Raw genomic sequence first — 144179 nt, 5'->3', positions numbered from 1 at the left:
AGTCTTTATTCTCTGGAGTTTAGAAGAATGAGAGGTGATCTCATTGAAATATATAAAAATTATTATGGAGCTTGATAAGCTAAGTGCTCTGAACTCGCTACTGCTGATGAAGGAATCTGAAACATCGGGATCTCAGTCTAAGGGTGAGGAGCTGTTCTTTTTGGACAGTTAAAAGTTTATTTATTAGTGTCACAAGTATGCTTACATAAACACTGCAATGAAGTTACTGTGAAAATTCCCTCGTCGCCACATTCCTGTTCGGGTTACACCTGAGGGAGAATCTAGCACCCTAACCAGCACGTCTTTCGGACTGTGGGAGGAAACCGGAGCACCCGGAGGAAACCCACGCGGACACGGGGAGAATGTGCAGACTCCGCACAGACAGTGACCCAAGACAGGAATCGGACTCTGCTCAATTTAGCATGGCCAATCCACCTAACCTACACATCTTTGGACACTAAGGGGCAATTTAGCATGGCCAATCCACCTAACCTACACATCTTTGGACACTAAGGGGAAATTTAGCATGGCCGATCCACCTAACCTACACATCTTTGGACACAAAGGGGCAATTTAGCATGGCCAATCCACCGAGCCAGCACATCTTTTGACACTAAGGGGCAATTTAGCATGGCCAATCCCCCTAACGTACACATCGTTGGACACTAAGGGGCAATTTAGCATGGCCAATCCACCTAACCGGCACATCTTTGTACACTAAGGGACAATTTAGCATGGGCAACCCACCTAACCCCACATCTTTGGACACTAAGGGGCAATTTAGCATGGCCAATCCACCTAACCTACACATCTTTGGACACTAAGGGGAAATTTAGCATGGCCAATCCACCTAACCCACACATCTTTGGACACTAAGGGGCAATTTAGCATGGCCAATCCACCTAACCTACACATCTTTGGACACTAAGGGGCAATTTAGCATGGCCAATCCACCTAACCCGCACATCTTTGGACACTAAGGGGCAATTTAGCATGGCCAATCCACCTAACCTGCACATCTTTGGACACTAAGGGGCAATTTAGCATGGCCAATCCACCTAACCCGCACATCTTTGGACACTAAGGGGCAATTTAGCATGGCCAATCCACCTAACCCGCACATCTTTGGACACTAAGGGGCAATTTAGCATGGCCAATCCACCTAACCTGCACATCTTTTCGACTGTGGGAGGAAACCGGAGCACCCGGAGGAAACCCACGCAGACACAGGAGAGAACGTGCAGACTCCACACAGACAGTGACCCAAGACAGGAATCGGACTCTGGTCAATTTAGCATGGCCAATCCACCTAACCAGCACATCTTTGGACACAAAGGGGCAATTTAGCATGGCCAATCCACCTAACCTACACATCTTTGGACACAAAGGGGCAATTTAGCATGGCCAATCCACCTAACCTGCACATCTTTGGACACAAAGGGGCAATTTAGCATGGCCAATCCACCTAACGTACACATCGTTGGACACTAAGGGGCAATTTAGCATGGCCAATCCACCTAGCCGGCACATCTTTGTACACTAAGGGACAATTTAGCATGGGCAACCCACCTAACCCCACATCTTTGGACACTAAGGGGCAATTTAGCATGGCCAATCCACCTAACCGGCACATCTTTGTACACTAAGGGACAATTTAGCATGGGCAACCCACCTAACCCCACATCTTTGGACACTAAGGGGCAATTTAGCATGGCCAATCCCCCTAACCCGCACACCTTTGGACACTAAGGGGCAATTTAGCATGGCCAATCCCCCTAACCCACACATCTTTGGACACTAAGGGGCAATTTAGCATGGCCAATCCCCCTAACCTACACATCTTTGGACACTAAGGGGCAATTTAGCATGGCCAATCCACCTAACCTGCACATCTTTGGACACTCAGGGGCAATTTAGCATGGCCAATCCACCTAACCTGCACATCTTTTGGACTGTGGGTGGAAACCCACGCAGACACGGGGGAAAACGTGCAAACTCCACACAGACAGTGACCCGAGGCCGGGAATCAAACCCGGGTCCCTGGCACGGAGAGGCAGCAGTGCTAACCCACTGTGCCACCCTTAGCACAGGTTGTGCTAACCCACTGTGTCACCCTTAGCACAGGTTGTGCTAACCCACTGTGCCACCCTTAGCGGATATTGGCTTGCGATTTTGATTTGATTTGATTTGTTCGACGGGGGCGTCTGTTAGTTATTCCTTTGGAACAAAGGTAAGTCTGCGTGTTACATGAGATTGAAATAAATATCGTTTCAAAATATCCCGTGTTGGCCTTCACATCAAGCACTGTATAATCACTGTATTAGCGGTTATTGCTGTTCTGAAGTGGTACAGCTTTAAGTTAATGTAAATGAACAGGAGGGCTGGCTTAAAATACTGCGATTTGCAAAAGGACAAACTCAATGATCCTTAAAAGATGCACATCTGTTTAATCTCCTTTTTATTTTCTGCATCATCAAGTTTTATTTCCAATTATTCCTTCATCTCCGCCTCCACTCAGGGTTCTGGTTATTACAGAATAAAACAGTTTCCACTCTGTAGAATTCGCCTGCACCTGCCAGCTGCAAGGTGATAAATTATCCCCTCTACCACTGACACTTTTTAAAAATGAAAGCATATAAATTGTGGTTTTATTTAAAAAAAACAGCATTTCCCCACAAACATTTTCCCAGTGCGGTATTAATAGATTACTGAGGAACACCGTGCGCCAGGTACAAAGGTTAAAAAGAACACATCCAGAGAGTCCTGGCTGCAATCAGCTCTGCACCGTTCTGTGTGCCTCAGTGTTATTTCCATCACACGCTGACCAATTTGAAATGAAGGGGCGAGAAATTCAAAAAGCAAGGAAGACAAAAAACAAAGTTTCCCTTTCTGCTGCGGTCTTATTCCGTCCTCTTTCCGGAACTTTGCAGAGGGTCACGCAGGCCTCCTGTCTGGAAAATGGACTAGTGATGAATGGGCAGCATGGTGGCCTCGCAGCGCCAGGGGGAATCCGGCTTCCACTCCCGGCCGCTGGATCGGGGTTTGCACGTTCTCCTCCCACCCATGTCTGCTAAGGGCCATGCTAAATTGCTCCTTAGTATCGAAAGATGTGCAGGTTAGGGGGATTGGCCATGCTAAATTGCCCCTTAGTGTCCAAAGATGTGCAGGTTAGGTGGATTGGCCATGCTAAATTGCTCCTTAGTGTCCAAAGATGTGCAGGTTAGGTGGATTGGCCATGCTAAATTGCTCCTTAGTATACAAAGATGTGCAGGTTAGGGGGATTGGCCATGCTAAATTGCCCCTTAGTGTCCAAAGATGTGTAGGTTAGGTGGATTGGCCATGCTAAATTGCCCCTTAGTGTCCAAAGATGTGCAGGTTAGATGGATTGGCCATGCTAAATTGCCCCTTAGTGTCCAAAGATGTGTAGGTTAGGTGGATTGGCCATGCTAAATTGCCCCTTAGTGTACAAAGATGTGCAGGTTAGGTGGATTGGCCATGCTAAATTGCCCCTTAGTGTCCAAAGATGTGTAGGTTAGGTGGATTGGCCATGCTAAATTGCCCCTTAGTGTCCAAAGATGTGCAGGTTAGGTGGATTGGCCGTGCTAAATTGCCCCTTAGTGTCCAAAGATGTGCGGGTTAGGTGGATTGGCCATGGTAAATTGCCCCTTAGTGTCCAAAGATGTGTAGGTTAGGTGGATTGGCCATGCTAAATTGCCCCTTAGTGTCCAAAGATGTGTAGGTTAGGTGGATTGGCCATGGTAAATTGCCCCTTAGTATTCCAAGATGTGCAGGTTTGGGGGGGGGGGGGGGGGGGGATCAGCAGGGTAAATGTGTGGAGTTACAGGGACAGGGCCTGGGTGGGATTTTCTGTCGGAGAGTCGGTGCAGGCTTGATGGGCCGAGTGGCCTCCTCATCATTTTGTAGACCCTCTATCAGGTTTCCCCTCAGCCTCCGTCTTTCCTGTGAAAACAATCCCAGTTTATTCAACCTCTCCGGCACAGTGGCACAGTGGGGCGGCACGGTGGCACAGTGGTTAGCACTGCTGCCTCACAGCGCCAGGGACCCAGGTTCGATTCCAGCCTTGGGTCACTGTCTGTGTGGAGTTTGCACATTCTCCCCGTGTCTGCGTGGGTTTTCTCCAGGTGCTCTAGTGTGTGGTTAGGTGGATTGGCCATGCAAAATTGCCCCTTATTGTCCAAAGGTGTGTGGGTTAGGTGGATTGGCCATGCTAAAGTGCCCCTTATTGTCCAAAGATGTGCGGGTTAAGCGGATTGGCCATGATAAATTGCTCCTTAGAGTCCAAAGATTTGCTGGTTAGGGGAGATTAGCAAGATAAATGTTTGGGGTTACAGGGATAGGGCCTGGGTGGGGTGCTCTGTTGGAGAGTCGGTGCAGGCTTGATGAGCCGAGTGGCCTCCTTCTGCACTGTTGGGATTCGATGAATTCTACGAGTTAGGATCGGGGGAAAACACCCCCCCCCCGATCTGGCACCCTTTCTGGAATATTCTACTGACTGTTTTGCTTGAATGGTTACTTTGCTTTGAAGGACTGTCACTTGGCAAGATATTGGAAATAAATGACGGGTGCTCTGGTTCCCTCCCACAGTCCAAAAATGTGCGGGTTAGGCTGATTGGCTGTGCTAAATTGACCCTAGTGTCAGAGGGATTAGCAGGGTAAATATGTAGAAATCATAGAAACCCTACAGTGCAGAAAGAGGCCATTCGGCCCATCGAGTCTGCACCGACCACAATCCCACCCAGGCCCTATCCCCACATATTTACCCGTTAATCCCTCTAACCTACGCATCCCGGGACACTAAGGGGCAATTTAGCATGGCCAATTAACCTAACCCGCACATCTTTGGACTGTGGGAGGAAACCAGAGCACCCGGAGGAAACCCACGCAGACACGAGGAGAATGTGCAAACTCCACACAGACAGTGACCCAAGCCGGGAATCGAACCCAGGGCCCTGGAGCTGTGAAGCAGCAGTGCTAACCACTGTGCTACCGTGCCGCCCCAAAGACATTAATGAATCAGATGGGTTTTTACGGCAATGGTTTCATGGTCATCATTAGACTTTTAATTTCACCATCTCCCATTGTGGGATTCGAACCTTGGCCCCCAGAGCATTGCCCTGGATCTCTGGCATACTAGTCCAGGGATAATACCATCACGCCACTGCCCCCCCCATGTGAGGTTATTGGAATAGGGCCTGGGTGGGATTGTGGTCAGTGAAGACTCAATGGGCTGAATGGCCTCCTTCTGCACTGTAGGATTCTATGAATTCGCTGCACTCTCCTCACAGCCATCACCCTCGAGACCAGGCAACATCCTGGTGAAGCTCCTTTGCACTCTCTCCAAAGCTTCCACCCCTTCTGGTAGTGTGGCGTCCAGAACTGAATGCAATATTCCAAATGCAACCTAAGTAAAGTTTTATACAGCTGTTGGCGAGGTGTAAGTTATTTGCGTTGTTTGCTTTGTGGCACTCAATGTTTTTTTTACTCATTCGTGGGACATTTATTGCCCATCCCTAGTTGCCCCTTGAGAAGGTGGTGGTGAGCCGCCATCTTGAATCGCTGCAGTCCACGTGCTGTGGGTTGACCCACAATGCCGTTAGGGAGGGAGTTCCAGGATTTTGACCCAGCGACAGTGAAGGAACGGCCGATATATTTCCAAGTCAGGATGGTGAGTGGCTCGGAGGGGAAATTGCAGGTGGTGGTGTTCCCCATGTATCTGCTGCCCTTGTCCTTCTAGATGGAAGTGGTCGTAGGTTTGGAAGGTGCTGTCCAAGGATCTTTGCTGTATCAAACCAGTCATGTTACTCCCCACACTGGGTCTAGGAGACAAACAAATAATCTTCTTTGAATATATTCTCTCTGATGTTCAAAGAAGCACATAGGGATCCTTAGGAACATTGACATACAGAGGGACCTGGGCGTGCAGGTCCATGGATCCCTAAAAGTGGCAACACAGGTGGACAAGGTGGCTGCGAAGGCATACAGCGTGCCTGCCTTCATCGGCCGGGGCATCGAGTATAAAACTTGGCAAGTTATGATACAGCTGTATAAAACTTTAGTTAGGCCGCATTTGGATTATGGCGTGCTGTTCTGGTCACCACACTACCTAAAGGAGGTGGAAGCTTTGGAGAAAGTGCAAAGAAGGTTCACCAGAATCTTGCCTGGTCTGGAGGGCATGAGTTATGAGGAGAGATTGAATAAACTGGGATTGTTTTCACTGGAAAGACGGACGCTGAGGGGAGACCCGATAGAGGGTCTACAAAATTATGAAAGTCATAGACAGGGTGGATAGTCAGAGGCTTTTCCCCAGGGTGGAAGTGTCAATTACAAGGGGGCACAAGTCCAAGGTGAGAGGGGGAAAGTTTAAGGGAGATGTGCGGGGGAAGTTTTTCACGCAGAGAGTGGTGGGTGCCTGGAACGCGCTGCCAGAGGAGGTGGTCGAAGCAGGAACATTAGCAACATTTAAGAGGCATCTGGATGGGTTCAGGAATAGGGAGGGAATAGAGGGATATGGACCGGGTAAGGGCAGAAGGTTTTTTTAGTTCGGGCATCATGATCGGCACAGGCTTGGAGGGCCGAAGGGCCTGTTCCTGTGCTTTACTGTCCTTTGTTCTTTGCTCTTATAGTCTATTAGAAAAACATCATTTATTCAATGGAATTATCCAGGAGAAATTTCCACAAATCTAGCCAACGCTCCTGGCCGAATGCGAACAAATGGCTAAATATTCAGCCCTTACTCGCAATATAGGATTAGCAAGGTAAGGGGGGAATGTGGAAATCCATGCATAACTGTGACAACGTGACAAAATAAATACAAAGATCAGGGAATCTGGGACAGAATTCTCCTGTCGTTCACACCCGACCGGCGAGAATGGAGAATTTGGAGCTCAGCCTCGGGAAATGAGAACAAAAATAAAGCTGGAAAAACTCAGGCAGAGGAACAGGCCCTCAGGCAGAGGAACAGGCCCTCAGGCAGAGGAACAGGCCCTCAGGCAGAGGAACAGGCCCTCAGGCAGAGGAACAGGCCCTCAGGCATAGGAACAGGCCCTCAGGCAGAGGAACAGGCTCTCAGGCAGAGGAACAGGCTCTCAGGCAGGGGAACAGGCCCTCAGGCATAGGAACAGGCCTCAGAGGAACAGGCCCTCAGGCATAGGAACAGGCCCTCAGGCAGAGGAACAGGCCCTCAGGCATAGGAACAGGCCTTCCGGCAGAGGAACAGGCTCACAGGCATAGGAACAGGCTCTCAGGCAGAGGAACAGGCCCTCAGGCATAGGAACAGGCCCTCCAGCATAGGAACAGGCCCTCAGGCATAGGAACAGGCCCTCCAGCATAGGAACAGGCCCTCAGGCAGAGGAACAGGCCCTCCAGCATAGGAACAGGCTCTCAGGCAGAGGAACAGGCCCTCCAGCATAGGAACAGGCCCTCAGGCAGAGGAACAGGCCCTCAGGCATAGGAACAGGCCCTCAGGCAGAGGAACAGGCCCTCCGGCCCTCCAAGCCTGCGCCGATCAGGAGCAGTGATCGCAATATATTACATTGAGAGCGTGTTTGAGGCCTGGGCAGTGAGGGGTGAAAGGGCAGGTTTTGCATTGTTGTGGTAGAGAAGGTGGAAGGCGTTGAGGGTGAGCAAGGAAGGTTTCGTGGAAGGTTTTGCACTGAAAAGGGAGGGCAAGGAAAGATGTGTTTCATGATTTTTTTAACATTCATTTGTGGAACATGGGCGTCGCTGGCTGGGCCTAGCATTCATTGCCCATCCCTAGTTGCCCTTGAACTGAGTGGCTCACTAGGCCATTCCAGAGGATAAAGAACAAAGAAAATTACAGCACAGGAACAGGCCCTTCGACCCTCCAAGCCTGCACCGTCTGAACTAAAACCCCTACCCTTCCGGGGACCATATCCCTCTATTCCCATCCTATTCATGTACTTGTCAAGATGCCCCTCAAAACTCACTGTCGTATCTGCTTCCACTACATCCCCCGGCAGCAAGTTCCAGGCACCCACCACCCTCTGTGTAAAAAAACCTTGCCTCATACATCTACAGTTGAGAGTCAACCACATTGCTGTGACTCTGGAGTCACATGTAGGCCAGACCGGGTAAGGACGGCAGATTTCTTTCCCTAAAGGGAACCAGATGGATTTTTCCGACAATCGACAATGGTTTCATGGTCATCAGTAGATTCTTAATTCCAGATTTTTAAAATTGAATTCAAATTCCACCATCTGCCGTGGCGGGATTCGAACCCGGGGTCCCCAGAACATTACCCTGGGTCTCTGGATTATCAGTTCAGTGACAATCCATCGCCTCTCCTGGAGACATGCTGGAACAAAGAACAAAGAACAGTAGAGCACAGGAACAGGCCCTTCGGCCCACCAAACCTGTGTTGACGCATGACCCTTTCCAAACTAGAGACCCTTTGTCTCTACGCGGTCCAGATCCCTCTATTCCCGGCCCATTCATGAATCTGTCAAGATGCCTCTTAAGCGTTGCTATTGTATCTGCTTCTACCACCTTCCCTGACAGTGCATTCCAGGCACTCACCACCCTCTGTGTAAAAGACTTGCCTCTCACATCTCCTTTAAACTTTCCTCCTTTTACTTTAAACTTATGTCCCCTAGTAATTGACATTTCTACCCTGGGAAAAAGACTCCAACTGGCCATTCTATCCACGACAATCATAGTTTGGTCGACTTCTATCAGGTCGCACCTCAGCCTCCGACATTCCAGAGAAAGCAAACAAGGTCTGTCCAATCTCTTCTCACAGTTAGTACCCTCCAAACCAGGCAACATCTCTGGTAAATCTTTTCTGTACCCTCTCCAAAGCCTCCACATCCTTCTGGTAGTGTGGCGACCAGAATTGAACACTATATTTCAAGTGCGGCCTAACTAAGGTTCTATAAAGCTGCAACATGACTTGCCAATGTTTAAACTCAATGCCCCGACCAATGAAGGCAAGCATGCCATGTGCCCTCTTGAAGACCGTATCTACTTGTGTTGACACTTTCAGGGAACTGTGGACTTGTACGCCCAGATCCCTCTGTACGTTAATGCATGTGTACAATTCTGGTCGCCACATTAGTGATCTAATATTTGTCTGAACATAGCAGAACTGGAGTACCCAAAGTAAAGTTTATTTATGAGTTACAAGTAAGGCTTACATTAACACTGCAATGAAGTTACTGTGAAAATCCCCTAGTCGCCTGTCCGGGTCAATGCACCTAACCAGCACATCGTTCGGACTGTGGGAGGAAACTGGAGTAACCGGAGGAAACCCACGCAGGCATGGGGAGAACGTGCAGACTCCGCACAGACAGTGACCCAAGACTGGGATTCGAACCCGGGTCCCTGGCGCTGTGAGGCAGCAGTGCTGACCAGTGTGCCACCCATGGAATACCCATGCCTGCCTCTCCGTTGTGCTTATAAGTTCATTGTTGAATCTTGTGAACTTTGTTTCATTTGGACTTTAACCCCGTCCGGCAGAAAAGCCATAAAACACTGAGAATCATTGAACATTCCCGAATCGGAAATCCTCGCATGGGCTGCCTGAGCGATCCGGCCTGTGAATGGAGCTCTCACACCTGCCACACTTCCACACCGGATCAGTCTGGCCCGGCTTGGCACGGCTTCATTTTCCCAACACCTGGATTTCCCCGCTCAAACCCTGTATCATCCCGCTTTGACTCCAAGACAGGCTAACCTCTGGCTAACTCACAACACCGATTAGTTTTGTCATGTTTGGGGTAATAATTGGGAGGTCAGAACAATCAGCAGATGGATCCAAAGCACGCCCTCAACTCCTTCAATTTGCAAAGGCATTAACACAGAAACATAGAAACTAGAAGCAGGAGGAGGCCATTCGGCCCTTCGAGCCTGCTCTGCCATTCATTTTGATCACGGCTGATCATCAAATTCAATATCCTGATCCCCCTTCCCTCCATATCCCTCGATCCCTTTAGCCCCAAGAGCGAAATCTAATTTCTTCTTGAAATCACACAACGTTTTGGCCTCAACTACTTTCTGTGGGAGTGAATTCCACACATTCACCACCCTCTGGGTGAAGACATTTCTCCTCACCTCAGTCCTAAAAGTTTTACCCCTTATCCTCAAACTATGACCCCTATTTCTGGGCTCCCCCCGCCATCGGGAACATTCTTTCTGAATCGACCCTGTCTAATCCTGTTAGAATTTTATAAGTTTCGATGAGATCCCCTCTCACTCTTCTGAACTCCAGTGAATATAATCCTAATGACTTAATGTCTCCTCATATGACAGACCTGCCATCCCAGGAATCAGCCTGGTAAACCTTTGCTGCACTCCCTCTATAGCAAGGACATCCTTCCTCAGATAAGGAGACCAAAACTGCACAGAATTCTCCAGGTGTGGCCTCACCAATGCCCTGTACAATTGCAGCAAAACATCCCTATCCCTATACTCAAATCCTCTCGATATGAAGGCCAACATACCATTTGCCTTCTTTACTGCCTGCTGTACCTGCGCGCTTACTTTCAGCGACTGATGCACAAGGACTCCAAGGTCTCACTGAGTATCCACCTCTCTCAATTCACACCCTTCAAGTAATTAATGGGTGTTCAAGAAAACTGAAAACTGAAACCAATGAGGGAGTAATTTCCATTTGTGAAAATGTATGTGATGGTAAGAAACGTTCCTCCCTAAGACAGAATTTGTGTTAATTGTCTTCAAGTTTTGACATCAGTCCAAGTACAGAAGTAGTGTAGTCTTTGTGTACAGAAACATAGAAACTAGAAGCAGGAGGAGGCCATTCAGCCCTTCGAACCTGCTCCGCCATTCATTATGATCATGGCTGATCATCAAATTCAATCCCCTGATCCCCTCTTCCCCCCATATCCCTCGATCCCTTTAGCCCCAAGAGCTATATCAAATTTCTTCTTGAAATCACCTGTAGACCAGGTAAGGATGGCAGATTCCCTTCCCTAAAGGAGGTTGCACTACCCGCTGCCTCGGGAAAAGTAGCCAGCATAATTAAGGACCCCACGTACCTCGGACATTCTCTCTTCCACCTTCTTCCGTCGGGAAAAAAATACAAAAGTCTGCGATCACGACTCAAGAACAGCTTTTGAATGGACCTACCTCGCATTAAGTTGATCTTTCTCTACACCCTAGTATGGCTGTAACACTACATTTTGCACCCCCCCTTTCCTTCTCCCCTATGTACTCTATGAATGGTACGCTTTGTCTGTATAGTGTGCAAGAAACAATACTTTTCACTGTATCCCAGTACATGTGACAATAAATCAAACAATACTTTTCACTGTATCCCAATACATGTGACAATAATAAATTAAATCAGATCAAACCTTCACTATGACTGTAACACTACATTCTGCACCCTCTCCTTTCCTTCTCACCTTTGTACTCTATGAATGGTATGCTTTGTCTGTACATGCGCAAGAAACAATACTTTTCACTGTATCCCGATACCTGTGACAATAATAAATCAAACAATACTTTTCACTGTATCCCAGTACATGTGACAATAATAAATCAAACAATACTTTTCACTGTATCCCAGTACATGTGACAATAATAAATCAAACAATACTTTTCACTGTATCCCAGTACATGTGACAATAATAAATCAAACAATACTTTTCACTGTATCCCAGTACACGTGACAATAATAAATCAAACAATACTTTTCACTGTATCCCAGTACATGTGACAATAATAAATCAAACAATACTTTTCACTGTATCCCAGTACATGTGACAATAATAAATCAAACAATACTTTTCACTGTATCCCAGTACATGTGACAATAATAAATCAAACAATACTTTTCACTGTATCCCAGTACATGTGACAATAATAAATCAAACAATACTTTTCACTGTATCCCAGTACATGTGACAATAATAAATCAAACAATACTTTTCACTGTATCCCAGTACATGTGACAATAATAAATCAAACAATACTTTTCACTGTATCCCAGTACACGTGACAATAATAAATCAAACAATACTTTTCACTGTATCCCAGTACATGTGACAATAATAAATCAAATCAAAATCATAAAACCTGTAGAAAGATAAATTTCAGTTTCAACCAGTCTTATCTCAGTTGCATGTAAATATGGCTTGTTCTATCACACTGAAAGCAAGGAAAACCTCCACTCTCCCAAGTAGCAAACACCACTGATTTTTATTTTAATCATATTTCTCGACAAGATTTTCCATTTCTCAGTTAGTACAAAGGTACACTTTACAATGGATTTATGCTCACCAAGACAAGAGCTGACACTTCGATTAAATTTAAATTAGTTAAATCTCCAACTACTGAGGTGAGGAGAAATTTGATTTGATTTGATTTATTGTTGCCACATGTATTGGGAATCAGTGAAAAGTATTGTTTCTTGCGCACTATTCAGACAAAGCATACCGTTCATAGAGCATATAGGGTGAAGGAAAGGAGAGTGTGCAGAATGTAGTGTTACAGTCATAACTAGGGTGTAGAGAAAGATCAACTTAATATCAGGTAGGTCCATTCAAAAGTCTGAGAAGGGAAGAAGCTGTTCTTGAGTCGGTTGGTACGTGTCCTCAGACTTTTGTATCTTTTTCCCGACAGAAGAAGGTGGAAGCGAGAATGTCTGGGGTGTGTGAGGTCCTTGATTATGCTGGCTTTTTTCCGAGGCAGCGGGAAATGTAGACAGAGTCAGTGGATGGGAGGCTGGTTTGTGTGATGGACTGGGCTACATTCACAACCCTTTGTAGTTTCTTGCAGTCTTGGTCGGAACAGAGCCATACCAAGCTGTGATACAACCAGAAAGAATGATTTCTGTAAAAATTGATGAGAATCGTAGCAACCATGCTGAATTTCCTTAGCCTCCTGAGAAAGTAGAGGCATTGGTGGGCTTTCTTAACTATAGCGTTGGTGCAGAGGGACCAGGACAGGTTGTTGGTGATCTGGACACTTAAAAACTTGAAGCTCTCGACCCTTTCTACTTCATCCCCTTTGATGCACGGTAGCACAGTGGTTAGCACTGCTGCTTCACAGCTCCAGGGTCCCGGGTTCGATTCCCGGCTCGGGTTACTGTCTGTGTGGAGTTTGCACATTCTCTTCGTGTCTGCGTGGGTTTCCTCCGGGTGCTCCGGTTTCCTCCCACAGTCCAAAGATGTGCGGGTTAGGTTCATTGGCCAGGTTAAAAATTGTCCCTGAGATGCGTAGTTAGAGGGATTAGCGGGTAAATGTGTGGGGGTAGGGCCTGGGTGGGATTGTGGTCGGTGCAGACTTGATGGGCCGAATGGCCTCCTTCTGCACTGTAGGGTTTCTATGTAGACAGGGGCATGTTCTCCTTTATGCTTCCTGAAGTCGATGACTATCTGTTTCATTTTGCTGACATTGAGGGAGAGATTATTGTTGCCGCACCAGTTCACCAGATTCTCGATCCCTTTCCTGTTCTCTGTCTCGTCATTGTTTGAGATCCGACCCATGACGGTGGTGTCGTCAGCAAACTTGAAAATGGAATTGGAGGGGAATTTGGCCACAGAGTCATAGGTGTATAAGGAGTATAGCAGGGGGCTGAGAACACAGCCTTGTGGGGCACCGGTGTTGTCTCTGGGTTAGTCATCCAGAGACCCAGGGTAATGCTCTGGTGGACCCGAGTTCAAATCCTGCCACAACAGATGGTGAAATTTGAATTCAATTAAAAAAATCTGGAATTAAGAATCTACTGATGATCATGAAACTATTGTCGATTGTCGGAAAAACCCATCGGGTTCACTAATGTCCTTTAGGGAAGGAAATCTGTCGCCCTTACATCAGGCTGGAGAAATTAGCTCAAATATTAAAGCTTTGCACATGACGTAGTGGGATCGAGGCCCACATACTACACTCTGATTTATTAGATTATGAGGGGTATGGACAGGGTGAGTAGGGAGCAGCTGTCCCCCTTGGTTGAGGGGTCAGTCACGAGGGGGTAGAGTTTTGGGTGAGGAGATTCAGAGGGGATTTTTCACTCAGAGGGTGGTGGGAATCTGGAATGCGCTGCCTGGGAAGATAGTGGAGGCTGGAAACCTTTAAATAAGTATTTGGATGAGCACTCATCAAATGGGCATCACGTGGTATGGTGGTCAGCACTGCTGCCTCACAGCGCCAGGGACCTGGGTTCGATTCCCGACTTGGGTCACTGTCTGTGCGGAGATGGCACGTGTTTGCGTGGATTTTCTTCGGGTGCTCCGGTTTCCTCCCACGTTCTGAAAGATAGGTGGGTTATGTGGATTGGCCATAGTAAATTTCTCCTTAGCACCGGGGGATTAGCAGGTTAAATATGCGGGGTTAGGTGGATAGGGCCTGGGGGAGATTGTGGTGGGTGCAAATGTGATGGGCTGAATGGCCTCCTTCTGCACTGTAGGGAATCTATGAGAAGATGATTGGCTGGAGGCTTGTACATTACATTCAAAGATATGGGACAAGTGCGGGCAAATGGGATTCATGCGCCTTTAGTTGTAGTTATTGTCGGGGTGGACCCAATGGGCCGAAAGGCCTTTTCTGGACTGTATAACTCTATGACTATAACACTACATGTGACTCAAGATTCACAGCAATGTGGTTGATCCTTAAGACATAAGATATAGGAGCAGAACTCGGCCATTCGGCCCATCAAGTCTGCTCCGCCATGGCTGATACTCAACCGCATTCTCCCACCTTTTCCCCGTAACCTTTGACCTCCTTCCCAATCAAGACTCTATCTATCTCTGTCTTAAATACACTCAATGACCCGGCCTCCTCTGTGGCAATGAATTCACCAAACCCTCTGGCTGAAGAAATCCCTCCTCATCTCGGTTCTAAAGGGCCGTCCCTTTACTCTGAGGCCGTGCCCCTCGGAATAACTCCCTGTCCCCAGGGGTAATTAGGGAGGAGCAATAAATACCGGCCCTGCCAGCGACGATCCTGCGCCCACCCCAAAAAATAAATCCCGATCTTTTCCCGCGATGTTCCTCCGTGAATCCCATTGTGAGAATATCTTGGTCTTACTCTTATCCTCCACCTTGGAGTTTCCTCCATCGCATGCTGTCGCTGTCCCCAAGGACTAAAGCTGTGCTTCGGAAAGTGGTCACTCAGGGTTGTGTGTGGAAGTGCAAGGGGAGGATCTATACCCCCTGCCGGGAAACTCTTGCCCTTCCCAAGGACAGTGGGAGAAGCCTTACTAATCAGCCGATTATTTCCCTCCACATTCCGGTGGAGAGGAATTGCTACTGCTTAGAGACAGTTGATTCTTTTAAGTGTGAGTCCTTTTGTCTTGCTCGCATTGATCAAGAATCCCATCGAGGGACCACTGATTGAAGAACTCAGCTGCCTTACTTGAAGCACAGTTGAGAATCGATTAGTGAATGACAACAAGTGTGAATTGCTGCAAACTGCTCCGTGGCTGCACTCATTTCACCATCTCTTGATATAGAATCTCTACAGTGCAGAAGGAGGCCATTCGGCCCATCGAGCCTGCACCGACATGGCCAATCCACCTAACCTGCACATCTTTGGACACTAAGGGGCAATTTAGCATGGCCAATCCACCTAAACTGCACACCTTTGGACACTAAGAGGCAATTTAGCATGGCCAATCCACCTAACTGACACATCTTTGGACACTAAGAGGCAATTTAGCATGGCCAATCCACTTAACCTGCACATCTTTGGACACTAAGGGGCACTTTAGCATGGCCAATCCACCTAACCTGCATATCATTTGACACTAAGGGCATTTTAGGAAGACCAATCCGCCTACACTGCACATCTTTGGACTGTGGGAGGAAACCGGAGCACCCGGAGGAAACCCACGCAGAGACAGGGTGAATGTACAAACTCCACAAATGCAGTGACCTGAGGCCAGAATTGAACCCGGGTTCCTGGCACTGAGAGGCAGCAGTGCTAACCACTGTGCCACTGTGCCCACACTGTGTTTGATGTTTTAAAAATTCGATCCAGATACATGTCATCATTCTAGCGAAGCCACTGAGGAAGGATGTCCTTGCTCTCGAGGGAGCACAGCGAAGGTTTACATGGCTGATTCCTGGAATGGTCCGACAATTGAGCTGGTTAGGATTGTATTCGTTCGAGTTCAGAAGAATGAGGGGGAGGGGATCTCATAGAAACTTATCAAATTCTAACAGGATTAGACAGGGTAGATTCAGAAAGAATGTTCCCGATGGTGGGGGAGTCCAGAACTAGGGGTCACATCTGAGGATACATCAGATGGATCAGGACTGAGGTGAGGAGAAATTTCTTCACCCAGAGGGTGGTGAATGTGTGGAATTCACTCCCGCAGAAAGTAGTTGAGGCCAAAACGTTGAACGTTTTCAAGAAGCAGTGATAGAATCAAAGAGTTTTACAGCATGGGACCAGGCCCTTTGGCCCAACTTGTCCATGCCGCCCCTTTTTTTAACCCCTAAGCTAGTTCCAATTGCCCACGTTTGGCCCATATCCCTCTATACCCATCTTACCCATGTAACTGTCTAAATGCTTTTTAAAAGACAACATTGTACCCGCCTTTACTACTACCTCTGGTAGCTCATTCCAGACACTCATCATCCTCTGTGTGAAAAAATTTTGTGTCTCTCCCCTCTCACCTTAAACCTATGCTCTCTAGTTTTAGACTCCCCTACCTTTGGGAAAAGATGTTGACTATCAAGCTGATCTGTGCCCCTCATTATTTTATAGACCTCTATAAGATCACCCCTAAACCTCCTACGCTCCAGGGAAAAAAGTCCCAGTCTATCCAGCCTCTCCTGAGAACTCAAACCATGAAGTCCCAGTAACATCCGAGTAAATATTAGTTCGATATAGTTCCAGGAGGCAAAGGGAACAAAGGATATGGGGGGAAGGTGGGATGAGGCGATTGAGTTGGATGATCAGCCGTGTTCGGAATGAAAGGCAGAACCGGCTCAAAGGGCCAAATAGCCTCTTGCGCCTATTTTCAATATTTCCAACCTGGGAGCCAATGATTATCAAGGCCTTTCCTTTGAACATGTCTCCTTTAATCAAACCTATTCCCAATATTAGTGAATTATTTTTAGTCTTAATCATAGAATCACAGAATCCCTGCAGTACAGAAGGAGGCTGTTCGGCCCATCGAGTCTGTACCAAGCACAATCCCACCATATTCCCATAACCCCACACATCTACCCTACTAATCCCCCTGACACTGGAGTCAATTTAGCTTGGCCAATCCATCTAACCCGCACATCTTTGGACTGTGGGAGGAAACAGGAGCACATGGAGGAAACCCACGCAGACACGGGGAGAATATGCAGACTCCACACAGACAGTGACCCAAGCCGGGAATTGAACCCGGGTCCCTGGCGCTGTGAGGCAGCTGTGCTAACCACTGTGCCACCGTGCCGCTCCTTTATTGTCCTGAAGATGATGGATCCGTGAGGTGATAGGCCCGAGCCTTAATTTTCACCGGGTCCTGTGTGTGCAGGAGTCCGGTGTCCCTGCCAATCTTAATGGTGGGATTTCAGTTGAATAAATACCTCCCTAGTAGCAAGGACAGACATGTCCAGTCTGCGAGGGCATACATTTGGCTGTTGCCAACGACCACGAGGATTGTTGGGGGTCAGTGGAAGAAGATTCCCCTGGATGGCAGTGGGAGGCCAGCATTTTGCTTTCGTGTCCGGATCGCGAAGAGCACATCATGTTGGGTAGGGGGAAAGGAGGTAAGGGACTGGCAAAGGTGGAGTCAAGAGTGACACCGCAAAGTGCAACATAGAACAAAGAAACTAGAAGCAGGAGGAGGCCATTCGGCCCTTCGAGCCTGCTCTGCCATTCATCTTGATCATGGCTGATCATCAAATTCAATATCCTGATTCCCCCTATTTCCCTCGATCCCTTTAGCCCCAAGAGCGAAATCTAATTTCTTCTTGAAATCACACAACGTTTTGGCCTCAACTACTTTCTGTGGGAGTGAATTCCACACATTCACCACCCTCTGGGTGAAGAAATTTCTCCTCACCTCAGTCCTAAAAGGTTTACCCCTTATCCTCAAACTATGACCCCTAGTTCCGGACTCCCCCCACCATCGGGAACATTCTTTCTGAATCTACCCTGTCTAACCCTGGTAGAATTTTACAAGTTTCTATGAGATCCCCTCTCACTCTTCTAAACTCCAGTGAATATAATCCTAACCGACTCAGTCTCTCCTCATATGACAGACCTGCCAACCCAGGAATCAGCCTGGTAAACCTTTGCTGCACTCCCTCTATAGCAAGGACATCCTTCCTCAGATAAGGAGACCAAAACTGCACACAATACTCCAGGTGTGGCCTCACCAACGCCCTGTACATTTTCAGCAAGACATCCCTATCGCTATACTCAAATCTTCTCGCTATGAAGGCCAACTTACCATTTGCCTTTCTTACTGCCTGCTGTACCTGCGCGCTTAGTTTCAGCGACAGATGTACGAGGACTCCAAGTTCTCGCTGAGTATCCACCCCTCTCAATTTACACCCATTCAAGTAATAATCTGGATGGCACGGGTGGCACAGTGGTTAGCATTGCTGCCTCACATCGCCAGGGACCCGGGTTCGATTCCCGGCTTGGCTCACCGTCTGTGTGGAGTCTGCACATTCTCCCCGTGTCTGCGTGGGTTTCCTCCGGGTGCTCCGGTTTCCTCCCACATGCCAAAAGTGTGCGGGTTCAGTTGATTGGCCATGCTAAATTGCTCCTTAGTGTTAGGGGGATTAGCAAGGTAAATATGTGGGGTTATGGGGATAGAGCCTGGGTGGGATACTTGTCGGTGTTCTCTTGGTGGGCCAAATGCACTGTAGGGATTGTAAGATTCTACTCTATGATTATATTATTGCTACCAAAGTGGATACCTCACGTTTACCCACAATATAATGCATCTGCCATGCAGATGCCCACTGATGACTGTGTGGCCAAATTCCCCTCCAATTTGACCTTCAAATTTACTGACAACATCACCGTAGTGGGTCGGATCTCAAACAATGACGAGACAGAGTACAGGAATGAGATAGAGAATCTGGTGAACTGGTGCGGCAACAATAATCTCTCCCTCAATGTCAACAAAACGAAGGAGATTGTCATCGACTTCAGGAAGCGTAAAGGAGAACATGCCCCTGTCTACATCAATGGGGATGAAGTAGAAAGGGTCGAGAGCTTCAAGTTTTTAAGTGTCCAGATCACCAACAACCTGTCCTGGTCCCTCCATGCCGACACTATAGTTAAGAAAGCCCACCAACGTCTCTGCTATCTCAGAAGACTGAGGAAATTTGGCGTGTCAGCTACGACTCTCACCAACTTTTACAGATGCTCCATAGAAAGCATTCGTTCTGGTTGTATCACAGCTTGGTATGACTCCTGCTCTGCCCAAGACCTTAAGGAACTACAATAGTTCGTGAATGTAGCCCAAACCAGCCTCCCATCCATTGACTCTGTCTACACTTCCCGCTGCCTCCGGAAAAGCAGCCAGCATAATCAAGGATCCCACGCACCCCGGACATTCTCTCTTCCACCTTCTTCATTCGGGAAAAGAATACAAAAGTCTGAGGTCACATACCAACCGACTCAAGAGCAGCTTCTTCCCTGCTGCTGTCAGACGTTTGAATGGACCTACCTCGCATTAAGTTGATCTTTCTCTACATCCTAGCTATGACTGTAACATTACATTCTGCACTCTCTCATTTCCTTCTCTATGAACGGTATGCTATGTCTGTATTGCACGCAAGAAACAATACTTTTCACTGTATCCCAGTACATGTGACAATAATAAATCAAACAATACTTTTCACTGTATCCCAGTACATGTGACAATAATAAATCAAACAATACTTTTCACTGTATCCCAGTACATGTGACAATAATAAATCAAACAATACTTTTCACTGTATCCCAATACATGTGACAATAATAAATCAAACAATACTTTTCACTGTATCCCAATACATGTGACAATAATAAATCAAACAATACTTTTCACTGTATCCCAATACATGTGACAATAATAAATCAAACAATACTTTTCACTGTATCCCAGTACATGTGACAATAATAAATCAAACAATACTTTTCACTGTATCCCAGTACATGTGACAATAATAAATCAAGTCAAATGAAAGCAAATCAAATCACTCACCCTGTCCAAATCACGCTGAAGCATCTCTGCATCCTCCTCACAGCTCACCCTCCCACCCAACTTTATATCATCTACAGATTTAGAGATAATACATTCAGTTCCCTCTTCCAGGGATCCTGGCACAGATCCCTGCGGTACCCCACTAGTCGCTGACAGCCAAGCGGAAAAAGACCCATTTATGCCAACTCTTTGCTGCCTATCTGCCAACCAGCTTTCTATCCATCTCAAGACATTACCTGCAATCCTATTACCTGTTCCCAGACAACATCTGTGCATTCCCAAGGTGTCTATTCACCACCTGGCTGGTTGGTTGCGGGGGTCGGGGGGGGAGGTTGGGAGGAGGGGTGGGGGGTGGAGATGGGGGGTCGGGGGGAGGCAGTGCCTCAAGCGCATCGGAGATCTGATTCACGGGGAGATTTGGGTTCCCAAAGGTATTCGGGGAAAACATCATCAGGGACGCCATGACCTACCCCGAGCGTGCCAAGCTCAACACGGTGAAGGCCATGGATGTGATTTACACCCTGAAGCATCAGGGACAGACTCCTGTATGGCTTCAGTGCTTGGGGACAGTGTGAAGGGAGATTGCGAGGGTACCACTTTGCTGAGGATCCTGGGAAATGCCTGGACAAGGAGGGTCTACGATGGTCTTGAGGTGGGGGGGCGGGGGGGGGCAGTCTTAATCCACAAGTAGGCCACAGGAAGCTGGACTTTGTCAAGCACACAAGCCTTTTTAGGCTCCTCCTACTCTGCACTTGCACCCATTAACAGGCCATGTGGGAACCCAATTGTTTGAAGTTTCAATATAGATTGGAAAGTATTTTGTCAAGAGGTGACACAGAGTAATGCTTGGTATGGTTCCTGCTCTGCCCAAGACCGCAAGAAACTACAAAGTGTCGTGAATGAAGCCCAATCCATCAGACAAACCAGCCTCCCATCCATCGACTCTGTCTACACTTCCCGCTGCCTCGGGAAAAGCAGCCAGCATAATCAAGGACCCTACGCACCCCGGACATTCTCTCTTCACCTTCTTCCGGGAAAAAGATACAAAAGTCTGAGGTCACGTACCAACCGACTCAAGAACAGCTTCTTCCCTGCTGCCATCAGACTTTTGAATGGACCTATCTCGTGGTAAGTTGATCTTTCTCTACACCCTAGCTATGACTGTAACACTACATTCTGCACTCTCACCTTTCCTTCTCCCCTATATACTCTATGAACGGTATGCTTTGTCTGTATAGTGCGCAAGAAATAATACCTTTCACTGTATCCCAATATGTGTGATAATACTACATTAAATCAAATCAGAATATATGAAGTTGATCTTTCGCTATACCCTCGCTATGACTGGAACACCACATTCTGCAACCTCTGCTTTCCTTCTCCCCTATATATTCTATGAACGGTATGCTTTGTCTGTATAGCGCGGAAGAGCGGCCGAACCAAAGTTTTATAAAGCTGCAACGTGACATCCTGACTCTTGTACTCAATGCCCCGACCAATAAAGGCAAGCGTGGCATCCGCCTTCTTTACCACCCTATCCACTTGTGTGACCATTTTCAGGGAGCTATGGACTTGAACCCCAAAATCCCTCTGTACATCAATGCTGTATCTGTGGGGAGGTTGGATACTAATAAGAACAAAGACGAACGGACTTACCTCGCACTGAGTTGATCTTTCTCCACATCCTAGCTATGACTGTAACACTACATTCTGCACTCTCTCCTTTCCTTCTCTATGAACGGTATGCTTTGTCTGTATAGCATGCAAGAAACAATACTTTTCACTGTATCCCGATACATGTGACAATAATAAATCAAACAATACTTTTCACTGTATCCCAGTACATGTGACAATAATAAATCAAATCAATGTTTATGGTAAATGCGTCCCTTTCTGACAGCAGTGGACTGTCCGTACTGAAGCAGCAGTCAAGCTCTATCTGCGGGATGTGGTGAAGATTACACCAGGGCAGGCGGGGGGTGCATAAAGCAGGCGTTTCGGCCCATTCTTGGCAGCACTCTGAGGCCAGTATTGTGCGCAGCCGTGCCAATTTATTTATTGGATTAAGGAATTAAATCTCATTAGCAGAGCGGCTATCATCGGGGTTAACCTGTCCCTGGAGAGCCCGGGGCCTATTCTAACATGCAAATAAAAGCCTGTCATATGCTAATGGATGGTTCAGGCGGGTTGACTTGCGAGCGCATTTGGTTCCACTGCAGTTTTGTTAGACAATTGATTTACGTCTAATGAAGCGGAGGCACTCCACTGATCACAGGGTCATTATGGGATTAAATTTCACCGTATATGGAAAACCCCTTGGAGAGGAGAGCCAAAAGGATGGTCAATTAAAGGGAGCTAATCGTAAATGCGAATGTCTTTAAATTTCACTCTAATGCATCCCGCCTTTCAGCTCCGAATTTGTATTCCTTAACAAGGCTGTGGAAAAGAACACGGCTGAGTTCCTCTCTCTCCCTGTGAGTGGAGACGGATTCTCTCTCTCTGCATCTCGCTGGCGGTCGCTGACAAAGGAAAAATTCCATTGATCTCATTCGAGATCCTCCTGGGGTGGCACAGTGGTGAGCACTGCTGCCTCACTGCGCCGGGGACCAGGGTTCAACACCTAGCCTTGGGTCACTGTCTGTGCGGAGTCTGCACGTTCTCCCCACCCCCCTCCGTGTCTGCGTGGGTTTCCTCCGGGCGCTCCGGTTTCCTCCCACAGTCCAAAGATGTGCAGGTTAGGTGGATTGGCCGTGCTAAATTGCCCCTTAGTGTCCAAACATGCGCAGGTTAGGTGGATTGGTCATGCTAAATTGCCCCTTAGTGTGAGGAGGATGAGCAGCGTAAATGTGTGGGGTTGCGGGAGTCGGGCATGGGTGGGATTCTGGTCAGTGCACTCGATGGGCCAAATGGCCTCCTTCTGCACTGTAGGATTCTATGAAACTCCTTGATTGTTGAATGGAAGCTTTGTATGAATCCCCCCCCACTCCCTCCCCCCCACCACTGCACCAGACCCACCCTCTCGTTTGCCTCCCAGGGAGCACATATTCCAGCCTAACTGCAGGGTCGTGCTGCAGTCAGAGAGTGGGGCAGCATGGAAAAGGCCATTCGGCCCATCAAGTCTGCACCGACCACAATGTCACCCAGGCCCCATCCCGTTCCACCACATATTTACAATGTTAATCCCCTGACACTAAGGGGCAATTTAGCATGGCCAATCCACCTAACCTGCACATCTTTCGGACTGTGGGAGGAAACCGGAGCACCCGGAGAAAACACACATCGCCACAGGGACAACGTGAAGACTTCACACAGACAGTGACCCGAGGTGGGAATCAAACCCGGGTCCCTGGCGCTGTGAGGTCGCAGTGCTAACCACTGCGCCACCGTGCCGCCTCTGTGCTGTCATAGCAAGGGTGCAGAGAAAGATCAGCTTAATATATGGTGGGTCCATTCACAAGTCTGATGGTAGCAGGGAAGAAGCTGTACTTGAGTCGGTTGGTACGTGACCTCAGACTTTTCCCAACAGAAGAAGGTGGAAGAGAATATCTCTGGAGTGCGCTAACCACTGTGCCACTATACGGGGCAGCACAGTGGCACAGTGGTTAGCACTGCTACCTCACAGTGCTAGGGACTCGGGTTCGATTCCCAGCTCGGGTCACTGTCTGCGTGGAGTCTACACATTCTCCCCCTGTCTGCGTGGTTTTCCTCCGGGTGCTCCGGTTTCCTCCCACAGTCCAAAGATGCGCGGGTTAGGTGGATTAGTGGGATAAATATCTGGGGTTACGGGGATGGCCTGGATAGGATGTACTGTCAAAGAGTTGGTGTAGACCTGATGGGCTGAATGGCCTCCTTCTGCACAGTGGGGATTCTATGATGTTTCGAGTGCTTGTCCCAATAGTTTTTTAAAGGTTGTAAGGTTTCCAGCCTCCACTATCTTCCCAGGCAGCGCATTCCAGATTCCCACCACCCTCTGAGTGAAAAATCCCCTCTGAATCTCCTGCCCCTCGCCCTAAAACTCTGCCCCCTCGTGACTGGCCCCTAAACCAAGGGGAACAACTGCTCCCTACTCACCCTGTCCATACCCCTCATAATCTTATACACCTCAATCATGTCCCCCCTCAGCCTTCTCTGCTCCAGAGAAAACAATGCAAGTCTACCCAGTCTCTCCCCACAGCTCAAACGCTCCATCCTGACATGCCCCCTACATCAACGGGGATGAAGTGGAAATGGTCGAGAGCTTCAAGTTTTTAGGTGCCCACATCACCAACAACCTGTCCTGGTCCCCCCACGCAGACGCTAAAGAACAAAGAGAACAAAGAACAAAGAACAGTACAGCACAGGAAACAGGCCCTTCGGCCCTCCAAGCCTGTGCCGCTCCTTGGTCCAACTAGACCAATCGTTTGTATCCCTCCATTCCCAGGCTGCTCATGTGACTATCCAGGTAAGTCTTAAACGATGTCAGCGTGCCTGCCTCCACCACCCTACTTGGCAGCGCATTCCAGGCCCCCACCACCCTCTGTGTAAAAAACATCCCTCTGATATCTGAGTTATACTTCGCCCCTCTCACCTTGAGCCCGTGACCCCTCGTGATCGTCACCTCCGACCTGGGAAAAAGCTTCCCACCGTTCATCCTATCTATCCCCTTCATAATCTTGTACACCTCTATTAGATCTCCCCTCATTCTCCGTCTTTCCAGGGAGAACAACCCCAGTTTACCCAATCTCTCCTCATAGCTCAGACCCTCCATACCAGGCAACATCCTGGTCAACCTTCTCTGCACTCTCTCTAACGCCTCCACGTCCTTCTGGTAGTGCGGCGACCAGAACTGGACTCAGTACTCCAAATGTGGCCTAACCAGTGTTCTATACAGCTGCATCATCAGACTCCAGCTTTTATACTCTATACCCCGTCCTATAAAGGCAAGCATACCATATGCCTTCTTCACCACCTTCTCCACCTGTGTTGCCACCTTCACGGATTTGTGGACTTGCACACCTAGGTCCCTCTGTGTTTCCATACTCCTGATGACTCTGCCATTTATTGTATAACTCCTCCCTACATTATTTCTTCCAAGCTACAGTTAAGAAAGCCCACCAACGCCTCTACTTTCTCAGGAGGCTAAGGAAATTTGGCATGTCCGCTATGATTCTCATCAACTTTTACAGATGCACCATAGAAAGCATCCTTTCCGGATGTATCACAGCTTGGTCTGGCTCCTGTTCTGCCCAAGACTGGAAGAAACTACAAAGGGTTGTGAATGTAGCCCAGTCCATCACGCAAATCAGCTTCCCATCCATTGACTCTGACTACACTTCCCACTGCCCTCGGGAAAAGCAGCCAGCATAATCAAGGACCCCACGCACCCCGGATATTCTGTCTTCCAGCTTCTTCCGTCAGGAAAAAAGAAACAAAATTTGGAGTTCGCGTACTAACCGACTCAAGAACAGCTTCTTCCCTGCTGCCATCAGACTTTTGAATGGACTTACTTTCTATTAAATTGATCTTTCTTTACACTCTATCTATGACTACAATACTACATTCTGCACTCTCTCCTTTCCTTCTCCATTATGTACTCTATGAATGGTATGCTTTGTCTGTATAGCGCGCAAGAAACAATACTTTTCTCCGTATACTAATACATGTAACAATAATAAATCAGATCAAATCAGAATATATTAAGTTGATCTTTCTCTAAACTGTAGCTATGACTGTGTCACTACATTCTGCACTCTCTCCTTCTCCCCTATGTACTCTATGAACGGTATGCTTTGTCTGTATAGCGCGCAAGAAACAATACTTTTCACTGTATCCCAATACATGTGACAATAATAAATCAAACAATACTTTTCACTGTATCCCAGTACATGTGACAATAATAAATCAAATCAAATCCAATCAAATCGCAGATTGGCATGTGTGGACCAGAACAGGTTGTTGGTGATCTGGACATCTAGAAGCTTGAGGCTCTCGACCATTTCCACTTCGTCCCCAAGAATAAAGAACGAAGAACAAAGAAAATTACAGCACAGGAACAGGCCCTTCGGCCCTCCAAGCCTGCACCGACCATGCAGCCCGACTTAACAAAAACCCCCTACGCTTCCGGGGACCATATCCCTCTATTCCCATCCTATTCATGTACTTGTCAAGACACCCCTTAAAAGTCACTATCGTATCTGCTTCCACTACCTCCCCCGGCAACGAGTTCCAGGCACCCACTACTCTCTGTGTAAAAAATCTGCCTCGTACATCTCCTTTAAACATTGCCCCTCACACCCTTGAACCTATGCCCCCTAGTAATTGACTCTTCCACCCTGGGTGAAAGCTTCTGACTATCCATTCTGTCCATGCCTCTCATAATCTTGTAGACTTCTATCAGGTCGCCCCTCAACCTCCATCGCTCCAGTGAGAACAAACCAAGTTTCTCCAACCTCTCCTCATAGCTAATGCCCTCCAAACCAGGCAACATCCTAGTAAATCTTTTCTGTACCCTCTCCAAAGCCTCCACATCCTCCTGGTAGTGTGGCGACCAGAATTGAACACTATATCCCAAGTGCGGCCTAACTAAGGTTCTATAAAGCTGCAACATGACTTGCCAATTTTTAAACTCAATACCCCGGCCGATGAAGGCAAGCATGCTATATGCCTTCTTGACTACCTTCTCCACCTGCATTGCCACTTTCAGTGACCTGTGTATCTGTACACCCAGATCCCTCTGCCTATCAATACTCTTAAGGGTTCTGCCATTTACTGTATATTTCCTATCTGTATTAGACCTTCCAAAATGCATTACCTCACATTTGTCTGGATTAAACTCCATCTGCCATCTCTCCGCCCATGTCGCCAACCGATCTATATCTTGCTGTATCCTCTGATGTTCCTCATCGCTGTCCGCAAATCCACGAACCTTTGTGTCGTCCGCAAACTCACTAATTAATCCAGTTACATTTTCCTCCAAATCATTTATATATATTACAAACAGTAAAGGTCCCAGCACTGATCCCTGAGGAACGCCACTTGTCACAGCCCGCCATTCAGAAACGCACCCTTCCACTGCTACCCTCTGTCTTCTTTGACCGAGTAAGAAGTTGAACAACACCAGATTAAAGTCCAACAGGTTTATTTGGTAGCAAAAGCCACACAAGCTTTCGGAGCTGCAAGCCCCTTCTTCAGGTGAGTGGGAATTCTGTTCACAAACAGAGCATATAAAGACACAAACTCAATTTACATGAATAATGGTTGGAATGCGAATACTTACAACTAATCAAGTCTTTAAGAAACAAAACAGCATGAGTGGAGAGAGCATCAAGACAGGCTAAAAAGATGTGTATTGTCTCCAGACAAGACAGCCAGTGAAACTCTGTGGGGGTTACAAATAGTGGGACATGAACCCAATATCCCGGTTGAGGCCGTCCTCGTGTGTGCGGAACTTGGCTATCAGTTTCTGCTCAGCGACTCTGCGCCGTCGTGTGTCGCGAAGGCCGCCTTGGAGAACGCTTACCCGAATATCAGAGGCCGAATGCCCGTGACTGCTGAAGTGCTCCCCAACAGGAAGAGAACAGTCTTGCCTGGTGATTGTCGAGCGGTGTTCATTCATCCGTTGTCGCAGCGTCTGCATAGTTTCCCCAATGTACCATGCCTCGGGACATCCTTTCTTGCAGCGTATCAGGTAGACAACGTTGGCCGAGTTGCAAGAGTATGTACCGTGTACCTGGTGGATGGTGTTCTCACGTGAGATGATGGCACCTGTGTCGATGATCCGGCACGTCTTGCAGAGGTTGCTGTGGCAGGGTTGTGTGGTGTCATGGTCACTGTTCTCCTGAAGGCTGGGTAGTTTGCTGCGGACAATGGTCTGTTTGAGGTTGTGCGGTTGTTTGAAGGCAAGAAGTGGGGGTGTGGGGATGGCCTTGGTGAGATGTTCGTCTTCATCAATGACATGTTGAAGGCTCCGGAGGAGATGCCGTAGCTTCTCCGCTCCGGGGAAGTACTGAACAACGAAGGGTACTCTGTCCACTGTGTCCCGTGTTTGTCTTCTGAGGAGGTCGGTGCGGTTTTTCGCTGTGGCGCGTTGGAACTGTTGATCAATGAGTCTAGCGCCATATCCTGTTCTTATGAGGGCATCTTTCAGCGTCTGGAGGTGTCTGTTGTGATCCTCCTCATCCGAGCAGATCCTGTGTATACGGAGGGCTTGTCCGTAGGGGATGGCTTCTTTAACGTGTTTAGGGTGGAAGCTGGAGAAGTGGAGCATCGTGAGGTTATCCGTGGGCTTGCGGTACAGTGAGGTGCTGAGGTGACCGTCCTTAATGGAGATGCGTGTGTCCAAGAATGCAACCGATTCCGGAGAGTAGTCTATGGTGAGTCTGATGGTGGGATGGAACTTGTTGATGTCATCATTGAGTTGTTTCAGTGATTGTTCACCATGAGTCCAAAGGAAGAAAATGTCATCGATGTATCTAGTGTATAGCATCGGTTGAAGGTCCCGTGCGGTGAAGAAGTCTTGTTCGAACCTGTGCATGAAGATGTTGGCATATTGAGGTGCGAATTTGGTCCCCATGGCTGTTCCGTGTGTCTGGATGAAGAACTGGTTGTTGAAGGTGAAGATATTGTGGTCCAGGATGAAGCGGATGAGATGTAAAATTGCATCTGGAAACTGGCAGTTGTTGGCGCTGAGCACTGAGGCCGTTGCAGCAATGCCATCGTCATGGGGGATGCTGGTGCAGAGTGCCGAGACATCCATTGTGACGAGGAGCGCTCCTGGTTTGACCGAGCCAGTTTTGTATCCACCTTGCTAGCTCACCTCTGATCCCATGCGACTTCACCTTCTGCACCAGTCTGCCATGAGGGACCTTGTCAAAGGCCTTACTGAAGTCCATGTGGACAACATCCACTGCCCTACCCTCATCAATCATCTTCGTCACTTCCTCGGAAAACTCGATCAAGTTCGTGAGACACGACCTCCCCTTCACAAAACCATGTTGCCTCTCACTAATACGGCCACTTATTTCCAAATGGAAATAAAGCCTGTCTCGAAGAATCCTCTCCAATAATTTCCTTACCACTGATGTAAGGCTCACCGGCCTGTAATTACCTGGATTATTCTTGCTATCCTTCTTAAACAAAGGAACAACATTGGCTATTCTCCAATCCTCTGGGACCTCCCCTGTAGCCAGTGAGGATACAAAGATTTCTCTCAAGGCCCCAGCAATTTTCTCCCTTGCCTTTCTCAGTGTTCTGGGGTATATCCCATCAGGCCCTGGGGACTTGTCGACCTTAATGTTTCTCAAGAACCCCAATACCTCCTTCTTTGATGTCCCCGTTGATGTAGACAGGGGCATGTTCACCACTACGCTTCCTGAAGTCGATGACTATCTCCTTCATTTTGTTGATGTTGAGGGAGAGATTATTGTTGCCGCACCATCGTTGTGGAGGTGAAGTAGGCTGAAGCATGAAGGTGGCACAAGTAATCTCTTCAGTGGGGTAGGGGTTTACGATGGAGCTATCAGGTACATCAGCAAACCCACATTCTGGAATGTTCTTTGACACAAACTCATCCTCCAATAGTTCCGCAGTGTCCGTCAGTTCATGCTTTAGTTATCTGTGTGACACTAATTGGTCCCTGGCTAACACGTCCTGACAACTGACTGTTGAAAAGCTGCTATGTCAAATTCAGTAACACGCATTGACAAAGTCTGGTGGCCCCATAAAGACACTACAGATTTCTATTGGTCAAGGAGTGAGTTGTATGCTCCAATACCTCATGTTTGAAGTTAAAAGTCTGTACCCATCCTTCTCTGACATTCTGGAATCACCCCACCGAGTTTCAGTGGATTCTGCTAATCATCCCGTCATGAGACGGAGCCTAAAGAACCAAAAAATACAATCGGAATATCATTTATTCTTGGGAAACAAAGCAAAAACACAATGGCGCAGTGGTTAGCACTGCTGCCTCACGGTGCCAGATTTCCGGCTTGGGTCACTGTCTGTGCAGAGTCTGCATGTTCTCCCCGTGTCTGCGTGGGTTTCCTCCAGGTACTCCGGTTTCCTCCCATAGTCCAAAGATGTGCAGGTTAGGTGCACTGGCCGTGCTAAATTGCCCCTCAGCGTAAATTGGAGGGATTAGCGGGGTAAATATGTGGGGTTACGGGAATAGGGTCTGGGTGGGATTGTGGTCGGTGCAGACTCAATGGGCCAAATGGCCTCCTTCTGCACTGTAGGGATTCTATGATTCTATGAAAAGGCCCATATTCTGAATGGATATGAGGAACTTGTGGATCATTGAAGTTTTACATCACAGATCTTCTCTCACTGGAATTACAGCTGCATTAGTATTCCCAAACGAATTATTTCCTTGGTTAGACTCCCTGACTGATTAATAGTTCATCGCAGTCCAAAGATGTGCAGGTTAGGTGGATTGGCCATGCTAAATTGCCCCTTCGTGTCCAAAGATGTGTAGGTTAGGTGAATTGGCCATGCTAAATTGCCCCTTAGTGTCCAAAGATGTGTAGGTTAGATGAATAGGCCATGCTAAATTGCCCCTTAGTGTCCAAAGATGTGTAGGTTAGGTGGATTGGCCATGTTAAATTGCCCCTTAGTACCCAAGGATGTGCAGGTTAGAGGGATTGGCCATGCTAAATTGCCCCTTAGTGTCCAATGATGTGTAGGTTTGGTGGATTGGCCATGCTAAATTGCCCCTTACTGTCCAAAGATGTGCGGGTTAGGTGAATTGGCCATGCTAAATTGTCCCTTACTGTCCTAGGATGTTAGGATTAGGTAGATTGGCCATGGTAAATTGCCCCTTAGTGTCCAAAGATGTGCAGGTTGGGTGGCTTGGTCTTGGTACCCGGCTGTTAACTCTGTTTCTCTCTCCACAGGTGCTACCAGACTGGCAAGTTTTTCCAGCACTTACTGTTTTCATTTGTCCCCACTGCAAACCGTCACCACTGTTCTTCATGGTATTTCTCAAGACAGTTTACCACTGAGTTGCATTGACAATTTTCTTGTTAATAATGTTCTGGCTCAGCAAGCATCCAACATTTAATATTTTTGTTATAATGTAGAATGGAGATGAAAAAGCAAAAATGTTCCCCTGCATCTCACAAAAGGTCAAGTGACAAAAAAAAATTAAGAGGAAGCATAAAAATACCCTCAGCTAAACTTTCTCCCCACCAGGTACCTTGTGATATCTTTCCGTGAACAACCTTTTTTGAATTGCTTTGCCCCTCAAACCACAGAGCAGTTGATCCCGGGATTGTATCATTTAATGCATCTCCAAAGTCACTATGTTCTGCCAGTCTCGAGAAACATGCAGCCTCTGACAGCCATGAGTAGTTTGGATACTATGCAATCTTATTTAGCACGGTTAATCCACCTAACCTGCGCATCTTTGGACACTAAGGGGCAATTTAGCATGGCCAATTCACCTAACCTGCACATCTTTATACACTAAGGGGCAATCTAGCATGGTCAATCCACCCAACATGCATATCTTTGAACAAAAGAACAAAGAACAGTACAGCACAGGAAACAGGCCCTTCGGCCCTCCAAGGCCGTGCCGCTCCTTGGTCCAACTAGACCAATCATTTGTATCCCTCCATTCCCAGACTGCTCATGTGACTATCCAGGTAAGTCTTAAACGATGTCAGCGTGCCTGCCTCCACCACCCTACTTGGCAGCGCATTCCAGGCCCCCACCACCCTCTGTGTAAAAAACATCCCTCTGATATCTGAGTTATACTTCGCCCCTCTTACCTTGAGCCCATGACCCCTCGTGATCGTTACTTCTGATCTGGGAAAAAGCTTCCCACCGTTCACCCTATCTATCCCCTTCATAATCTTGTACACCTCTATTAGATCTCCCCTCATTCTCCATCTTTCCAGGGAGAACAACCCCAGTTTACCCAATCTCTCCTCATAGCTAAGACCCTCCATACCAGGCAACATCCTGGGAAACCTTCTCTGCACTCTCTCTAATGCCTCCACGTCCTTCTGGTAGTGCGGCGACCAGAACTGGACGCAGTACTCCAAATGTGGCCGAACCAGCGTTCTATACAGCTGCATCATCAGACTCCAGCTTTTATACTCTATACCCCGTCCTATAAAGGCAAGCATACCATATGCCTTCTTCACCAGCTTCTCCACCTGTGTTGCCAGCTTCAAGGATTTGTGGACTTGCACACCTAGGTCCCTCTGTGTTTCTATACTCTTGATGACTCTGCCATTTATTGTATAACTCCTCCCTATATTATTTCTTCCAAAATGCATCACTTCGCATTTATCCGGATTAAATTCCATCTGCCACCTCTCCGCCCAATTTTCCAGCCTATCTATATCCTATTGTATTGCCCGACAATGCTCATCGCTATCCGCAAGTCCAGCCATCTTCGTGTCATCCGCAAACTTGCTGATAACACCAGTTACACCTTCTTCCAAATCATTTATATATATCACAAATAGCAGAGGTCCCAGTACAGAGCCCTGCGGAACACCACTGGTCACACACCTCCAGCCGGAAAAAGACCTTTCGACCGCTACCCTCTGTCTCCTATGGCCAAGCCAGTTCTCCACCCATCTAGCCACTTCTCCTTGTATCCCATGAGCCTTAACCTTCTTAACCAATCTGCCATGTGGGACTTTGTCAAATGCCTGACTGAAATCCATATAGACGACATCTACGGCCCTTCCTTCATCAACCGTTTTTGTCACTTCCTCAAACAACTCCGCCAAATTTGTAAGGCACGACCTCCCTCTTACAAAACCATGCTGTCTGTCACTAATGAGATTGTTCCGTTCTAAATGCACATACATCCTGTCTCTAAGAATCCTCTCCAACTACTTCCCTACCACGGACGTCAAGCTCACCAACCTATAATTTCCTGGGTTATCCCTGCTACCCTTCTTAAACAACGGGACCACATTCGCTATCCTCCAATCCTCAGGGACCTCACCTGTGTCCAAAGAAGCGACAAAGATTTCTGTCAGAGGCCCAGCAATTTCATCACTCATCTACACTAAGTGGAAATTTAGCATGGCCAATCCGCCTAACCTACACATCTTTGGACACTAAGGGGCAATCTAGCGTGGCCAATCCACCTAACCTACACACTTTTGGAGTGCGAGAGGAAACCGGACAGCCGGAGGAAACCCACGCAGACACGGGAAGAACTCCATATGGACAGTGACCCGAGACCGGAATCGAACCCATGTCCTGGTGCTCTGGGGCAGCAGTGCTAACCACTATGCCCCAAATATCAATACCAAGTGGTGACGAGCAAATCCTGTTGTAGATGCTGACCTGGTGCACATTACTTGCAAGATAACATGGACCCTTTATTGGATTTGTTTTATTTATTATTGTCACATGTATTGGGATACAGTGAAAAGTATTGTTTGATTTATTATTGTCACATGTACTGGGATACAGTGAAAAGTATTGTTTGATTTATTATTGTCACATGTACTGGGATACAGTGAAAAGTATTTTTCTTGTAACTTATACAGTCAAAGCATACTGTTCATAGAGTATCATAGGTTAGAAGGAAAGGAGAGGGTGCAGAATATAGTTTTACAGTCATAGCTCGGGTGTAGAGAAAGATTAACTTAATGCAAGGTAAGTCATTCAAAAATCTGACAGCAGCAGGGAAGAAGCTGTTCTTGAGTCGGTTGGTACGTGACCTCAGACTTTTGTATCTTTTTCCCGACGGAAGAAGGTGGAAGAGAGAATGTCCGGGGTGCGTGGGGTCCTTAATTATTCTGGCTGCTTTTCCCGAGGCAGCGGGAAGTGTAGACAAAGTCAATGGATGGGAGGCTGGTTTGAGTGATGGACTGGGCTTCGTTCACGACCCTTTGTAGCTCCTTGCGGTCTTGGGCAGAGCAGGAACCATACCAAGCTGTGATACAACCAGAAAGAATGCTTTCTATGGTGCATCTGTAAAAGTTGGCGAGAATCATAGCGGACATGTCAAATTTCCTTAGTCTTCTGAAAAAGTAGAGGCGTTGGAGGGCTTTCTTAACTATAGTGTTGGCACGGGGGGACCAGGACAGCTTGTTGGTGATCTGGATACCGAGAAACCTGAAGCTCTCGACCATTTCTACTCGTATTTTCAAAGTACAACCCCTTTTCATTGTTTATCACCTGCACTGTTAGTGATCTAGTTACAATTTGACAGGATCCTTGTTTGTGTGGGCCGGTCATCATAAATCCAAAAATTTTCAATGTTCAACTCAGGGGCACAGAAAGTGACCTCTCCAACTCAGCAAGCCGTACAGTGGACAATTACGCCGCGTTCTTCTGCCTGAACTGAACTTTGACTTCCAATTCAGCAGCAACTGTGTTGATTCTTTATTCTGATCCCAAACTAGCGAATCCAATGTTCTTTAGAATCAGCAACAACACATTACAATCATACGGTATCTTTCATGTGGAGAAACGGTGGCGACATGGTGGCACAGTGGTTAGCACTGCTGCCTCGCAGCACCAGGGACCTGGGTTCGATTCCCGGCTTGGGTCCCTGTCTGTGCAGAGTCTGCACATTCTCCCCCGTGTCTGCGTGGGTTTCCTCCGGGTGCTCCAGTTTCTGCCCACAGTCCGAAAGATGTGCTGGTTAGGTGCTAAATTCGCCCTCAGTGTCCCCGAACAGGAGTGTGGCGACTCGGGGATTTTCACAGTAACTTCATTGCAGTGTTAATGTAAGCCAACTTGAGACACTAATAAACAATAAATAAACAAATAAAAATGCTTCCCGGCAGTGTCATTCGACATGAAGTGCAGAATTAGACCACAGGATATAGGAGCAGAATTAGGCCATTTGGCCCATCGAGTCTGCTCCGCCATGGCTGATAGGATTCTCAACCCCATTCTCCCGCCTTTTCCCCATAACCTTTGACCCCTTTACCAATCAAGAACCTATCTATCTCTGTCTTAAATGCACTCAATGACCCGGCCTCCTCTGTGGCAATGAATTCCACAGATTCACCAAACCCTCTGGCTGAAGAAATTCCTCCTCATCTCGGTTCTAAAGGGTCGTCCCTTTACTCTGAGGCTGTGCCCTCGGAACCGAGTCTCTCCGACTAATGGGAACATCTTCCCCACGTCCACTCTATCCAGGCCTTTCAGTATTGTACCTGCAACCTTTGAGCAGGATTCATGGCGGGTGGGCTTAGAAGAACATAGAAACTATTCGGCCCTTTAAGCCTGCTCTGTCATTCATTATAATCATGGCTGATTATCAAATTTAATATCCTGATTCTAACTTCTAATTTGTTCTTGAAATCACACAACGTTTTGCCCTCAGCTGCTTTCTGTGGGAGTGAATTCCACACATTCACCACCCTCTGGGTGAAGAAATTTCTCCTCACCTCAGTCCTAAAAGGTTTACCCCTTATCCTCAAACTATGAACCCCTATTTCTGGACTCCCCAACCATCTAATCCTGTTCGAATTTTATAAGTTTCTCTGAGATCATAGAATCATAAAATCATTGAATCCTACAGTGCAGAAGGAGGCCATCCGGCCCATCGAGTCTGCACCAACCACAATCCCACCCAGGCCCTATTCCCGTAATTCCCCACATATTTACCCTCCTAGTCCCCCTGACACAAGGGTCAATCTAGCATAGCCAATCAACCTAACCCTCACATCTTTGGACTGTGGCAGGAAACCCACGCAGACATGGGGAGAACGTGCAGACTCCACCCAGACAGTGACGCAAGCCGAGAATCGAACCTGGGTCCCTGGAGCTGTGAGGTAATGGCACTAACCACTGTGCCACTATGCCACCCATCAGTGAACCAGATGGGTTTTCCCGACAATCGACAATGGTTTCATGGTCATCAGTAGATTCTTAATTCTTATTGAATTCAAATTCCAACATCTGCCGTGGCGGGATTCGAACCCGGGTCTCCAGAACATTAGCTGAGTTTCTGGATTAATAGTCCAGCGATAATACCACTGGGCCATTACCCCCACCCCCCCACAACATCCTCCTATTTCAGATGTGAAAATGGGTTCTAATCACATACATAGGACTCTGATGCAACTCTGTTTTTGTTGAGCAGAGAAGACTGAGGGGCGACCTGATCGAGGTGTACAAGATTATGAGGGGCATGGACAGAGTAGATAAGGAGCAGCTGTTCCCCTTAGTTGAAGGGTCAGTCACAAGGGGACATAGGCTCAAGGTGAGGGGTGGGAGGTTTAGGGGGGATGTGAGGAAAAATGCTTTTACCCAGAAGGTGGTGAGGGTCTGGAATGCGCTGCCTGGGAGGGTGGTGGAGGCGGGATGCCTCACATCCTTTAAAAAGTACCTGGATGAGCACTTGCCACAACATTCAAAACTACTGGCCAAGTGCTGGCAAGTGGAATTCCCACTCACCTGAAGAAGGGGCTTGCAGCTCCGAAAGCTTGTGTGGCTTTTGCTACCAAATAAACCTGTTGGACTTTAACCTGGTGTTGTTAAACTTCTTACTGTGTTTACCCCAGTCCAACGCCGGCACCTCCACATCAAGTGGAATTAGGTCAAGGTTCATGTGTTTGTAATATGTTTCTAATGTGTCAGTGCAGACTCGATGGGCCGGAAGGCCTCTTCTGCACTGCATAATTCAATGATTTATGTCTGTGGGAATATTGCTTAAATTGGAACTATAGAGTTATGTTAAGAACTATAGAGATTCTGTTAAGAATTAAACTTTGTCATGTTTAAATATTTTAATTGGTGAAAGTTATGCTAATTCCTTTTGTTATATTCAAATTCTTAAATAAAGTTTATTTTAATAAAAGCTCCCACTTGAATCCTAGCTGGAGTGAAACGCCTTAACTCAGCCTAATGCCAAAATTAAAAGCAAAAGGTAAAATCTAAGCTAACTTCAGAATATATCTTGGAGTTTCTGACCTGGTACCTAGCAAGTGTTGACATGTATCAGCAGGAAGATTGAGCTACCATTAACCCACCATGAAAGTGAACAAACCCACCCTTATTTTCCAGCATCCCTATTTTGGACATCTCAAGATATCTTGGCATGGCAGGTCCGTCATATCAGGAGAAACTAAATTGGTTAGGATTGCATTCACTGGAGTTTAGAAGAGTGAGAGGGGATCTCACGGGGCGGCACGGCGGCACAGTGGTTAGCATTGCTGCCTCACAGTGCCAAGGACCCAGGTTCAATTCCAGCCTTGGGTCACCGTCTGTGTGGAGTTTGCACACAGATGGTGTTGGTCAGGTGCATTGGCCATGCTAAATTCTCCCTCAGTGTACCCGAACAGGCCCGGAGTGTGGCGACTACGGAATTTTCGCAGTAACTTCATTGCGGTGTTAATGTAAGCCGACTTGTGACACCAATAAATAAATTTACAACTTAAGCTTAATGTTCTTTAGGGAAGGAAATCTGCCGTCCTTACCCGGCCTGGCCAACATGTGACTCCAGAGCCACAGCAATGTGGTTGACTCTCAACTGCCCTCGGGCAACTAGGGATGGGCAATAAGTGCTGGCCCAGCCAGCGACGCCCATGTCCCACGAATGAATAATAAAAATAATTGTGACCACCCCCAGTTGACTAGAAATGGGGCAGTAAATTTAGTGTCATGATTTTGGGGTTGGTGCTGTCCCTGTCCCTTTCTCCCCCTGGGAAGTCAGTCAACATCGCCCCCGCTTCACACTTGACGTCCTGGTCAGGATCGAACTAAATTATGAGGTTGGCATCTAGGCCCTTGCTCCCTCTGCTGGACATATCGAGTGACAGAATTAAACTGCCTCATGCTCTGTCCCGGGCCCCAAGATTGAACTTTGATGATATATCCTGATTTAGAAAAACATATGCAAGGTACTTTTGTCATGAGCGATGGCAGAAGAAGACATTCTACTGACCTCTCAGGTGAACACTTTCTGGTAGGGGTCAGAGGTCAGTGGTCAGGAGCAGGAAGATGGATCATAGACTATTAACAGTGCAGAAGGAGGCCATTCGACCCATCGAGTTTACACCAACAACAATCCCGCCCAGGTTATATCCCCGTAACCCCACATATTTAACCACTGTGCCACTGTGCTGCGCTAATGTTCTTTGTTCTTTCCAAGCAGGATAGCTCACCATCCGACCGACGTAAGGTAGCAGCAAACCTACCTACAATGATACATCTCAGAGCGAAACCTAGAAGAGTTGCTGAGGGCAGAAGGAGGCCATTCGGTCCACTGGACCTGCACCGACTCCCGACAGGGCATTTTACCCAGGTCCACCACCTGCCCCATCTCCATGCATTTAGCACACTACTCCACCTAATCTGCACATCTTTGGACACTAGGGGGCAATTTAGCATGGCCAATCCCCCTAATCTGCACGTCTTTGGACACTATGGGGCAGGTTAGCATGGCCAATCCACCTAACCTGCACATCTTTGGACACTAAGGGACAATTTATCATGGCCAATCCACCTAACCCGCACATCTTTGGGCACTAAGGGGCAATTTAGCATGGCCAATCCACCAACCTGCGCACCTTTGGACACTAAGGGGCAACTTAACATGGCCAATCCACCTAACCTGCACATCTTTGGACACTAAGGGACAATTTATCATGGCCAATCCACCTAACCTGCACATCTTTGGGCACTAAGGGGCAATTTAGCATGGCCAATCCACCAACCTGCGCACCTTTGGACACTAAGGGGCAACTTAGCATGGCCAATCCACCTAACCTGCACATCTTTGGACACTAAGGGACAATTTATTATGGCCAATCCACCTAACCTGCACATCTTTGGGCACTAAGGGGCAATTTAGCATGGCCAATCCACATAACATGCACATCTTTGACACTAAGGGGCAATTTAGCATGGCCAATCCACCTAAACTGCACATCTTTGGACTGTGGGAGGAAACCGGAGCACCCGGAGGAAACCTACACAAACATGGGGGAGAATGTGCAGACTCCACACAGACAGTGACCCGAGCCGGGAATTGAACCCGGGTCCCTGACACTGTGAGGCAGCTGTGCTAACCACTGTGCCACCCAAAAGTCAATCAAACACTGAAGGGGCTATTTGGATTTGAACTGAGGATGTCTTGAAGTGCAGTCAAATGCTCTGCCACTGACCCATACCCCTTCAGGCATTATCACAATATTATTAATCCAGAAACTCAGCTCGTGTCATAGAAACCCTACAGTGCAGAAGGAGGCCATTCGGCCCATCGAGTCTGCACCGACCACAATCCCACCCAGGCCCTACCCCCACATATTTACCCGCTAATCCCTCCAACCTACGCATCTCAGGACTCTAAGGGGCAATTTTTAACCTGGCCAATCAACCTAACCCGCACATCTTTGGAGTGTGGGAGGAAACCGGAGCACCCGGAGGAAACCCACGCAGACACGAGGAGAATGTGCAAACTCCACACAGACAGTGACCCGAGCCGGGAATCGAACCCAGGTCCCTGGAGCTGTGAAGCAGCAGTGCTAACCACTGTGCCGCCGTGCCGCCCCTGGGGACCGGGGCTTCAAATCCACCTATGAATTTGAATTCAATAAAAAATATCTGGAATTAAGAATCTACTGATGACCATGAAACATTGTCGGAAAACCCATCTGGTTCACTAATGTCCTTTAGGGAAGGAAATCACCATCCTTACCCGGTCTGACCTACATGTGACTCCAGAGTCACAGCAATGTGGTTGACTCTCAACTGCCCTCTGAAATGACCTAGCGATCCACTCAGTTCAAGAGCGAGGTGACCATGAGTCAGGGAATTCAACGCTGACTTCTCCCCACCTCTGCTATCACTGAGCCATGGTTGCAGAGTGGGCGACATGATGGCAGAATGCGCTGCAAGGTGGCACAGCAGTTAGCACTGCTGCCTCACTGCGCCAAGATCCGAGTAGGATTCAGGTCTTGGCTGACTGTGTGAAGTTTGCATGATCCCCCCGTGCCTGCGTGGGTTTCCTCCGGGTGCTCCGGTTTCCTCCCACAGTCCAAAGATGTGCGGGTTAGGTGGATTGGCCATGTTAAATTGCCCCTTTGTTCCAAAGATGTGCAGATTAGGTGGATTGGCCATGCTAAATTGCCCCTTAGTGTCCAGAGGTGTGTAGGTTAGGTGGATTGGCCATGCTAAATTACCCCTTAGTGTCCAAAGATGTGCAGGTTAGGTGGATTGGCCATGGTAAATTGCCCCTTAGTGTCCAGAGGTGTGTACGTTAGGTGGATTGGCCATGCTAAATTGCCCCTTAGTGTCCAAAGATGTATAGGTTAGATGGATTGGGTTCACGGGGATAGGGCAGGGAAGAGAGCCTGGGTAAGATACCCTATCAGGGAGTCGGTGCAGACCCGATGGGCTGAATGGCCTCCTTCTGCACTGTAGGGATTCTGTGTTCCTTGTTTGTGTGAATCAGTAAGAGTGCTCCCTGCTATAGGAGAAGGTTCACCAGATTGATCCCGGGAATGAAAGGGTTGACGCATGAGGAGAGATTAAACAGTTTGGGTTTGTACTCGCTGGAGTTTAGAAAGATGAGAGGGAATCTGATCGAGGTATATAAAGTACTAACAGGGATTGATAAAGTAAACGTGGACCAAATGTTTCCCCCTGTGGGGCAATCTCGAACAAGAGGTCACAGGTGGAGCTTGAGAGGCGATAGATTTAACACTGAGATGAGGAGGAACTACTTCTCGCAGAGGGTGGTGAATTTGTGGAACTCGCTGCCCCATCGCGCGGGGGAGTCTGAATCATTGAATGGTTACAAGAAGGAGATGGATATACAGTATTTCTAATAAAAACCGGGCGAAAGGGATATGGGGAACAGGTGGGGAGGTGGATTTGAGATCAGAGAGAGATCAGCCACGATCTGAGTGAATAGTGGAGCAGATTCGAAGGGCCGAATTTGCCAACCTATCAGAGAATCATAGAATCCCTGCAGTGCAGAAGGAGGCCATTTGGCCCATCGAGTCTGCACCGACCACAATCCCACCAGACCCTATCCCCATAACCCCACATATTTTCCCTGCTAATCCCCTGACACTATGTGGCAATTTAGCATGGCCAATCAACCTAACCCGCACTTCTGTTGGAGCGTGGTAGGAAACCAGAGCACCCGGAGGAAACCCACGCAGACACGGGGAGAACGTGCAGACTCCACACAGACAGTGACCCAAGGCCAGAATTGAATCCGGGTCGCTGGCGCTGTGGGGCAGCAGTGCTAACCACTGTGCCACCGTGCCGCCCATATTACTACATATTATATTAAATAATATTACATATTATGCTCCTGTGTTCCTATCATGTTCTCATGGTAAGCAGGAACAGACAAAATACATTCCCAAACGAGAAATGGAAAATCTCAGCGGGTCTGGCAGCATCTGTAAGGAGAGAAAAGAGCTGACGTTTCGAGTCCAGATGACCCTTTGTCAAAGCTAAAAGGCAGCGAAAGTGGGAGATATTTATTTTACCTCTTTTAACTCTCTCCCACCCATCTCCACTTCTCCCCCCACATCTTCATCTGTCAAAGTTTTGTGGTGAACCACTGTTACTACATGTGTATGCCTGGACACACCCATGCTGCACCTGGCCCGAGACTTCTCCCTTTCCACCTGAGACTCCTCCCTTTCCACCCAGAGTGAGGTATAAAGGTGATGGTTCCTCCTCCTCGCCTCAGTCTAGGCCAGGTCAGCTACAAGGGTGTGCTCCTGTTCTCTGTGAATAAAAGCCTGTTAATTTCACTCACTCACTGGAGTCTTCATATCGTAATTGATAGTGCATCAAGTTTACCCCCTGATTTCAGCTTCTCTGCCGTTCGGCTATTCACACCTTCTATTCTCTCTGTGTCATGAGGTGGAGATGCCGGTATTGGACTGGGGTCGGCACAGTAAAATGTCTCACAACACCAACAGCTTTATTTGGTATCACGAGCTTTCGGAGCACTGCCCCTTCATCACCTGAGACTTCTTACTATTCTCTCTATGGACTGCCATTAGCACCTCTTAGACTTTACCCTTGTTTCTGTGGCTATGATTCATCTTTCATTCCCTCCCCCTGCAGAATAAATATCTCCCACTTTCTGCACCTTTTAGCTTTGACAAAGGATCATCTGGACTCGAAACATCAACTCTTTTCTCTCATAGAGTCATAGAGGTTGTAGAGGTTTACAGCATGGAAACAGGCCCTTTGGTCCAACTTGTCCATTCCGCTCCTTTCTTTTAACCACTAAGCTAGTCCCAATTTCCTGCGTTTGGCCCATATCCCTCTCCACCCATCTTACCCATGTAGCTGTCTCAATGCTTTTTAGAAGACAAAATTGTACCCGTCTCTACTACTACCTCTGGCAGCTCGTTCCAGACACTCACCACCCTCTGTGTGAAAAAATTGTTCCTCTGGACCCTTTTGTATCTCTCCCCTCTCACCTTAAACCCGTGCCCTCTAGTTTTAGACTCACCTACCTTTGGGAAAAGATGTTGACTATCAAAATGATCAATGCCCCTCATTATTTTATAGACCTCTATAAGATCACCCCTAAGCCTCCTACGCCCCAGGGAAAAAAGGCCCAATCTATCCAGCCTCTCCTTTATAACTCAAACCATCAAGTCCCGGCAGCATCCTAGTAAATCTTTTCTGAACTCTTTCTAGTTTAATAATATCCTTTCTTTAATAGGGTGACCAGAACTGTACACAGTATTCCAAGTGTGGCCTTACCAATGTCTTGTACAACTTCAACAAGACGTCCCAGCTCCTGTCTTCAATGTTCTGACCAATCAAACCAAGCGTGAAACTTTCCTTACAGATGCTGCCAGACCTGCTGAGATTTTCTCTTTTGGTTTCAGACTCCAGCATCCGCAGTAAATTTGCTTTCATAAAATGAATTCCCAAACAGCTTTTACGGTCGACAAATTTTATTTTCAAGATTCAAAATCATGCTACACTGATTTAAAATATTTTTCTTTGCGATAGTTCCGTAGTTTACATACATACATAGCGAAGGAAAACGCGCCAGGCCTCTGTGACATGGTTATTCCTTCCAAAACGCGTGTGCTGTTGCAAAATCAGACCACGATACTGGTACTGGATACGGGCTAGTGCAGATCCTTCATAAGAATATGCTGTCAAGTAAGTCAGTGTGTGATGGCTGAATATACAGGGTCTTGGTGAGGCCACACCTAGAGTATTGTGTGCAGTTTTGGTCTCCTTTTCTGAGGAAGGATGTTCTTGCTCTCGAGGGAGCGCAGCGAAGGTTTACCAGGCTGATTCCAGGGATGGCGGGACTGATGTATGAGGAGAGATTGACTAGGTTAGGATTATTTTCACTGGAGTTCAGACGAATGAGGGGAGGGATCTCATAGAGACTTATAAAATTCTAACAGGACTAGACAGGGTAGATGCAGGGAGGATGTTCCCAATGGTGGGGGGAGTCCAGAACCAGGGGTCACGGATTCGGGGTAGACCATTTAGGACGGAGGTGAGGAGACATTTCTTCACCCAAAGAGTGGTGAGCCTGTGGAATTCATTACCACAGGAAGTAGTTGATGCCAAAACATTGAATGTATTCAAGAGGCGGCTGGATATAGCACTTGGGGCGAACGGGATCAAAGGTTATGGGGAGAAAGCAAGATTAGGCTATTGAGTTGGACGATCAGCCATGATTGTGATGAATGGCGGAGCAGGCTCGAAGGGCCGAATGGCCTCCTCCTGCTCCTATCCTCTATGTTTCTAAGTTAATATTACATGTTATACATTCGCAGTTTCCGTAACAGGTTATCCCAACACGTGCTGAATGTGTTAGTCATAATCAGCCTATTTTAAATTTCAAATAATTTTTTAAAAAGATTGATCTTATATATGGTGCAGGCTAATTGTAACGCATTTATTGATTTGAAACTTGGTTCATTTTGAGATCTTGCTGCCGGCCACAAGTGAAATGGGAACCGCTTTCTGGGCAGGTAAATGAAAAAAAACCTTCAGCCCAGCCACGGGTTCAAATCGGGGCTGAATTTTCAAGGGAGTAATATAGAAACTTGTTCTCTTCCGGCGATAGAGAAGTCAGGACACAAGTCATATTTTGTCTTGAGTGGAGGTGGAGGGACTGAGGATCTGCCTCGGCCTAGTAAAGGCTTCTTTTGCGAAGACTCATTAATCGTCTGCCTTGGCCTGGTAAAGGCTTCTTGTGTAAAGACTCATTGATTATCAGCCTCGGCCTAGTAAAGGCTTCCTTCATGAAGACTCATTAACCGACAGCCTCGGCCTAGTAAAGGCTTCTTTTGAGGAGACTTATTAATCGACAGCCTCGGCCTAGTAAACGCTTCTTTTGTGGAGACTTATTAATCAACAGCCTCGGCCTAGTAAAGGCTTCCTTCGTGAAGACTCATTAATCGACAGCCTCGGCCTAGTAAAGGCTTCCTTCGTGAAGACTCATTAACCGACAGCCTCGGCCTAGTAAAGACTTCTTTTACGAAGACTCATTAATAGTCATTTTCTACACTGTTGTCCCCTGCCAGGGGCAGAGGTGTGAGTGACGCATGTTCTGACGCGCTGGGTCTCCCGTGACGATCACGAGTCTTTCTCCTCGGGAGTGGGTAAGCCTTTACAGAAGGCCTGTTCACAGGCTGCTCAAACCATGCACGGTGGACATCATTTCTTGTCAACTGTTTCTCTTCAGGGATGGATTCCCCCCCTACCCCCCATCCCGTTTCACATTATTATCCCTTCACGCATAATTAAAGCCACATCACGAGCCTTGTACACATTGTCTGTAGTCCCCGTACTGAGTGTGAGATGTGGTATCCATGTGTAGTTTACAACGCTGATAGTTCTTTTGCATTCCTTACAGCTCAACAGCAATTAGGCCACGGCCTAATGGCTTTTTATTATTGTTCTTGCGAATTATCTGCAGATACAGGACGGGTCACGGAGGCGGCCATTTCCCGCCGTACTGTCGGGCAATATTACAGAAACATCCGACGGTGAAATTATTACCCGGTCCGTCACATAAATAGAGTGTTTCCACGATCCCTTTCTTTCTGAATCAGTCAGACTGACACGACACCAGAGCATCCCAGGGCGTCGCTCTGCATAGTCCCCTGGTTGCTATGGAAACTAGAGGTGGTCATAGGCAGCCGCGGCAGCGGGAGGTGCACTGCTCCTTGGTGCAGAACTATAATAATAAGGGGAACCTAAAAGTTAACAGACAAGAAGAGACGGTTGGAAGAACATAACAACGGCAAAAAAAAACACACAAACACTCACAAAGGTCTTAACGTCACTGTGGCAAAGTTCAATTTCTGTTAACTACTTCTTTCACTGGTAAGATTTGAGCACGAAGGACCTCAGCAGTCCAAAGATGTGTAGGTTAGGTGGATTGGCCATGCTAAATTGCCCCTTAGTATCCAAAGACATGTAGGTTAGGGAGATTGGCCATGCTAAATTGCCCCTTTGTGTCCAAAGATGTGCAGGTTAGGTGGATTAGCCATGGTAAATTGCCCCTTAGTGCCCAAAGATGTGCAGGTTAGGTGGATTAGCCATGCTAAATTGCCCCTTAGTATCCAAAGATGTGTAGGTTAGGAAGATTGGCCATGCTAAATTGCCCCTTAATGTCCAAAGATGTGCAGGTTAGGTGGATTGGCCATGCTAAATTGCCCCTTAGTGTCCAAAGATGTGCAGGTTAGGTGGATTGGCCATGCTAAATTGCCCCTTAATGTCCAAAGATGTGCAGGTTAGGCGGATTGGCCATGCTAAATTGCCCCTTAATGTCCAAAGATGTGCAGGTTAGGTGGATTGGCCATGCTAAATTGCCCCTTAATGTCCAAAGATGTGCAGGTTAGGTGGATTGGCCATGCTAAATTGCCCCTTAGTGTCCAAAGATGTGCAGGTTAGGTGGATTGGCCATGCTAAATTGCCCCTTAATGTCCAAAGATGTGCAGGTTCGGCGGATTGGCCATGCTAAATTGCCCCTTAATGTCCAAAGATGTGCAGATTAGGTGGATTGGCCATGCTAAATTGCCCCTTAGTGTCCAAAGATGTGCAGTTTAGGTGGATTGGCCATGCTAAATGGCCCCTTAGTGTCCAAAGATGTGCGGGTTAGGTGGATTGGCCATGCTAAATTACCCCTTAGTGTCCCAAAGGTGTGCAGCTTAGGTGGATTGGCCATGCTAAATTACCCCTTAGTGTCCCAAAGGTGTGCAGCTTAGATGGATTGGCCATGCTAAATTGCCCCTTAGTGTCCAAAGATGCATAGGTTAAGTGGATTGGCCATGCTAAATTGCCCCTTAGTGTCCAAAGATGCATAGGTTAAGTGGATTGGCCATGCTAAATGCCCCTAGTGTCACGGGGATTAGCTAGGGTAAATGCATGATGTTACAGGAGTGGGGCCTGGGTAGCACTGTGGTCGGTATAGACCTGATGGGCCAAATGGCCTCCTTCTGGACTGTAGGGATTCTATGATTCTTAACTGATTGGAACTGAGTGTAAATTACCACTATTATTTTCACTGCATAGAGCCATAGAGTCATAGAAGCATAGAAACATAGAAGATAGGAGCAGGAGGAGGCCATTCGGCCCTTCGAGCCTGCTCCACCATTCATCACAATCATGGCTGATCGTCCAACTCAATAGCCTAATCCTGCTTTCCCCCCATAACCTTTGATCCAATTCGCCCCAAGTGCTATATCCAGCCGCCTCTTGAATACATTCAATGTTTTGGCATCAACTACTTCCTGTGGTAATGAATTCCACAGGCTCACCACTCTTTGGGTGAAGAAATGTCTCCTCACCTCCGTCCTAAATGGTCTACCCCGAATCCTCAGACTAGACTCCCCCAACATCGGGGACATCCTCCCTGCATCTATTTGGAGAGTCATAGAGGTTTACAGCATGGAAACAGGCCCTTCGGCCCAACTTGCCTATGCTGCCCCTTTTTTCTAACCACTAAGCCAGTACCAATTGCCCACGTTTGGCCCATAACCCTCGATACCCATCTTACCCATGTAACTGTCCAAATGCTTTTTAAAAGACAAAATTGTACCCACCTCTACTACTACCTCTGGCAGCTCATTCCACACTGTGAAAGAATTGCCCCACTGGACCCTTTTGTATCTCTCCCCTCACCTTAAACCTATGCCCTCTAATTTTAGTCACCCCCTACCTTTGGGAAAAGATGTTTTCTAAGCACTGAGCCAGTCCCAATTGCCCGCGTTTGGCACATATCCCTCTATATCCACCTTACCCATATAACTGAGTATAGACTCATAGAGAACTCATAGAATATAGGGCGTTGGTGAGGCCACACCTGGAGTATTGTGTGCAGTTTTGGTGTCCTTATCTGAGGAAGGATGTTCTTGCTATAGAGGGAGTGCAGTGAAGGTTTACCAGGCTGATTCCTGGGATGGCAGGTCTGTCATATGAGGAGAGACTAAGTCGGCTAGGATTATATTCACTGGAGTTTTGACTTAGTTTGGGCAGCACGGTGGCACGGTGGTTAGCGCTTCTGCCACACAGCGCCAGGGACCTGGGTTCAATTCCAGCTTCGGGTGACTGCGCGGAGACTACATGTTCTTTCCCGTGTCTGCGTGGGTTTCCTCCGGGTACTCCAGTTTCCTCCCACAGTCCAAAGATGTGTGGGTTTAGTTGCTTGGCCATGCTAACTTGTCCCTTAGTGTCAGGGGGATTAGCAAGGGTAGATATGTGGGGTTAAGGGGATAGGGCCAGGGTGGGATTGTGGTTGGTGCAGACTTGGTGGGTCGAATGGCCTCCTTTGGATTCTATGATCCTCGAAGAGTGAGAGGAGATCTCATAGAAACTTATAAAATTCTAACAGGATTAGACAGGGTAGATTCAGAAAGAATGTTCCCGATGGTGGGGGGAGTCCAGAACTAGGGGTCATAGTTTGAGGATAAGGGGTAAACCTTTTAGGACTGAGGTGAGGAGAAATTTCTTCACCCAGAGAGTGGTGAATGTGTGGAATTCACTCCCACAGAAAGTAGTTGAGGCCAAAACATTGTGTGATTTCAAGAAGAAATTAGATTTCGCTCTTGGGGCTAAAGGGATCGAGGGATATGGGGGGAAGGGAGGGATCAGGATATTGAATCTGATGATCAGCCAATGATCAAAATGAATGGCGGAGCAGGCTCGAAGGGCCGAATGGCCTCCTCCTGCTTCTAGTTTCTATGTTTCTATCTCTCACAACTTTAAACCTTAGAGGAGAGGCAATGGCCCAGCTGTTTTATCGCTGGACTATTAAACCAGAAACTCAGCTAATGTTCTGGGGACCCGGTTCGAATCCCACCACGGCAGATGGTGGAATTTGAATTCAATACAAAATATCTGGAATTAAGAATCTACTGATGACCATGAAACCATTGTCGATTGTTGGAAAAACCCATCTGGTTCCCTTTAGGGAAGGAAATCTGTCGTTCTTGCCCGGTCTGGCCTACATGTGACTCCAGAGCCACATTGAATCATAGAATCCTTACAGTGCAGAAAGAGGCCATTCGGCTCATCGAGTCTGTACTGACTACAGTCCTACCCAGGCCCTATTCCCGTAACCCGTATTTGCCCTGCTAATCCCCCTGACACATGGCCAATCCGCCTAAGCCTTTGCACATCTTTGGACTGCAGGAGGAAACCCAGGGGAGAATGTGCAAACTCCACACAGACAGTGACCTGAGGCTGGAATTGAACCTGGGTCCCTGGCGTTGTGATGCAGCAGTGCTACCCACTGTGCCACCGTGCCGCTCCACAGCAATGTGGTTGACTCTCAACTGCCCTCTAAACAAGGGCAACTAGGGATGGGCAATAAGCTCTCCCTCGGTGTAACCCGAACAGGCGCCAGAGTGTGGCGACCGGGGGATTTTCACAGTAACTTCATTGCAGTGTTAATGTAAGCCTGATAAATCAATAAATGTTGGCCAGCCAGTGACGCCCGTGTCCAATGAATAAAGGAACCTATACCTACAACAATCCCACTCAGGCCCTATCCCTGTAATCCCATGTTAGTGCACCGACAAAGATGCTTTATCTGCACTTGCACATTTCTCACTTAGACTGGAGTACTTTTCACAGGGTCTCGGGCAGAATCGTTGTCGTGACGATGATAATGCCGGGAAAATCTCCGCTGGTCTCTCGGGCGCTGTCCCGCATTGCAATTGACCCCAACTCGAGTCACTTTTGTGGGGGAGTGGATGACCGCTGGTATTGGGTTGTGGGGGGGTGGGGGGAGGGGGTGAGCCTGGCCTCAGAGCGCGAGGGCGCCATTGCGCAAAGGCACCCCCATCTCTCGTTGCACTGGGAGACCCCCCCACCCTCCCTCCCCCCTCCCCTCCACCCCACGGACAACAGGACCCTCCTCCCCCCATTCGATGACATGTTCCCCTACCCCATCCTCGGCCTTGCTGGTCCCTCTGACTGGCCTCCGACATGCCTCCCCCCAATCATGGCCCCCTGACATGACTCCCATCATGACCCCTGACCTGCCCCCATTATGACCCAAAATGACCCCTCCCCATCATGACCCCAGCGTGACCCTGTCATGCTTATTGAGTAGTTGGGTAGGGTAATTGTAGATCGAGAAGTAGACAGTTAGTGTTTGTAATATTGTGAAATGCTAGAACGAGAAGCAGTGCATGATCCCGTTAAAAGGTGGTGCTTTTTCCGTGCTTCGAGAGTTAAAATGCAAGCACATTGAGTACCCAAACTGAAACATTAGTATCGAAAGGCCTACCAGCAAGTTTACCAAGGCAACCGACTTTTGAATTTAGCCAATCAACTTGAATCAGACACTTAGATACCAAGAACCTATTAAATTTAAATCTGATGGTTTCGGACAACCTCGGACCAATCCTATTATGGGAAATATTGATATCTCATCACACGTATAAATGAAGGGGGCAATGGGGACAAAGAGGGGAGAGCAACTGCCACGTGCCAGAGTTAACAGCTCTAGTTCAGCTCTCAGCTCTAGGGAGAAAGAGAGAGAGTTCAGAGAATCCCGACAGTGCAGAAGGAGGCCATTCGGCCCATCAAGCCTGCACCAACAACAATCCCACCCAGGCCCTATCCCTGTAACCCCACATATTTACCCTGCTGGTCCCCTGACACTAGAATTGCTGGCTCGCTTAGCTTCATCTATGTCTTAAGAGAAAGCGCCATCTCCAGAGCAAAGGTACCCAAGAAGAAGGAAGTTCCAGACCAAAGAAGGCCAAGAATATTCCGGAAGACACCAAACCTGGTCGTAAATTTGAGTGCAACAAAATTTTAATTTTGTTAATGTGTGAGACTTGTACTTACTTGAACAGCACACATTTAGAATCTTGTTTTGTTTGGGAACAGTTAATAGAGGGGATTTATTTGGTTTGTGAATAGTTACGTTAATTTGTTCACAGTTGGCGAGATAAGTAAATTGTTACATGTTCATTTAGTGTCGGGGATTTATTTTGTATTTAACCACTAGGAGTCGCTGAAGAGCAGGTCACACCACTTCACACACACCTTTTACAGATTATAGGGTGAGGTATTCCTCGTTGGATGTTTCAGTGTTAATTCTCAGAGGGGGAAATCGACCTTCGCTTCATTACAATGCCCCACCTCTGCACAACTTCCCATCCCCCCCCATCAGCATAGACCCCCATTCCCTGCCCCCGCATGCCTCCCCTGGGATAGCCAAACCTGCATAGCTCCCTCCACCCCTGCCACCCTACTCAGACCCATTGGCACCATCCTTGGCACACTGGAAGTGCCCGACTGGCACTACCGGGGTGTCGGGGGGGGCGTTGCCACTACTGGGCGCCTGGTGGCCACTGCCCAATGGGCATTGCCCACCATGTCCCTGATCACACGGGGGCTTTAAAGGCCTCCGAGACTCCTCCCCCCCACTATGTTGCCATGGCACCTGGTGGCAAAGACAAGTATTGATTCCCGCCTTTCCTGCGCCATGCCTGAAGGTCGGAAAATTCCAGGAGCTGGGTGTTGAATGGGCCAGACCTCTGTAAATGCAGAGTTAAACATGCCAATCGGTCTCACCCTCCGGGCACGATCCGTTATGTCCCAGGAGAAACAGAACGATTTGGCTCTGGGCAAAGGAACTGAATTTTAGGCTCGTGCATGATTTTCCGGGATCCAGCGCTGGTCAGCGAGCACAGGGGTTGGGAAGGGTGATAGGGAAATTGGGATGAGCTTAGCTTTACGGAGGTTGAGTGCAGGAAAGGTGCCGGGTGTGGGCTGGGTTGGCCAAGTGGAGGGGATAACAAAGCCAGGAATTTAGCAGCGAGAGATAGGGACGGACCATAGATTCCCAACAGTGCAGAAGAAGGCCATTCGGCCCATCAAGTCTGCACCGACAACAATCCCCCCCAGGCCCTATTCCCGTAACCCCATGTATTTACCCACAGTCCAAAGATGTGCGGGTTAGGTTGATTGGCTGTGCTAAAATTGCCCCTTAGTGTCTTGAGATGGGTAGGTTAGAGGGATTAGCGGGTAAATATGTAGGGATATGGGGGTAGGGCCTGGGTGGGATTGTGGTTGGTGCAGACTCGATGGGCCGAATGGCGTCTTTCTACACTGTAGGGTTTCTATGGTTTCTACCTTGCTAATCCTCCTGACACTAAGGGGCAATTTAGCATGGCCAATCCACTTAACCCTCACATCTTTGGACACTAAGGGGCAATTTAGCATGACCTGTGGGAGGAAACCCATGCAGGCATGGGGAGAACATGCAAACTCCACACAGGCGATGACCCAATTCAGGAACCGAACCCGGGTCCCTAACACCTAGTTGAGGCAGCCGTGGTAACCCTTGTGCCACCGTGTCACCCATAGGGCCTTTCCTGCGCTGTTCGACTCTGCGACTCGGACACGCATCCCCTCTCGCTCTACCTCAGACAAACAATCAACTCGAAAGGGTGGAGCAAAAATAAAAGCAACATTGCCAAAGCCATTAAAGGAATACGGAAAAGATCAAGACACAGTCAGAAAAACAAGCGACAGAGAGGAACGATGGTAGTCGGATGATTTATTGAAAGGAAATCAAACTTTAACAGGGAAATCGCAGGCTTGCTTACTTATTAATCCAGAGTTTGTGAAACGCCAGGCCTCGTTATAAGATGTGTAGTGGGAGTGAGCGTAAGGGCTTCCCGAATATTCGCTTCCTGGAATCAGAACAAGAAGTAAATCTCTTTAAATGGTCACGAGAACTGAGCAACAAATAAGCGTTTGGGTTTATTCAGTGACTAATAGAATTGTCCACCCTGGGGGGGTCGTGTTTTTATTCTTCAATGTCTCTTCCTGATGTTCAAACTGGCCCTCAAATTTCACGGCTGAGGGGAACATGTCTTAGCAACGCGACGCATCAACAGTTCAGGTCAGCAAGGGAACAAGGGGAACATCGTCTGCTCACGAGATGCATGTCTCACGTCGTCCCCTTGGCAAAAAATAAATAAAATACTTCATCGCATCGCGGCAAAACTCAACAGGTCAGCAACAGGCCCGCTCAATCATTAACCGCCTCTTGTGGAATGGGTAACGACAAGTATTACTGGGAATCAGAGAAAAGTGACTTCTGCATTTACGGTCAATTTTAAAGTGGATTGTTTTTCAGGTTGTTTAATTGCCACATTCACTCTCCAACTGATTCCCAGCCACTTCATTGAAGGAATTCTCTCCATGTTGCAAGCGGGCAGGCACGGTGGCACAGTGGTTAGCACAGCTGCCTCACAGCGCCAGGGACACGGGTTCAATTCCGGCCTCGGGTCACTGTCTGTGCGGAGTTTGCACGTTCGCCCCGTGTCTGCATGGGTTTCCTCTGGGTTCCTCCCACAGTCCAAAGATGTGCGGGTTAGGTGGATTGGCCATGCTAAATTGCCCCTTAGTGTCCAAAGATAAATGGCAGATGGAGTTTAATTGAGATAAATGCGAGGTGATGCATTTTGGTAGATCAAACCAGGGCAGGACTTACTCAATTAATGGTAAGGCATTGGGGAGAGTTATAGAACAAAGAGATCGAGGGGTCCATATTCATAGCTCCTTGAAAGTAAAGTCACAGGGGGACAGAGTGGTGAAGAAGGCATTCGGCATGCTTGGTTTCACTGGTCAGAACATTGAATCCAGGAGTTGGGACGTCTTGTTGAAGTTGTACAAGACATTGGTAAGGCCACATTTGGAATACTGTGTACAGTTCTGGTCACCCTATTATAAAAAGGATATTATTAAACTAGAAAGAGTGCAGAAAAAATTTACTAGGATGCTACTGGGACTTGATGGTTTGAGCTATAAGGAGAGATTGGATAGACTGGGACTTTTTTCCCTGGAGCGTAGGAGGCTGAGGGGTGATCTTATAGAGGTCTATAAAATAATGAGGGGCATTGATCATTTTGATAGTCAATATCTTTTCCCAAAGATAGGGGAGTCTAAAACTACAGGGCATAGGTTTAAGGTGAGCGGGGAGAGATACAAAAGGGTCCAGAGGGGCAATTGTTTCATACAGAGGGTGGTGAGTGTCTGGAACAAGCTGCCAGAGGTAGTAGTAGAGGCGGGTACAATTTTGTCTTTTAAAAAGCATTTCGATAGTTAAAGGGCAAGATGGGTATAGAGGGATATGGGCCAAATGAGGGCAATTAGGACTAGCTTACTGGTTTAAAAAAAGGGGTGGCATGAATAAGATGGGCCAAAGGGCCTTTTACCATGCTGTAAACTTCTATGACTCTATGGCTGTATGTGTAGGTTAGGTGGATTGGCCATGCTAAATTGCCCCTTAGTGTCCAAAGATGTGCAGGTTAGGTGGATTGGCCATGCCAAACTGCCCCTTAGTGTCGAAAGATGTGCGGGTTAGGTGGATTGGCCATGCTAAATTATCCCTTAGTGTCCAAAGATGTTTGGGTTCGGTGGATTGGCCATGTTAAATTGCCCCTTAGTGTCCAAAGATGTGCGGGTTAGGTGGATTGGCCATGCTAAATTGTCCCTTAGTGTCCGAAGATATGCACGTTAGGTGGATTGGCCATGCTAAATTGTCCTTAGTGTCCCAAGATGTGTAGGTTAGTGGGGTTTCGTGGGGTAAACACGTGAGGTTACAGGCATAGGGCCTAGGTATGATGCTCTGTTGGAGTGTCAGTGCAGACATGATGGGCCAAATGGCCTCATATTGCACTGGAGGGATCTATGATTCTCTGAGATTCTCTCCACACACAATCATCTTGATGGGTAAAGGGATCAAAGGTTACATGGAAAAGGCGGGAGAATGTGGTTGAGAAATGTATCGAATGGTGAGCAGACTCAATGGGCCGAATGGTCTAATTCTGCTCCTATATCTGATGGTCTTCCGTGCCTTGATTGGTTTGGCCATGGGAAATGTGTGGAGTTATAGGATTGGGTAGGGGAGAGGCTAAAGTTCTCTGTTGGACACTCTGTACATACTCGATGGGCCAAATGGCCTCTTCTACATTCTAAGCAGTCTAAGATTCCATGAGTGATTTTTACCTTGCCCCTTGAAGGCGTAATGGTGAGGAGTCCATCGCCCCAGCCACCAAGTTGACATGAGCCACTGAGATTATGCAGTGAACATCGGCAGATATTGAACTGGGAAGCTTCACCTAGATATTCAGCGAAACTTTAGAGTCCTCATGCATCAGTCGCTGAAAGTAAGCGCGCAGGTACAGCAGGCAGTAAAGAAGGCAAATGGTATGTTGGCCTTCATAGCGAGAGGATTTGAGTATAGGGATAGGGATGTTTTGCTGCAATTGTACAGGGCATTGGTGAGGCCACACCTGGAGTATTGTGTGCAGTTTTGGTGTCCTTATCTGAGGAAGGATGTCCTTGCTATAGAGGGAGTACAGCGAAGGTTTACCAGGCTGATTCCTGGGATGGCAGGTCTGTCATATGAGGAGAGGCTAAGTCGGTTAGGATTATATTCACTGGAGTTGAGAAGAGTGAGAGGGGATCTCATAGAAACTTATAAAATTCTAACAGGGTTAGACAGGGTAGATTCAGAAAGAATGTTCCCGATGGTGGGGGAATCCAGAACTAGGGGTCATAGTTTGAGGATAAGGGGTAAACCTTTTAGGACTGAGGTGAGGAGAAATTTCTTCACCCAGAGAGTGGTGAATGTGTGGAATTCACTCCCAAAGAAAGTAGTTGAGGCCAAAACATTGTGTGATTTCAAGAAGAAATTAGATATCGCTCTTGGGGCTAAAGGGACCGAGGGATATGGGGGGAAGGGGGGAGATCAGGAAATCGAATTTGATGATCAGCCATGATCATAATGAATGGTGGAGCAGGTTCAAAGGGCTGTATGGCCTCCTCCTGCTTCTAGTTTCTATGTTTCTCTGTTAAGTATGTTCCTAATTCTCACCAAAGTTCTACCCAAATCTTTGCAAATAATGATCATTAGCCGGAACCCCAGCCTCGCTCAGGGTGACTGATGTAATCGAACAGTTCGCCAGTTGGGAAGTAACTCAGCACTAACCAAGAGTTGGTTCTTTTTAGCCAGTTCTGGCCAGTTCCACACCTTCTCCCAATGACTACATTTCAATAGCACCTTATTAGGTGTGAATGGTCTTGGAAATGTCTCGTGGTCAGAAAATACATGATGTAAATATAAGCTTTTTAGATATCCCTTGGAGATATTTTGCCCTTTATTCTCACTGGAACGACGGAGGTCGAGGGGGCGACCTGATCGAAGTCTACAAGATTCTGAGTGGCATGGACAGAGTGGATAGTCAGAAGCTTTTTCCTAGGGTAGAAAAGTCAAGTACTAGGGGGCATAGGTTTAAGGTGCGTGGGGAAAAGTTTAGAGGAGATGTACGAGGTAATTTTTTTAAACAGAGGGGGGTGAATGTCTGGAACGCGCTGCCCGGGGAGGTGGTGGGAGTGGGTACGATAGCAGCATTTAAGGGGCAACTAGACAAATACATGAATAGGATGGGAATGGAAGGATACGGACTCTGTAAGTGCACACGGTTTTAGTTTAGGCATCATGATCGGCGCAGGCTTGGAGGGCCGAAGGGCCTGTTCCTGAGCTGTACTGTTCTTTGTTAAAGATAAGGATGTCTTTTGGACAATGAAAGGTTAAGGCCTGGAAGGCTCAAGAGTTTAAAGTTTATTTATTAGTATCACAAGTAGGCTCACATTAACACTGCGAAGGAATTACTGTGAAAGTCCCCCAGTCGCCACACTCTGGCGCCTGTTCGGGTGACACTGAGGGAGAATTTAGCACCTAATCAGCACGTCTTTTGGACAGTGGGAAGAAACCAGAGCACCCAGAGGAAACCCACGCAGACATGGGGAGAACGTGCAGACTCCGCACAGACAGTGACCCGAGGCGGGAATCGAACCCGGGTCCCTGGCGCTGTGAGGCAGCAGTGCTAACCACTGTGCCGCTGTAGCTTAGCATCAATGTCTAAAATACAGGCAGCAAATTTTTTTTTATTCATCAGACATGGGCGTCGCTGGCTGGCCAGCATTTATTGCCCATCCCTAGTTGCCCGAGGGCACTTGAGAGTCAACCACATTGCTGTGGCTGTGGAGTCACATGTAGGCCAGACCGGGTAACGACAGCAGATTTCCTTCTCTAAAGGGAACCAGATGGGTTTTTCCGAAAATCGACAATGGTTTCAGGGTCATCAGTAGATTCTTAATTCCAGATTTTTTAATTGAATTCAAATTCCACCATCTGTCGTGGCGGGATTCGAACCCGGGTCCCCAGAACATTAGCTGAGTTTCTGGATTAATTGTCTAACGATAATACCGCCAGACCATCACCTGGCTTTTAACTTAATTCCCTCCACAGATACCGAGTTATATGACTTACCGGGATACTGGTCTCAGCGTGATTCAAGTGATCCCGAAACTTCTTTCTCCAATTTGGGTACACAAATCAAAACCCACTGCTCCCACAACAATCTTTGGGTCAAACTACTAACCCCCTGCTCTTGTTTATGGGCGGCATGGTGGCACAGTTCTGGCCTCGGGTCACTATCTGTATGGAGTCTGCACGTTCTCCCCGTGTCTGCGTGGGTTTCCTCCGGGTGCTCCGGTCTTCTCCCACAAGACGTGCTGGTTAGGTGGATTGGCCGTGCTAAATTCTCCCTCAGTGTACCCGAACAGGTGCCATGTATGTGTCTATTTATGACATAGAATTCACTGCTGATAAGATTGGTTGAAGAAGTATACAAATGGTATACAAATTTGAAAGGAATTTGATCATAAAATAATAGAATTCCTAAAGTGAAGGAGGCCATTTGGCCCATTGAATCTGCACCAACTCTCAGACAAAGCATTGTACCCAGGCTCTATCCCCACCCTATCCATGTAAGCCCATTTACCATGGCCAATCTACCTAACCTGCACATCTTGGGACACTAAGGGGCAATTTAGCATGGCCAATTCCCCTAACCTGCCTCTTCGTGTCCAAAGATGGTGCAGGTTAGGTGCATTGGCCATGCTAAATCCCCCCTCAGTGTACCCGAACAGGTACCGGAGTGTGGCGACGAGGGGATTTTCACAGTAACTTCATTGCAGTGTTAATATAAGCCTAATTGTGACACTAATAACAAACTTTGGTGTGGGACAGCTTTCTGTACAATCATTTACCTGGTTACCAGGTCGAGACACCTGAGACGCAGCGATCATGATATAAGATGAGACAGAGTGCTTACCAGACACCATTCCAGCAATGGCAGAGGACGTGTAACTGCCCTGGCTATTTACAGGAATGTGCGGTGGGTACCCTGGCAGCGTCGAGCTGACCATCTCACGCCCTGGAACACAGAAATGTCAAACAAACATAAATGTCACACAATGCCACACAAATGCCAGGCAATGACCATCACCAATAAGAGAAACTCTAACCATCGCCCCTTGACATTCTATGACATCACCATCACTGAATCCCCCACTGTCAACATCCTGGGGGTTACCATTGACCAGAAACTCAACTGGACCCAGCCACATCAATACTGTGGCTACCAGAGCAGGTCAGAGGCTGGGAATCCTGCGGAGAGTAACTCACCGCCTGACTCCCCCAAAGCCTGTCCACCATCTACAAGGCACAAGTCAGGAGTGTGATGGAATACTCCCCACTTGCCTGGATGGGTGCGGCTCCAACAACACTCAAGAAGCTCAACACCATCCAGGACAAAGCAGTCCCGCTTGATTGGCGCCCCAACCACAAACATTCCCTCCAGCATCGATGCTCAGTAGCAGCAGTGTTTACCATCTACAAGATGCACTGCAGCAACTCACCAAAGATCCTTAGACTGCACCTTCCAAACCCACAGCCACTTCCATCTAGAAGGACAAGGGCAGCAGATACATGGGGAACACCACCACCTGCAAGTTCCCCTGCGAGCCACTCACCATCCTGACTTGGAAATATATCGGCCGTTCCTTCGCAGTCGCTGGGTCAAAATCCTGGAATTTCCTCCCTAACGGCATTGTGGGTCAACCCACAGCACGTGGACTGCAGCAGGTTCAAGATGGCGGCTCACCACCACCTTCTCAAGGGGCAACTAGGGATGGGCAATAAATGCTGGACCTAGCCAGCGACGCCCATGTCCCGAGAATGAATGAAAAAAATGTTTGACTTTATTTGGTGAATCAGTTCCTCCAACTTCAAATGCTTAAATAAAGCACTCTTGTTTCAGTTCACCCTTCCCCGTTCCTGATCCTACTGTTCCAGGACTGTCAGCTGCTCCTCAGGGTCCCGCTGGCATCAATTGGTCCAAATATTCTGGCAAATACTCCTTCAGTGGGAAGGCAGGTATTGAATCTGATGATTAGCTGTGATCTTTGGACACTAAGGGGCAATTTAGCATGGCCAATCCACCCTAACCAACACATCTTTGGACACTAAGGGGCAAGTTAACATGACCAATCCACCTAACCCACACATCTATAGTCACTAAGGGGCAATTTAGCATGGCCAATCCACCCTAACCAACACATCTTTGGACACTAAGGGGCAATTTAGCGGCCAATCCACCTAACCTACACATCTTTGGACACTAAGGGGATAATTTAGCATGGCCAATCCACCTAACCTGCACATCTTTGGAGTGTGGGAGGAAACCGGAGCACCCGGAAGAAACCCACGCAGACACGGGGAGAAACTCCACACAGACAGTGACCCAAAGCTGGAATCGAACCTGGGTTCCTGTCTCTGTGAAGGATGAAGGAATGTACAGTTAATTTTAAAAATGCGCCCCATGTTAATTCTCTACTTGCCACAGAGATCTTTATTGTGTAACATGCTCTCATTTTCATATCTTTCCGTTCCAATTGTTTGGCTTTTATATCACAGAGCTCTTTGCAAAAAACATAAGTACTCACCAGTCACCACTGAGTAGGCCTGTGATCCAGCGATATTCCTGCCAATTGGTGTGCTGGGCGAGGTTAGGCTCGACTTCCCTTCATCCAGTCCATTGTTTAAGGAAGAAAGTGGATACAGAGGGGTCTGCAACAGGAACAGAATTACAAGATTGTGGTTTCAGATACTTGCGACCGAAGGAGACCATTGGCTGACAGCTGCAAGGTACTTGTGTTATAAACACTGATTACCGCCTTCCCCGCATAGCAAAGCGATGATGGCACAGAGGTTACTGACCACGTGGGTTTCCTCCGGGTGCTCCGGTTTCCTCCTACACTCCCAGGATGTGCAGGTTAGGTGGATTGGCCATGCTAAATTGCCCCTTAGTGTCCAAAGATGTGCAGGTTAGGTGGATTGGCCATGCTAAATTGCCCCTTAGTGTCCAAAGATGTGCAGGATAGGTGGATTGGCCATGCTAAATTGCCCCTTAGTGTCCAAAGATGTGTAGGTTAGGTGGATTGGCCATGCTAAATTGCCCCTTAGTGTCCAAAGATGTGCAGGTTAGGTGGATTGGCCATGCTAAATTGCCCCTTAGTGTCCAAAGATGTGCAGGTTAGGTGGATTGGCCATGCTAAATTGTCCCTTCGTGTCCAAAGATGTGCAGGTTAGGTGGATTGGCCATGCTAAATTGCCCCTTAGTGTCCCAAAGATGTGCAGGTTAGGTGGATTGGCCATGCTAAATTGTCCCTTCGTGTCCAAAGATGCGCAGGTTAGGTGGATTGGCCATGCTAAATTGCCCCTTAGTGTCCAAAGGTGTGTAGGTTAGGTGGATTGGCCATGCTAAATTGTCTCTTAGAATTCAAAGATGTGCAGGTTAGGTGGATTGGCCATGCTAAATTGCCCCTTAGTGTCCAAAGATGTGCAGGTCAGGTGGATTGGCCATGCTAAATTGTCCCTTAGTGCCCAAAGATGCGCAGGTCAGGTGGATTGGCCATGCTAAATTGCCCCTTAGTGTCCAAAGATGTGCGGGTTAGGTGGATTGGCCATGCTAAATTGCCCCTTAGTGTCCAAAGATGTGCAGGTCAGGTGGATTGGCCATGCTAAATTGTCCCTTAGTGCCCAAAGATGCGCAGGTCAGGTGGATTGGCCATGCTAAATTGCCCCTTAGTGTCCAAAGATGTGCGGGTTAGGTGGATTGGCCATACTAAATTGCCCCTTAGTGTCCAAAGATGTGCAGGTTAGGGGGATTAGCGGGGTAAATACATGGTGTTTGGGCCTGGGTAAGATGATCTATCGGACAGTCGGTGCAGACTCAATGGGCCGAATGGCCTCCTTCTGCACCGTAGGGATTCTATGATGATTCATATCTAAGGGGACACTAACTGATACCCTAGTGCGATTGAGTTAAGAGGATTACATGTCGCGTTTCACTATGGATCAAACTCAGCTGAAATTGGCCGTGGTTTCACCTGGCTCTGAGGTATTTAACAGCGAGAATTCACTTTTACAGCTATCTACCCGCTTAGAATTTATGAAAAAAAAGTCCAGTCAGGTCTTTAGACTTCGTCAATTTGAGGCAAAATCCGGCAGTAGGTGTACATCGCTGTCCATGAGATTTTGTTGGCATTGTTGGCATTTGGGACTTGCGAAGTCTAGTTTGGGATTCTCTTAAGGTTAACTTGCAGGTTGAATAGGTGGTTAGGAAGCAAATGCAATGTTAGCATTCATTTTGAGAGGACTAGAATACAAAAGCAGGGATGTGCTGCTGAGGCTTTATAAGACTCTGGTCAGACCACATTCGGAATATTGGGAGCAATTTTGGGCCCCGTATCTAAGGAAAGATGTTCTGGCCTTGGAGAGGGTCCAGAGGAGGTTCACGAGAATGATCCCGGGAATGAAAGGATTGACGTATGAGGAACGTTTGAGGACTCTGGGTCTGTACTCGATGGAGTTTAGAAGGATGACAGGGGGTAATCTCATTGAAACTTACAGAATACTGAAAGGCCTGGATAGAGTGGACGTGAGGGAGATGTTTCCATTAGTCGGAGAGACTTGGATCCGAGGGGCACAGCCTCAGAGTAAAGGGACGACCCTTGAGAACCGAGATGAGACGGAATTTCTTCAGCCAGAGGGTTTGGTGAATCTGTGGAATTCATTGCCACAGAAGGCTGTGGAGGCCGGGTCATTGAGTGTCTTTAAGTTTAAGTTTATTTATTAGTGTCACAAGTAGGCTTACATTGACACAGCAATGAAGTTACTGCAAAAATCTCCAAGTCGTCACACTCCGCCGCCTGTTCGGGTTACACTGAGGGAGAATTTAGCACCTAACCAGCACGTCTTTCGGACTGTGGGAGGAAACCGGAGCACCCGGAGGAAACCCACGCAGACATGGGGAGAACGTGCAGACTCCGCACAGACAGTGCCCTGACTCGGGAATCAAACCCAGGTCCCTGGCGCTGTGAGGCAGCAGTGCTAACCACTGTGCCACCCTCAGAGTGGACGTGGGGGAGATGTTTCCATTAGTCGGAGAGACTCGGATCCGAGGGCACAGCCTCAGAGTAAAGGGACAACCTTTCAGAACCGAGATGAGGAGGAATTTCTTCAGCCAGAGGGTTTGGTGAATCTGTCGAATTCATTGCCACAGAGGAGGCCGGGTCATTGAGTGTATTTAAGACAGAGATAGATAGGCTCTTGATTGGTAAGGGGGTCAAAGGTTATGGGGAAAAGGTGGGAGAATGGAGTTGAGAAACATACCATCGAATCCCTACAGTGCAGAAAGAGGCCATTTGGCCCATCGAGTCTGCACCGACAACAATCCCAAACAGGCCCTATCCCCGTAACTCCACGTATTTACCCTGCTAATCCCTCTAAGGGTAATTTAGCATGGCCAATCCACCTAACCTGCACATCTTTCAGACTGTGGGAGGAAACCGGAGCACCCGGAGGAAACCCACGCAGACACGGGGAGAATGTGCAGACTCTGCACAGACAGTGACCCAAGCCGGGAATCGAACCCGGTCCTTGGTGTTGTGAGGCAGCAGTGCTAACCACTGTGCTGTCGAGCCGTGAGTGTATTTAAGACAGAGATAGATGGGTTCTGGATTGGAACGGAGGTCAAAGATTACGGGGAGAAGGCGGGAGAATGGGGTTGAGAAATTTATCAGCCGTGGCGGAACAGACTCGATGGGTCGAATGGCCTAATTCTACTCCGATATCTGACGTTAGATCAAGCAGAGCTGGGTTCACCGATCTGTGGACAAACACTTGTTTTCCAAAGCTTGTAAGTGTCAAGTGACTGGAATAGTGGGCAGCCAAGTCAGCTGACTTCACACAGGATGCACATCCGGGTGAAATATCCTTTGCACAATGACACCTTTCTGTTATTGGGCTTTCAATGAGTAACCGTTCCTTCAGAGACGGTGCCAGGGCTGCCGGCTGCCCTTCACTCACCTGTTCTGCTTTGTTGTGGTTGGCAGTTGCAAAGGCCTCGGCGTAATGTTGCCGCTCAAAGGCGCAGTCCAGGACCTCCAGTTGCTGCGTGAAGGCCTCGGTGCGCAGTTGTTTCCGGGGACCCCCGCTGCCACTCTGAGAGTCGGCGCTGATCACGCAACTGTCCTGTTCGCCTGCCAGAGAGAGAAAGTCAGAATCTGATGGGCACTTACAATCGCTCCTTTAGCTTACCAAAAATAACCACCACAAACAACACCCACTGCCCTTTGAACTTCCTCTCAAATGCCATTCACTTCTTACTGCTGGAATCTTGCCCTCTCGTCATCTATGCGGGCTGGGCTCACATCAAAACATCTCATACACTCCCTCAATGTTGAGGGCAACACGGTGGCACAGTGGGTTAGCGCTGCTACCTTACAGCGCCAAGGATCCGGGTTCGATTCCCGGCTTGGGTCACTGTCTGTGTGGAGTCTGGACGTTCTCCCCGTGTCTGCGTGGGTTTCCTCTGGGTGCTCCGGTTTCCACCCACAGTCATGCTAAATTGCCACTTAGTGTCCAAGGATGTGTAGGTTAAGCTGATTTTCCATGCTTAAATGCCCCTTAGTATCCAAAGATGTGTGGGCTAGGTTGATTGACCATGCTAAATTGTCTCTCAGTGTCCAAAGATGTGCAGGTTAGGTGGATAAGAACATAAGAACTAGGAGCAGGAGTAGGCCATCTGGCCCCTTGAGCCTGCTCCGCCATTCAATAAGATCATGGCTGATCTTTTCATGGACTCAGCTCCACTTACCCGCCCACTCACTATAACCCTTAATTCCTTTACTGTTCAAAATTTATCTATCCTTGCCTTAAAAACATTCAATGAGGTAGCCTCAACTGCTTTACTGGGCAGGGAATTCCACAGATTCACAACCCTTTGTGTGAAGAAGTTCCTCCTCAACTCAGTCCTAAATCTGCTCCCCCTTATTTTGAGGCTATGCCCCTAGTTCTAATTTTACCCGCCAGTGGAAACAAATTCCCTGCTTCTATCTTATCTATTCCCTTCATAATCTTATATGTTTCTATAAGATGTCCCCTCATTCTTCTGAATTCCAATGAGTATAGCCCCAGTCTACTCAGTCTCTCCTCATAAGCCAACCCTCTCAACTCCGGAATCAACCCAGTGAATCTCCTCTGCACCCCCTCCAGTGCCAGTATATCCTTTCTCAAGTAAGGAGACCAAAACTGTACACAGTTCTCAAGGTGTGGCCTCACCAGCACCTTATACAGCTGCAACATAACCTCGCTGTTTTTAAACTCCATCCCTGTAGCAATGAAGGACAAAATTCCATTTGCCTTCTTAATTACCTGCTGCACCTGCAAACCAACTCCTTGAGATTCCTGCACAAGGACACTCAGGTCCCTCTGCACAGCAGCATGCTGCAATTTTTTACCATTTAAATAACAGTCCCTTTTGCTGTTATTCCTACCAAAATAGATGACCTCACATTTACCAACATTGTACTCCATCTGCCAGACCCTCGCCCACTCACTTAGATTATCTGTATCCCTTTGCAGACTTTCAGCATCCTCTGCACACTTTGCTCTGCCACCCATCTTAGTGTCATCTGCGAATTTTGACACACTGCACTTGGTCCCCAACTCCAAATCATCTATGTAAATCGTAAACAATTGCGGTCCCAATACTGATCCCTGAACCACACCACTAGTCACTGATCGCCAACCCGAAAAACACCCATTTACTCCCACTCTTTCCTTTCTGTTAGTTAACCAATCCTCTATCCATGCTAATACATTACCCGTAACACCGTGCACCTTTATCTTATGCAGCAGTCTTTGGTGCGGCACCTTGTAAAATGCCTTCTGGAAATCCAGATACACCACATCCACAGGTTCCCCATTGTCCACTGCACATGTAATGTTCTCAAAGAATTCCACCAAATTAGTCAAACATGACCTTCCCTTCATGAACCCATGCTGCGTCTTAGCAATGGGACAATTTATATCCAGATTGGCCATGCTAAATTGCCCCTTAGTGTCCAAAGATTTGTCGGTTAGGTGGATTGGCCATGCTAAACTGTCCCTTAGTGCCCAAAGATGTGTAGGTTAGGGAGGATTGGCTATGCTAAATTGTCCCTTAGTAACCAAAGATGTGCAGGTTAGGTGGTGTGGCCATGCTAAATTGCTCCTTAGTGTCCAAAGATGTGTCGGTTAGGGAGGATTGGCCGTGCTAAATTGTACCTTAGTAACTAAAGATGTGCAGGATAGGTGGATTGGCCATGCTAAATTGTCCCTTAGTGTCCAAAGATATGCAGGTTGGGTGGATTGGCCATGCTAAATTGTCCCTTAGTGTCCAAAGATGTGCAGGTTAGGGGGATTGGCCATGTTAAATTGTCCCTTAGTGTCCAAAGATGTGCAGGTTGGGTGGATTGGCCATGCTAAATTGTCCCTTACTGCCCAAAGATGTGTAGGTTAGGGAGGATTGGCTATGCTAAATTGTCCCTTAGTAACCAAAGATGTGCAGGTTAGGTGGTGTGGCCATGCTAAATTGCCCCTTAGTGTCCAAAGATGTGTCGGTTAAGGAGGATTGGCCATGCTAAATTGCCCCTTAGTGTCCAAAGATGTGTGGGTTAGGGGGATTGGCCATGCTAAATTGCCCCTTCGTGTCAGGGGGACTAGCTAGGGTAAATGTATGGGGTTCTGAGGATAGGGTGGGATTGTGGTCAGTAGAGTTCGATGGGCTGAATGGCCTCCTTCTGCACTGTAGGGATTCTATGATTAAGCTTTTGAGCTTATTTACAGCATGTTTTTCAATATACCATATCTAAACATCTCAAACTGCACTTTAATGTTGTGCCAGAATATTTCTCACATGTTGCCCCTATTTCATTGCTTCAGTCTGCTCCCAATAGCAGACCTGTACTTCTCCATACTGTTCAAGGTGCTTATAACAGGAACAACTCAAATTTAGAAGCGTATAATTCATTGTTGGCCTTATCATTTATAATTTATTGGCCTTATTGTTGTCATGAGAAATCACGTGGGAAGAATTTACTTCTGCAGCTGCTCTCGAATCCCATTTCCCTACTTCTTTCCTATTCATGGGCTGGGCCAGCATTTATTGCCCATCCCTAGTTGCCCGAGGGCAGGTGAGAGTCAACCACATTGCTGTGGCTCTGGAGTCACATGTAGGCCAGACCAGGTAAGGACGGCAGATTTCCTTCCCTAAAGGGAACCAGATGGGTTTTTCCGACAATCGACAATGGTTTCATGGTCATCAGCAGATTCTTAATTCCAGATTTTTAAAAATTGAGGCACTGCTGCCTCACAGCGCCAGGAACCCGGGTTCGATTCCGGCCTCGGGTCACTGTCTGTGTGGAGTCTGCACGTTCTCCCCGTGCCTGCGTGGGTTTCCTCCGGGTGCTCTGGTTTCCTCCCACAGTCTAAAGATGTGTAGGTTAGGTGGATTGGCCGTGCTAAGTTGCCCCTTAGTGTCCAAAGATGTGTAGGTTAGGGGAATTGGCCATGCTAAATTGCCCCTTTGTGTTCCAGATGTGTGGGTTAGGATGATTAAGAAGGTAAATATGTGGGGTGATGGGGATAGGGCCTGGGTAGGATGCTGTTGGAAGGTCCTTGCAAACTCGATCGGCCTCCTTCTGCACTGTAAGGATTCTACGAATTCAAATTCCACCATCTGCCGTGGCGGGATTCGAACCCGGGTCCCCAGAGCATTAGCTGAGTTTCTGGATTAATAGTCTAGCAATAATACCACTCGGCCTGCCCTTTGTCTATCTAATTTTTTTCAATTTTATGTTAATTTATTAGTGTCACAAATAGGCTTACATTAACACTGCAATGAAGTTACTGTGAAAATCCCCTAGTCGCCACACTCCGGCGCCTGTTCGGGTTACACTGAGGGAGAATTTAACACCTAACCAGCACGTCTTTCGGACTGTGGGAGGAAACCGGAGCACCCGGAGGAAATCCACGCAGACACGGGGAGAATGTGCAAACTCCGCACAGACAGTGACCCAAGCGGGAATCGAACCCAGGCCCCTGGCGTTGTGCGAACCACTGTGCCACTGTGCTGTCCCAGGTAACATTGGTCCACAATTTGTCGTTCTCTGATCCTGGATGTTGCTGAATGATCAGTGTCAGTTTTCTCCAAAACAGAACCTGGTAGAGTCAGTAGGAAGGCCCTTAAGATGCCAGTCGGTTGAAGTGTCAGTTGGACCCATTATTTGGCATTGTTTTAACCCATGTTACTTGGATCTGCCTTGGCCTTGTCTCCATGAGGGAGGGAGCAATAGCCCAGCCTGTTATCCAAATCAGCACAGTGATTAGCACTGCTGCCTCAGAGCGCCAGGGACCCCGGGTTTGAATCCCGGCTTGGGTCACTCTCACGAGGGGACAAAGGTTCAAGGTGAGGGGAAGGAGGTTTAGGGGGGATGTGAGGAAAACCTTTTTTTACCCAGAGGGTGGTGAGGGTCTGGAATGCGCTGCCTGGGAGAGTGGAGGAGACGGGATGCCTCACGTCCTTTAAAAAGTACCTGGATGAGCACTTGGCACATCACAACATTCAGGGCTACGGGCCCAGTGCTGGGATTAGGTAGACTCAATGGGCTGAAGGGTCTCTTCTGTGCTATATGATTTGATGATACAATACACCTGGATTTTTGTCTTTAATTCTCTGGAGCGGGACTTGAACCTATAACCGTCAGATTCCAAGGTAAGTGTCCTACCAACTGGAGCATGGTTGTCAACTTCAAAACAGGCCAGAGATGGTACTAAGAGACTTGCAAGGGTTGAGAAGTGCGCACTGTGATCTCCCAATGACTGACTTAGTTTTTCCTCGTCGCCAGTGTAATAACTAGAGGTGCGTCGATGTGGCTCCAACAACAAGAAGGGTTTATTTATCCGGAATTGGCAAGTCATGTTGCAGCCGTATAGAACCTTAGTTAGGCCTCATTTAGAATATTGTGTTGAATTCTGGTCGCCACACTACCAGAAGAATGTGGAGGCTTTGGAGAGGGTACAGAAAAGATTTACCAGGATGTTGCCTGGTATGGAGGCATTAGCTATGAGGAGAGGTTGGAGAAACTCGGTTTGTTCTCTCTGGAACGACGGAGGTTGAGAGGCGACCTGATAGAGGTTTACAAGATTATGAGTGGCATGGACAGAGTGGATAGTCAGATGCTCTTTTCTAGGGTAGAAAAGTCAAGTACTCGGGGACATAGGTTTAAGGTGCATGGGGAAAAGCTTCGAGGAGATGTGCGGGGGAAGTTTTTTATACAGAGGATGGTGAATATCTGGAACGTGCTGCCCGGGGAGATGGTGGGAGCGGGTACGATAGCGGCATTTAAGGGGCAACTGGACGAATACAGGAATAGGATGGGAATGGAAGGGTGGACTCTGTAAGTGCGTACGGTTTTAGTTTAGGCAGGCATCATGATCGGCACAGGCTTGGAGGGCCGAAGGCCTGTTCCTGTGTTGTATTGTTCTTTGTTCTTTGAATTATCCTCAGCACTGCTACTCCACAAGGCTGTGTCCTCAACCCCTCACTCTTCTCCTTATCCACCTATGACTGTGTGGCCAAATTCCCCTCCAACTCCACTTTCAAGTTTGCTGACGACACCACCGTAGTGGGCCGGATCTCAAACAATGACGAGACAGAGTACAGGAAAGAGATAGAGAATCTGGTGAACTGGTGCAACCACAATAATCTCTCCCTCAATGTCAACAAAATGAAGGAGATTGTCATCGGCTTCAGGAAGCGCAGTGGAGGACATGCCCCTGTCGACATCAACGGGGATGAAGTAAAAATGGTTGAGAGTTTCAAGTTCCTACCACCCACCACCCTCTGTGTGAAGAACCTTCCCCACACATCTCACCTAAACCTACCCTCTCCCCCCTCACCTTGAACATGTGCCCTCTTGAAGTTGACCTGACCACCCTGGGAAAAATCCTCTGACCATCATTACCTTTATGCCTATTTGGGACAAGATTAGAAACTTCAAGGCGCACCAAAGATGTGCAGGTTAGGTGGATTTGCCATGATAGATTGTCCCTTAGTGTCAGGGGGATTGGCAGGGTATACACGTGGGGTTACGGGAATAGGGCCTGGGTGGGATTGTTGTCAGTGCAGGCTCGATGGGCTGAATGGCCTCCTTCTGCACTGTAGGGTTTCTATGAAGTTAGCCTAGATTTTGGCATTATGGTGAGGATAAGATGTCCTGCTCCAGATATGATTCCATTGACCCACTAGGAACCTTTTATTAAAATAAACTTTATCTAAGAACACGATTTAAATATCACAAAAAGAATTAGCGTTACTTTTACCAACTGATATCCAATTCTTAACTGCTTGCCTATCTCTATTTAAGCGATATTCCTTTTATAGACTTAGACTCCTCTTCAGAATCAGTTAGCAAAAACACACAGGCTTACTTCGGCTGCCAGTCCTCTAGTCTTTTAACACCTTTGGAGAGAGATACCTATTTTCTAGCGGGTCCCAGACTTCAATCTCCAGCGAGGGAGAGAAAGAGAGAGAAGTGTTGCTCTTTTGAAATTCAAAAGTACAAAAAGGTACAATATTCCCTTTGTAAGATGAGCTCCTCCCATTAGTACATGACGCGTTCTTGTCAATCAACCTTATTAAACCCTACTCTGAAACCCCCAGGGGACAACCGAAAAAAATAAACAAAACTGCATTAGTTCAGATTAAAGCAAATACTAGGAGCAATTATTCTTCTGCAACCTCAGCTGGTGGGCTGTCTGAAGCAAACAAATCAGCACCGTAACTACAGCTGAAGTTTAAAACATTCCCTTTACAAGAAACATGACACAAAATATGTTTCTTAAAGGCACTGTAACATCACATCCCCTTTCTGTACCTACATGCTAACCTTTTGTGATTCATGCACAAGGACACCCAGATCCCTCTGCACGGCGGCGTTCTGCAGCCACTCTCCGCTTAAATAATATTCTGCTTTTCTATTCTTGCAACCAAACTGGACAACATTTTCTTACGTTAGGCTTCAGTCTTCCTGGTGTTCATCTGGGTATTGATGTCATATCAACATTGATGTAATGAAAGAGTCGGTGGGAGAGGGATTAAGCTGGGTTTTGCCAGTGTACCCTTTAAGAAACATATTTTGTGTCATGTTTCTTGTGAAGGGAATGTTTTAAACTTCAGCTGTAGTTATGGTGCCGATTTGTCTGCTCCAGACAGCCCATCTGCTGAGATTGCAGAAGAATAATTTCTCCTAGTTATTGGAGTGTTTGCTTTAATCTGAGCTAATGCAGTTTTACAGATGCACCATAGAAAGCATTCTTTCTGGTTGTGTCACAGCTTGGTATGGCTCCTGCTCTGCCCAAGGAACTACAAAAGGTCATAACTGTAGCCCAGTCCATCACGCAAACCAGCCTTCGATCCATTGACTCCGTCTACACTTCCCGCTGCCTCGGGAAAAGCAGCCAGCATAATCAAGGACCCCACGCACCCCGGACATTCTCTCTTCCACCTTCTTCCATCAGGATAAAGAGACACAAATCTGAGATCATGTACCAACCGACTCAAGGATAGCTTCTTCCCTGCTGCCATCAGACTTTTGAATGAACCTACCTTGCACTAAGTTGATCTTTCCCTCCACCCTAGCTATGACTGTAACACTACATTCTGCACTCTCTCCTTTCCTTCTCTATGGTATGCTTTGTCTGTATAGCGTGCAAGAAACAATGCCTTTCACTTGATACCAATACATGTGACAATAATAAATCAAATCAAGTCAAATTTTGTTTATTTTTTGGGTTGTCCCCTGGGAGTTTCAGAGTACGGTTCAATAAGGTTGATTTAAAATTTGAAGTGTCTGCAGTCAAAATGGAAACTTAGCACTCATTCTCGCTCTCAAAATAGAGGATGTGATTTAAGCTAAGTTGAGAGATCTGTAAATTAGTCAGGAGGCAAGAGTTTTGGAAAGTTAATCATTCATTATTAAGATGTTGAAACGGAGACAATGCTCTGAACACTCAAGGCATTAATGAGCCTTTGAACTTGGCCAATTGGCAGCGATTTTCGAGATTCTGAAACCTGGATAAAAATCGTGGAACTTTCTGATAATTTTTAATTCGGATTCTGCCTGGGAATTCTGCCTGAATTCCAACCGGGAATTCACCTCATAAATAACACCAGGAAGAATAACTTGAATTTATACAACACCTTTTATATCGTAAAACATCAAAGTACTGACAGAACTGTGGATAGGGAAAGAACGACTACAGCAATGACTTTAACAACACTAATAGCAATATTGGGATTAAAAGGCCTATTCTGGCTGAGAGTGAAACATGCTGGGGTTTTGGTCAACTTATAATAAGAATATAAGAACCAGGAGCAGGAGTAGGCCATCTGGCCCCTCGAGCCTGCTCTGCCATTCAATAAGATCATGGCTGATCTTTTCATGGACTCAGCTCCACTGACCTGCCCGCTCACCATAACCCTTAATTCCTTTACTGTTCAAAAATCTATCTATCCTTGCCTTAAATACATTCAATGAGGTAGCCTCAACTGCTTCACTGGGCAGGGAATTCCACAGATTCACAACCCTTTGTATGAAGAAGTTCCTCCTCAACTCAGTCCTAAATCTGCTTCCCCTTATTTTGAGGCCATGTCCTCCAGTTGTGGTTTCACCCACCAGTGGAAACAACTTCCCTGCTTCTATCTCATCTATTCCCTTCATAATCTTACACGTTTCTATAAGATTCCCCCCTCATTCTTCTGAATTCCAATGAGTATAGCCCCGGTCTACTCAGTCTCTCCTCATAAGCCAACCCTCTCAACTCCGGAATCAACCTAGTGAATCTCCTCTGCACCCCCTCCAGTGCCAGTATATCCTTTCTCAAGTAAGGAGACCAAAACTGTACATAGTACCCGAGGTGTGGCCTCACCAGCACCTTATACAGCTGCAACAAAACCTCGCTGTTTTTAAACTCCATCCCTCTCGCAATAAAGGACAAAATTCCATTTGCCTTCTTCATTACCTGCTGCATCTGCAAACCAACATCTTGTGATTCTTGCACAAGGACACCCAGCTCCCTCTGCACATCAGCATGGTCAATCCCCCTAACCTATACATCGTTGGACACTAAGGGGCAATTTAGCATGGCCAATCCACCTAACCTACACATCTTTGGACACTGAGGGGCAATTTAACATGGCCAATCATCCTAACCTACACATCGTTGGACACTAAGTGGCAATTTAGCATGGCCAATCCCTCTAACCTACACATCTTTGGGTACTAAGTGGCAATTTAGCATGGCCAATCCACCTAACCTGCACATAGTTGAAAACTAAGGGGCAATTTAGCCAAGCTACCTAACCTACACTGGTGGATGCGATGTATCTGGATTTCTAGTAAGCATTTGACAAGGTGCCGCACCAAAGACTGCTACATAAGATAAAGGTGCACGGTGTTACGGGTAGTGTATTGGCATGGATAGAGGATTGATTAACTAATAGAAAGCAAAGAGTTGGGGGAAATGGATTCTTTCCTGGTTGGCGATCAGTGACGAGTGGTGTACCTCATTTAAATAATAGCCCATTTGGCTGTTATCCCTATCAAAATGGATGACCTCACATTTACCAACATTGTACTCCATCTGCCAGACCCTCGCCCAGTCACTTAGACTATCTATATCCCTTTGCAGACTTTCAGCGCCCTCTGCACACTTTGCTCTGCCACTCATCTTAGTGTCAACTGCAAATTTTGACACACTACACTTGGTCCCCAACTCCAAATCATCTATGTCATGCCTTCTGGAAATTTAGATTCACCACATCCACCGGTGTAGGTTAGGTGGATTGGCCATGCTAAATTGCCCCTTAGTGTCCAAAGATGTGCAGGTTAGGTGGATTGGCCATGCTAAATTGGGAGGGAACTTCAGAGCTGTGTACCTCCACATACCCAGTCGCTAACAGGGGGGCCAAGGATACCAGGAATGCTCAAGAGGCCAGAACTGCATACAAAATACTCCATAGTGGATGTTTATCGCTGGTGAACTGATTTTAATTTTATTGTTTTTACGTTTTGCTGTTCAAACGCCTTTAGAATTATGGAATCCCTGCAGAGCAGAAGAGGCCATTTGGCCTATCGAGTCTGTATCTGACAGAGTATCTTACTCAGGCCCTCTGCTCCACCTTATCCCCATAACCGCACACATTTAGAATGGGCAATCCACCTAACCAACACATCTTTGGACACTAAGGGGAAATTTAGCATGGCCAATCCACCTAACCAACACATCTTTGGACACTAAGGGGAAATTTGGCATGGCCAATCCACCTAACCAACACATCTTTGGACACTAAGGGGAAATTCAGCATGGCCAATCCACCTAACCAACACATCTTTGGATACGAAGGGGCAATTTAGCATGGCCAATCCTCCTAACCTGCACATCTTTGGACACTAAGGGGCAACTTAGCATGGTTAATCCACCTAACCTACACATCTTTGGACACTAAGGGACAATTTAGCATGGCCAATCCACCTAATCCGCACATCTTTGGACACTAAGGGGCAATTTAGCATGGCCAATCCACCTAACCCACAGACCTTTGGACACTAAGGGGTAATTTAGCATGGCCAATCCACCTAACCTAAAGTTTTTTAAAGTGTTTTTATTAGTGTCACAAGTAGGCTTCCATCAACACTCCAATGGAATTACCGTGAAAATCCCCTAGTTGCCACACTACGGCACCTGTTCAGGTACACTGAGGGAGCATTTAGCATGGCCAATGCACCTAACCTGCACATCTTTGGACACTAAGGGGCAATTTGGCATGGCTGATCCACCTAACCTACCCATCTTTGGACACAAAGGGGCAATTTAGTATGGCCAATCCCCCTAATCTACACATCTTTGGGCTGTGGGAGGAAACCGGAGCACCCGGAGGAAACCGACGCAGACATGGGGAAGAATGTGCAGACTCCACACAGACAGTGACCCGAGCCAGGAATTAAACCCGGGTCCCTGGCGCTGTGAGGCAGCAGTGCTAACCACTGTGCCACAGTACCACCAATGATATGGAAAGTTTGCAGAAGCCGGGGTTGCGGTTGGAGCAGAGCAGATTCAAAGGAGATTTGATTGAGGTGTTCAGAATCACAGAAGGGTTCGATAAACTAACAAAGGGGAGATGTTTCCAGTCGCAGGAAGGTTAGTAACCTGCAGGGAACATAGATGTAAACTGATTTGCAAAACAACCAGCGATGCTGTTTTCTGCGGACTATTCCGGTCGCCCTGCTATGGGAAGGATGTTATTAAATTGGAAAGGGTGAAAAAAGATTTACAAGGATGTTACCGGGACTGGAAGGTTTGAATGATAAGGAGAGGCTGGAGAGGCTGGGTCTTTTTTCCCTGGAGCGTAAGAGGATGAGGGGGCGACCCTTATAGAGGTTTATAAAATCATGAGGGGCAGAGATAAGGTGAATAGCCGAGGTTTTATCCCCAGGGTAGGGGAGTCCAAAACTAGAGGGCACAGGTTAAATGTGAGAAGGGAAAGGGGACCTAAGGGGCAACTGAGGCCAAAACATTGTGTGATTTCAAGAAGAAATTAGATATAGTTCTTGCGGCCAAAAGGATCGAGGGATATGGGGGGAAATCAAGATATTGAATTTGATGATCAGCCATGGTCAAAATGAATGGTGGACTAGGCTCAAAGGGCTGATTCAACAGCCTCCTGCTTCTTGTTTCTATGTTTCTAACTTTTTTCACCCAGAGGGTGGTGCGTGTGTGGAATGAGCTGCCAGAGGAGGTGATAGAGGCGGATACAACATTTAAAAGACAGTTGGACAGATACGTGAATGGGAAAGGTTTAGAGGGATAGGGGCCAAATGCAGGCAAGTGGGACTAGTTCAGTTTGGGAAAACTGGTCAGCATGGATGAGTTGGGCCAAAGGGCCTGTTTCCGTGCTGTGTATCTCTCTGAGTCTATGATTCTATAACCAGAGATAGAACATAGAACATAGAACAGTACAGCACAGAACAGGTCCTTCGGCCCACGATGTTGTGCCGAGCTTTATCTGAAACCAAGATCAAGCTATCCCACTCCCTATCATCCTGGTGTGCTCCATGTGCCTATCCAATAACCGCTTAAATGTTCCTAAAGTGTCTGACTCCACTATCACTGCAGGCAGTCCATCCCACACCCCAACCACTCTCTGCGTAAAGAACCTACCTCTGATATCCTTCCTATATCTCCCACCATGAACCCTATAGTTATGCCCCCTTGTAATAGCTCCATCCACCCGAGGAAATAGCCTTTGAACGTTCACTCTATCTATCCCCTTCATCATTTTATAAACCTCTATTAAGTCTCCCCTCAGCCTCCTCCACTCCAGAGAGAACAGCCCTAGCTCCCTCAAACTTTCCTCATAAGACCTACCCTACAAACCAGGCAGCATCCTGGTAAATCTCCTCTGCACTCTTTCCAGCGCTTCCACATCCTTCTTATAGTGAGGTGACCAGAACTGCACACAATATTCCAAATGTGGTCTCACCAAGGTCCTGTACAGTTGCAGCATAACCCCACAGCCCTTAAACTCCAACCCCATGTTAATAAAAGCTAACACACTATAGGCCTTCTTCACAGCTCTATCCACTTGAGTGGCAACCTTTAGGGATCTGTGGATATGGACCCCAAGATCTCTCTGTTCCTCCACAGTCTTCAGAACCCTACCTTTGACCCTGTAATCCACATTTAAATTAGTCCTACCAAAATGAATCACCTCACATTTATCAGGGTTAAACTCCATTTGCCATTTTTCAGCCCAGCTTTGCATCCTATCTATGTCTCTTTGCAGCCTACAACAGCCCTCCACCTCATCCACTACTCCACCAATCTTGGTGTCATCAGCAAATTTACTGATCCACCCTTCAGCCCCCTCCTCTACGTCATTAATAAAAATCACAAAGAGCAGAGGACCAAGCACTGATCCCTGTGGCACTCCGCTAGCAACCTGCCTCCAATCCAAAAATTTTCCATCCACCACGACCCTCTGTCTTCGATCAGACAGCCAGTTACCTATCCAATCGGCCAACTTTCCCTCTATCCCACACCTCCTCACTTTCATCATAAGCCGACCATGGGGGACCTTATCAAACGCCTTACTGAAATCCATGTATATGACATCAACTGCCCTACCTTCATCAACACGCTTAGTTACCTCCTCAAAAAATTCAATCAAATTTGTGAGGCACGACTTGCCCTTCACGAATCCGTGCTGACTATCCCGGATTAATCCGCATCTTTCTAAATGGTCGTAAATCCCATCCCTAAGGATCTTTTCCATCAATTTACCAACCACCGAAGTAAGACTAACCGGTCTATAATTACCAGGGAGACAACATGAGGAAACTTTTCTAGTGTGAATGGGTAGTCACTGCTTGAAGGGATGGTGGGAGTGGCTTCGATGTTAACTTGCAAAGGAGAATTCAACAAATATTTGGAAGGTAAAGATGTTCAGGGCTATGGGGGAAAGGCAAGGTGAAGGGATACCAAAGTGCTTGCGTGGACGCGATCACTTGGGACGGCACGGTGGCACAGTAGGTGGCACTGCTACCTCACAGTGCCAGGGACCGAAGATATCACTCATTGGGTCATAGAGGTTTACAACATGGAAAAAGACCCTTTGGCCCAACTTGTCCATGCCACCCAGTTTTTACCACTAAGCTAGTCTCAATTGCCCGCGTTTGACCCATATCCCTCGATACTCATTTTACCCATTTAATTGTCTAAATGCTTTTTAAAAGACAAAATTGTCCCCGCCTCGACTACTACCTCTGGCAGCTTGTTCCAGACACTCACCTCCCTCTGTGTGAAAAAATTGCCCCTCTGGGCCCTTTTGTATCTCTCCCCTCTCACCTTAAACCTATGCCCTCTAGTTTTAGACTCCCCTACATTTGGGAAAAGATATTGACTATCTAGCTGATCTGTGCCCCTCATTATTTTATAGATCTCTATAAGATCGCCCCTAAGCCTCCGACGCTCCAGAGAAAAAAGTCCCAGTCTATCCAGCCTCTCTTTATAACTCAAACCATCAAGTCCTGGTAGCATCCTAGTAAATCTTTTCTGCAATCTTCCTAGTTTAATAATATCCTTTCTATAATAGGGTGACCAGAATTGCACACAGTATTCCAAGTGTGGCCTTACCAATGTCTTGTACAACTTCAACAAGACGTCCCAACTGCTGTATTCAATGTTCTGACCAATGAAAGCAAGCATGCCGAATGCCTTCTTCACCACTCTGTCCACCTGTGACTCCACTTTCAAGGAGCTATGAACCTGTGCTCTGACTCAGAGTGGAATCTTGCCACCCCAACCGCCACAGGAATCGTAGCGGGCAAGACAGAGAATTTGGCCTCGGGCGGGAATTTCTGGCCTTGGAGCGAGTACAGCTGGAAAATCCTGCCCTCTGCAATTTTTTGGTCGGATCGCTCCCCCAACTTCCTCCATACCTCAGCTCACACTCTCTCAGGTTCTGGTTATTTCTTTTTTAATTCAGTGTATCTGTTACTTTAAGAGCCTTAAATTCCATATTTTGAAATCGCTCATCAGAGCTCACATAGAATCATCGAATGATAAATCACAGGAAGTTTATTTATTAGTGTCACAAGTAGGCTTACATTAACACTGCAATGAAGTTACTGTGAAAATCCCCTTGTCGCCACACTCCGGCGCCTGTTCGGGTTACACTGAGGAAGAATTTAGCGCCTAACCAGCACGTCTTTCAGACTGTGGGAGGAGACTGGAACACCCGGAGGAAACCCACGCAGACATGGGGAGAACGTGCAGACTCCACCCAAGCCGGGAATTGAACTCAGGCCCCTGGCACTGTGAGGCAGCAGTGCTAACCACTGTGCCACCGTGCCACCCCTGGATTCTGATCCGGATTATAACAATGTCGGGAGAGCCCAGCTGTACTGAGATTGGGGCACCTTGAGATCCAATTTGTTATCTTTTGAAGAATGCGATAGACTTGTGCCTTTCACTTAGTTTCTGTTTTTCCCATTCATAAACTACCAGCCTACCAGTGTTTGCATTTCCTGCTGCCTCGGAAAAGCAGCCAGCATAATCAAGGATCCCACGCACCCTGGACATTCTCTCTTCCACCTCCTTCCATCAGGAAAAAGATACAAAAGTCTGAGGTCACGTACCAACCGACTCAAGAACAGCTTCTTCCCTGCTGCCGTCAGACTTTTGAATGGACCTACCTCGCATTAAGTTGATCTTTCTCTGCACCCTAGCTATGACTGTAACACTACATTCTGCACTCTCTCATTTCCTTCTCTATGAACAGCATGCTTTGTCTGTATAGCGCGCAAGAAACAATAATTTTCACTGTATCCCAATACTTGTGACAAAAATAAATCAAACAATACTTTTCACTGTGTCCCTGTACATGTGACAATAATAAATCAAACAATACTTTTCACTGTATCCCAGTACATGTGACAATAATAAATCAAACAATACGTTTCACTGTATCCCAGTACATGTGACAATAATAAATCAAACAATACTTTTCACTGTATCCCAATACATGTGACAATAATAAATCAAATCAAAATTCAAAAGTTTAAGTTTACTTATTAGTGTCATAAATAGGCTTACATTAATGCTGCAATGAAGTTACTGTGAAAATCCCCTAGTTGCTACACTCCGGCACCTGTTCGGGTACACTGAGGGAGAATTTAGCATGGCCAATGTACCTAACCAGCACGTTCTTCAGACTGTGGGAGGAAACCGGAGCAACCGGAGGAAACCCACGCAGACACGGGGAGAATGTGCAGACTCCACACAGACAGTGACCCAAGCCGGGAATCGAACCCGGGTCCCTGGCGCTCTGAGGCACCAGTGTTAACCACTGTGCCACCTTACTTTCGAGACTACTTTCTGGAATTGTAATACTGATTTTCATAAAGTTATTGATATGGGAACTTAGACTGAAATGTGCAGGACTTAAGATGTCCTTGGGGTTTCCATTGACCAGAAACTCAACCACATAAACAGAGTGGCTACCAGAGCAGGTCAGGGGCTGGGAATCCTGCGGAGAGTAACTCACTTCCTGACTCCCCCAAAGCCTGTCCACCATCTACAAGGCACAAGTCAGGAGTGTGAGGGAATACTCCCCACTTGCCTGGATGGGTGCGGCTCCAACAACACTCAAGAAGCTCGACACCATCCAGGACAAAGCAGCCCCGCTTGATTGGCACCCCATCCACAAACATTCACTCCCTCCACCACCGACGCTCAGTAGCAGCAGTGTGTACCATCTACAAGATGCACTGCAGCAACTCACCAAAGATCCTGAGACAGCACCTTCCAAACCCACGACCACTTCCATCTAGAAGGACAAGGGCAGCAGATACATGGGGAACACCACCACCTGCAAGTTCCCTTCTGAACCACTCACCATCCTGACTTGGAAATATATCGGCCGTTCCTTCACAGTCGCTGGGTCAAAATCCTGGAATTCCCTCCCCAACGGCATTGTGGGTTAACCCACAGCACGTGGACTGCAGCGATTCAAGATGGCAGCTCACCACCACCTTCTCAAGGGGCAACTAGGGATGGGCAATAAATGCTGGCCAGCCAGCGACGCCCATGTCCCACGGATGAATAAAAAAATCTGCTATTCCTGTACCCGAACAAAGGGTCAACAATTTCAGGAAAGGGGGTTAGAATATTTATAATTATGATCATAGAAGCATATAGAAACATAGAAACTAGAAGCAGGAGGAGGCCATTCGGCCCTTTGAGCCTGTTCCATCATTCATTATAATCATGGCTGATCATCAAATTCAATATCCTGATCCCCCCCTTCCCCCATATCCCTTGACATAAAATATAAAACCATGGAATGTACAGCACAGTAGGAGGCTATTCGGCCTATCAGATCTGCATGGGCTCCTGCAACAAGCTTTCCAATGAGTTCCACTCCTTCATTCTTTCCCCACATCCCGTAGGGGGAGGCGATGGCCTAGTGGTATTATCGCCAGACTGTTAATCCAGAAATTCAGCTAATGTTCTGGAGACCTGGGTTCGAATCCCGCCATGGTGGAATTTGAATTCAATTTTAAAAAATCTGGAATTCAGAATCGACTGATGAGCATGAATCGATTGTCGGGAAAACCCATCTGGTTCCCTTTAGGGAAGGAAATCTGCTGTCCTTACCCGGTCTGGCCGACACGTGACTCCAGAGCCACAGCAATGTGGTTGACTCTCAACTGCCTTTGGGCAACTAGGGATGGGCAATAAATGCTGGCCCAGCCAGCGACGCCCATGTCCCATGAATGAATAAAAGAAAACCCTTCAAGTATTCCCATCCATTCCCTGTTGAAAGCTACTATTGATTGTCTTTCAGCCACTCAATTGGACAATGTATTACAAATCCGAACTCTTTTTTTGCACCTGTGGTATTTTACCCTTCTGTTTTTAAGATGTCTCTGCATCTTACGTAGAATTACCTCAGTGCTGGAGGCCATTCGGCCCATTGAGCCTGCACCGACAACAATCCCAACCAGGCCATATCCCCGTAAACCCACGTATTTAGCTGCTAATCCTCCTGACAGTAAGGGACAGTTTAGCATGGTCAATCATCCTAAACAGCACATCTTTGGACTGTGGGAGGAAACCGGAGCACCCGGAGAAAACCCACGCAGACACGGGGAGAATGTACAAACCCCACACAGTCACCCGAGGCTGGAATCGAACCCGGGACTCTGGGTGCCATGAGGCAGCAACGCTAACCACTGTGCCACCGTGCTGTCCCCTATACGTGCCGTCATGAGGAGGTATTAGTTATTGAAAACTTGTGCAGGATTTTTATAAGTGATTGCAACATGATCACATCTTCCTCCCCATCCGGTTCCTGATTTGTGAAATTGGTGGCACGGTGGCACAGTGGTTAGCACTGCTGCCTCACAGCGCCTGGGATCCAGGTTCGATTCCCAGCTTGGGTCACTGTCTGTGTGGAGATTGTACATTCTCCCCGTGTCTGCGTGGGTTTTCTCCGGGAGCTCTGGTTTCCTCCCACAGTCCAAAGGTTGTGTGCGTTTGGTTGATTGGTCATGGTAAATTGCCCCTCAGTGTCCAAAGATGTGCAGGTTAGGTGGATTGGCCATGCTAAATTGCCCCTTAGTGTCCAAGGATGTGCACGTTAGGTAGATTGGCCATGCTAAATTGTCCCTTCGTGTCCAAACATGTGCAGGTTAGGTGGATTGGCCATGCTAAATTGCCCCTTAGTGTCCAAAGATGAATAGGTTAGGTGGATTGGCCATGCTAAATTGCCCCTTAGTGTCCAAAAATGTGCAGGTTAGGTGGATTGGCCATGCTAAATTGTCCCTTAGTGTCCAAAGATGTGTCAGCTAAGTGGATTGGCCATGCTAAATTGCCCCATAGTGTCCAAAGATGTGTAGGTTAGGTGGATTGGCCATGCTAAATTGCCCCTTAGTGTCCAAAGATGTGTGGTTAGGTGGATTGTCCATGCTAAATTGCCCCTTAGTGTCCAAAGATGTGTAGGTTAGGGGGATTAGCCATGGTAAATTGTCTCTTAGTGTCAGGGGGATAAGCAGGGTAAATATGTGGGATTACGGGGATAGGTGGGATTTTTGTTCGATGGCACTGTGGGGATGCTAGAAGGTGATCACCCTCGTCACAACCGTCTAGGCTTCGAGTTCAAATATTAAGGTCGCAGAGTTACAATATGCCAACTTCTGTGGCAGCCCATCACTCCATGAAGGGTAAAATTAACATTTTAACAGCATCAGTTTTGCAAGATGTTTGGTCAAATGGATTGCCAAGCAAAACAGCAGCAGTGGGTAACCAGAGAAAGTAATCACAATAAAGACACCATTACTGGTGCACCTCACTTGAGCTCCAGTCTGGTTTGCTTACTTTCAGCCACTTTCCTCTTGGTTTCGTTGTTGGACTGTACAATTCCGAGCAGACCATTAATAGAATAAGATGAGCCCAGGGAGTCGCTGGCTGGAGGAGATTCCGGAGGCGTGACAGTTGAGTTGGGGACTGGAGAGAAAACACAAACAAGTTAAAAGATTAGAATGTATTTTATTCGCAATTACGCAACGGAAGGATTCATAATTTGGAATAATACAGCCTCCAAACGCCTCTACTTTCTCAGGAGGCTAAGGAAATTTAGCATGGCCAATCCACCTAACCTGCACATCTTTGGACACTAAGGGACAATTTAGCATGGCCAATCCACCTAACCTGCACATCTTTGGACACTAAGGGGCAATTTAGCATGGCCAATACACCTAACCTGCACATCTTTGGACACTAAGGGGCAATTTAGCATGGCCAATCCACCTAACCTGCACATCTTTGGACACTAAGGGGCAATTTAGCATGGCCAATCCACCTAACCTGCACATCTTTGGACACTAAGGGGCAATTTAGCATGGCCAGTCCACCTAACCTACACATCTTTGGACACTAAGGGGCAAATTAGCATGGACAATCCACCTAACCTACACATCTTTGGACACTAAGGGGCAATTTAGCATGGCCAATCCACCTAACCTGCACATCTTTGGACACTAAGGGGCAATTTAGCATGGCCAATCCACCTAACCTGCACATCTTTGGACACTAAGGGGCAATTTAGCATGGCCAGTCCACCTAACTTACACATCTTTGGACACTAAGGGACAAATTAGCATGGACAATCCACCTAATCCGCACATCTTTGGACACCAAGGGGAAATTTAGCATGGCCAATCCACCTAATCCGCACATCTTTGGACACTAAGGGGCAATTTAGCATGGACAATCCACCTAATCCGCACATCTTTGGACACTAAGGGGAAATTTAGCATGGCCAATCCACCTAATCCGCACATCTTTGGACACTAAGGGGCAATTTAGCATGGACAATCCACCTAACCTCCAGATCTTTGGACACTAAGGGGCAATTTAGCATGGCCAACCCACCTAAACTGCACATCTTTGGGCACTAAGGGGCAATTTAGCATGGCCAATCCACCTAACCCGCACATCTTTGGACACTAAGGGGCAATTTAGCATGGCTAATCCACCTAATCCGCACATCTTTGGACACTAAGGGGCAATTTAGCAAGGCCAATCCACCTAACCTGCGCATCTTTGGACTGTGGGAGGAATCCGGAGCCCCCGGTGGAAACCCACGCAGACACGGGGAGAACGTGCACACTCCACACAGTTACCCAATGTCATAATTGAACCTGAATCCCTGTCACTGTGAGGCAGCAGTGCTAACCGCCGTGCCACCCACTTAGCTTTCCTATTTAATGGCTGTACCTGCACACTAACCTTTTTGCGATTCATGCACTAGGACACCCAGATCCCTCTGCACTCAGAGCTCTGCAAATTCTCAACATTTAAATAATCTGCGTTGTCATTTATGTTACCGGCCAAAATGAACACTGTCAATTTTTTACACGTTTTATGGCGTGATTTTCCAGCCGCACTCGCCCCAAAATCGGAAAACCACACTCGAGGTCAGCAAACCTTTTCATGGTCCGCCTCTCGCCTGCTACGAATCTTGTGACGGGAGGAATGGGAAAATCCGTGCCTTTGCCCATTCACTTAACCTGTCTATATTTCTCAGCAGCCCCTCACACTCTTCACATTTCTCTTCCCAACTTGACTTTGAGTCACCAGCAACAATACCATTCAGTGTAAAAAGTCGATGCCCCAGCACTGATCCCTGTGCCAAGCACTCATTGCATCTTGCCAACCCAACAATTGATGCCTACTCTCTGTTTCCTGTTAGCTAACCAATCTTCTATCCATGCCATCATGGTAACAACATGCCGACACCATGAACTTTTGTTTATCGCGACAACCTTTGCTGTGGCCCTTTATCAACATGACGACAGGAAGATGGCTACCCGAGCGTCAAGTCCATTTAAAAGGACCCCAGAAAGCCAATCTTTAACCAAGACCCAGGAACAAAGATGTGCATCAGAAGGAAGCAAGCGCTGGACCTAAGGTCAGTGATGACTCCCGAGAGCATCTTCTCAATGTTATCAAGGAAAGGCCTCCCACCCACACTATTATGCTTGCCTCCACTGCCCTGAAGACTCTATAGAGAGACACTTGCCATGAATGAAAGACTAACCATATACCCCCTTTTCAGAGATGGTCCATTCCCATGAAGGTTGGAGGTTTGCAGTTGCACATTTGTTGCCATTCACCTGCGGTTCCCTTCGAGGCATTTCCCCTCCCCACTCCCCTCCCTCCTTCCCCACTGGCAAATTGACGAAGTGGAACTGGTCAAAAGCTTCATGTTTTTATGTGTCCAGATCACCTGTCCGGTTCCCTCCATGCCGACACTATAGTTAAGAAAGCCCACCAATGCCTCTACTTTCTCAGGAGGCGAAGGAAATTTGGCATGTCAGCTACGACTCTCACAAATTTGCACCATAGAAAGCATTATTTCTGGTTGTATCACAGCTTGGTATGGGCTCCTGCTCTGCCCAAGACCGCAAGAAACTACAAAGGGTCATGAATGTAGCCCAATCCATTACGCAAACCAGCCTCCCATCCATTGACTCCGTCTACACTTCCCGCTGTCTCGGAAAAGCAGCCAACATAATCAAAGACCCCCACGTACCCTGGACATTCTCTCTCCCACCTTCTTCCATCAAGAAAAATATACAAAAGTCTGAGGTTACGTACCAACCAACTTCAGAACAGCTTCTTCCCTGCTGCCATCAGACTTTTGAATGGACCTACGTCTCTTAAAACACATTTGACTGCTATCGAGTCTTGCAATTGCATTTACTTCCAATTCCCACAAGGTAAATGCATAAAATATCAGCAGACTTGGTGTCAATTTGTATTAAGTTCAAATATTTGGATGGCACGGTGGCACAGTGGTTAGCACGGCTGCCTCACAGCACCAGGGACCCGGGTTCGATTCCCGGCTTAGGTCACTGTGTGTGTGGAGTTTCCACATTCTCCCCGTGTCTGCGTGGGTTTCCTCCGGGTGCCACCGTATTGCCCGTGGTGTTAGGGGTAGTAGTATCTTAGCATGGATAGCAGATTGGCGAACCTGTTTAGAAGACTTGGCAGTTGGAAAATAATGCAGGAAAATGGGAAGTTTGGCCCTTTGGTGGAAGAATAAAGAAGCTGAACATTATTTAAATGGAGAGAGCTGCAGAAAGTTCCGGCTCAGAGGGATTTGGGGGTCCCCGTGTATCAATCACAAAAAGCCGATCTGTTGTCCAGATCTTGTGGCATTGTGCAGTGTATTCGCTGCAACGGCCTGGGATAAAAATGTGTGGAGGATCCCAAACAAATCCATGGAGTAGCTGAGACAAGCCAAGAAGTCCAACTATGTTTCTTGGGGGAAATTAACTCCCCGAGGCTCACATTGTGGAATATCTGTACGTGGCAACCTCACAGAATGCAAGTTAGATGCAGGAGCAGATGTGACGGTCCTGTCCATTCAAGAACCATTAAACTAAAATACATCTGGCTACGGGTGACACACTCACACACATCCCTGGATGGTTCCAAGTAATCTCACTGCCAGCCACAGGTATAGCTCAAGAGTCACTCCAGTCGGCCAACAAGCTAATCATTAAGGTGAGGCGGTGGCCTAGTGGTATTATTGCTGGACTATTAATCCAGAAACTCAGCTAATGTTCTGGGGACCAGGGTTCGAATCCCACCACGGCAGTTTTATTGAATTCAATAAAACATATTTGGAATTAAGAATCTACTGATGACCATGAAACCATTGTCGATTTGGAAAAACCCATCTGGTTCACTAATGTCCTTTAGGGAAGGAAATCTGCCGTCCTTACCTGGTCTGGCCTACATGTGACTCCAGACACACAGCAATGTGGTTGACTCTCAACTGCCCTCGGGCAACTAGGGATGGGCAATAAATGCTGGCCCAGCCAGCGACGCCCATGTCCCACGAATGAATAAAAAAAAAGTTTTAAAAATTGAAATCCTGAATGTCTTCTGCAATCAATCCTTTCCCCTCCTGGACAGGGATGTTTGTCCTGCCCTCAAGACATCCTGACACAAGACGTCACTAAGCCTCTGTCGTCAAACACACTGGGCTGGAGAATCTTGACAGGTCCATCTCGATGCTCTTGACTGGGAATCAGAAGACGTAGGATCAGAAGTAGGCCATTTGGCCCATCGTATCTGCTTCCCTGTTCAATGAGGTCAGGGCTGGTCTCGTGAGATAAACCTCAACTCTAGTTCATAGAAACCGTGGAATTCTAGAATCCCTACAGTGCAGAAGAGGCCATTCGGCCTGTCGAGTATGTATCTTACCTAGCCCCTCTCCCTTGACCTTTTCCCATAACCCCACACATTTCACATGACTAATCCACCTAACTTGCACACCTTTGGACACTAAGGGGCAATTTAGCATGACCAATCCACCTAACCTGCACATCTTTGGACACGAAGGGGCAATTTAGCATGGCCAATCCACCTAATCTGCTCATATTTGGACATTAAGGGGCAATTTAACATGGTCAATCCACCTAATCCGTACATATTTGGAGTGTTGGAGGAAATCGGAGTATCTGGAGGAAACCCACGCAGACACGATTGAGAATGTGCAGATTAAGCACAGACAGTGACCCAAGCCGGGAATCGAACCCAGGTCCCTGGCGCAGTGAGGCAGCAGTGCTAACCACTGTGCCACCGTATTGCCCGTGCTGTTAGGGGTAGTAGTATCTTAGCATGGATAGCAGATTGGCGAACCTGTTTAGAAGACTTGGCAGTTGGAAAATAATGCAGGAAAATGGGAAGTTTGGCCCTTTGGTGGAAGAATAAAGAAGCTGAACATTATTTAAATGGAGAGAGCTGCAGAAAGTTCCGGCTCAGAGGGATTTGGGGGTCCCCGTGTATCAATCACAAAAAGCCGCAAATTCAGCAGCCAATAGGGGAGGTCGATGGAATGTTGGCCTTTATTTCAAAGGGAATGGAGTCTAAAAATAGGGAAGTCTTGCTGAAACTATACAAGACACTGGTTAGACCGCACCTGGAATACTGTGAACAGTTTAGGTCCCCTTATCTAAGGAAAGATATCCCGGCATTGGAGGCAGTCCAGGGGAGGTTCACCAGGTTGATCCCGGGTGGGGAGGGATTTTCTTATGAGGAGAGGTTGAGTAGGTTGGGCCTGTGCTCATTGGAGTTTAGAAGAATGAGAGGTGATCTTATTGAGACATATCGGATTCTCAGGGGGGGCTTGACAGGGTCGATGCTGAGAGGTTGTTTCCCCTTGTGGGAGAGTCTAGGAGCAGAGGGGCAGAATTTCAGAGTGAGGGGGGTCGCCCATTGAAGACAGAGGTGAGGAGGAATTTCTTCTCTCAGAGGGGAGTGAGTGTGTGGAATTCTTTCCCGCAGAGGGCTGTAGAGGCTGGGTCGGTAAGTTCAAGGCTGAGATAGACAGATTTTTAAGCAGTAAGGGGATCGAGGGGATAAGGCGGGAGAGTGGAGTTGAGGATTATCACCTCAGATCAGCCATGATCTCATTGAATCATAGAATCATAGAATCCTACAGTGCTGAAGGAGGCCATTCGGCCCATTGAGACTGCACTGACCACCCAGGCCCTATCCCCGTAACCCCATGCAGTTACCCTAGCTAGTCTCCGTGTCACAAAGGGGCAATTTAGCATGGCCAATCCACCTAACCTGCATATCTTTGGAAATTAAGGAGCAATTTAGCATGGCCAATCCACCTAACCTGCACATCTTTTGGAGTCTGGAAGGAAACCAGAGCACCCGAAGGAAACCCACACAGACACGGGGAGAATGTGTAAACCCCACACAGACAGTGACCCACGACGGGAATCGAACCCGGGTCCCTGGCACTGTGAGGCAGCAGTGCTAACCACTGTGCCACCGTGGCACAACTTGATGGGCCGAATGGCCTACGTCTGCTCCTACGTTTTGTGGTCTTCTGGTAATCAATTGAAGGCACTCCAATTTATGGCGATTTCCTTGATCTCTTTCCAAATCCAGATGGCACAGCTCTCCTCATTGTCAAACTTGACTCAAATAGTCGTTCAAATAGTTTGTTGGCTGTTTGTTACCTCAGAACATGAAGTGAGTCAGTCACGGCCTAGCTGAACAGGCCTGAGTGGCTTCCTCCACATGCGAGATGTGGCAGGATCCTGTCAGAAAATGATTTGAACAATTTTTAAAAATTCTTTCATGGGAAGTGTGCGTCGCTGGGCATTTGTTGCCCAATCCCTATCTGCCCTTGAACTGAGTGGCTTGCTGGGCCATTTCAGAGGGTGGTTGAGAGTCACCCACGTTGTTGTGACTCTGGAGTCACATGTAGGCCAGACCGGATAAGGATGGCAGATTTCCTTCCCTAAAGGACATGAGTGACCCAGATGGGTTTTTCCCAACAATCATTGCCATGCTCACCATCTAGCGACTAACTGGTATATTCCAGATTTACCAATTAAATTTTCAATTCAAACATAGTGTGTTATAGTGTAGAACAGACCATTCGGCCCATCGAGCTGGCACCGACAATATCTCCCACTAAAGTTGCGCTAATCCCATTTTCCTGCCCTTGTTCCATATCCTTGAATGTTTTATTTCGAATGCTCATCCAAATATTTTTTTAACGGTTGTAAGGTTTCCAGCCTCCACTGCCTCCCCAGGCAGCGCATTCCAGATTCCCACCACCCTCTGAGTGAAAAATCCCCTCTGAATCTCCTGCCCCTCACCCTAAAACTCTGCCCCCTCGTGACTGACCCCTCAACCAAGGGGAACAGCTGCTCCCTACTCACCCTGTCCATACCCCTCATAATCTTATACACCTCAATCATGTCCCCCCTCAGCCTTCCCTGCTCTGGAGAAAACAGTCCAAACCTATCCAGCCTCTCCATATAGCTCAAATGCCCGATCTCAGGCAACATCCTGGTGAATCTCCTCTGCACCCCCTCCAGTGCAATCATTACATCTCATATGAACAAAGCCACCCCACCAGACTTTACTGCCTGCCTGTCCTTTCAAAAAGTTGCATATTCCTTTTTAAAACATTTATTAGTGTCACAAGTAGGCTGACATTAAAACTGCAATGATGTTCCTGTGGAAATCCACTGTGCTACCATGCTGCCCCTGCATGGCCAATCCCCCGAACCTACACATCTTTGGACACAGAGGGGCAATTTAGCATGGCCAATCCAACTAACCTATACATCTTTGGACACTGAGGGGCAATTTAGCATGGCCAATCCCCCTAACCTACACATCTTTGGACACTGAGGGGCAATTTAGCATGGCCAATCCACCTAACCTACACATCTTTGGACACTAAGGGGCAATTTAGCATGGCCAATCCCCCTAACCTACACATCTTTGGACACTGAAGGGCAATTTAGCATGGCCAATCCACCTAACCTACACATCTTTGGACACTAAGGGGCAATTTAGCATGGCCAATCCACCTAACCTACACATCTTTGGACACTAAGGGGCAATTTAGCATGGCCAATCCACCTACCTACACATCTTTAGACACTAAGGGGCAATTTAGCATGGCCAATCCACCTAACCTACACATCTTTGGTCACTAAGGGACAATTTAGCATGGCCAATCCACCTAACCTACACATCTTTGGACACTGAGGGGCAATTTAGCATGGCCAATCCACCTAACCTACACATCTTTGGACACTGAGGGGCAATTTAGCATGGCCAATCCACCTAACCTGCACATCTTTGGACACTAAGGGGCAATTTAGCATGGCCAATCCACCTAACCTGCACATCTTTGGACACTAAGGGGCAATTTAGCATGGCCAATCCCCCTAACCTGCACATCTTTGGACACTAAGGGGCAATTTAGCATGGCCAATCCCCCTAACCTGCACATCTTTGGACACTAAGGGGCAATTTAGCATGGCCAATCCCCCTAACCTGCACATCTTTGGACACTAAGGGGCAATTTAGCATGGCCACTCTGCCTAATCCGTATATCTTTAGTCTGTGGGAGAAAACCAGAGCACCTGGAGGGAGAGACACAGGGGAGAACGTGCAGTTTGCGCACAGACAGTAACCTGAGGCCAGAATGGAAGCCGGGTCCCTGGTGCTGTGAGGCAGCAGTGCTAAGCATTATGCCCGCACTTTGGATGCCAGTTTTGATGTCAATGTGGTTAAAAAGAAGTTAAACAATATTTAAACCAAAACAATGGTGGAAGCGAAAGGTTATCATGCTGTTTAAAATGTCTGGGCCATTGGTAGGGAGGGCTTCTGTGGCCTGAGATACAGTGGTGTTCTGTCCAAGTGGAAAAACTCAAACAATCTGTTATTTAGTAAACTCAGTGCCATCAAACTGAATGTTAATAAATTTGTCTCTTGTTATTATGTACAGGCAGTTTTTGTGAAGGAACTATGTGGCCTAACGAGAGGGTGCCTGGGTCACAGATCACACCAGTTCCGGCTCTTTCTGGCACTCAGTCAGCCTCCGGATCCAAGAACCAGAAGAATCTGCTGCTCGTTCTGGAAGCTTCTACGCTCGCAGCCACGGACATCAATCTTGTCTCTCAATCAATGTCCTCTGCACCTGTAGAGGCCCAGTCAGCAGCGCAGGTTTAAGCTGCTTTGACATGGGGGCCGGTACACACCTGCAGGATTCACTTGAGTGATGAATCAGAAAGACAGCAGCATTTATTCTGCAGATGCAGTGGCACGGTGGTTAGCACTGCTGCCTCACAGCGCCAGGGACCTGGGTTCGATTCCCGGCTTGGGTCACTGTCTGCGTGGAGTTTGCACGTTCTCCCCGTGTCTGCGTGGGCTTCCTCCAGGGGGTCCGGTTTCCTCCCACACTCTGAAGATGTGCGGGTTAGGTGGATTGGCCATGCTAATTTGCTCCTGAGTGTCCAAAGATGTGTAGGTTAGGTGGATTGGCCATGCTAAATTGCCCCTTAGTGTCAGAGGGACTAGCAGGGTCAGTACGAGGGGTTGCAGGGATGGGGCCTGGGTGGGATTGTTGTCAGTGCGGGCTCAATGGGCCAAATGGCCTCCTTCCGCACTGTGGGGATTCTATGACAGTCAAACCTGCAGAAAGATTAGAAGAGAGATAGTCCAAAAGAAAGGTTTAGAGGTGGATTTTAGAGGCAGGTCGATAAGTAACAGGGGAGAAGTTTTGGGAAGTGAGTTGCTGGGATCAAAACCTCAACAGCTGAAACCTCTGCGTTAAATCAGGAGTAAGGAATGTCAGGATGTTGGACGGCAATGGATTGCAGGAGTTGGGTCAGTTAGGGTTGAAGAGGTCAAGGGAGGCTAATGGTGTCTCACAGTCTCACGTTGGAGGTTTTTGCCAAACTGGAATTTTCCATAAGATGAAGGCCAGAATTTTCCAGTGGGGTTCTCCAGTCCTGCTGCAGTGAAAGGATGCTCGGCTGAGCACCAAATTCTCTGTCCTCGCTCGCAGGAAAAATATTGCTAGTAAGTTTCAAGTAATATTTCAAGAATCGAACATTTGTCCGCAACATGTTAGAATGTTTTGAAATTTCAAGACTCTCAGACGGTTAAGCATCAATTTTTCAATAAACCCGCTTCTACAAAAATAACACAAAACATTGCCCCATGTGCACAAAGCCTCAGGAGAAACACTTCACCACACGCGTGTCACAGGAAAAAACACTTCACCACACGCGTGTCACAGGAAAAAACGCTGCACCACACACATGTCACAGGAAAAACACTGCACTGCACACATGTCTCAGGAAAAACACTGCACTACGCACATGTCACAGGAAAAAAACACTGCACTGCACACACATGTCACGGGAAAAACACTGCACTGCACACACATGTCACAGGAAAAACACTGCACTGCACACACATGTCATAGGAAAAACACTGCACTGCACACACATGTCACAGGAAAAACACTGCACTACGCACATTTCACAGGAAAAACACTGCACTACGCACATGTCACGGGAAAAACACTGCACTACGCACATGTGTCACAGGCAAAACACTACATCACACGCGTGTCACAGGAAAAACACTGCACCACACACACGTCACAGAAAAAACACTGCACGATGCGTGTACCTGACAGGAAAAACACTGCACCATGTGCGTACATGAGAAGAAAAACACTGCACCATGTGCGTACATGAGAAGAAAAACACTGCACCATGTGTGTACGTGAGAGGAAAAACACTGCACCGTGCGTGTACGTGAGAGGAAAAACATTGCACTATGTGTGTACATCATCAGAAAAGACTGCCATGAGCATAATCTTTCTGCAGGTTTGACTGTCATAGAATCCCCACAGTGTGGAAGGAGGCCATTTGGCCCATCGAGCCCACACTTCAAACACATTGCGGAGGTTTACACTCTGTCCACAGCACAACAATCACTCAAACATTTGCATATTGCAGAGTAAAAGCAACCAATTTGTTGTGATTTTAAGAAACATTGGGAATTAGGAGCAGCAGTGGGCAAGTTCAGCCCCTCGAGCCTGTTCCGCCATTCACTCAGCTCATGGCTGATCGCTCCCTGGTCTCAGATCCACCTCCTCACCCGTTCCCCACATCCCTTTAACCCCCTTTCTTTCATTAGAAATATATCCACGACTGTGATTGTCACATCTCTGACTTTACTTACCCAGCGTGTGGCCAGGACTCAGCCGCGTCCCAGCATGCTCCTCCAGAGGGAGATGGAACGGCTGCTGAACTTTGGTCCGGATTATTCTGACAATCAGAAAGGAATTTTTAGATTTAAGTTTAAGCTCATTCATTATTGTCACAAGTCAGCGTACATTAACACTGCAATGAAGTTACTGTGAGAATCTCGTAGTCACTACATTCCCGCGCCTATTCGTGTTCAATGAGGGAGAATTTAGCACCTAACCAGCACATCTTTGGACACTAAGGGCAATTTAGCATGGCCAATCCATCTAACCTACACATCTTTGGACACTAAGGGGCAATTTAGCATGGCCAATCCACCTAACCGCCACATCTTTGGACATGAAGGGGCAATTTAACATGGCCAATCCACCTAACCTGCACATCTTTGGACACTAAGGGGCAACTTAACATGGCCAATCCCGTAACTTACACCTCTTTGGACACTAAGGGGAAATTTAGCATGGCCAATCCACCTAACCTGCACATCTTTGGAGAATAAGGGAGAATTTAGCATGGCCAATCCACCTAACCAGCACGTCTTTTGGACTGTGGGAGAAAACCGGAGCACCCGGAGGAAACCCACGCAGACACGGGGAGAACGTGCAAACTCCACACAGTCAGTGACCCAAGCCGGGAATCGAACCTGGGTCCCTGGCGCTGTGAGGTACTACTGTGGCACCGTGCCACCAATTTGAAATGTTCTTCTCATTAAGTTTGTGCTTGGATTCTTTTGATCCCCACTTCTTTCATCTCCTTTTTGTGTCAAGCGTTGCCTTGCACTGAAGTCAACAAGAAGCAGGAGCAGATGTCTCCACACTGGTCATCAATCCTGTTCTATTGGCGACAGTAAGGACTGCCGCATTGTAACAGCTGGATAACCTCATCGCCGTGCAGAGTGGCACCAACACTGGCACTCAACTGAGAGCCATTAGTAAGGACAGCAACAACCACAGATAAACTACTAATCTAATTCCAGATTTCACCACTTCAGGCACTGGGTTTGAAGGCCGCCAACTCATTCCATTCTCAACCCAAGTCTTTTGAATCCTGCTACCGGAATAATGGTCCCACTATCACCCGGAGGAAACCCACGCAGACACGGGGAGAACATGCAGACTCCGCGCAGACAGTGACCCAAGCCGGGAATCGAACCCAAGTCCCTGGCGCCGTGAGGTTAACACCCTCGATCGCCCCAGCTGAAATTTTGGATCAAGCGGAGACTGATGACAAAAAATTGTAGCATCCCTAGGGTGGAGGCGGGTTCCATTCAGCCCATCGAGTCTCACCGACTCTCTGACAGAGTAGCCTACCCAGGCCCTATCCCCGGTAACCCCACACATTTCCCATGGCCAATCCACTAACCTGCACATCTTTGGACAGTAAGCAGTCTCACAACACCAGGTTAAAGTCCAACAGGTTTACTTGGAATCACGAGCTTTTGGAGCGTTGCTCCTTCATCAGGTGAGTCACGCAGACACGAGGGAGAATGTGAAAACTCCACACAGACAGTGACCCAAGCGGGAATTGAACCCGGGTCCCTGGCGCTGTGAGGCAGCAGTGTTGTGCAACAACAGGAAAAAGATCCGACAGTGAGCAGATGAAACGTTCTTCCCAGGACCTGACAGTTAGTCCGCAGTGAAACTATTCCTTTTGTTTGGGAGACGGGGATCGGGCAGAGAGGTGGTGGAATGGCTTTCGATGAGTTAGTGCAGAATTGATGGGCTGAATATTCTACGAGAAGTTGTGTGTCAGCCCCGCTGTACCCAAACTGTGAATATTTCCGACCCTCTCAAAATGCAAAGACATCCATCCCTTAACTGTAACACTCTACACCTTTCTAAGCTCCAAGAACAAAGACAATTGCAGCACAGGAACAGGCCCTTCGGCCCTCCAAGCCTGCACTGACCATGCTGCCCAACTGAACTAAAACCCCCTACCCTTCCGGGGTCCATATCCCTCTATTCCCATCCTATTCATGCATTTGTCAAGACGCCCCTTAAAAGTCATTACCTATCTGCTTCCACTCCATCCCCCGGCAACGGGTTCCAGGCACCCACCACCCTCTGCGCAAAAAAACCTGTCTCGTACATCTCCTTTAAACCTTGCCCCTCGCAACTTAAACCTGTGCCCCCTAGTAATTGACTCTTCCACCCTGGGAAAAAGCTTCTGACTATCCACTCTGTCCATGCCTCTCATAATCTTGTAGATTTCTATCAGGTCGCCCCTCAACCTTTGTCGTTCCAGTGAGAACAAACCAAGTTTCTCCAACCTCTCCTCATAGCTAATGCCCTCCATGCCAGGCAACATCCTAGTAAATCTTTTCTGTACCCTCTCCAAAGCCTCCACATCCTTCTGGTAGTGTGGCGACACTAGTAGACAATTTAGCATGACCAATCCACCTAATCTGCACATCTTTGGACACTAAGGGGCAAGTTAGCATGGCCAATCCCCCTAACCTGCACATCTTTGGACACTAAGGGGCAATTTAGCATGGCCAATCCCCCTAACCTACACATCTTTGGACACTAAGGGGCAATTTAGCATGGCCGATCCACCTAACCCGCACATCTTTGGACACTAGGGGTCAATTTAGCATGGCCAATCCCCCTACCCTGCACATCTTTGGACACTAAGGGATAATTTAACATGGCCAATCCACCTAACCTGCACATCTTTGGATACTAAGGGGCAATTTAACATGGCCAATCCACCTAACCTATACATCTTTGGACACTAAGGAGCAATTTAGCATGGCCAATCCCCCTAACCTGCACATCTTCGGACACTAAGGGGCATGTTAGCATGGCCAATCCGCCTAACCTGCACATCTTTGGACACTAAGGGGCAATTTAGCATGGCCAATCCCCCTAACCTACACATCTTTGGGACACTAAGGGGCAATTTAACATGGCCAACCCACCTAACCCATACATCTTTGGACAATAAGGAGCAATTTGGCATGGCCAATCCCCCTAACCTACACATCTTTGGACACTGAGGGGCAATTTAGCATGGCCAATCCACCTAACCTGCACATCTTTTGGAGTGTGAGAGGAAACCGGAGCACCCAGAGGAAACCCATGCAGACACGGGGAGAATGTGCAGACTCCGCACAGACAGGGACCCAAGCCGGGAATCGAACCCGGGTCCCTGGAGCTGTGAAGCAGCAGTGCTAACCACTGTGCCGCCATGCCTTAGTTTAACGTTATATTCCAAGTGCAGCTTAACTAAGATTCTATAAAGTTGCAACATGACCTGCCAATTTTTAAACTCAGTGCCCTGCCAATGAAGGCAAGTATGCCGTATGCCTTCTTGACTACCTTCTCCACCTGCATTGCCACTTTCAATGACCTGTGTACCTGTACACCCAGATCCCTCTGCCTATCAATACTCTTAAGGGTTCTGCCATTTACTGTATATTTCCCTTCGGTGTTCGACCTTCCAAAATGCAGGGTTCACAGTTGATGAGCAGGGGAGAGGCTGCACTGAATGTCACCACCTCTTACCTATTGATGGAGCTCACACTCGGCACTGTGTCATTGTTACACACTCCCTCCGCAAGTAATCGATCTCGGATCTCCCAGGCAAACATGGTTGGGTTTTGCCGTTTGTATTCAGCGATCTTCTCCACCACCGTCGGCGTGGCAACCTTGGGTTTTGAGCCACCAATCACTCCTGGCATGATGCTTCCCGTTTCGTAGTACCTGTGACACATTTCAGAGTCAAAGGATAAAACAGGATAGGGCGAGATCTCCCTCCCGCATCAGTTTTTAAAAAATTATTTATTCAACACGCCCTGGTTGGCACGGGTGGCACAGTGGTTAGAGCTGCTGCCTCACGGTGTCAGGGACCCAGGTTCGATTCCCGGCTTAGGTGACTGTCTGTGTGGAGTTTGCACATTCTCCTCATGTCTGCGTGGGTTTCCTCGGGGTGCTCCAGTTTCCTCCCACAGTCCAAAAGATGTGCAGGTTAGGTGGATTGGCCATGCTGAATTGCCCTTCAGCGTCCAAAAATGTGTAGATTAGGTGGGATTGGCCATTCTAAATTGCCCCTTAGTGTCCAAAGATGTGTAGGTTAGATGGATTGGCCATGCTGAATTGCCCCTTAGTGTACAAAGATGTGTAGGTTAGATGGATTGGCCGTGCTGAATTGCCCCTTAGTGTACAAAGATGTGTAGGTTAGAGGGATTGGCCATGCTAAATTGCCTCTTAGTGTCCCAAAAATGGGCTGGTTATGTGCAATGGCCATTTTAATTGCCCCTCCGTGTACAAAGATGTGTAGCTTCGGGGGATTAGCGAGTAAGTGAGTGGGGTTACAAGGATCGCAGGTGGGTGGGTGAGCCTGGGTAAGATGATTTGCCGAAGAGTCGGTGCAGACTTAATGGGCCGACTAGACTCCTACTGCACTGTGGGAGAGTTCTACGATTGAGGCCACTTGACCTGAGATCAGTTTTGCATTGCACAGACCAGGATTCGGTCCTGTCTCTGTCATTCTTTACCAGGGTGTCACATCCAGATACTGGCACCAATACCTCGGAATGTCTTCTTCTTGAAGAATAAGTATTTCACAGGAGGCTCATACATATTTGAGATTCATCTGGATGCTGCCTGGGATGGAACATTTACGTTATGAAGAGAGGCTATAGAGACCTTGGGTTGGTTTCATTGGAGCAGAGAAGACTGAGGGACCGACTTTATTGAGCTGTGCAAGATTATGTCGGTGAGGTGGATTAGCCATGCTAAATTGCCCCTTAGTGTCCAGAGATGTGCAGGTTAGGTGGATTGGCCATGCTAAATTGTCCCTTAATGTCCAAGGATGTGTAGGTTAGGTGGATTGGCCATGCTAAATTGCCCCTTAGTGTCCAAAGATGTGCAGGTTACGTGGATTGGCCATGCTAAATTGTCCCTTAGTGTCCAAGGATGTGTAGGTTAGGTGGATTGGCCATGCTAAATTGCTCCTAAGTATCCAAAGATGTGCAGGTTAGGGGGATTAGTCATGCTAAATTGCCCCTTTGTGTCAAAGATGTGCAGGTTAGGGAGTTGGTGGGGTAAATACGTGAGGTTATGGGAATATAGCAGATGGGCTCGGTGAGAATCTCTGTCGGAGAGACGGTGCAGAATGGATAAGGAGTAGCTGTTCCCCTTAGTTGAAGGGTCAGTTACGAGGGGATATAGGTTGAAGGTGAGGGGTGGGAGGTTTAGGGAGGATGTGAGGAAAAGCTTTTTTACCCAGAGGGTGGTGAGGGTCTGGAATGCGCTGCCTGGGAGGGTGGTGGAGACAAGATTCCTCACATCCTTTAAAAAGTACCTGGATGAGTACTTGGCACATCACAACATTCAGGGCTATGGGCCTAGTGCTGGCAAGTGGGATTAGGTGGGAGTTCAGATGTTTCTAATGTGCCAGTACAGACTCGATGGGCTGAAGGGCCTCTCCTGCTCCGTATGATGCTACGATTCTATGAATGTTGGTTCTCACCTGCCGAGGATTTTGCTGACACATCCATGGCTGACCCTGAGCTGACGGGAAATGTCACACGGCCGCACCCCCTGGTGCGCCAAATCGACGATCCGCTGCCTCACCACATCTGGAAGCGGTCTCCCATTGACAAACATGCCTCCGAGTTGATTTATTCCACCGTGTCCTGCGGGAAAAGAGTTCAGTCCATTAGAGTCACTTTAGTTTGGGTGGCATAATGGCACAGTGGTTAGCATTGCTGCCCCACAGCGCCAGGGACCCGGGTTCAATTCCCAGCTTGGGTCACTGTCCGTGTGGAGTTTGCACATTCTCCCCGTGTCTGTGTGGGTTTCCTCCGGTTTCCTCCAAAGCTGTGCTGGTTAGGGGGATTGGCCACGCTAAATTGACCCTTAGTGTCAGGGGTAACAGCTAGGGCAAATAGGTGGGGTTATGGGAATGTGGCTGGGTGGGATTGTAGTCGGTGCAGACTCGATGGGCCAAATGGCCTCCTTCTGCACTGTAGGGATTCTCTGATTCTAGTTGTATGGCTTAGGCTTTTTTGCACAAGATTTGCGGGCGTATTTTTTTAAATTTCACAGTGTGAAGCGATTAGTTTGGACGTTATATGAGAATTATTGTTGCCACATTTCACTTCTAACCTTTCATATCTCGCCCTTACCACAGCTACAGCATATTTGATTTGATTTATTATTGTCACATGTACTGGGATACAGTGAAAAGTATTGTTTCTTGCGCACTATACAGACAAAGCATACTGTTCATAGAATACATAGGAGAGAAGGAAAGGAGAGGGTGCAGAATGTAGTGTTACAGTCACAGCTAGAGTGTAGAGAAAGATCAACTTATTATAAGGTGGGTCCATTCAAAAGTCTGACAGCAGCAGGGAAAAAGCTGTTCTTGAGTCGGTTGGTGCGTGACCTCAGACTTTTGTATCTTTTTCCTGATGGATGAAGGTGGAAGAGAGAATGTCCGGGGTGCGTGGGGTCCTTAATTATGCTGGCTGCTTTGCCGAGGCAGCGGGAAGTGTAGACAGAGTCAATGGATGGGAGGTTGGTTTGCGTGATAGACTGGGCTACGTTCACGACGTTTTGTAGTTTCTTGCGGTCTTGGGCAGAGCAGGAGCCCAGACCAAGATGAGGTGTATCCAGGAAGAATGCTTTCTATGGTGCATCTGTAAAAGTTGGTGACAGCCTTGGCTGACATGCCAAAATTCCTTCGCCTCCTGCGAAAGTAGAGGCGTTGGTGGGCAGATCCATTACTCCCCCATTTGTTTTCCCCCTTTCCAACTGCTAAACAGTTCTCTGGCCTGGTCAACAGGCTCAATGGAAATCGGAACAGGAATAGGCCCATTCGGCCCCTCCAGCCTTCTCCAACATTTAATACGATTCTGGCTGATCTGATTGTACCCTTAACTCAACTTTAATGCCTGCCTCCCCCTCCCCAAAACCATTGACAGCCTTGTCGAACAAATATCTGCCTCACACATTCTTGAATATAATCAATGATCCAGCCTCTTTTGCTCTCTGGGGCAGTGAGTTCAATAGGTTAACAACACAGAAATTCCTCCTTAGCTTTGTCTTCAATGATAGCCACCTTAGGGGTGGCACGGTGGCACAGTGGTTAGCACTGCTGCCTCACAGCGCCAGGGACCCGGGTTCGATTCCCGGCTTGGGTCACTGTCTGTGTGGAGTTTGCACGTTCTCCCCATATCATAGAGTCATAGAGATTTACAGCATGGAAACAGGCCCTTCGGCCCAACTTATCCATGCTGCCCAGTTCTTAACCACTAAACTAATCCCAATTGCCTGCATTTGGCCCATGTAACTGTCTAAATGCTTTTTAAAAGACAAAATTGTACCCGCCTCTACTACTACCTCCGGAAGCTCGTTCCAGATACTCACCACCCTCTGTGTGAAAGAATTGCACCTCTGAACCCTTTTGTATCTCTCCCCTCTCACCTTAAACCTATGCCCTCTAGTTTTAGACTCCCCTACCTTTGGGAAAAGATATTGACTATCTAGCTGATCTGTGCCCCTTATTATTTTCTCGACCTCTATAAGATCACCCCTCAGCCTTCTAGACAGCACCCCCGCACTGCAGCCTGAGATACGGCCCCCGCCAACCCCCCCACTGTTGCCCAGTCCGATCGTGGGCCCCACCGATCGAGGCCCCTCTGCCACCCCCCCCACCGATCGCTGCAGAGTTGCAGTGGGTCCCCTCCCCCACACTAGCCCCTCCCCCCACTGCCCCCCCTCCCATTGGCCCCACCCCCCCCACTGCCTCCTCCCCATTGCCCCCACGGCACTGCCCGGTGGGCATTGCCCAGGTGGCACACTGACATTACCAAGATGCTAGGGTGGCACTGCCAGGATGGCGCTGCCCAAGGGGCACCAGTCTCTTGCCCTTGGCCTCAAGGCCTCTGCTTCCACCGTCCAGACCAAGTCGACTGCTCCCGGGTTCATGGGGAGCATGTCTATTCCCCTCCGGTGAGAACCTCCCCCGGAGAGGCCATAAAGGTGGGCGAAGCCCAGTCGATTGGGTGCCGGGCTTACTAAAGACATGTAAATGCTTCTCTCAATAAATTTGAAGACATTAACCAGCCTCTCGCCCAGTTCTGCCGAGAGACTGACTGTGCTGATATCGGGCGCTTGTAAAATGGCGCCGTTCGTGAAAACCAGCGCCAATCACACTAATCGCTTTACGCCCCACTTTACGACCGCGTCCTGCCCATTTGGCGGTTGAAATATATCAATATATCACCCAATGCGTCAGGAACAAAGACTCTTTGCAGTTGCCTCAGTCCAGTGCCCCTCGCATGGAATAAACCTCTTTGCTGGAGAAGGGAAAACACTTTTACCTCAGAGATGGGAGGACAGTAAGATGAGGGCGTGTAGACACACAACAGCAAAACGGATGTGATCATAATGAAATCGAGGCAAATGGAGATATATTAAACCACGCTGCAGTTTTATCAAATTTATGATGAAGTCACAAGGTCAATAAAGAATAAAGAACAAAGAAAATTGCAGCACAGGAACAGTCCCTTCGGCCCTCCAAGCCTGCACCGACCATGCTGCCCAACTGAACTAAAACCCCCTACCCTTCCAGGGACCATATCCCTCTATTCCCATCCTATTCATGCACTTGTCCAGACGCTCCGTAACACTCACTATCGTATCTGCTTCCACTACCTCCCCTGGCAGCGAGTTCCAGTCACCCATCACCCTCTGTGTAACAAACTTGCCTCGTCCATCTCCTTTAAACCTTGCCCCTCGCACCTTAAACCTGTGCCCCCTAGTAATTGACTCTTCCACCCTGGGAAAAAGCTTCTGACTATCCACGCTGTCCATGCCTCTCATAATCTTGTAGACTTCTATCAGGTCTCCCCTCAACCTCCGTCGTTCCAGTGAGAACAAGCCGAGTTTCTCCAACCTCTCCTCATAGCTAATGCCCTCCATACCAGGCAACATCCTGGTAAATCTTTTCTGTACCCTCTCCAAAGTCTCCACATCTTCTGGTAGTGTGGCGACCAGAATTGAACTCGATATTCCAAGTGCGGCCTAATTAAGGTTCTATAAAGCTGCAACATGATTTGCCAATTTTTAAACTCAATGCCCCAGCCAATGAAGGCAAGCATGCCGTATGCCTTCTTGACTACCTTCTCCACCTGCATTGCCACTTTCAGTGACCTGTGTACCTGTACACCCAGATCCCTCTGCCTATCAATACTCTGAAGGGTTCTGCCATTTACAGTATATTTCCTATCTGTATTCGACCTTCCAAAATGCATTACTTCACATTTATCCGGATTAAACTCCATCTGCCATCTCTCCGCCCAAGTTTCCAACTATATCCTGCTGTATCCTCTGATGGTCCTTATTGCGATTTGCAATTCCACCAACCTTTGTGTCATCCACAAACTTACTAATCAATCCAGTTACATTTTCCTCCAAATCATTTATATATTACAAACAGCAAAGATCCCAGCACTGATCCCTGAGGAATAGCGATGATTTGGAAAGAAAGCAGTGATAATACATCGAAGTTATAAAGTTTATTTATTCGTGTCACAAGCAGGCTTACATTAACACCGCAATGAAGTTGCTGTGAAAATCCCCCAGTCGCCACGCTCCGGCACCTGTTCGGGTTACACTGAGGGAGAATTTAGCACCTAACCAGCACGTCTTTCAGACTGTGGGAGGAAACCGGAGCACCCGGAGGAAACCCACGCAGACATGGGGAGAACGTGCAGACTCCACACAGACAGTGACCCAAGCCGGGAATCGAACCCGGGTCCCTGGCACCGTGGGGCAGCTGTCAACAATATTGGAAGGTTTGCAAGTCCTTCTGGAAGAGGAGATTGTTCCTTTGTGAATGTAACCAGTTGATCGTAAGGAATAGTCTTCAATATTCAGGCTCCACATTATCACTACACTTGCCAGTCTCTATGTCGGAAATTCTTTTGTAATGTGTTAGTGTGTGGACATCAGGTAAAGGTGAGATGAGATTCAATGAGTCGCACGGTGGCACAGTGGTTAGCACTGCTGCCTCACAGCGCCAGGGACCCAGGTTCAATTCCCGGCTTGGGTCACTGTCTGTGCGGAGTGGGTTTCCTCCAGGTGCTCCGGTTTCCTCCCACAGTCCGAAAGACGTGGTGGTTAGGTGGATTGGCCATGCTAAGTTGCTCCTTAGTGTCCAAAGATGTGCAGGTTAGGTGGATTGGCCATGCTAAGTTGCCCCTTAGTGTCCAAAGATGTGCAGGTTAGGTGGATTGGCCATGTTAAATTGTCCCTTAGTGTCCAAAGATGTGCAGGTTAGGTGGATTGGCCATGCTAAATTGCCCCTTCGTGTCCAAAGGTGTGTAGGTTAGGTGGATTGGCCATGCTAAATTGCCCCTTAGTGTCCAAAGATGTGCGGGTTAGGTGGATTGGCCGTGGTAAATTGCCTTTAGTGCCCAAAGATGTGTGGGTTAGGTGGATTGGCCATGCTAAATTGCCTCTTAGTGTCCAAAGATGTGCAGATTAGGTGGATTGGCCATGCTAAATTGTCCCTTAGTGTCCAAAGATGTGTAGGTTAGGTGGATTGGCCATGCTAAATTGCCCCTTAGTGTCCAAAGATGTGCGGGTTAGGTGAATTGGCCGTGGTAAATTGCCTTTAGTGCCTAAAGATGTGCGGGTTAGGTGGATTGGCCATGCTAAATTGCCTCTTAGTGTCCAAAGATGTGCAGGTTAGGTGGATCGGCCATGCTAAATTGCCCCTTAGTGTCAGAGGGATTAGCTGAGTAAATACATGGGATATGTGGGTAGGGCACGGTTGTTGTTGGTGCAGACTCGATGGGCCGAAGGGCCTCTTCTGCACTGTAGGATTCTAGGCGAGAAGGTAGTGGACTAACTAACCCCTTTATTTGATCTGCTCCTTCCCTACCCGCAGGCGTCCCTGCCTGATCGCACTGTGTAGCAATGATTTGTGGTGCTGATATACTCAAGCTAAGTAACCCAGTCCCAAGTGTCCATTATCCTGGGTTTGAAGTCCATGGGTAACAGGGTTGATCACATGATGTTTTGTTGAACAATGTCGGCAGAATTACTGTTCTGATCCCTCAGGGCGACGTGCGCTCGAACTCGGCCAACGTCGCAGTCAGTCGGGCTAATTCCTTTAAGAGTCCCAAGTTCCCTCCAGCGGCACAAAGTTAAAAATTAACTCTGGTTTCTGCATAGTTGCTGTGAATTTTGAGACACATTACAATGAACCGAGGTGGATGAATCATTCTCAGTAAATCCGAAAGTCTGCGTGAGGGTTACAAAACAAAAGGCTGCAAATGTGGATTGAAACAGCGTTTTTTCTGATTTTCATACAGCTCTATAGATATATTGACACCGATTATTGAATCATAGAATCCTACAGTGCAGAAGAAGGCCATTTGGCCCATCGAGTCTGCACCAAACACAATCCCACACAGGCTCTATCCCCACGCATTTACCCAAGCTAGTACCCCTAACACTAAGGGGCAATTTAGCATGGCCAATCCCCCTAACCTACACATCTTTTGACTGTGGGAGGAAACCGAAGCACCCGGAGGAAACCCACGCAGACACAGGGAGAACATGCAGACTCCACACAGACAGTGACCCAAGCCGGGAATCGAACCCGGGTCCCTGGTGCTGTGAGACAGCAGTGCTAACCACTGTGCCACCGTGCCACCCCATTCAACAACTGTTGACATTCAACAATAGCTTGTATTTATAAAGCATACTTAAGACCCTAAGATATACATATAGAACATAGAACATAGAACAGAACAGCACAGTACAGGCCCTTCAGCCCTCGATGTTGTGCCGAGCTTTGTCCGAAACCAAGCTATCCCACTCCCTATCATCCTGGTGTGCTCCATGTGCCTATCCAATAACCGCTTGAAAGTTCCTAAAGTGTCTGACTCCACTATCACAGCAGGCAGTCCATTCCACACCCCAACCACTCTCTGAGTAAAGAATTTACCTCGGACATCCCTCCTATATCTCCCACCATGAACCTTATAGTTATGCCCCCTAGTAACACCTACATCCACCCGAGGAAATAGTCTCTGAACGTCCACTCTATCTATCCCCCTCATCATCTTATAAACCTCTATTAAGTCGCCTCTCATCCTCCTCCGCTCGAAAGAGAAAAGCCCTAGCTCCCTCAACCTTTCCTCAAAAGATCTACCCTCCAAACCAGGCATCATCCTGGTAAATCTCCTCTGCACTCTCTCCAATGCTTCCACATCCTTCTTATAGTGAGGTGACCAGAATTGCACACAATATTCCAAATGTGGTCTCACCAAGGTTCTGTACAGTTGCAGCATAACCCCACGGCTCGTAAACTCCAACCCCCTGTTAATTGGAGCAGAATGAGGCCATTTGGCCCATCGAGCCTGCTCCACCATTCAATCATGGCTAATAGGTTTCTCAACCCCATTCTCCTGCCTTTTCCCCATAAACTTTGATCCCCTTACCAATTAAGAACCTCTCCATGTTTGTCTTAAGTACACTCAATGAGTTGGTCTCCACAGCCTTCTGTGGCAATGAATTGGGGAGGCGATGGCCTATTGGTATTATCACGAGATTATCAATCCAGAAACTCAGCTAATGCTATGGGGACCCGGGTTCGAATCCCGCCACGGCAGATGGTGGAATGTCATAGAATCCCTTCAGTGCAGAAGGAGGCCATTCAGCCCATCGAGCCTGCACTGACCCAGGTCCTGTTCCCATAACCCCACATATTTACCCTGCTAATCTCCTTACACTAGGGTTAATTTAGCATAGCCAATCAACCTAGCCCGCACATCGTTGGACTGTGGGAGGACACCAGAGCACCCGGAGGAAACTCACGCAGACATGCAAACTCCACGCAGACAGTGACCCGAGACTGAATCGAACCCGGGTTCCTGGCGCTGTGAGGCAGCAGTGCTAACCACTGTGCCACCGTGCTGCCCCCAATTGAATTTGAATTCAATAAAAAAAATCTGGAATTAAGAATCTACTGATGACCATGAAACCATTGTCGAAAAAACCCATCTGGTTCACTAATGTCCTTTCGGGAAGGAAATCTGCCGTCCTTACCCGGTCTGGCCTACATGTGACTCTGGAGCCACAGCAATGTGGTTGACTCTCAACTGCCCTCGGGCAACTAGGGATGGGCAATAAATGCTGGCCCAGCCAGCGACGCCCATGTCCCACGAATGAATTTTTTAAAATTCCACAGATTCACCAAAACACTCTGGCTGAAGAAATTCTTCCTCATCTCGGTTCTAAAAGGTCGTCCCTTTAGAATCATCATAGAATCATAGAATCCCTACAGTGCAGAAGGAGGCCATTCAGCCCATCAAGTCTGCATCGACAACAATCCCACCTAGGTCCTATCCCCGTAACCCCACGCATTTTCTCCACTAATCTCTCGAACCTACGCATCCTACGACACTAAGTGGCAATTTAGCACCGCCAATGTACCTAACCCACACATCTTTGGAGTGTGGGAGGAAACCGGAGCACCCGGAGGAAACCCACGCGGACACCATAGAACCATAGAACCATAGAAAATTACAGCTCAGAAACAGGCTTTTTGGCCCTTCTTGTCTGTGCTGAACCATTTTATGCCTAGTCCCACTAACCTGCACTTGGACCATATCCCTCCACACCCCTCTCATCCATGAACCCGTCCAAGTTTTTCTTAAATGTTAAAAGCATTTACCACTTTATCCGGCAGCTCATTCCACACTCCCACCACTTTCTGCGTGAAGAAGCCCCCCCTAATATTCCCTTTAAATTTTTCTCCTTTCACCCTTAACCCATGCCCTCTGGTTTTTTTCTCCCCGAGCCTCAGCGGAAAAAGCCTGCTTTCATTCACTCTATCTATACCCATCAAAATCTTATACACCTCTATCAAATCTCCCCTCAATCTTCTACGCTCCAGGGAATAAAGTCCCAACCTATTCAATCTCTCTCTGTAACTCAGCTTCTCGAGTACCGGCAACATCCTTGTGAACCTTCTCTGCACTCTTTCAACCTTATTTACATCCTTCCTGTAACTAAGTGACCAAAACTGTACACAATACTCCAAATTCGGCCTCACCAATGCCTTATATAACCTTACCATAACACTCCAACTTTTATACTTGATACTCCGATTTATAAAGGCCAATGCACCAAAGGCACTCTTTACGACCCTATCCACCTTTGACGTCACTTTTAGGGAATTCTGTACCTGTATTCCCAGATCCCTCCGTTCAACTGCACTCTTCAGAGTCCTACCATTTACCCTGTACGTTCTTCTTTGGTTTGTCCTTCCAAAGTGCAATATCTCACACTTGTCTGCTTTAAATTCCATTTGCCATTTTTGAGCCCATTTTTCTAGTTGGTCCAAATCCCTCTGCAAGCTTTGAAAACCTTCCTCACTGTCCACTACACTTCCAATCTTTGTATCATCAGCAAACTTGCTGATCCAATTTACCACATTATCATCCAGATCATTGATATAGATGACAAACAACAATGGACCCAACACCGATCCCTGCGGCACACCACTAGTCACAGGCCTCCACTCAGAGAAGCAATCCTCCACAACCACTCTCTGGCTTCTTCCATTGAGCCAGTGTTTAATCCAATTTACTACCTCCCCATGTATACCTAGCGACTGAACATTCCTAACTAACCTCGCATGAGGGACCTTGTCAAAGGCCTTGCTGAAATCCAGGTAGACAACATCAATCGCCTTCCCTTCATCCACTTTCCTGGTAACCTCCTCGAAAAACTCTAATAGATTGGTCAAACATGACCTACCACGCACAAAGCCATGTTGACTCTCCCTAATAAGTCCCTGTCTATCCAAATATTTGTAGATCCTATCCCTTATCACACCTTCCAATAGCTTGCCCACCACCGACGTCAAACTTACTGGCCTATAATTTCCCGGATTTCTTTTGGAACCTTTATTAAACAACGGAACAACATGAGCCACCCTCCAATCATCTGGCACCTCCCCCGTGAATACTAACATTTTAAATATGTCTGCCAGGGCCCCTGCAAGTTCAACACTAGCTTCCCTCAAGGTCCGTGGGAATACCCTGTCCGGTCCTGGGGATTTATCCACTCTGATTTGCCTCAAGACAGCGAGCACCTCCTCCCCTTTAATCTGTAAAGGTTCCATGACCTTCCTACCAGTTTGCCCTATTTCCGTAGACTCCATGCCCGTTTCCTCAGTAAATACGGATGCAAAAAAACCATTTAGTATCTCCCCCATCTCTTTTGGTTCCATACACAGTCTACCACTCTGGTCTTCAAGAGGACCAATTTTATCCCTCACTATCCTTTTGCTCCTAACATACCTATAGAAGCTCTTTGGATTTTCCTTCACTCTGTCTGCCAAAGCAACCTCATGTCTTCTTTTAGCCCTCCTGATTTCCCTCTTAAGTAGCTTCTTGCACTTTTTATACTCCTCGAGCATCTGATCTGTTCCTTGCTGCCTGTACATTTCATACAACTCTCTCTTCCTCTTAATCAGTGTTACAATCTCCCTCGAGAACCAAGGTTCCTTATTCCTATTTCCTTTGCCTTTAATCCTGACAGGAACATACAAACTCTGCACTCTCAAAATTTCTCCTTTGAAGGCCTCCCACTTTCCATTTGCATCCTTACCAGAGAACAGCCTGTGCCAATCCACACTTCCCAGATCCCTTCTCATTTCATCAAATTTGGCCTTTTTCCAGTTCAGAACTTCAACCCGAGGACCAGATCTATCCTTATCCATGATCACGGAGGGGAGAACGTGCAGACTCCGCTCAGACAGTGACCCGAGGCTGGGAATCGAACCCGGGTCCCTGGCTCTGTGAGGCAGCAGTGCTAACGACTGTGTGCAGGGTTAAGGGGGATAGGGCAGAGGGGAGGGCCTGGGTGGGATGCTCTTTTGGAGAGCTGATGGGCCGAAGGGCTTCTCTCTGCACCGCAGAGTTTCTACAGCCCGATAGTTCTTTCTGAAAGAGAGTTGCAAAGTGCTTGCTATCACTTCAAAATGTAATTTTCCATGATCACTGTGACAGTGGTATTACTTACAGGAAAAACTATCATGGCAAATCTCTTTCTCCCTGGATAATACATGACAGAAGTCACTGATCGGAAAGATTGTCGGTAGTGAGTGCACTTGTGAAGTAATTTGAGTGATCAAAGTGTCACACTCCATTCCCAAAAGGGTCGGATTTCAAACAATGATGAGACAGAGTACAGGAATGAGATAGAGAATCTGGTAAACTGGTGCGGTAACAATAATCTCTCCCTCAATGTCAACAAAACGAAGGAGATAGTCATTGACTTCAGGAAGTCTAGAGGAGAACATGCTCCTGTCTACATCAACAGGGATGAAGTGGAAATGGTCAAGAGCTTCAGGTTTCTCGGTGTCCAGATCACCAACAACCTGTCCTGTTCCCTCCGTGCCGACACTATAGTTAAGAAAGCCCACCAACGCCTCTACTTTCTCAGGAGGCTCAGGAAATTTGCTATATCTGCTACGACTCTCACCAACTTTTACAGATGCATCATAAAAAGCATTCTTTCTGGTTGTATCACAGCTTGGTCTGGCTCCTGCTCTGCCCAAGACCACAAGAAACTACAAAGGGCTGTGAACGTAGCCCAATCCATCACGCAAACCAGCCTCTCATCCACTGACTCCATCTACACTTCCCACTGCCTCGGAAAAGCAGTCAGCATAATCAAGGATCCCAGGCACCTCGGACATTCTCACTTCCACCTTCTTCCGTCGGGAAAAAGATACATAAATCTGAGGTCACGTACCAACCGACTCAAGAACAGCTGCTGCCATCAGACCTTTGAATAGACCTACCTCGCGCTAAGTTGATCTTTCCCTATATCCTAGCTATGAATGTAACACTATATTCTGCACCCACTCCTTTCTTTCTCCCCTATGCACTCTATGAATGGTATGCTTTGTCTGTATAGTGCGCAAGAAACAATACTTCACACTGCACCCCAATACATGTGACAATAATAAATCAAATCAAATCAAAATGCATTACTCTCATAATATTATGTTCTTCACATCAAATCCATTGAGGAGATCTGGTCCCTGGCTTCCAGGGTCTGGAGACTGGGTCACATGGTGCTCTCGATGTGGCCCCACACTTTCTCCTGGTTGTGAGTCCATTTCCTGCTCCTGTCCCTGGACAAACATGAAGCAATAATTGGCTCCCACCATTCTGACTCACTCTGTCATAGAAACTTAGAAACTAGAAGCAGGAGTAGGCCAACTGGCCCTTCGAGCCTGCTCTGCCATTCATTTTGATCATGGCTGATCATCCAATTCAATATCCTGATCCCCTCCTTCCCCCCTATATCCCTTGATCCCTTTAGCCCCAAGAGATATACCTAATTTCTTCTTGAAATCACGCAACATTTTGGCCTCAACTACTTTCTGTGGTGGTGAATTCCATCACTCTCTGGGTGAAGAAATTTCTCCACACCTCAGTCCTAAAAGGTTTATGCCTTATCCTCAAACTATGATCCCTAGTTTGGACTCCCCAACCATCAGGAACATTCTTTCTGAATCTACCCTGTTTAACCCTGTTACAATTTTATAAGTTTCTATGAGATCCCCTCTCACTCTTCTAAACTCCAGTGAATATAATTCGAACCGACTTAGTCTCTCCTCATATGACAGACCTGCCATCCCAGGAATCAGCCTGGTAAACCTTCGCTGTACTCCCTCTATAGCAAGGATATCCTTCCTCAGATGCGGACACCAAAATTGCACACAATATTCCAGGTGTGGCCTCATCAATATATAATTGTAGCAAAACATCCCTATACCTATACTCAAATCCTCTCGCTATGAAGGCCAACATATCATTTGCCTTCTTTACTGTTTGCTGTACCTAAGCGTAAAGGACAATCTGCCCCTGTCTACATCAACGGGGACAAAGTAAAAATGGTCAAAAGTTTCAAGTTTTCAGGTGTCCAGATCATCAACAACCTGTCCTGGTCCCCCCACGCTATCACTATAGTTAAGAAAGCCCACCAATGCCTCTACTTTCTCAGGAGACTAAGGAAATTTGGTATGTCAGCTATGACTCTCACCAACTTTTACAGATGCACCATAGAAAGCATTCTTTCTGCTTGTATCACAGCTTGGTATGGCTCCTGCTCTGCCCAAGACCGCAAGGAACGACAAAAGGTCATGAATGTAGCCCAGTCCATCACGCAAACCAGCCTCCCATCCGCTGACTCCGTCTACACTTCCTGCTGCCTCAGGAAAAGCAGCCAGCATAATCAAGGACCCCACGCACCCCGGACATTCTCTCTTCCATCTTCTTCCGTCGGGAAAACGATATGAAAGTCTGAGGACACGTACCACACGACTCAAGAACAGGTTCTTCCCTGCTGCTGTCAGAGTTTTGAATGGGCTTACCTCGTACTAAGTTGATCTTTCTCTGCACCCGAGCTATGACTGTAACACTACATTCTGCACCCTCTCCTTTCCTTCTCTATGAATGGTATGCTTTGTCTGTATAGCGAGCAAGAAACAATACTTTTCACTGTATCCCAATACATGTGACAATAATAAATCAAACAATACTTTTCACTGTATCCCAATACATGTGACAATAATAAATCAAACAATACTTTTCACTGTATCTCAATACATGTGACAATAATAAATCAAACAATACTTTTCACTGTATCCCAATACATAGAAACATAGAAAAACTACAGCACAAAACAGGCCCTTCGGCCCCACAAGTTGTGCCGAACATATCCCTACCTTTAAGGCCTACCTTTAACCCTCCATCCTATTAAGTCCCATGGACTCATCCAGGAGTCTCTTAAAAGACCCTATTGAGTTTGCCTCCACCACCACTGACGGCAGCCGATTCCACTCACCCACCACCCTCTGTGTGAAAAACTTCCCCCTAACATTTCCCCTGTACCTACCCCCCAGCACCTTAAACCTGTGTCCTCTCGTCGCAGCCATTTCCACCCTGGGAAAAAGCCTCTGAGAGTCCACCCGATCTATGCCTCTCAACATCTTATACACCTCTATTAGGTCTCCTCTCATCCTACGTCTCTCCAAGGAGAAAAGACCGAGCTCCCTCAGCCTATCCTCATAAGGCATGCCACTCAATCCAGGCAACATCCTTGTAAATCTCCTCTGCACCCTTTCAATCTTTTCCACATCCTTCCTGTAATGAGGCGACCAGAACTGAGCACAGTTCTCCAAATGGGGTCTGACGAGGGTCTTATATAGCTGCATCATTATCCCCGGACTCCTAAACCCAATCCCTCGATTGATAAAGGCCAGCACACCATACGCCTTCTTAACCACCTCCTCCACTTGCGGGGCCGATTTTAGAGTCCTATGGACCCGGACCCCAAGGTCCTTCTGATCCTCTACAGTACTAAGAGTCTTTCCCTTTATATTGTACTCCTTCATCCCATTTGACCTGCCAAAATGGACCACTTATGCATTTATCTGGGTTGAAGTCCATCTGCCACTTCTCCGCCCAGTCTTGCATCCTATTTATGTCCCTCTGTAACTACTGACATCCCTCCAGACTATCCACAACCCCACCAACCTTTGTGTTGTCGGCAAACTTACCAACCCATCCCTCCACTTCCTCATCCAGGTCATTTATGAAAATGACAAACAGCAAGGGTCCCACACCACTGGTGACCGACCTCCATTTCGAAAAAGACCCATCTATACCCACTCTCTGCCTCCTTTGGGCAAGCCAGTTCTGGATCCACAGGGCAGCAGCCCCTTGGATCCCAAGCCCTCTCACTTTTTCTAGAAGCCTTGCATGGGGGACCTTATCGAACGCCTTCCTAAAATCCATATAAACCACATCTACCGCTTTCCCTTCGTCAATATGTTTAGTCACATTTTCGAAGAACTCCACCAGGCTTGTAAGGCACGATCTGCCTTTGACAAAGCCATGCTGAGTATTCTTGAGCATACTAAACCTCTCGAAATGCTCATAAATCTTGTCCCTCAGGATCTTCTCCAACAGCTTACCAACGACTGAGGTTAGACTCACCGGTCGGTAATTTCCTGGGCTATCCCTATTCCCCTTCTTGAAAATCGGAACCACATCCGCAATCCTCCAATCCTCCGGCACCTCTCCCGTCTCCATCGACGACGCAAAGATCATCGCCAGAGGCTCTGCAATCTCTTCCCTCGCCTCCCACAGTAACAATACATGTGACAATAGTAAATCAAATCAAATCAAACTTTCAGCGTCATGTAGAAAGGAGTTGTTTTTAGTTTAGAAATTGAGGTAAAGCTTTGACACTCAGAGGACTGGGCACCAGCAACATTGGAAGAAACAGGAGGAAAGGTGAATGGAGATGATGGAGTAATGATGATGATGGCTAATTCTCTGGAACGTGTGTTCGAATCCCACCATGACAGCGGGAGGAATTTCAATTGATCTAATAAATCTGGAATACAGCTCGATTTGTGTAACAGACACCATCAGACAGCATGGATTCGAACAAAGAACAGGTCAGTACAGAACAGACCTGTCGGCCCACCAAGCATAATGCCCCTTAGGAAAAGATCCTTTAACCTTTTGAGGAAATAACAATCCAAGTAAACTGTGCAAAGTGCCATGACTTCCAAAAACTTTTAGCAACGCTCAACATGGAAAACTACGACATAAGTCAGGGTAGCATGATTACGCAGAGGTTAGCTTTGGACACTAAGTGTCAATTTAACATGGCCAATCCACCTAACCTACACATCTTTGGACACTAAGGGGCAATTTAGCATGGCCAATCCACCTAACCTACACATCTTTGGACACTAAGGGGCAATTTAGCATGGCCAATCCACCTAACCTACACATCTTTGGACACTAAGGGGCAATTTAGCATGGCCAATCCACCTAACCTACACATCTTTGGACACTAAGGGGCAATTTAGCATGTCCAATCCACCTAACCTACACACCTTTGGACACTAAGGGGCAATTTAGCATGTCCAATCCACCTAACCTGCACATCTCTGTACACTAAGTGTCAATTTAACATGGCCAATCCACCTAACCTACACACCTTTGGACACTAAGGGGCAATTTAGCATGTCCAATCCACCTAACCTACACACCTTTGGACACTAAGGGGCAATTTAGCATGGCCAATCCACCTAACCTACACACCTTTGGACACTAAGGGGCAATTTAGCATGTCCAAACCACCTAACCTACACATCTTTGGACACAGAGGGGCAATTTAGCATGTCCAATCCACCTAACCTACACACCTTTGGACACTAAGGGGCAATTTAGCATGTCCAATCCACCTAACCTACACACCTTTGGACACTAAGGGGCAATTTAGCATGTCCAATCCACCTAACCTACACATCTTTGGACACTAAGGGGCAATTTAGCATGTCCAATCCACCTAACCTACACACCTTTGGACACTAAGGGGCAATTTAGCATGTCCAATCCACCTAACCTGCACATCTCTGTACACTAAGTGTCAATTTAACATGGCCAATCCACCTAACCTACACACCTTTGGACACTAAGGGGCAATTTAGCATGTCCAATCCACCTAACCTACACACCTTTGGACACTAAGGGGCAATTTAGCATGTCCAATCCACCTAACCTACACACCTTTGGACACTAAGGGGCAATTTAGCATGTCCAATCCACCTAACCTACACATCTTTGGACACTAAGGGGCAATTTAGCATGTCCAATCCACCTAACCTACACACCTTTGGACACTAAGGGACAATTTAGCATGTCCAATCCACCTAACCTACACACCTTTGGACACTAAGGGGCAATTTAGCATGTCCAATCCACCTAACCTACACATCTTTGTACACTAAGTGTCAATTTAACATGGCCAATCCACCTAACCTACACACCTTTGGACACTAAGGGGCAATTTAGCATGTCCAATCCACCTAACCTACACAGCTTTGGACACTAAGGGGCAAATTAGCATGGCCAATCCACCCAACCTACACAGCTTTGGACACTAAGGGGCAATTTAGCATGGCGAATCCCCCTAACCTACACATCTTTGGACACTAAGGCAATTTACCATGGCCAATCCACCTAACCTACGTATTTTTGGACACTAAGGGTTAATTTAGCATGGCCAATCCGCCTAACCCGCACATCTTTGGAGTGTGCGAGGAAACCGGAGCACCCGGAGGAAACCCACGCAGACACGGGGATAACGTGCATGCTCCACACAGATAGTTTTCAGAACTTTCCAGTGCTCGACCTCCCTATCACTTGGAATCTCCTCCAGCCCAACAACCCACCAAGATGTTTGTGCTGCTCTAATTCTAACCTTCTGTGCATTCCGAGCTGTAATCAATTGCCTCATTCCCAAGGGCTGGAATTCCCTCCCGTTGCCACTCTGTCTCTCTACCTCACTTTCATCCTTTTCCAAAGGAGAGAGTCAAGAAACCAGGTAATGATAGGCCAGTAAGCTTAACATCTATCATTGGGAAAAAGTTAGAGTTTGGTATAAAGGATGGAACAGCAGAGCATTTAGAAAATGCATAATATAATCAGGCAGTCAACATGGCTTCATTATAGAATGCATATAATCCTAGAATTCCGACAGTGCAGAAGGAGGCCATTCGGCCCATTGAGTCTGCACTGACCACAATCCTATCCAAGCTCTATTCCCATAACCGCACATATTTACCCTGCTAATCCCCTGACACTAGAATCAATTTAGCAATCAACCTAACTCGCTCATCTTTGGAGTGAGGGAGCAAACCGGGGAACACGCGGAGGAAACCCACACAGACACAGGGAGAATGTGCAAACTCCACACAGACAGTGACCCAAGCCGGGAATCGAACCCGGGTCCCCGGTGCTGTGAGGCAGCAGTGCTAACCACTGAGCCACCATGTCACCCCTTCAAGAAGGGGAAATCATGCCTGGCAAATTATTAGACTTCTTTGTGGGTGTAATGATTAGGATGGATAAAGGGGGACCAGTAGATGTAATATACTTGGATTTCCAAAAAGCATTTGTTAAGGTACGGCCCAAAAGGATACTGAATAAGATAAAAGTGTTAGGGGTTGTATATAAGCATGGATAGAGGATTGGCTAACAACAGAAGGCAGAGAATTGGGATCAGAGAAGCATTTTCAGGATGGCAACCTGTAATTAGTGGCATGCCCCAGAGAGCAGTGCAATGGCCCCAGTTATTTACCATATAGAATCATAGAATCCCTACAGTGCAGAAGGAGGTTATTCAGCCCATCAAGGCTGCACCGACCACAATCCTATCCCCATAACCCCATGCATTTAGCCTAGCTAGTCCCCCTGACACTAAGTGACAATTTAGCATGGCCAATCCATCTAACCTGCACATCTTTAGACACTAAGGGGCAATTTAGCATGACCAATCCACCTAACCTACACATCTTTGGACATCAAGGGGCAATTTAGCATGGCCAATCCACCTAACCTACACATCTTTGGACATCAAGGGGCAATTTAGCATGGCCAATCCATCTAACCTGCACATCTTTAGACACTAAGGGGCAATTTAGCATGACCAATCCACCTAACCTACGCATCTTTGGACATCAAGGGGCAATTTAGCATGGCCAATCCACCTAACCTACACATCTTTGGACATCAAGTGGCAATTTAGCACGGCCAATCCACCAAACCTACACATCTTTGGACATCAAGGGGCAATTTAGCATGGCCAATCCATCTAACCTGCACATCTTTAGACACTAAGGGGCAATTTAGCATGGCCAACTCCCAAATCTTTGGAGTGTGGGAGGAAACCGGAGCACTCGGAGGAAATCCACGCAGACACGGGGAGAACGTGCAAACTCCACACAGACAGTGACCCAAACGGGAATTGAACCCAGGTCCCTGGCTCTGTGAGGCAGCAGTGCTAACCACTGTGCCGTCATGATGACGTGGGTGAGAGAAGTGAATGTACTATTGTCAAGTTTGTGGATGACACAAAAATAGGAAGGAAGACAGGTGATGAAGGTGACACAAAATGGGCTATTTTCCCATCCCGACGGCCTGGGGGCGGACGACGCAAGGGCATTCTATAATGAAGCCATGCTGACTGCCTGATTATATTATGCATTTTCTAAATGCTCTGCTGTTCCATCCTTTATACCGAACTCTAACTTTTTCCCAATGATAGATGTCGTCGGGCAGGATTTTCCGGTTTTGGGGCGAGCGAGGCCGGGAAATCCCAGCCAAAGAGTCCGCAGAGGGATCTAGACATGATCTAGACAGGATCTAGACAGGTTAAGTGAGTGGATCAGGGATCGATTCTGGGGCGATAATTATTTACAATGGATATGAATGATTTGGACAAGAGAAATGAATGTACGACAGCCAAGTTTGTAGATGAGACAAAATAACTGGGAAGGTGAGTGGTGAGGTGGACACAGAGAGTCTACAGAGGGATATAGACAGGTTAAAGGGGAAGGCACGGTAGCACAGTGGTCAGCACTGCTGCCTCACAGCACCAGGGACCTGGGTTCGATTCCCGGCTTGGGTCACTGTCTGTGCGGAATCTACACATTCTCCCCATGTCTGCGTGGGTTTCCTCCGGGAGCTCCGGTTTCCTCCCACAGTCTGAAAGACGTGCTGGTTAGGTATTAAATTCTCCCTCAGTGTAACCCGAACAGGCGACGGAGTGTGGCGACTAGGGATTCTCACAGGAACTTCATTGCAGTGTTAATGTGAGCCTACTTGTGACACGAGTAAATAAACTTTAAAAAAAGTAAACTTCAAACTTTCCTTCCCTCTATGTATTCTATGAATGGTATGCTTTGTCTGTATAGTGCGCAAGATATCAGGATATTGAATTCAATGATGAGCCACGATCACTATAAATGGTAAAGCAGGCTCGAAGGGCTGAATGGCCTCCTCCTGCTTCTAGTTTCTATGTTTCTATGTTGTCATGGTAAGAGACTGTTTGCAAGTAAGTGTGTGCGTGAGTTGCCTTGCCAACCATCAACAATCCCAACATTGATTTGAACTCCATAATCAACTCTAGAGGAGGTAGTGATCACATTTGGCCGTGCTGTAAAAACACTATATTTCAAATACCCAAGACGCAAATAAAATGACACTGAAGTCGTGTGGAGAAACGCCACAAGACACAACTCTGACTAATTCTGTCCTGTACTCTGTCTCGTCACTGTCTGAGATCCGACCCACTGCGCTGGTGTCATCAGCAAACTTGAAAATCGAATTGGAGGGGAATTTGGCCACACAGTCACAGGTGCATAAGGAGTATAGTAGGGGGCTGAGAACACAGCCTTGTGGGGCACCGGTGTTGATCGTGGAGGAGGTGTTGTTGCCTATCCTTACTGATTGTGGTCTGTGTGTTCGGAAGTTCAGGATCCAGTTGCAGAGGGAGGTGCCGAGGCCCAGGCCACGGAGTTTGGAGATGAGTTTCATGGGAATAACAGTGTTGAAGGCTGAGCTGCAGTCGATAAATAGGAGTCTGACATAGGTGTCCTTGTTATCTAGGTGTTCCAAGGTTGAGTGCAGGGCCAGGGATATGGTGTTTGCTGTGGACCTGTTGCGGCGGTAGGCAAACTGTAGTGGATCCAGGTAGTCCGGGAGGCTGGAATTGATTTGTGACATGACTAGCCTTTCTGTCCAGTCTAGAATGTCTGAGAGATTATTTTCCAAAGGTTGATAAGATCGTTAAAGTTATAAAAAGAACTCAGAATATTAAACAGCAGGTAACTGCTACATATGTTGGGGCATGCCCCTTTAAGGGAATGGGTCAGCTGACCCAGGACTCAAGCTCCACCCTGGGTGGAGCCAGTTGTGTGCTGACTGTGCTGGGATAAAGACGTGTTAACAAACTGTTCCAGTTAGCTTACGACGATTGGCTCGCGCTCCATTAATAGTCACGCAAACACAATCGTAACGGCTTCAAAATAAAGATATTAGGGGGGCACGGTGGCACAGTGGTTAGCACTGCTGCCTCACAGCGCCAGGGACCCGGGTTTGATTCCTGGCTCGGGTCACTATCTGTGCGGAGTCTGCACGTTCTCCCCGTGTCTGCGTGGATTTCCTCCGGGTGCTCTGGTTTCCTCCCATAGGCCAAAGACATGCGGGTTAGGTGGATTGGCCATGCTAAATTTCCCCTTAGTGTCCAAAGATGCACAGGTTAGGGGGATTGGCCATGCTAAATTGTCCCTTAGTGTCCAAAGATGGACGGGTTAGGTGGATTGGCCATGCTAAATTGTCCCTTAGTGTCAGGGGGATTAGCTAGGGTAAATGCATGGGGTTATGGGGATAGGGCCTGGGTGGGATTGTGCAGATTCGATGGGCTGAATGGCCTCCTTCTGCACTGTAGGGATTCAATGATTCTAACCTCCATCCTCCAATTCGATCTTTTACTCCCAGTCCCCTCCCTACTCATGGCCACTCTGCGACTTGATCTTATGTTTTGAGTTCAGAGAGTGTTGATGCTTTCGCCGTCAACACATTCTGCCACTTTCCCATCTCAATGATTCTTGGATGTCCTGCGGGTTCCCATTTCTGCCACCCTTTCGGGCACCGGGTCCAGAGTCCCACTGCTCTCTGGGTGAAAAAGCAGGGTGGCACAGTGGTTGGCACTGCTGCCTCACAGCGCCAGGGACCCAGGTTTGAAACCAGCCTCAGGTCACTGTCTGTGTGGAGTCTGTACGTTCTCCCCGTGTCTGCGTGGGTTTCCTCCGGGTGCTCCGGTTTCATAGAAAACATAGAAACATAGAATCCTACAGTGCAGAAGGAGGCCATTCAGCCCATCAAGTCTGCATCAACTACAATTCCACCCCAAGCCCTATTCCCACAACCCAGCACAGTTACCCCCTAATCCCTCTCATGTACGCATCCCGGGACACTAAGGGGAAATTTAGCATGGCCAATCCACCTAACCCATACATCTTTGGACTGTGGGAGGAAACCGGAGCATTCAGAAGAAATTCACGCAGACACGGGGAGAACGTGCAAACTCCACACAGTCAGTGACCCAAGCCGGGAATCGAACCCGGGACCCTGGCGCTGTGAGGCAGCAGTGCTAACCACTGTGCCGCCCCTAAATGGATTAGCCGTCCATCGCCTTAGTCACTCTGTCACCTTCCCAGGAAGTTCACAATCACTCCCACAGTCCAAAGGTTAGGTGGATTGGCCATGCTAAATTGCCCTTAATGTCCAAAGATGTGTAGGTTAGGTGGATTGGCCATGCTAAATTGCCCTTAGTGTCCAAAGATGTGCAGGTTAGGTGGATTGGCCATGCTAAATTGCCCTTAGTGTCCAAAGATGTGCAGGTTAGATGGATTGGCCATGCTAAATTGCCCCTTAGTGTCCAAAGATGTGCAGGTTAGGTGGATTGGCCATGCTAAATTGCCCTTAGTGTCCAAAGATGTGTAGGTTATGTGGATTGGCCATGGTAAATTGTCCCTTAGTGTCCAAAGATGTGGGGGTTAGGTGGATTGGCCATGCTAAATTGCCCCTTAGTGTCCAAAGATGTGCAGGTTAGAGGAATTGGCTGGGATAAATTGCCCCTTGTGTAGATTAGATGGATTATCCGTGCACAAATGTGTGGGGTTATGGGGAGAGTGTGGGGGAAAAGCTCTGAGTTAGATACTTTGTCAGAGAGAGTCAGTGTAGACTCGCTGGCTGAATGGCCTCCTTTTGCACTGGAGAGATTCTGTTATTCTATGGTTTTTTTTGTCTTTACCTGACACCTTTATTGATCCATTCACTCCCTGTAAGCCTCTGTGCCTTTCCTCTGTGTATTAGCTCTCTCTATATCCATTCCTCTGCCTCCCTTTTCCTCCAAATCTGTCGCTACGGCTCTGTTTCTATCTACTCACAACCCCCCCTCTCTCTCTCTCTCTCTCTAATTACTCTCACTTTGATAGATTTGCTCCCTGTCCGCTTCACTGGACGCCACCTCCGCTGCCTCGGTTAACCCATTCTCGCCTGATTTCCATTTCAATCGGGCCAGGCGGAAATTAAAAGAAGTATAAAAGGCTTGGCATGACCCTGCTTCCTTGTCTCTTGTCCCGTCGCAAGCTTGAGTAATCAGAGGACTCGCAAAGACAACCAGAGCCCCAGGGGGGTGGGGGACGGGGGACGGTGAGGGGGCTGGTTAAAGCACAATCGGCCTTGAATAGAGACAGCGAGATTCCCCTGGGTATAAAGCCCAGAACTAACCACCAGCACTCAACAAACTTGTTCCACGCCCCTTCCACCTGCCCCATCTGTTTCGTCCAACTCATCCTGTCCCTTGCTGCATACAGTTAAAGTTTATTTATTAGTGTCATAAGTAGGCTTACGTTAACACCGCAATGGAGTTACTGTGAAAATCCCCCTAGTCGCCACTCTGTTCGGGTTACACTGAGGGAGAATTTAGCACCAAACCAGCACGCTTTTCGGACTGTGGAAGGAAACCCACGCAGACACGGGGAGAACGTGCAAACTCCACACAGATAGTCATCCAAGGCCGGAATCGAACCCGGGTCCCTGGCGCTGTGAGGCAGCAGTGCCAACCACTGTGCCACCATGCTACCCGTGCATCTGTGACCATTCAATAAACTCAACACAGAGGAGACTGTCAATGTACAATATCCAACTCCCCAGGTTAGCCCTCCGAGTTTGCATTTTGCCAACACATTTCAAGTTTCAAGTTTATTTATTTGTGTCACAAGTGCGGCAGCAGCACGGTGGTTTGCACTGCTGCCTCACAGCGCCAGGGACCCAGGTTCAATCCCCGGCTTGAAGTCACTGTCTGTGCGTAGTCTCCACATTCTTCCCTGTGTTTTCATGGGTTTCCTCCGGGTGCTCCGGTTTCCTCCCACTGTCTGAAAGACGTGCTGGTTAGGTGCTAAATTCTCCCTCAGTGTAACCCGAACAGGCGCCAGAGTGTGGCGACTAGGGGATTTTCACAGTAACTTCATTGCAGTGTTAAAGTAAGCTGACTTGTGACAAATAAATAAACTTTAGACTAGGAAGCTTTTATTACATATAGTTTATTTAAAAATACACTTAAAATATAACAAAAACACAGGAACTTTATTGCAGTGTTAATGTAAGCCTCCTTGTGACACTAATTAAAAAACTTTAAAAGTAGGCTTACTTTAACACTGCAATGAACTTCCTGTGTTTTTGTTATATTTTAACTGTATTCTTAAATAAACTTAGTGCGATAAAAGCTTCCTAGTTTAAAGTTTATTCATTTGTCACAAGACAGCTTACATTAACACTGCAATGAAGTTACTGTGAAAATCTCCTAGTCGCCACACTCCAGTGCCTGTTTGGGTTACACTGAGGGATAATTTAGCACCTAACCAGCACGTCTTTCGGATGTGGGAGGAAACCGGAGCACCCAGAGGAAACCCACGCAGACACAGGGAAAACGCGCAGACTCCGCGCAGACAGTGACCCAAGGCGGGAATCGAACCCAGAGCCCTGGCGCTGTGAGGCGGCAGTGCTAACCACTGTGCCACCGTGCTGCTCTGTGCCACCATGCCACCCTTCCCCATAAAAAACATACTCCTGTGTGTAGACATAAATTCTCCCTCAGTGAAACTGAACAGGTGCCGGAGTGTGGCGACTAGGGGATTTTCACAGTAACTTCATTGCAGTGTTAATGTAAGCCTATTTATGACACTAATGAATAAACTTGTACTGCCCCTTGCTATTTTCAACTGTTGCATACATTCAATTTTTAAACGTTCAATTTTAATACCATCTCAACATTTTTATATTCATTTGTGGGACACGGGCGTCGCTGGCTGGGCCAGCATTTATTGCCCATCCTTAGTTGCCCGAGGGCAGTTGAGAGTCAACCACATTGCTGTGGCTCTGGAGTCACATGTAGGCCAGACCAGGTAAGGACGGCAGATTTCCTTCCCTAAGTACACTAGTGAACCAAATGGGTTTTTCTGACAATGGTTTCATGGTCATCAGTAGATTCTTAATTCCAGATTTTTTAAATTGAATTCAAATTCCACCAGCTGCCGTGGTGGGATTCGAACCCAGGGTCCCCAGAACACTAGCTGAGTTCCTGGATTAATAGTCTCGTGATAATACCACTAGACCATCGAAACATGCAATAAAGGTGTACGAATTCTCCTTAATAGCCAGAATACTTGCTTTCAAAGGAATGTCTGAGAATATTTGGTAACCTGACCGGATTCTTGGGAGAGAGCGGGTATGTGTCTCGGCAGCACGGTGGCACAATGGTTAGCACTGCTGCCTCAAAGCGTTGGGGACCTGGGTTCGATTCCTGGCTTGGGTCACTGTCAGTACTGCGTCTGCACATTCTCCCCTGTGTCTGCGTGGGTTTCCTCCGGGTGCTCCGGTTTCCTCCCAAGTCCGAAAAATGTGTGGGTTAGATGGATTGGACATGCTAAATTGCCCCTTGGTGCCCAAAGATGTGTGGGTTAGGTGGATTGGCCATGCTAAATTGTCCCTTAGTGTCCAAAGATGTGTGGGTTAGGTGGATTGGCCATGCTAAATTGTCCCTTAGTGTCCAAAGATGTGGGGGTTAGGTGGATTGGCCATGCTAAATTGTCCCTTAGTGTCCAAAGATGTGTGGGTTAGGTGGATTGGCCATGCTAAATTGTCCCTTAGTGTCCAAAGATGTGTGGGTTAGGTGGATTGGCCATGCTAAATTGTCCCTTAGTGTCCAAAGATGTGTGGGTTAGGTGGATTGGCCAAGCTAAATTGCCCCTTAGTGTCCAAAGATGTGCGGGTTAGGTGGATTGGCCATGCTACATTGCCGCTTAATGTCTAAAGATGTGCCGGTTAGATGGATTGGCCATGCTAAATTGCCTCTGAGTGCCAGGGGGACTAGCTGGGTAAATGCATGGGGTTATGGGGATAGGGACTGGGTTGGATTGTGCAGACTCGGTGGGCCAAATGGTTTCCTTCTGCTCTGTAGCATAAGTGAAGTAAAGTTTATTTATTAGTCACGTGTAGGCTTACATTAACACTGCAACAAAGTTACTGTGAAAATCCCCTAGTCGCCACACTCCGGCACCTGTTCAGTTACACTGAGGCAGAATTTAGTATCTAACCAGGTCGTCTTTCAGACTGTGGGAGGAAATTGGAGCACCCAGAGGAAACCCACGCAGACACGGGGACAACATGCAGACTCCATACAGACAGTCACCTAAGCTGGGAATCGAACCACGGTCCCTTGTATTGTGAGGCAGCAGTGCTAACCACTGTGCCACCTGCCTCATTCTATGACTGCCCAGCAAGAATCCCAAGGAAGCTGGTGCTCCCGCAGAGCAGCCCAGACTTGTTGCTTTCCACAGACTCTGTGTTATCTGGATTGAAACCAGTTTGTGGCTTGTGCTACCAAATAAACCTGTTGGACTTTAACCTGGTGTTGTGAGACTTCTTACTGTGCCCACCCCAGTCCAACGCCGGCACCTCCACATCATTGAAACCTACTCACAGAGAACCGGAACATCCTCCACTTTAAAAATGACCAGCGTCCAATAATAAATAGCACCTCACTAAATGCTGACAATACTTCCAGTTAGTTCCCTAACTCAAAACCCTAGAAATATAAAACCCATCTGACCTCCTTCCCTAACCATCTGATCTCTTCCAGCATCTATTAATTTATTTCCAATTGCTAAAATTTAAAACGAAAAAAACTCCTTTTATTTTTGCTTGGGATCTGCTTATCGCTGCTTTCTTTTATTAGACAGCGAGATGTCACTATTAAAATGTGTGTGTCTTGGTGCAAATATTGAAACGCTCTCAAACAAAAAAAACCCTTCCTGGAACTGCATAATAGTAGACATTAGCCCCGATGTAGATTTGACTGCATTACCTCCAGAAGAGTACAAAATGATCAGCTTCAAACCACCCATTGTAACCCAATTTGCGTTTGGAATCAAACTTGGGGGTGAATTAGTGAATTGACAGTCCCCTTTCGTAAGCAAGAGGTTGCATATATTTTATATATGTGTGTTTTATTTGTACATATGTCGTTTATATGTGTGTTATCTGGAAATATATGAAATTGCCTGCTTAGAACAAGAGTTCTGATACAGCACTAGACACTTTCTTGCTAGTTACAATCAGCTAACACACACACCACGGGTAGAGTTTGCCACTGTCAGGTATCTCATAGATAGAACAATCCACATTCTCCCCCTCCATCCCCAAATCTGATTCAACCAATGTCACTCAATTCATTTTTCCCCCTTTAGCATTTGCAACCGTGTGTTATCGGGGGAGGGGGAGGGGGAGGGGGGAGCACACTTAAAATGAGCATTAATCATTGAATAGCTTCAAGAGGGAAATAGATATATTTCGAAAAAAGAAAAAGGGATATGGGGAACAGGTGGGGGAGGTGAATTGGAAACCGGGGCGGCACGGTGGCACTGTGGTCAGCACTGCTGCCTCACGGTGCCAGGGACCTGGGTTCGATTCCCGGCTTGGGTCACTGTCTGCACGTTCTCCCCGGGTCTGCGTGGGTTTCCTCCGGGTGCTCCGGTTTCCTCCCACTGTCCGAAAGACCTGCTGGTTCGGTGCTAAATTCTCCCTCAGCGTACCTGAGCAGGTGTGTGGTGAGACTAGGGGATTTTCACAGTAACTTTACTGCTGTGTTAATGTGAGACTACTTGTGACAAATAAATAATAATGAAAAAAGATTAGCTATGATCTGATTGAGAGGGTCTGAGTTTGCTGACTTTAAAAAAGTTTGTTTATTTATTAGTCACAAGTCGGCTGCAATGAAGTTACTGTGAAAATCCCCTAACTCTTGTGTTTAATTACAGCTGACGGAACAAAATTCCGACAATTCTCACAGCTAAATCCCCAAAGCAGAATTAGTGTCTTCCGAAAACTAACTGCAAAACGTTTTAGAATGAATCCAGATCCTTCTATTGATGCCCGACCGTTTACACCGCTGACCGTGTTTGGGACAGCGGCAGATTTCGCCCATCCGTCTATTACCGATGTTAAATTCCACAGAAGGAAGCAGGCGAGGAAGGGTTTTGGAATCCACCCCTTTTTTCACACCGGACGCCGCCTGTGATACAACCACTTTCACGGAGTGAGGTTCCCACTGCTCCCACAGTAATTTTCACACTAACTCAATTCGCAGTGTTAATGTAAAAGCCTACTTGTGACACTAATAAATGCACTTTGAATGTATCCAGTGCTCCATTTCGATTCACTCTACTCAACACTTTTGACACTTTAGAATCCGGTATACCCCAATGTTAATATCACACTTACATTCGTTACAAGATAACATGATTTCAATGCACAGATCAGTACAATTCTGTATATATAAATAAAAACAAACTCGAATGAGATTTAAGGTTGGCTTTTTGGAAAGGCATGGATTAGTGTAACACTACTAATTCAGCCTCTTGTGAGATTAGTTTAGCTTCATCCAAATTCAACAAATTAAATTATGCTGATATTTCTAACCCGTAGCTTTCGTTTCCACCCCCCTCCTCCCTCTGCCCATCATTTATTCTGCTCTAAATACCAACCGCCTGCCCCTCAAATAATCTTACAACGCACACTTCCGTGTTATTGAAGAGTTTAACGTTGAGGGAGCAGAACTGGCAGCCCTGTTTCACTCTTTCGAAGATGGACTTGTGGTCTAATTTTTCCTCTGTTGTTGTTTGAATCCATTGCGGATTTCTCAAAGAAATTGAGGGCACGGGGATGGCAATAATTTGTCACTTACTGTTACATCCATTCAAAATATATATATATATATCAGCTCCATAGGAAAGTCGAAGCATTATTTTGAGTGCGGTCAAATTTACAGACCTCTCTGTTCCACTCCAGTTCCGACCTGTTAACTGCCTTACAAATTGTCGGCAGTGGCCTCCAGAACTCTACAAGTAATTCTTTCGTTCCTCGGTTATTTATTTATTTAAATGAATATGTCGGCTGCGTTAATAAATGTTACATTAATCCACGATTTTGTTATTTATGCTGGTACATGTGACAATAATAAATCAAATCAACAAAGCCTGCCTTAAGTCTCACTCGAAATTGTCTTCATTTGTTAATGTATACAGAATTTTACTGATCTGTTGGCGGGCTGTGGAATCATTTTATCTTATTTTTAAAATATATATATTAAAATATTAATTTAATATATATTAAAAACCACAAAACGAATGTGAAATTTATGTAATGGAAGGAAGTCCTTTTCCAACCTACACTTGCTGTACCTGTGCTAAAATGAGTACGGCATCTCACCCCAACCTCCTGCTAAACTCACTTGGTTTTTTTTGAGAATTTCACACCCCCCCCCCCCCCCTTTTGATATCGTGAAATACAAAATTTCACTTCCCCACCCACGGCAAATCAAAAGCAGATCAAACGAGGGAGAGAGAGAGGAAAGTCCTTTCTGTAATCTCACCCCATTTCAGCAAGGGTTAAGCAAAGTGTGTGAACGCAAACTGCCTCTTAACGAGACATAGATTTCGTTCAATTGTCCAAACAGGGGCTTGATGTGGAAAAGTGTCCACGCAGTATGGAAAGACTATTTTTTTAAAAAAGACACTAATTTCATTTGTGGTTCCAGTTGAAGGACCCCCCACATAGATATACACAGGGTCCAAGCTGAAATTCAACGCTTGTGAGTTTCACTAACCAAACACCATGTGTTGGATATTATTTGAAGCTCCCTTACGCTTTAGTCCTGCCTTTCTACCCGTGAGTTCAGCTCCCGAGTTATGAGAGAGGGTGGAATTCCCCAAGCGCCGGCTCAGCACTTCCTTGCTCTTTGTAAACCATACATCTGGCTGCAAAAAAAAGTACAGGCAGAACCATTCTACCGAACTCGATTGCCAGATTGTTGCTATACCTGACTGATAACAATACTCCAGACTTGCACCAGTCAATCTTACTCCCCACCCGAGTAATTATATCGTTACACACTAGTACTAGAGCCAAACTCACTCTGTACTTGCCGGCAATAAAATTATTACACACTTGTACCAGTAAATCTGAGTTTGCTTGTAATAAAATTATTACACATTTGTGCTGGTCAATCTCACTCTGTACCTGCCTGTAATAAAGTGAATGCAATGTTGTGCTGCAGTCAATGTCACTCTGCATCTGCTTGTAATAAAGCAAATGTCAGGGTCACACTCTTAAGCGTGACTGTAATCAAATCGTTACTGACTGGACATCATTTAAAATATGACACATTGATTTTAAAAGACAACCTCTCCCTGTATCTCAATCTCAATAATGATCACACAGTTGCATCAGAGTCAGATACAATCACACACTGGATATCAGATACAATCACACACCGGATATCAGATACAATCACACACTGGATATCAGATACAATCACACACTGGATATCAGATACAATCACGCACTGGATATTAGATACAATCACGCACTGGATATTAGATACAATCACACACTGGATATCAGATACAATCACGCACTGGATATTCGATACAATCACAGACTGGATATCAGATACAATCCACTGGGTATCAGATACAATCACACACTGGATATTTGATACAATCCACTGGATATTTGATACAATCCACTGGATAATTGATACAATCCACTGGATATCAGGTACAATCACACACTGGATATCAGATGCAATCACACACTGGATATTAGATACAATCACACACTGAATATTAGATTCAATCCATTGGGTATCAGATACAATCACACACTGGATATTAGATTCAATCCACTGGGTATCAGATACAATCACACACTGGATATTAGATTCAATCCACTGGGTATCAGATACAATCACACACTGGATATTAGATTCAATCCACTGGGTATCAGATACAATCACACACTGGATATTAGATTCAATCACACACAGGATATCAGATACAATCACAAACTGGGTATCAAATACACCCACACACTGGATATCAGACACACCCACACACTGGCTATCGGATACAATCACACACTGGATATCAGAGACTCCCACACACTGGATATCAGATACAATTACACACTGGCTGTCAGATACAGTCACACACTGGATATCAGATATGTCCACACACTGGATATCAGATACAGCCACACACTGGGTATCAGATACACCCACACACTGGATTTTGGATACGCCCACACACTGGATATCAGATACACCCACATACTGGCTAACAGATACAATCACACACTGGCTATCAGATACAATCACACACTGGCTATCAGATACAATCACACACTGGCTATCAGATACAATCACACACTGGCTATCAGATACAATCACACACTGGCTATCAGATACACCCACACACTGGCTATCAGATACAATCACACACTGGCTATCAGATACACCCACACACTGGCTATCAGATACAATCACACACTGGCTATCAGATAAACCCACACACTGGCTATCAGGTACAATCGCACACTGGCTATCAGGTACAATCACACACTGGATATTAGATACAATCCACTGGATATTAGATACAATCTACTGGATATTCGATACAATCACACCGAATATCAGGTTAATCTTATCCTGCATCTCACCTAAAATAATCTAACTTTCCCAATGGAAAATACGAGTGAAATATCATTAATATCATTCCTCCTCGTCGCAGGCAGAGCTAAATACCACCGGGTCACCAATAAAGAACCCGAACGGCAGTTACTGATCACCTTTTTCTTTGTAGCAGTTTTTGGGGGGTCGGGGCGGGTTGTGGGGGGGGGGGGGGTTCTGAAATTCTAACTGAAATGACTATTTTTTTTCACAGGCCATAAAGCATGCCCCATTCTGCGCCGCGCCGCTGGACTGCTCATTCGCAAGACACTTTAAATCACAGCTCCTTGCAGTGAAGGGAGAATATCGCCACGCCAGGAGTTACAAGTAATGGACAGTAAGTGTTGGAGGGGAGGGGGGGAGGATCTGCCCCTGCTCAATCTCACGCGTGTAAATGGTGAAGGAACAAGTTACCTGATCGTCCTGTACTATGGGACATTCCTCGCTATTCTCTCAAGGTGGAGGTGTTATAGGCGCCGTCCAACCGACCAGAAAATATACGCACTTACACACACACAGAGTCTTGGCTATGAAACAGGAGGTTGGGGAGGGTGGGGGGAAGGGGGTAGGTTTCTTGCTCCCACTTCGATATCCCTTTGGACCCAGGCACCCAGCGAGGGGCGTCTTAAGAAAGTCACCAATCTGCAAATGGAATAGAAATGCATACAAGTCAATGTCAACTCATTTCATCTTCCAATCTGTTTGAGCTCCCCCCGCCCCCCCCGCCCCCCCCCCTCCCCATCTCCCTCCCCAGAAAATAATTAAGACTGATTCAAGCTTCCCTCTAACAAATGAAGGAAACCCTTCAATAGCACAGTTACAACCCTCCCCCCCACCCAACCCCCCCTCCCCCCTCACCCCTCCTGGCATTTTACTCTCGGCAAAATCTTTAATAATTTACCTTCTGCCTGATGGAATCCACTCTTATCTGGAATCTACCCAGTCTCTCGCTGTTCCACTGGGTGTCAAATAAGGGGGTCCCCCGTCTTCCCTCCCCCCCCCTCCCCCCCCCTCTCTCCTCCAAAGGGGGTTCCAATTCTGAGCCAGCACCGATTGGAAACTTCCTCCTGCTTTTTTATCCAAGGAACGATGTGTAGGAGCGGGTCAGAGGAAGAGAGAAAGAGAGAGAGAGAGACTTGCGGATTGGCCACTCTTCTGGCTCTTGGGTTTGGGAAAGAAGTAGAGGGGTGGGTGTTTTCGAGTTATGCTCCAGCAACCTGAGAGGCTTAAAGACATAGGCACTGCAAGTTCCAACCTTCGAGTCTTCTCTGTGGCGTCCCGGTGCAATGAATTCGGCAGTGGAGGAGACAAGGTACAAGAGAAGGAGATTTCCCCTCCCTGGATTGCAAGATGATACAGTTCCCAAGCTTCGGAAGCAGCTTTTAACATCGAGGCTGAAAGATCTGTAGATTTACACAAACTGGGGCTAGAATTGGAACTGGACAAAACACATGCTTATTTCTCAATGCAAATACTTTCTGGACTAATTACTGAACCTACAGTGTAACTTTATGCTTAGCAAATCCTCAAAAAACCCCACCTCATTTAAGTTTATTTATTAGTACCACAAGTCGTTTACATAATACTGCAACTAAATTACAGTGAAAATCACCTTCGGGTACACTGAGGGAGAATTTAGCAATCCAAAATTAGCTTTAAGAATCAGCCTGAGCAAAGAATGCCTTGTTTTGCTAAAAAAAAACACGTTGTTATTGGCGACAAGTTGACAATCATCACGGTTTAAATAGACAATCTCGGAAACATTACTGGATGGAGTTAATTTCAATTTGATTTATTATTGTCACATGTATTGGGATACAGTTAAAAGTATTGTTTGATTTATTATTGTCACATGTACTGGGATACAGTGAAAAGTATTGTTTGATTTATTATTGTCACATGTATTGGGATACAGTGAAAAGTATTGTTTGATTTATTATTGTCACATGTACTGGGATACAGTGAAAAGTATTGTTTGATTTATTATTGTCACATGTACTGGGATACAGTGAAAAGTATTGTTTGATTTATTATTGTCACATGTATTGGGATACAGTGAAAAGTATTGTTTGATTTATTATTGTCACATGTACTGGGATACAGTGAAAAGTATTGTTTGATTTATTATTGTCACATGTACTGGGATACAGTGAAAAGTATTGTTTGATTTATTATTGTCACATGTACTGGGATACAGTGAAAAGTATTGTTTGATTTATTATTGTCACATGTATTGGGACACAGTGAAAAGTATTGTTTGATTTATTATTGTCACATGTACTGGGATACAGTGAAAAGTATTGTTTGATTTATTATTGTCACATGTATTGGGATACAGTTAAAAGTATTGTTTGATTTATTATTGTCACATGTATTGGGATACAGTGAAAAGTATTGTTTGATTTATTATTGTCACATGTATTGGGATACAGTGAAAAGTATTGTTTGATTTATTATTGTCACATGTACTGGGATACAGTGAAAAGTATTGTTTGATTTATTATTGTCACATGTATTGGGATACAGTTAAAAGTATTGTTTGATTTATTATTGTCACATGTATTGGGATACAGTGAAAAGTATTGTTTGATTTATTATTGTCACATGTATTGGGATACAGTGAAAAGTATTGTTTGATTTATTATTGTCACATGTATTGGGATACAGTGAAAAGTATTGTTTGATTTATTATTGTCACATGTATTGGGATACAGTGAAAAGTATTGTTTGATTTATTATTGTCACATGTACTGGGACACAGTGAAAAGTATTGTTTGATTTATTATTGTCACATGTATTGGGACACAGTTAAAAGTATTGTTTGATTTATTATTGTCACATGTACTGGGATACAGTGAAAAGTATTGTTTGATTTATTATTGTCACATGTACTGGGATACAGTGAAAAGTATTGTTTGATTTATTATTGTCACATGTATTGGGATACAGTGAAAAGTATTGTTTGATTTATTATTGTCACATGTATTGGGATACAGTGAAAAGTATTGTTTGATTTATTATTGTCACATGTATTGGGATACAGTGAAAAGTATTGTTTGATTTATTATTGTCACATGTATTGGGATACAGTGAAAAGTATTGTTTGATTTATTATTGTCACATGTATTGGGATACAGTGAAAAGTATTGTTTGATTTATTATTGTCACATGTACTGGGACACAGTGAAAAGTATTGTTTGATTTATTATTGTCACATGTATTGGGACACAGTGAAAAGTATTGTTTGATTTATTATTGTCACATGTACTGGGATACAGTGAAAAGTATTGTTTGATTTATTATTGTCACATGTATTGGGATACAGTGAAAAGTATTGTTTGATTTATTATTGTCACATGTACTGGGATACAGTGAAAAGTATTGTTTGATTTATTATTGTCACATGTTTTGGGATACAGTGAAAAGTATTGTTTGATTTATTATTGTCACATGTATTGGGATACAGTGAAAAGTATTGTTTGATTTATTATTGTCACATGTATTGGGATACAGTGAAAAGTATTGTTTGATTTATTATTGTCACATGTATTGGGATACAGTGAAAAGTATTGTTTGATTTATTATTGTCACATGTATTGGGATACAGTGAAAAGTATTGTTTGATTTATTATTGTCACATGTATTGGGATACAGTGAAAAGTATTGTTTCTTGCACACTACACAGACAAAACATACCGTTCATAGAGTACATGGGGGCGAAGGGAAGGCGAGTGTGCAGAATTTAGTGTTACAGTCATAGCTAAGATATCGAGAAAGATCCGCTGAATATAAGGTGGGTCCATTCTAAAGTCTGACGGCGGCAGAGAAGAAGCTGTTCTCCAGTCTGTTGCTACGTGGAATATCTGTTGCACACTCACTCGGTTTATGAGCAGGGTTTGGGCATACATGAGACAAAATACTGGCAATTAACTAAAGTGGGAGCAGAGTGCAGAAAAGGATAGCAGGGAGGGAACAGAGACACACACCGAAACGAAAAGAGAGGACCTGTGCAAAGTATAATATAGACAGAGTGGTTGAAGTTAGGGTCACAGAAATGTTGCAAAATATACTGTGGGTCTCATCCCAATTCTAAGAGTTAGTGGCTAATGAGAATTGTTGTTATTTAACGGGATGTGAGCTGGCTCGTATTGCCCGTTGCACATTACACTTGAGAGGGACAGAAATGTGAAGGATGGTGCGAATCTATATTCAGCGAAATGCAAAGTTTAATATTCCGCATTGAGCAAACACCTCACAGATATTACAATCTGAAAGTGGGACGGGGAAGTATTGGATGGGGGGAACTTGGAATTTAAGCATGCATGCTTATATAAAAGAATAGATCATAACTGTTTGGTCTGATTCAGAATTGGGCCACGCTGTTATATTCACAACGATAATTGTATCCGTTGAATCCCAAAATTATCTGCGTGGAGATTTCTGTATTGTTATTCGGCAGATTGGACTGATTCCTTCGAGTTTGGTCCTACCCTCCTGTTCAGCTTCGCCTGCTGTCTCTCTGTCACTCATTCCGAAGGGGCTTCTGCCGAGATCACCGTGTTAAATTCAGTTGGGGAGGTTGAGGTACTATTTATCATGAAACGCCAAGACTTTAACAAACGCCTGGGGGAATCCTATCTGCTGTAAAAATGTCCTCTCCAGGCTGCCACATAGTGATAAGGAGAGTAAATGTGAAGTACCAAGTACTTTGTTGATATATATGGACTATATACCGGCTGGAACAGACCGTTAACATCCCAGGGAATGCACAGCAGTACCTGGATAGAGAAAATATACTTGAATTGAACACCCGCGTACACGTGGAGCTAGAAATGTCTGCTTAGACCATTTAATGCATTAACCTATTGGTGAAGCCGGTGTATTGATGGTATACATGTTACAATTGGGTGTACAGACAAAGTACTGCTGAAAAAATACATAGCCAACGGGAGAAAATCGTTGATATTTGATTTGATTTGATTTATTATTGTCACATGTATTAGTATATAGTGAAAAGTATTGTTTGATTTATTATTGTCACATGTACTGGGACACAGTGAAAAGTATTGTTTGATTTATTATTGTCACATGTACTGGGATACAGTGAAAAGTATTGTTTCTTGCGCACTATACAGACAAAGCATACCGTTTGTAGAGGACATAGGGGAGAAGTAAAGGCGAGGTTGCAGAATACAGTGTTACAGTTATAGATAGAGTGTAGAGAAAGCTCAGCTCAATATATTTTGATTTGATTTGATTTATTATTGTCACATGTATTGGGATACAGTGAAAAGTATTGTTTGATTTATTATTGTCACATGTATTGGGATACAGTGAAAAGTATTGTTTGATTTATTATTGTCACATGTACTGGGATACAGTGAAAAGTATTGTTTTATTTATTATTGTCACATGTACTGGGATACAGTGAAAAGTATTGTTTGATTTATTATTGTCACATGTACTGGGATACAGTGAAGGGTATTGTTTCTTGCGTGCTATACAGACAAAGCATACCGTTTATAGAGTACATAGGGGAGAATGAAAGGAGAGAGTGCAGAATGTAGTGTTACAGTCATAGCTAGGGTGTAGAGAAAGATCAACTGAATATATTTTGATTTGATTTGATTTATTATTGTCACATGTATTGGGATACAGTGGAAAGTACTGTTTCTTGCATGCTATACAGACAAAGCATACCATTCATAGAGTACACAGGGGAGAAGGAAAGAAGAGGGTGCAGAAAACGTTTATTTATTAAAGTAAAAGTTTATTTATTAGTTACAAGTAGGCTTACATTAACACTGCAATGAAGTTACTGTGGAAATTCCCTAGTCACCACACTCCGGCGCCTGTTCAGGTACACTGAGGGAGAATTTAGCACCGAACCAGCACGTCTTTCAGAGGAAACCCACGTAGACACGGGGAGAATGTGCAGACTCCGCACAGACAGTGACCCAAGCCGGGAATTCGAACCCGGGTCCCTGGCGCTGCGCGACAGCAGTGCTAACCATTGTGCCACCGTGCCACCAGCTAAATCCTGCCTGTTTATCCCAATTTTAAGCGTCTCTTTGATGCAAAGTTGATCCTTAGAAGGCTCTCGGTGAAATGAGTTCTCCATTTACAGTGGGAAGTACGCAACTTGGCGTTCAAATGCTTCAGGAAAACATTCTGTAATATGCAAGTCTCCTATAAACTGAACTCTCTGTCTGATAGGTATTGCAGAATCCAGTGCGGATTGAAAATCTGGAGTCACGTTCCACCACCATTGGTACATCACATTTTTAGCAGCAGAGTCTGGCTACATGCAAAATGCACTAAATTTATGTCTGAAACCTCCCCTCCTCCCACTCGTCCCATACTCCCTCCCCCTCCCCTCACTCCATCCTTCCTCTCCCCCCACTCACTCCCCCTCCCCTACTCATTCCCTCCTCCCCCCACTCTCCCACTTCCTCCCCCACTCCCTGCCCCTCCCTCTCCTCACATCCCTTCCTCCCTTACCTCCTTGTTTTGAATCAACAGTACTCTGTGTACTAACAGTACACATTGTGTTAATGTATCAAAATATTTTATTGATTGTTGTGTTAAAGAGAAAAATGTATTTTGCAAGAAACTTGAAAAGATGAGGCAATTAAACAAAATGTCACAGCGCAGCTGCTAAAATTAAATGTTTAGTTAAATGTTGACATGGTATCAAAGGTTTGTATTTATAACATTATTGTTGATAAATGTTTTCCATTAAGCTTTACCAAATTCTGCAAATGCTTTTGTTGAAACATCAAAACAAAACAGTCCAATCTGAGATAATCATAAATGAAGTAAGCTAGGCAGAAGAATACTAATAATAACCACAGTTAGATTTTCCACAGACCAAAATGTGAACTTTCCTTAAATCAACCTCATGCATAAGGCATCCAAATCATGGTAGCACAATGGCACGGTGGTTATCTCTGCTGCCTCACAACCCCAGAGATCTGGGTTCAATTCCTGGCTTGGGTCACTATCTGTGTGGAGTCTGCACGTCCTCCCCGTGTCTGCGTGGGTTTCCTCCGAGTGCTCCAGTTTCCTCCCACAGTGCGAAAGACGTGCTGGTTAGGTACTAAATTCTCCCCCAGTGTACCCGAACAGGTGCTGGAGTGTGGCGACTGGGAGATTTTCACAGTAACTTCATTGCAGTGTTAATGTAAGCCTATTTGTGACACTAATAAATAGACTTAAACTTTTCCCATATTCCTGCAATTTAGGCTCCTTCATGTACTGACTCAATTGCCTTTTGTAGGTCATTATTGAATCTGTGTCTTGCAGCCTATCAGCCAGTGTATTGCAAATGCTCATCACTCATTGCGTAGAGGACTTTTTCTCGCAGGTCACCTTTGATTATGTTGCCATTCACATCATATCTGTGTCAACTGCTTATTGACCCTTCAGCCGAGGGAAATCAATAAAGGAAATCTTTATTGATTTGATTTGATTTATTATTGTCACATGTACTGGGGAGAAGGAAAGAAGAGGGTGCAGAATGTAGTGTTACAGTCAGAGATAGGGTGTAGAGAAAGATCAGCTTAATACTTTTCACTGTATCCCAATACATGTGACAATAATAAATCAAACAATACTTTTCACTGTATCCCAATACATGTGACAATAATAAATCAAACAATACTTTTCACTGTATCCCAATACATGTGACAATAATAAATCAAACAATACTTTTCACTGTATCCCAGTACATGTGACAATAATAAATCAAACAATACTTTTCACTGTATCCCAGTACATGTGACAATAATAAATCAAACAATACTTTTCACTGTATCCCAATACATGTGACAATAATAAATCAAACAATACTTTTCACTGTATCCCAGTACATGTGACAATAATAAATCAAACAATACTTTTCACTGTGTCCCAGTACATGTGACAATAATAAATCAAACAATACTTTTCACTGTATCCCAGTACATGTGACAATAATGAATCAAACAATACTTTTCACTGTATCCCAGTACATGTGACAATAATGAATCAAACAATACTTTTCACTGTGTCCCAGTACATGTGACAATAATAAATCAAACAATACTTTTCACTGTATCCCAGTACATGTGACAATAATGAATCAAACAATACTTTTCACTGTATCCCAGTACATGTGACAATAATGAATCAAACAATACTTTTCACTGTATCCCAATACATGTGACAATAATAAATCAAACAATACTTTTCACTGTATCCCAGTACATGTGACAATAATAAATCAAACAATACTTTTCACTGTATCCCAGTACATGTGACAATAATGAATCAAACAATACTTTTCACTGTATCCCAGTACATGTGACAATAATGAATCAAACAATACTTTTCACTGTATCCCAGTACATGTGACAATAATAAATCAAACAATACTTTTCACTGTATCCCAATACATGTGACAATAATAAATCAAACAATACTTTTCACTGTATCCCAATACATGTGACAATAATTGATTGTTACCATCTTTCTCACTGTTTACTGTCCTTCCAGTCTACTATCATCACCAAATGTCATAGAATTATAGAATGATAGAATGCCTACAGTGCTGAAGCAGTCCATTCAGCCCTTCGAGTGTGCATCAACCCACCCTTTCATCTCCTCCCTGTACCTTAAACACCCCTCCATTATTTACCCCAATAACCCCCCTAACCTAGATATCTTGGGACATTACAAGGCAATTTAGCATGGCCAATCCACCGAACCTGTCCATCTTTGGACAATAAGGGGCAATTTAGCATTGAAATCCATCTAACCTGCACAGACACAGGGAGAATATGCAAACTCTGGACACCTAAGGCTGGAATTTTCCCCTCAAATGTCTTTTTAATATGCAAATGCACTTACTTTTAATAAGGAGCCAATCAAATCAGATTTATTTGATTTTTTGATTTAATTTGATTTTTTGATTTGATTTATTATTGTCACATGCACTGGGATACAGTGAAAAGTATTGTTTCTTGCGCGCTATACAGACAAAGCATACCGTTCATAGAGTACATAGGGGAGAAGGCAAGGAGAGGGTGCAGAATGTAGTGTTACAGTCATAGCTCGGATGCAGAGAAAGATCAACTTAGATAAAGTAGATCCATTCAAAAGTCTGATGGCAACAGGGAAGAAGCTGTTCTTGAGTCGGTTGGTACGTGATCTCAGACTTTTTGTATTTTTCCCGTCGGAAGAAGGTGGAAGAGAGAATGTCTGGGGTGCGTGGGGTCCCTGATTATGCGGGCTGCTTTTCCCAAGGCAGCGGGAAGTGTAGACAGAGTCAATGGATGGGAGGCTGGGTTGCGTGATGGATTGGGCTACACTCACTTTGTAGTTTCTTGCGGTCTTGGGCAGAGCAGGAGCCGTACCAAGTTGTGATACATCCGGAAAGGATGTCTTCTATGGTGCATCTGTAAACATTGAGTGGACATAAATGACTAAATTACTAAACCTGAGAAAAAATGAAAAGATATTTCGACAACACACACACACACAAATCTCAGAAGTAGAGAGTTCAAATAGAAATCAGTAGAACATATATGAAGTCCTTTGCTTTTATTTGAGGCCTAGCTTGTTGAATGTAGAGGCCTTTTGAATTTAGCTGCATACTTTAACATTCTGGAGTTGAACTGAAGCTCAGTACAGCTGATGGTATTCATAGCTCTGGATAGATAAAGAGTTTCTTTCCCACTTCCTTCAGCAGCTTTTCCAGATGGCTTTGGTTACTTTTCATGGAATCATAGAATCCCTGCAGTGCAGAAGGAGGCCATTCAGCCCATCAAGTCTGCACCGACCACAATCCCACCCAGGCTCTATCCCCATACGCCCATGCATTTACCCTAGCTAGTCCCCCTGACACTAAGGGGCAATGGCCAATCCACCTAACCCGCACATCTTTGGGGTGTGGGAGGAAACCGGAGCACCCGGAGGAAACCCACGCAGACACGAGGAGAACGTGCAAACTCCACACAGACAGTGGCCCAAGCTGGGAATTGAACCCGGGTCCCTGGCGCTGTGAGGCAGCAGTGCTAACCACTGTGCCACCGTGCCACCCATCTCTCTGTCTGGCTTGGCAAAACTAATTCTGAAACGTCCGGAAGTTGGGGGGGGGGGCGATTCTCCCATTCCACGACACGTTGAAGCGCAGCGGGCCAGGAGATTCAAGCAGTGCCGAATGCATGGGATCCACGCTGGCCCTCATGTCCCGATAGCGTCTCCCAGCGTTGGATTTCCAGCAGCGTCAGTTCCCCATCGGATATAGGCACAGAGTTTCATTACCGACACAGGACACTGTTTCCTTACAATTAAAATCGGATTCGCAGGCCTGGGATTGAAGATTCCAGGCTCGCTTCCTCTGCCCCCCCTCACCACCAGGAGTATTTCACTCCAGCAGGGTTTACAGTAGCACCCCACCTCCTGGGAGCTGGCAGCCCCATCCCGCTGGAGTGAAGGAAAGCCCCCCCAGGTGGTCGGGCACCGGGGAGTTGCCCCCTGTGCACGGGCAGTGCCATCCTGTATCCCTGTCACTTCCCAGGGGGCAAAGTGCCAATCCCCAGCGGGGACACCCTTGGCACTGCCTATAGGGCATCGGGCAGTGACAAAGGTGTGGTGAAAATTGGGCGTGGGGCCTAGGGAGCGATTGGTGGGGGTTGGGGTGGCGGGGGGGGGTCCTGCTGCCACTCTGAAGTCGGGATCGGTGGGGAGGGAGTGAGGCCATCGATCGGGCTGGGAGGTGGGGGAGTGAGCAGGAGGGGGGAGCTGGGACTGCGGGGGCTTCGGTGATTGGGGGGGGCGCACCTTTGGGGTGGCGCAGTAGTTTTGGGGTGGTGGGTCGAGCCTTGGCCTGGGCATGCTTGGGGGGCCATCGATCGTGGCTGGCCATCGGGGGGGGGGGGAGGGGGGGGGGGTGTTGGCACTGTTGGGGGGAGGGGGGCAGATCAGGGGGATCGAGGCTGGGCCCGGAAATGGTAGGGGGGCCAGTGATCAGGCATCGGGGAGCGTTGCACAGCCGGCGATGCAGGGGTCGCGGGGCTGGCCAGCGATCAGAAGGCTGGCAGTGCGGGGCTATTGTGCATGTGCCAATCTCGGCTCAGACAGATCAGCGCATGCACAGTGGCCCGCTCAGCGCTATACTGCCTCCTCCTCCAGCAGGAATAGACCCCGACCACAGATTTTCAGCGTGATTCACGCTGGTGCACTCTGCAGTGCACAGAACGTAGGAGATTCATCTTGAGACAACACGGAAAATACCCAGAGGGATTTACTCCAAATTTCATACAAATTCAACATAAGAATTGTTTTTGGGAGGATCCCGTCCCTAATTTGTAGATTCCAAGAAAGGGCTTTCGCCCACATGTCCTGCGCTCAAACGAAGTCTTGTGATCAAACGAGTAATCACATTTCTGGTCTTTCGTCTGAGAAACTTGTGACATATTTCAAGATGTCACATGGTGGCACGATGATTAGCACTGCTGCCTCACAGCGCCATGGTCCCGGGTTCGATTCCCAGCTCGGGTCACTGTCTGTGCGGAGTCTGCACATTCTCCCCGTGTCTGCGTGGGTTTCCTCCGGGTGCTCCGGTTTCCTCCCACAGTCCGAAAGACGTGCTGGTTAGATGCTAAATTCTCCCTCAGTGTACCTGAACAGGAGTGTGGCGACGAGGGGAATTTCACAGTAACTTCATTGCAGTGTTAATGTAAGTCTTACTTGTGACTAATAAACAGACTTTAAGACAACAGAAACTAACAGGAAATGGGGTTTTTCCATTCTTGACAAAATTAGCATTGATCCAACTCCAGCCCTGTTCAATTTTAATATCTTGTCTCCCAGAATAAATTTTTGGAATGGACTCTGACGGAAATCACACCTCACATCCCCCCACGCACCCCCCTCACTCCACCCCCACCCGCCCCACCCCCCGGTGTGAAGTCCCATGTCAGGGCAGTCTGCAATGCAATCCATAAAGAACATAAGAACATAAGAACTAGGAGCAGGAGTAGGCCATCTGGTCCCTCGAGCCTGCTCCGCCATTCAATAAGATCATGGCTGATCTTTTCGTGGACTGAGCTCCACTTACCCACCCACTCACGATAAATCTTAATTCTTTTACTGCTCAAAAATGTATCTATCTCTGCCTTAATGAGGTACCTTCAACTGCCTCACTGGGCAGGGAATTACACAGATTCACAACCCTTTGTGTGAAGAAGTTCCTCCTCAACTCAGTCCTAAATCTGCTTCCCCTTATTTTGAGGTCATGCCCCCTAGTTCTAGTTTCACCTGCCAGTGGAAACAACTTCCCTGCTTCTATCTTATCGATTCCCTTCATAATCATATGTGTCTCTATAAGATCTCCCCTCATTCTTCTGAATTCCAATGAGTATACCCCCAGTCTACTCAGTCTCTCCTCATAAGCCAACCCTCTCAACTCCGGAATCAACCTAGTGAATCTCCTCTGTACCCCCTCCAGTGCCAACTTCCTGGAAAAGTGGCCTCCTTACTTAAGGAAGGATGTTCCTGCTCTCGAGGGAGTGCAGAGAATGTTTACAGGACTGATTCCTGGGATGGCAGGACTGACATATGAGGAGAGATTGACTCGGTTGGGATTGTTTTCACTGGAGTTTAGAAAAATGAGGGGGGAATCTCATAGAAATTTATAAAATTCGAAGAGAACTGGGCAGGATAGATGCAGGAAGGAGTTTCCTGATGGTGGGGGAGTCCAGAACAAGGGGTCACAGCCTGAGGATACCGGGTAGATCGTTTAGGACAGAGATGAAGAGAAATTCATTCACCCAGAGGGTGGTGAATGTGTAGAATTCACTACCACGGAAAGTAGTCGAGGCCAAAATATTGTATGTTTTCAAGAGGCGGTTAGATATGGAACTTGCGGAAAAGGGGATTAAAGGATATGGGAGCAAGTCGGGATCAGGCTATTGATTTGGATGATTATCCGAATGACCTCCCCCTGCTCCTATTTTCTATCTTTCTATGGTATAATGGTCAACTTACAATCACAGACTTCAGGTGACGAGCGGTCGCCATCTTTTGTCAGTTTTTTTAAAGGTCCTTTTCAAAATGTTTTTGGTTAGCTGGTGAAGGTACAGGTAGATCGACTCAGTGAGGAGGTGCTGGCCTAGAGGTATTATTGCAAGACTATTAATCCAGAAACTCAGCTAATGATCTGGGGACCCAGGTTCGAATTCCACCACGGCAGATGGTGGAATTTGAATTCAATAAAAAAAATCTGGAATTAAGAATCTACTGATGACCATGAAACCATTGTCAGAAAACCCCATCTGGTTCCCTTGAGGGAAGGAAATCTGCCGTCCTTACCCGGTCTGGCCTACATGTGACTCCAGAGCCACAACAATGTGTTTGACTCTCAACTGCCCTCGGACAACTAGGAATGGGCAATAAATGAAATCTTAGAAGAAATCTTAGAAACCCTACAGCACAGAAAGAGGCCATTCGGCCCATCGAGTCTGCACCGACCACAATCCCATCCAGCCCTATCCCCATATCCCTACATACTTACCCACTAATCCCTCTAACCTACGCATCCCAGGACACTAAGGGCAATTTTAGAATGGCCAATCCACCTAACCCGCACATCTTTGGACTGTGGGAGGAAACCGGAGCACCCGGAGGAAACCCACGCAGACACGAGGAGAATGTGCAAACTCCACACAGACAGTGACCCAAGCCGGGAATCGAACCCAGGACCCTGGAGCTGTGAAGCAGCAGTGCTAACCACTGTGTTACCGTGCCGCCCTGCACGCTGGCCAACCAGCGACACCCATGTCCCATGAATGAATAAAAGAAAATCCGGGATTCTTGCACCCTAACAAAGGGTCAACAATTTCAGGAAAGGGAGTTAGAATATTTGTAATTATGGTCATAGAAACATAGAACATAGAACAGTACAGCACAGAACAGGCCCTTCGGCCCATGATGTTGTGCCGAGCTTTATCTGAAACCAAGATCAAGCTATCCCACTCCCTATCATCCTAGTGTGCTCCATGTGTCTATCCAACAAATGCCTAAATGTTCCTAAAGTGTCTGACTCCACTATCACTGCAGGCAGTCCATTCCACACCCCAACCACTCTCTGCGTAAAGAACCTACCTCTGATATCCTTCCTATATCTCTCACCATGAACCCTATAGTTATGCCCCCTTGTAATAGCTCCATTCCCCCGAGGAAATAGTCTTTGAACGTTCACTCCATCTCTCCCCTTCATCATTTTATAAACCTCTATTCAGTCTCCCCTCAGCCTCCTCCGCTCCAGAGAGAACAGCCCTAGCTCCCTCAAAAGACCTACCCTCCAAACCAGGCAGCATCCTGGTAAATCTCCTCTGCACTCTTTCCAGCGCTTCCACATCCTTCTTATAGTGAGGTGACCAGAACTGCACACAATATTCCAAATGTGGTCTCACCAAGGTCCTGTACAGTTGCAGCATAACCCCATGGCTCTTAAACTCCAACCCCCTGTTAATAAAAGCTAACACACTATAGGCCTTCTTCACAGCTCTATCCACTTGAGTGGCAACCTTTAGAGATCTGTGGATATGGACCCCAAGATCTCTCTGTTCCTCCAGTCTTCAGAACCCTACCTTTGACCCTGTAATCCACATTTAAATTAGTCCTACCAAAATGAATCACCTCACATTTATCAGGGTTAAACTCCATTTGCCATTTTTCAGCCCAGCTTTGCATCCTATCTATGTCTCTTTGCAGCCTACAACAGCCCTCCACCTCATCCACGACTCCACCAATCTTGGTGTCATCAGCAAATTTACTGATCCACCCTTCAGCCCCCTCCTCTAAGTCATTAATAAAAATCACAAAGAGCAGAGGACCAAGCACTGATCCCTGTGGCACTCCGCTAGCAATCTGCCTCCAGTCCAAAAATTTTCCATCCACCACCACCCTCTGTCTTCGATCAGACAGCCAGTTACCTATCCAATTGGCCAACTTTCCCTCTACCCCACACCTCCTTACCTTCATCATAAGCCGACCATGGGGGACGCCTTACTAAAATTCATGTATATGACATCAACTGCTCTACC

At 46.8% G+C, this 144179-nt stretch overlaps 1 protein-coding gene across 1 annotated transcript; it reads right to left on the bottom strand.

Moving 5' to 3' along the window:
* Positions 1–44808: 44808 nt before the first annotated feature.
* On the bottom strand, positions 44809–124426 carry LOC144510226 (paired box protein Pax-8-like). The gene is made up of 11 exons (XM_078239720.1): positions 124387–124426; positions 120447–120608; positions 98015–98180; positions 96046–96243; positions 92514–92599; positions 81792–81920; positions 62835–63007; positions 59408–59531; positions 57736–57837; positions 52150–52236; positions 44809–45273 (listed from the first exon to the last, which is right to left on the bottom strand). The coding sequence occupies exons 1-11, from the start codon at positions 124424–124426 to the stop codon at positions 45197–45199; spliced, it is 1344 nt and encodes a 447-aa protein (XP_078095846.1). The 3' UTR covers positions 44809–45196.
* Between the last annotated feature and the right edge of the window lie 19753 nt (positions 124427–144179).

This window comes from Mustelus asterias, chromosome 22, assembly GCF_964213995.1.
Source record: "Mustelus asterias chromosome 22, sMusAst1.hap1.1, whole genome shotgun sequence".
NCBI classification, from domain to species: Eukaryota; Metazoa; Chordata; class Chondrichthyes; order Carcharhiniformes; family Triakidae; genus Mustelus; species Mustelus asterias.
This window is presented reverse-complemented; position numbering and strand designations above follow the sequence as displayed.

Excerpts from the sequence above, each read along its gene's own strand:
- LOC144510226 (XM_078239720.1), bottom strand. The coding sequence starts at position 124,426 with ATGGGTGGTTTGAAGCTGATCATTTTGTACTCTTCTGGAG. Across the intron at positions 98,181-120,446 it reads CAGGGAGCAAATCTATCAAA|GACACGGTGGAATAAATCAA; the intron begins GTGAGAGTAATT and ends CTTTTCCCGCAG. Across the intron at positions 52,237-57,735 it reads CATTGCTGGAATGGTGTCTG|GAAGCGAATATTCGGGAAGC; the intron begins GTAAGCACTCTG and ends TTCTGATTCCAG.